Consider the following 121,896-nt stretch of genomic DNA (forward strand, 5'->3'; position numbering starts at 1 on the left):
AATTCTATCTTCTGTTTAATCCAGGATGGATTATAGGAAAAGGATGGCACTCATCTATTCAACAAATACTCATTGGGCATCTGCTGCATGCCTGGCCCTGTTCTAAGTGCTGTGGACATGTCCATCAGTCCTTGTTCTCATGGCGTTTACATGAGAGGGTGAAAGAAAACAACCACAGTTACAATTATATATTTACAACTGATAAGTTACATGAAGTATAAGGACAGGTAATACATGAGAGCAGCAGAGAGTCCTCAGCAAATCTGAAATTTTTAGTGGTGTTCGTGTGAAGACTGTATCTGATAGCATTTTGTTGATTTAGTTTAAAAGTTCCCTGAACATACAGCCATGATCTCTCTACAGCCCTTCAAGCTCTTCTAGCTCCAAAGTCCATAGAGCCCTCTGCCCACCTGAGCTGCACAAGTCCTTTCATCTTTCTCTGAATTACCTCCTGACTCTGCTCCTCACCGAACCAATTCCACAAACGCATGGCACAACCCTCTCCCTAAAAGGCACGCATAGACCGGAAGAGGGACACTCATGATCAAGGCCATTATTCATTGAAAACATTTGAAACAGGAAGCTAGGAACCCTGGAAAAGGCGAGAGAGAGAGAGAGAGAGAGAGAGAAGATAAAAGACAAAAGAAAGTAGACCAAGGATTTAAGAATTAGAAAGTGAAAATAGGTACAACACATCCAAAAGTAGTGGAAAGAAACAATTTGGAAGAAACTGACCTGTCTGAATGCCCCTTTTCCAATCAAAACAAAAGCCACCTGCCGGTGTTAAGGGATGCAAACTCTCCAGCTCTGGAGAGCTCGTTGATGCCAGACACAGTCTCCTTTGGTCACGTTGTAAAGAAGTAGCAGAGGCATCACTCCCATGCCTGCGTCCTGCCTTATGGACTCTATGGACTTTCCCATCCCCACACACATCTTGTTCCCATCTTTGGCAAGCCTATAAGCCAATGAGACATGTTTGGACAGAGCAGGTAGGTTTTTGGTTCATTTTTCATTCTGTTTTATTGTTTTCTTTTGCACGATGATTCAAATATATATATGGCTCATTTTTGAAATAATCATGGCTGTATTCTTTTTTTTTTTTTTTTTTTTTTGTGGTACACGGGCCTCTCACTGTTGTGACCTCTCCCGTTGCGGAGCACAGGTTCCGGATGCGCAAGCTCAGTGGCCATGGCTCACGGGCCCAGCCGCTCCGCAGCATGTGGGATCTTCCCGGACCGGGGCACGAACCCGTGTCCCCTGCATTGGCAGGCGGACTCTCAACCACTGTGCCACCAGGGAAGCCCTCATGGCTGTATTCTTAATTAGTTTTTCAACTATTAGGTTTCTTTCGTAGGCAGATAAAAACACAAATGTTCACCCATTATTGGAAAAAGAAAGCAAGCCATCAGAAGACATTGGATTTCTGAGTTTCCTAATATGATTCATGACCTGTTAATAAACTGCTAAAATGCCCCAAATAGGAGATCAGGAAAGCTTAGAGATATAAAAACTACACATCTACTACACATGTAACTCCTCTTCCCTTTCCTAAATAACCTGAGAAATGAGTTGTGTACAAGAACACATTTATAAGACTTTTGGGGCAACATTTCCTAAGTGTTCAAAGGCTCTGTCTACGTGCACTGAAATTCATAGAGTTAAAAAAGATCCATTTTATCTAATAACACCCTCCAGTCTTCACTTCCTATTCTGTCATCAAGTGATAATTTGATTTTTTACCTTTCAGATCTTGTTTACTACCAGGTTTTCAATGTTCTTGATAGCGGGAGGGGTCACCTTGGAAAGCAAGTCCAGGCATATGTATCCTGCGTGCAGTCACTGCCTCTGGATTATGAAACAATGTGATTTTTGCCCATGAAAGTTGTTGCACAAATACACATTAATTCATTAACTCAGCAAAGATTTTCTGAGCACCAACTATCACCATTGATGTATTCACTCAATAATAGGTAGTGAGTGCTTACCCACATGCCAGGCGCTGTTCTAGGTGGTGGATGCACAGTGATCCTGCCCTCCTTCAGCTTCTATTCTAGAGTTAGAAATTGTGTTAGGCACTGAAGATAGACAGATCCTTCCCAAAAGGAACTCTCAATCCAGTAAGAGAGAGAGGCATGCAAACAAATAATTCCAACATGCTGTGTTAAGAGGGAGGTATGCACATGCCCAGGGATGGCATAAGGGAGAGAGTGGATTAACTCAGGTAGAAAATAGAATGTTTGGTTCAGGTCGAACTCAGGTAAAGGTGCTTGCAAGGAGAGAACTTTCACTGAGTTGTACCAGAATATTTTCTAATAGGACAGAGTCCTAGAAATTAAGTATTTATCATCAGTTTTACATATTGATGAATCAACATTGTGCAATTATCGTGCTGAAGGTATTGTTCTAGACACTACAAATAAACCTGGCATAAGGCCCATTGCCTTTGTAATCAATAAAATCTCCACATCCTCAAATTACAAACAAATGAATTCACATTTATCTGAGAAACAAAGAGCAAGTGAGCATAATAAAATATTTCTTAAAGCTGTCCATGATTGTCCAGAGAATAATGCAGATAGATAGGTGTTAAAAAAAATCTATTGATAAAAATAGCAGTTAATACAGATAGTGTTAGAAGAAAAAAACCAAAGAATTTAACTGTCCCAAGATGTCCCAGTAGAGAGTAATAATAATTATTAATTTAACAACCCAGACATTCTGCCATACCATGAAATGTGCAAAGCACGAGAACTTACTGTCATTAACTGGCTCCCCAGTAGCATTACCTAAAAACCTATGCACTTCCTCATGCATGCATGTGCTTTCTTGTACACCCACAAACAAATGTAGCTCTGGCAGGAAATCTATAACTGTATAATCTAAGGGATGTCAGAACAAACCACTTAATAGACTAGAAACTGCAGTTCAAGTGGTAAGCACCTTGGTGTAGCTTTCGAAATTCAGAGAGACCTAGGCAAGTCAATAGTTTCTGCAAGCCTGAGACTACTCATCAATAAATAATTAAGAATTATTACTCTATAAGTTATGCTTAATCTCAATACATTCTCATCTCTTGTTCATCGTCTGTTTTAAGGTGGAATTCTCAGAGCTTGTTTCTGTGTAAGGAGGCATCCAGAACAGGAAGGAGCATCAGTCTGCAACCAACCCTAGTCCTACCCCGACACACTCTGCTGCCCCACCAGCAACCCCATGCTCTTCAAATTCTTGAGCACATTGGGTTGCTCTAGGTGGTATGGCTGATCACGGCCTGCTTGGAAGCAGCTTAGGCAAATAAGAGGGGAAAAATGGAACCATAAGTACTATCTACTCCTCCCTTCTTCCCAAAAGATTTTTCCACCCCCAAAGAAGATTCGGGTGCCTCCATGCTGCCCTCTAACAGCATCAGGCTTCCAATCTGCAGCAGAGTGCTGAGAGTCGTTTCAATTACTCAGCAATCTTATATTGAACACCTACTATGTGCCAGGTGCTGTCCTAGGTGCTGAGGTCCCAACAATGACCAACATACATGCCTACTCTCAAGAAGAACACAGGCTAATGTGTCATATACACATGTGACATACAATATTAACTGAGACCCAAAATTCTCCAGACTTTCCTGAACACAGTCTTCCTGGGTTCCATTTGTTCTTATGGGTACAGATAAGTTCACATTAAAATAATACGAAAAATCAAAATCTCTAGGCCCAGAAAGTGTCACTAGAGAATTTTGCCAAACATTTAAAGAATAACTGACACCAGTTTTACATAATCTTTTCCAGAAAATAGAAGAGGAGGGAATGCTTCCCAACTCATTTTATGAGGCTAGTATTGCCCTAATACCAAAACCAAATAAAGGACAAAAAAAAGAAAACTATAGACCAATATCTTTAATGAATTTAAACACAAAAATCCTCTACAAAATATTAGCAAATCAAATCCAGCAATGTGTAAAAAGAATAATATACTACAAACACACTGGATTTATTCAAGGTATGCAAGGCTGTTTCAATATTCAAAAATCAATGTAATCCACCATGTCAACAAGTTAAAGAAAAAAATCATACAATCATGTCAACTGATGCAGAAGAAAAAGCATTTGACAAAATTCGATACCTATTCATGATAAAACCTCTTGGCAAACTAGGAATAGATAGGAGCTAGGATACAAGGTTGACATAAAAAATCAATTGTAATTATATATACTAACAACAAACAAGTAGAAATCAAAATAAAATCACAATACCATTTACAACTGCTCCAAAGAAGTTAAAATATTTAGGTATAAACGTAACAAAGCATGTATGGGTTCTGTACACTGAAAATTACAAAATACTGATGAAAGACATCAAAAAAGACCTAAATAATTGGAGAGACACCATGTTCATAAATTGAAAGACTCAACATGGTGAAGATGTCAGCTCTCTTCAAACTGATCTAAGGGTTTAATGAAATTTCTATCAAAATCTCAGGAAGCTTCTTTGTAAATATGGACAACGTTATTCTAAAATTTGTATTGAAAGGGAAAGACTCTAGAATAGCCAGAATAATTATGAAAAAGAATAAAGCAAGAAAAATCATTCTTCCTAATATTAAGGCTTACTTTAGAGCTTCTCTAATCAACACAGTATGGTACTGTGGGATAGACACATAGATCGATGGAATGGAATACAGAACCCAGAAATGAACCCAGCTCATTTTTTACAAAGATGTAAAAGCAACATGATGGAGTAGGGATGGCCTTTTCAACAAATGGTGCTGGAGCAACTGAATATCCTATAGGCAAAACAAAAAAATCTAAACCTTACATGGTATACAAAAACTAACACAAACTTGATCATGAACTTAAATGTAAAACTATAAAAGTTTTTGTAAAAACAGAAGATAAATTTATTATTTCAAGACCTAGGACCTGGCAAAGAGTTCTTAAATTTGATACCAAAAGCACAATCCATAAAAGGAAAACCTGATAAATGGAACCTCTTCAAAATGTAAAACTTCTGCTATTCAAGAAAACTCCATTAAATGTATATCAAATCATCACATTGTACACTTTCAATATTGTACGATTTTGTTTGTCAATCATACCTCAACATAGGGGTGGTGGGAGACCTTGTTAGAAAATGAAAAGATAAATTACAGATTAAATACTTGCAAACCACATATTTGACAAAAAGACCTGTATCTAGAATATATAAAGAACTCTCAGAAGTCAAAAGTAAAAAAAAAATCAAACAATGCATTTAGAAAATGGATAAAGATATTAACAGACATTCAGTGGAAGAGGATATGAATGTGGCCTTGATGGTATCTACCACGGGCTTGGGAAGAGGGAGTGGTAGCCACGCCCCAGATGCTTGCCACCCAGGCCCTAAGGGGCAAAGGAGACTTGCAGTGTTTGATTCTGTGGTGGGCAACACATTGTGTTTAGAGTGCCAGTAAAGCAGGGGTTCTAAAAACAGGACAACTGGGGGAAAAGCATTGATTTTGGTTTTTGATTTTTTAAAAAAGCATCAACATAGTCACCATAGAAGAAAACCAAACCATTGTATGCTTACTTATACCTTTTAAAATAAGTTAGTGGGTTTTTTTTTTTGTTTTGGGGGAGTTTTTTGTTTGTTTCCAGAATGAAAATATGGGGGTGATGTGGGGAGGTCATAACAATATTTTTAGTGTTTTGGACTTCTAACAATCTGAACACTGAGTTACTGCTGATATAGAAAGGGGAGAGGTTCTGAGTGTAACATGGTCCCTTCATGCTTCCTGGCCTAGCTCCTTTAAATTCTTGTCCTTCAGAGGATTAGAATGTGCACACTGGCCTGTGATGAAAGACTAGAAAATAAAATTTAAACTAAAACCAACCCAAACCAGTAAAGTTACCCCCTGCTCAGCAGATCCAGACCAAAAACCTGAATCTTGAATGACTGTTTATGGTATGAGAAGGAGTTATCTAGGCAAAGGAGAAAGTGGGAGGGGACAAAGTGGACAGACAACTCAACAATAATAGAAGCTTCAAAACCCACTTTCAGCAAGGGAGTGAACAAATAGCTGGAAGATCAAAAGCAAACAGAAGACTCCAACACACTATAAGCCAACCAGACAAACAAACGTCTATAGAACTTTCCATCAAACAACCGCAGAATACACATTTTTCTCAAATTGTTCTATAAGTGACCCCTGTATATTGGTTCTCACGTTGTTTACTTTTTCACAAGAAGTTGGCACCATCAACCCAAAGCCAAACTCAAACTCTTACATATCCAATTGCTTTAAAATATATCCAAAGTAAACATATATTTAGCCTTTAGAGCCTGCCTGCTTTGTATACCCTGCAAAACTGCACCCAATATCTGCAAACCATAGAGAAGACAAACCCTGTAGGCATAAAGGACCCGGAACCACTGCTGCTCCTCAGAGCTCTCTGTTGCAGAAACCCCCCTACCTTGCTGCTGAGTGACATCACCTTGACACATAAGCCCCCTCTCCATTTCCATCTTCTCTGGGAGTTCACTTACCCTCTCCCCCTTTTGGATGGTGGCCCCTGCCTCTGGAAGATCTTCTGCTGTGAGGCTCTTCCCCTCGCATGCAGCCCTGTCCAAATACTGCCCAATAAGCTCACTGTGCACCACAGCCATCTCATGCTCCGGTCTTTACTTGATCAACTCCAAAATCCTCAAACTCAACACACAAGTGAATGCACACGGGACATTCTCCAGGATGGACCATGTGTTAAGCCATATAAGAAACCTCAATATATTTAAAAGGGCCAAAACCATGTCAAGAATGTTCTCCAATCACAAAAGAATGAAATTAGAAATAAATAACAGAAGGAAATTTGGGAAATTCACAAATATGTGAAAATTAAACACCACATTTTTAAGTGTGTTTGAAATTTAGTTGAATGAAAATGAAAACTCAATATACCAAAACATGTAAGATGCAGTTAAAGCAACACTCAGAGAGAAATAGATGTAAATGCCTATATTAAAAAAGAAGAAAGATTTCAAACCAACAACCTAATATTCCACCTTAAAAAACAAAAACAGCAAATTAAGCCCGAAGTGAGCAGAAGAAAGTAAGTTACACAGATTAGAGAAAAAATTGATAAAATTGAGAATAGAAAAACAATGGAAAAAATAAATGAAAATAAAGTTTATTGTTTAAAGAACTCTACAAAACTGACAACATTTTAGCTAGACTGACCAAAATAAAAAGAGAGAAGACCCACGTTACTAAAATCAGGAATGAAAGAGGGACATTACTGCCAACCTCACAGAAGTTATGAGGGAATACTATGAACAATTTTAACCCAATAAATTAGATAATGTTAACACACATTAAAGAAGAACTAACATCAGTCTTTCACAAATTCATCCCAAAAAATAGAAGAGGAAGGAACACTTCTCAACTCATACTATGAGGCCAATATTACCCTGATACCACAATGAAACAAAGAAATCCCAAGGAAATAGACTTCCAGCCAATATTCCTTATGAATATAGATGCAAAAAGCCTCAACAATCTAGCAACATATTGAAAGGATTATGCACCATGACCAAGTGGGGCTCATCCCAGGAATGCTAGCTTGGTTTAACATACAAAGATCAATCAATGTAATACACTATATTAATATAATGAAGGACAAAAACCACATGATCATATCAATAGATGCAGAAAAACACTTGACAAAATTCAGCACCTTTTGGATAAAAACACTTAATTAACTAGGAATAAAAGGGAACTTTTTCAACCTGATGAAGCCAGCTACATAGCCACAATTAACATCATACTTAATAGTGAAAAAAATAAATGCTTTCTCTTTAGGATCAGGGGGAAAAAAGAGTAATATCCACCCTAAGCACGCTCACTCAACATAGTACTGAAAATTCTAGCCAGCATGATAAGGAAAAAAGGAAAACAAAACAAAAAAAAGAAGGAAGGTGAACAGTGGAAGGGAGGGAAGGGAAAAGAAGAGAGTGGAAGAGCACAGAAATCCAGATCAGAAGGGAAGAAGTAAAACAGCTACCTCTATTAGCAGATAACAAGACCCTGTGTACAGAAAATCTTAAGAAATCCACTACAAAACTATCAGAACTAACAAGTGAGAGCAACAAGGCTCTAAAATACAAGATCGACATCCAAAAATCGATTGTAATTCTATACTCTAGCATTGAACAATCCAAAAATGAAATTAAGACAACAATTCCATTTACCATAGAATTAAAAAGAAGAAAATATTTAGGAATAAATTTAACAAATGAAGTGCAAGATTTCTATACTGAATACGATAAAACATCATTGAAACAAATGAAAGAACTAAATACATGAAAAGACATCCATGTTCATGAATTGGAAGACTTAATATTGCTGATATGGCAATACTCCCCCAAATTGGTCTACAGATTCAATACAATCCTTATCAATATTCCACCTACTTTTTTATAGAAATTGACAAGCTGATTCTAAAATTCTCATGAAAATGCAAGAGACCGAAAATAGCTAAGACAATCTTGGAAAAAAAGAAGAAAGTTCGAGGACTCACACTTCCCCATTTAAAAACCTAATACAAAACTACAGTAATCAAGACAGTGTGGTACCGGCATAAGGACAGAAGAATAGAACTGTAGGTCAAAAGAATAGAACTGAGAGTCCAGAAATAAACCATTATATTTATGGTCAATTTATTTTAATTTATTTTATTTTTTTTTTTAATTTTGTGTGTGTGTGTGGTATGTGGGCCTCTCACTGTTGTGGCCTCTCCCATTGCGGAGCACAGGCTCCAGATGTGCAGACCCAGCAGCCTTGGCTCACGGGCCTAGCCGCTCCATGGCATGAGGGATATTCCTAGACCGGGGCACAAATCCATGTCCCCTGCATCGGCAGGCAGACTCTCAACCACTGCGCCACCAGGGAAGCCCTGGGCAATTTAGTTTTGACAAGGGTGCCAAGACAATGATTCAATGGGGAAAGAATGGTCTCCAACAAATGGTACCCGGAACACTGCACATCTGCATGCAAAAAAAAATAAAGTTGGACCACTACCTCACACTATGCACAAAAATTAACTTTAAATGAATCAAAGGCTTAAATATAAGAACTAAAATTATGAAACTCTTAGAAGAAAACACAGGAGTCAACTTTTACAATCTGAGGTTAGGCAATGATTTCTTAGATATGATACCAAAAACACGGTACAAAAGAAAAAACAGTAAATTTCAAAACTTTTGCACTTCACAGCATCCCATCAAAATAATTAAAAGGCAACTCACAGAATGGGAGAAAATATTTGCAAATCATATATCTACTAAAGGACTGATATCCAGAATATATAAAGAACTCTTAAAAGTCAACAATAAAACAAAAAAAGCCCTGATGGCAGCCACAGCAAAGCACCAGATCCTATGATTTCCTCTCTGGAGGATGACAGCAAGTTCCTACCTCAGCGTTCCTCAAACTACCTGTTGTGACTTATTAACGGATCATGAAATCAGTTGAGGTATCAGCTGAGGTGTCGCCTCTTCCAGGAAGGCTTCCGGAAGTCCCTCTAAACGCCTCCTCTTAGTTCTCATGAGAACCCCTGACGTTTTATCTGACAGAGCACTTACTGCATCATGATTATCTTCTCGGTTCCTTACAGAACTTTAAGCTCCAAGGGGCAGCCAGTACATATTTGTTGGGGGTAAAGATTGTGCATCGAATGTGTCACATCTTACACAGTTCACACTTCCTTCCTACAAACCCATTTGGATAGTTATAAAATATCGTATCTCTATTTCTCAAAGCTTTAGTTTTCATTCGTTTACACTGAAGTGTCTCTTGTTCATTTGCTCTTCAAACACAACCTAATTAACTTCCGAATTCACTGGACTCCTCCTCTTAAAACTCAAAATAATAAAATGTGGGGAAAGCTGTTGTACCCCTGGCTGGTCACTCACCCTCTCTGAGCCTCAGATAATACAGAGGAGCAGAGCTCAATGACCTCTAAGATCTCTTCCAGGCTGCCACTCTGAACCTCTGGCTTGCACTTTCTAAGGACCAGAGAGGTTAAGTGACTTTCCCAAGGTCAAACAGCTCTCTAGTGGCAGGATATTGTCTGTCTTTCTATAGATTTTTAACAGCAAGCTGCAAACAAAAAAACCTTCTACCCAGAAATCGGTAGTGCCACTAAAAAGTGTGCCTGAAAGAGAATCATAAAATTAAAGAAGGGACTTCCCAGGTGGCGCAGCGGTTAAGACTCTGTGCTCCCAATGCCAGGGGCCCAGGTTCAGTCCCTGGCTAGGGAACTAGATCCCACAACTAAGGAGCCCTTGAGCTGCAACTAAGACCCAGCGCAACCAAATAAACAAATAAATATTTTTAAATAATAAATAAATAAAATTAAAGAAATAAGGGACTAAAAAAAACCAAAAGCCAACAGCATTCATACTGGATTCCTGCCCAGGCAGGTCCCAACATTTTAAAAACCAATCTTGCTGTTAGATGCAGAGATGTTCAGATTTCCTTTTAAAAACTGGAAGTGAAAAATTCAAGAAACTTTTGCATCCTGACCCCTTGTAGATGTCCTTCTGCAGAGGCACAAATGGACACAGCCTTCCTCAAGGTACCGATTCGAGCATCCCAGTGGCTTTTTTAGTGCTGAGGCCCTCGTGCCTTGATCTGATGCCACTCTGAGGACCAAAGCTGTAACTCACCAGGATGAGACTTGGCCTCAGTTCCTGTACACCATCCCCCATCCCTCCCGGCCAGGACCACCTCGCAGTCCCTGCTTTCAAGGACAGACTTGTGTTATTTCCTTAGTTACAGAGTTTGGGCGTTAGATAACCTGCTCTGTAAAATAGAAAGTCAACAAACCAGAAATACACCCCTTTAGGGAAAAAAAGAAACAAAAACAATAGCTATACTACCTTTCCCCCCTATGTTATGTGCTATGTTTTATTCTATAATGTAAGTCAGCGTGTACATTTGTTTTATTTGTTGCTTTTTCCCCTCTAAACAGACCAGCAGTAGCTTGCCTTCATTTGACGGAAAATTTGTCACTTTCTACTGCAACCCTGTATAAAACCACTATGTATGTGAGGACCCTATGCACACCAAGTAGATATAGCCAAGCCGTGGACTTATGGATGCTTTTTACTTTATTTTTTGAGCTTCTTGGAATTTTCTGATTTAAAAAAATGAATACTTGTTACTCTTGTAATCATAACAAAGTACAAATATCAAAATAAAGACCAGATACACTATTATTTCTACACTGCTATGATCCCTGACTAAATTAAATAGCTTTATTTTTACCATAAAAAAAAAAGTCAACAATAGAAAGACTAATGACCCAATTTAAAAATGGGCAAAGAAAGACATTTCTCCAAAGAAGATATACAAATGGCCAATGATCACATGAAAATATATTTGACATTATTAGTCATTAGGGAAATACAAATCAAAATCACAGTGAGATACCACTTCACACCCACCAGAATGGCTAGAAACAAAAAGTCAGAGGATGTAGAGAAATCATAACCCTCATGCTTTGCTGGTGGGATTGTAAAATGGTACTGCTAACTTGAAAAGCAGTTTAGCAGTTTCTTAAAATCTTAAACATAGAGTTACCATATGACAGAGCAATTGTACTACTAGATGTTATAATCAAGAGAACTGAGAACATATATCCACAAAAACACTTGTATCTGAATTTTTATAGCAGCGTCAGTCATAAGAGCCAAAAAGTGGAAACAACCCAAAAATCCATCAGTTGTTGAGTAGATAGCAAAATGTGGCATAACTGTATAATGGAATATTATTTGGCCATGAAAAGAAATGAAGTACTGTTACACGTTACAACCTGAAACATTATGCTAAATGAAAACATTATACACAAAAGGCCACATATTGTGTGATTTCATTTATATGAAACATCCAGAACAGGCAAAGCTGTATGGACAGAAGGTAGATTAGTGGTTGCTAGTGGGTGGAAGAAGGGGGAAATGGGCAGCGACATCTAATGAATATGGGGTTTCTTTTGGGGGTGAGGAAAATGTACTGAAATTATATGGTGGTGATAGTTGCACCGCTGAGTCATATACTTTAAAAGGGTGAATTGTATAGTATGTGAGTTATATCTCAAGTCTATTATTAAAAAACAATGTCAGGTATCCTAAGGCTTAAAGGGACATACTGGGTATGTTGTAAGTGACACTTGAAGCTTGCTTGATTCTGAAACTCATTGTCTTAACGAACAGCTATACTCCTGGGCTGCCTTCTTTTTTCACATTGACTTTCAGGACGATGCCATTCATCCTATAGAGTGAATTTGGCCAACACCAGATCTCTATCTCTATCTCTTATTTTTCTCCGGAGTGGACTTGTCTCTCACTGTGGACTACTCTGCCTGTGTGGCCTAGAGAGGCCTCAAAATCAATATGTGTTAAATTAACTAAAGTCTGTATGAAAGGCAGACACTCAATCCATAAGACCTTAAATAAAATGCCTAAAATATATCCTCAATTTACACATCTGTAAAATTAGAACAAGCATTTCTTAATCCATTTCACAGAATTGCTGCTATAAATATGCAGATACAAATGACTATAAATAATTAATTATCTGAAATTCCTAACTCAATGTATAACATATCGATGCAATCAGTGACTGTTGATTTTTATTATTGTTATCATTATCATTTTATTCAATGTATGTCTTATCATGATCTGCCTTCAACATCTTTTTCCAGTTATGTCAACCTATGTATTCAGATGTCAATAAAATGATACTGAACATACTTGAAAAAAAATCAACATGTGTTAAACCAAATTTAACTTCACCTTCCACAACCTTATCTTCCTTTTATGAATAGCTTTCACTGGGAGTTATTCCTAGTTCGCTGCTGTCCTTTCCATTCCTCAGGCTATTTGGAAAGCAAAGATACTTAACTTCCCCCAAGTCCAGTAAATGAACAAGTTTTTCAGGCTCATGTTACCAGCTCTGACCATTCTCTTTGCTGATTCTTCACCCAGAAGACATATTCCCAAGAGATTTTTCATCCTTATTTCACATTAATAATGCCTTAGGATATGAACACAATAGCAACTAAGGGGAAATGATAAAGACCCTGTCTCCAAAAACTTCTAGAGAGCCAGCAGTGGAAGTAGGACATGGACTCGAGTCTTGCTGTGCACTGGGATCACACATGCTTGTCTCCACATGAAACTTCCTTTGAGTTGTTCTCTTAAAGTCATCCCCAAGACTATGGTCATTCTGGTGGATATCTGCAGGAAAATCTTAAACTGGTAAAGTCGAACTATTCCCTAAGTTATACACTAACTATTGTATCTAGGATAGCTTCTAAAAGCTTCCTTCTTTTGAGACCTAGCAAAATATGTTTGCTATAAAAATTAAACATACATAAGTCATTTTATGCCAAGATATTAAAATTTAAAAATAGCCATAATTAGACAACATGCTCAGCCCCAAAGTTTTGTTTATAACCATTTAGTTACTTGGAATAATTGAAATCCTTCATCCTCCCCCGCAGAAAAGGTGCAATCAACAACAACCAACCAAAGACACTAATATTCCATTTCTCTCATACTCTAAAATAATATAAATATGTGTTTTATTTCCATCCATGCACTATTCCAACTATTATATGATGTGCTAGGATTACTGCATTTATGGAATAAATTAGAAAAGCAACTATATCATCAACACTCATGTGCCACATATTTTCAGCAGTTATGTGGCTAAACACCAAAATTTATGTTCCTTCGACACAAGGATAAAATAACAAGAAGAATGGAACAGACTCAAGCCTTAACCAGGCACGGCTTTCCTTCTCCCAATCCCGTGTCAGCATCTCTAAGTGATGGCAAAAGTATGTCCCTGCCCTGGTGAACAATGCCACATCATAAAGCAAGTAGTATACACACATTCTGAACTGGATGGATTTATGTTCAGGGCACAGTTTAGGCCTCTTATTTTAAGTCCGTGTCGATGTACAGAATTCTCGATGGTCCTGTAATGGGTAGATGGCGAAAGTCTGCGGCCACGTTGACAGCAGCTCCATCTCCTTCCTGAAGGAAGTTCTGCAGGCGATGGGCTAAGGGAACACATCCGTCCTATATATACACGACCAAATGTAAAATCGATAGCTAGTGGGAAGCAGCCACATAGCACAGGGAGATGAGCTCGGTGCTTTGTGACCACCTAGAGGGGTGGGATAGGGAGTGTGGGAGGGAGACACAAGAGGGAAGAGATATGGGAACATTTGTAGATGTATAACTGATTGTTTTAAACCAGAAACTAACACACCATTGTAAAGCAATTATACTCCAATAACGATGTTTAAAACAAAAAGAAAAAATGAAAACATCCGTCCTGGGAATGTGACCACACCACCAATTCCATTTGGCTCCAGGCCGGGCATCGTGCTAGATGCAGAGGTGGAATAAAGATGAGAATGGGTCTCTGCTCTCCAAGCCTTTGCAGTTGGTGGCTGACAGAGACATATGTGCCAGCACCTTGAACACAAAGCAGTCTGGAATAGAGAGGCAAATGCAAAAAGCTGCGGGAGCACAGGATTGAGAGAGATGTGTTCCCACCTGGGATCTGGGAAAGCCTGGTGAGAGAACAAAGTTGTCCAGGCCCTTGGCTGAGGGGTGGGACTTGGGCAGATCCAAACGAGGAAAGGAAAGGGCATTATAAGCAGAGGGGATGGCCCAGAAGCCCTTATTTGTCCTTAATTGTAAGTAATGGTAAGAATAGTACACCTACCTCCTAGGGTGGTTTTGAGGATTAAGTATATGTAAAGTACCTGGCACTGGTAGGCACTAGAAAAAGTCTTGGGTATTATGGCAGACCGGGAGCAAAGTAAGTAAGGCCAGAAAGGTACACTGGAAGGCTTTTTACTCCAGAAAATAATAACTGTGTCCTCTTGGCATTGCTTTTATAACTGATCTCGTTCCAAGCCCCCAAGTAGGACAAATATCTCAAGTCAAGAGAAAATAGGAATGTTAGTACTTCTCTTTCACGAGAATGTGACTTTTGTGGAACAAAGGTGCAACGTGATCTTGGCAATTAACCTGAGGTAGAGGAATTACGATGGCAAGTCCTTGGTCTTAACTAGAAAGGACAAATACAACTTCCACACCAGGACGGGGTTTCCTGGGGGCACCCCCATGAAGCAGGGGACCTCCCACCCCACCCAAGGATTAAGACGCTAGTGGGGCAGTGTCGCAGCTCAGCATTCTTAGATGAAACAATTACCCTCTTCTAACTTATATGGCTTCATCTGCAAAATGGAGATGCTGAAGCCTGTCACTGGGGGTCATTTTAAGGATTAAATGATATTAGACACGTAGCCTGCTTAGCCCAGAGCATGGCCTGCTGTAGGTGTTTGATAAGTATTAACTCTTTTGATAGGACAGGGGAGAGGTTGGCTTGCCTGGGACAGGATGTCTGGCTTCCAACTTAGTAAAGATGAGACTTCTTAGAGGAGGCACTGGGAAAAGAAAACAAGGAGAGGGGAGAGGGAAGAACCCCCATCAAGGATTTAAATGTGGTTTTTCCTCCTGCTGAGAGGGCTCCTGTACTCAATAAACCGAAATGACCCAGGTTGAACTTTCAGGCTTCAAAGTATAGTTGGTTTTTAAAAGGAGGTCTTCGTTTTCAAGATCAGTTATTCAGCAGAACTGGAAAGCTTGCCCTCAGAAGAGGCTTAGTCCTAAAACCTGCAGGGAAAACCATGAAGAGTGGGGATGTGCCATCTCTCTATAGGAAGCGGGAGCCCCATACATGCTGTTGTTTGATCACTGCGACTCGGCTGCCACCTCGATTTTAAATTAACCAGAAACCCGAGAACCTGAAAGCTAAGCTCCAGCTAACATTATTTAAATGAACCAGCTGTTACATGAACTTTAAACCACATGTCATTTGGTAGTGGGGCTGCTCTGGGCCAAGAGACATCAGTACAGAGAGTTCCAAGCTCACAAGTGGATTGTGTTCCAAATGTGCATTTGGAAGGCTGTGGTTTGAAAGGCAAAATACACTTTCCCAAAGCAGCGATGTTATAAATGGTGATTAGGGCCACACGCCAGCTCACAAAACTCCACGTAACCATAATATAGCTAAATACTGAACATTTTAGCCAAAAAAGTAGAAGTCAATAATGTTACAATACTAATAATTAAACAATGAGATAATAAAGTTGAACATCTTTCATTTGTCTTGAGTACTAGTGATTAAGCAAAAGCAGATTTAATTAAAGGAAAATGTAAAGGTCTACCCCGTGAGGCTGAGGGCCCTGGGAACACGGCTACTGTAGTCAGGAGCCCAGGCAGTTGGCAATCAGATGAGCTTGCGTGATTTCTGCCAGTGTCTACACCTGAAGACTAACCTATCATCCAGAGGGGGATGAGGGGATGGAGGTTGAAGTGCCGGGGTGGAAAGTCAGCCTAATTATCTCTTTGCAGCCACTCCATCTTCTAAGGTAGAACCTGGCTTTGGGGTCGCTTTCCTTTAAGGGATGATTGCCCCCATCAATGACCCAGGCTGCCCCTGACCCCGAGAATCACTGAAGTGCAGAACTTTTGGCACCTCTTTTAATACTGATTTTTGAGACCAGGCAAGCAGTTGATTACTCACATTGCCTGGATGGTTTTGAACTTGACCCCCCTGCCCCATTTAGACTGAATCTGCCATTGCCAGCCCTTCACAGAGGAGAGGCCCCGCCAGGCTCCTAGACTCCCTCCCTCCAGCTCCTACTCCACGTGACCAGCACTGCACCTGGCTGAAGACATCCTGAATCACCCATTTTAGCTGTAATGATGAAGATGAAATACAAATTTTGTCTATCACTATGAGAAGGGCATGAGAAAGAGGAAAGGGGCACAGGGAAAAAGAAAGTTGCTTGGAAAAGATCATTTATAAAGCAATATAGTGGTCTTTTGAAAGATCAAACCATTAGGGGGCACCATCAGCCATCAGCAGTTTGGTTGTTCTCAGCAGAGAACGGGGAAATTAATAGATGGTCAGAATGGGTGGGAAGGTGGAAGGAACACACTTTGCATTCGCTAATTTAACATATACAAGTCATCTCTGTGAAGCATGCACTTTAGATTAACTCTTATATACATAAATGCAGTAATTAATTATCTTTAAATTACAAAAACATCTCATAACTATTTCTTCCAATTGGTTTACATCCCTTGACCATTTTCTAATGATTTAGATTTTTTGAAAAAAATTATTTCTAACAGTTCTGTTTATTCTGAGCACTGATCCTTTGACAGCTACATAAATGCAAATATATTCCCTTGGTCCAAGGCTTGCTTCTTTTTATTTTTATTTTTTTATTTGTGTGTGTGTGTGTGTGTGTGTGTGCATACCACATCTTTTTTTTGAATTTTTGAATTTTATTTTATTTATTTTTTATAGAGCAGGTATTTATTAGTCATCAATTTTATGCACATCAGTGTATACATGTCAATCCCAATCGCCCAATTCAGCACACCACCACCCCGACCCCCCACAACTTTTCCCACTTGGTGTCCATACATTTACTCTCTACATCTGTGTCTCAATTTCTGCCCTGCACACCGGTTCATCTGTACCATTTTTCTAGGTTCCACATATATGCATTAATATACAATATTTGTTTTTCTCTTTCTGACTTACTTCACTCTGTATGACAGTCTCTAGATCCATCCAGGTCTCAACAAATGATTCATTTTGTTCCTTTTTATGGCTGAGTAATATTCCATTGTATATATGTACCACAACTTCTTTATCCATTCGTCTGTCAATGGGCATTTAGGTTTCTTCCAGGACCTGGCTATTGTAAATAGTGCTGCAAGGAACATTGGGGTGCATGTGTCTTTTTGAATTATGGCTTTCTCTGGGTATATGCCCAGTAGTGGGATTGCTGGGTCATATGGTAATTCTATTTCTAGTTTTTTTAACGAAACTCCATACTGTTCTCCATAGTGGCTGTATCAACTTACATTCCCACCAACAGTGCAAGAGGGTTCCCTTTTCTCCACACCCTCTCCAGCATTTGTTGTTTGTAGATTTTCTAATGATGCCCATTCCAACTGGTGTGAGGTGATATCTCATTGTAGTTTTGATTTGCATTTCTCTAATAATTAGTGATGTTGAGAAGCTTTTCATGTTCTTCTTGGTCATCTGTATGTCTTCTTTGGAGAAATGTCTACGTAGGTCTTCTGCCCATTTTTGGATTGGGTTGTTTGTTTCTTTAATATTGAGCTGCATGGGGCTTCCCTGGTGGCGCAGTGCTTGAGAGTCTGCCTGCCGATGCAGGGGACATGGGTTCGTGCCCCGGTCCGGGAAGATCCCACATGCCACGGAGTGGCTGGGCCCGTGAGCCATGGCTGCTGAGCCTGCGCATCCAGAGCCTGTGCTCCGCAACGGGAGAGGCCGCGACAGTGAGAGGCCCATGTTCCACAAAAAAGAAAAAAAAAAGTTGAGCTGCATGAGCTATTTATATATTTTGGAGATTAATCCTTTGTCCATTGATTTATTTGCAAATATTTTCTCCCATTCTGAGGGTTGTCTTTTGGTCTTGTTTATGGTTTCCTTTGCTGTGCAAAAACTTTGAACTTTCATTAGGTCCCATTTCTTTATTTTTGTTTTTATTTCCATTACTCTAGAAGGTGGATCAAAAAGGATCTTGCTATGGTTTATGTCAAAGAGTGTTTTTCCAATGTTTTCCTCTAAAAGTTTTACAGTGTCTGGTCTTACATTTAGGTCTTGAATCCATTCTGAGTTTATTTTTGTGTATGGTGTTAGGGAGTGTTCTAATTTCATTCTGTTACGTGTAGTTGTCCAGTTTTCCCAGCACCACTTATTGAAGAGACTGTCTTTTCTCCATTGTATATCTTTGCCTCCTTTGTCATAGATTAGTTGACAATAGGTGTGTGGGTTTATCTCTCGGCTTTCTATCTGGTTCCATTGATCTATGTTTCTGTTTTTGTGCCACTACCATATTGGCTTGATTACTGTAGCTTTGTAGTATAGTCTGAAGTCAGGGAGTCTGATTCCTCCAGCTCCGCTTTTTTCCCTCATGACTGCTTTTGCTATTTGGGGTTTCTTGTGTCTCCATACAAATTTTAAGATGTTTTGTTCTAGTTCCGTAAAAAATGCCATTGGTAACTTGATAGGGATTGCATTGATTCTGTAGATTGCATTGGGTAGTATAGTCATTTTCACAATATTGATTCTTCTAATCCAAGAACATGGTATATCTCTCCATCTGTTGGTATCATCTTTAATTTCTTTCATCAGTGTCTTATAGTTTTCTGCATACAGGTCTTTTGTCTCCCTAGGTAGGTATATTCCTAGGTATTTTATTCTTTTTGTTGCAACGGTAAATGGGAGTGTTTCCATAATTTCTCTTTCAGATTTTTCATCATTAGTGTATAGGAATGCAAGAGATTTCTGTGTATTAATTTTGTATCCTGCAACTTTACCAAATTCATTGATTAGCTCTAGTAGTTTTCTGGTAGCATCTTTAGGATTCTCTATGTATAGTATCATGTCATCTGCAAACAGTGACAGTTTTACTTCTTCTTTTCCGATTTGTATTCCTTTTATTTCTTTTTCTTCTCTGATTGCTGTGGCTAGGACTTCCAAAACTGTGTTGAATAATAGTGGTGAGAGTGGACATCCTTGTCTTGTTCCTGATCCTAGAGGAAATGCTTTCAGTTTTTCACCATTGAGAATTATGTTTGCTGTGGGTTTGTCGTATATGGCCTTGATTATGTTGAGGTAGGTTCCCTCTATGGCCACTCTCTGGAGAGTTTTTATCATAAGTGGGTGTTGAATTTTGTTAAAAGCTTTTTCTGCATCTATTGAGATGATCATATGGTTTTTATGTTAATGTTAATGTTAATCATGTTAACATTGTGTATGTGTTCATGTTAATATGTTAATATTAACAATGTTAATATGGTGTATCACATTGATTGATTTGCATATATTGAAGAATCCATGCATCCCAGGGATAAATCCCACTTGATCATGGTGTATGATCCTTTTAATGTGTTGTTGGATTCTGTTTGCTAGTATTTTGTTGAGGATTTTTGCATCTATATTTATCAGTGATATGGGTCTGTAATTTTCTTTTATTGTAGTATCTTTGTCTGATTTTGGTATCAGGGTGATGGTGGCCTCATAGAATGAGTTTGGGAGTGTTCCTTCCTCTGCAATTTTTTGGAAGAGTTTGAGAAGGATAGGTGTTAGCTCTTCTCTAAATGTTTGATAGAATTCACCTGTGAAGTCTTCTGGTCCTGGACTTTTGTTTGTTGGAAGATTTTTAATCACACTTTCAATTTCATTACTTGTGATTGGTCTGTTCATATCTTCTGTTTCTTCCTGGTTCAGTCTTGGAAGGTTATACCTTTCTAAGAATTTGTCCATTTCTTCCAGGTTGTCCATTTTATTGGCAAAGAGTTGCTTGTAGTAGTCTCTTAGGATGCTTTGCATTTCTGCAGTGTTTGTTGTAACTTCTCCTTTTTCATTTCTAATTTTATCGATTTGAGTCCTCTCCCTCTTTTTCTTGATGAGTCTGGTTAATGGTTTATCAATTTTGTTTATCTTTTCAAAGAACCAGCTTTTAGTTTTATTGATCCTTGCTATTGTTTTCTTTGTTTCTATTTCTATTTCTTTGTTTCTATTTCTATTTATTTCTGCTCTGATCTTTATGATTTATTTCCTTCTGCTAACTTTGGGTTTTGTTTGTTCTTCTTTCTCTAGTTCCTTCAGGTGTAAGGTTAGATTGTTTATTTGAGATTTTTCTTGTTTCTTGAGGTAGGCTTGTATAGCTATAAAATTCCCTCTTAGAACTTCTTTTGATGCATCCCATAGGTTTTGGACCATCGTGTTTTCATTGTCATTTGTCTCTAGGTATTTTTTGATTTCCTCTTTGATTTCTTCAGTGATCTCTTGGTTATTTAGTAATGTATGGTTTAGCCTCCCTATGTTTGTGTTTTCCACGTTTTTTTCCCTGTAATTCATTTCTAATCTCATAGTGTTGTGGTCAGAAAAGGTGCTTGATATGATTTCAATTTTCTTAAATTTACTGAGGCCTGATTTGTGACCCAAGTTGTGACTTATCCCGGAGAATGTTCCATGCGCACTTGAGAAGAAAGTGTAATCTGTTGTTTTTGGATGGAATGTCCTTTAAATATCAATTAAATCTATCTGGTCTACTGTGTCATTTAAAGCTTCTGTTTCCTTATTGATTTTCATTTTGGATGATCTGTCCATTGGGGTAAGTGAGATGTTAAAGTCCCCCACTGTTATTGTGTTACTGTCGATTTCCTCTTTTATAGTTGTTAGCAGCTGCCTTATGTTTTGAGGTTCTCTTATGTTGGGTGCATATATATTTGTAATTGTTATATCTTCTTCTTGGATTGATCCCCTGATCATTATGTAATGTCCTTCCTTGTCTCTTGAAACATTCTTTATTTTCAAGTCTATTTTATCTGATATGAGAATTGCTACTCCAGCTTTTTTTTTTTTTTTGATTTCCATTTGCATGGAATATCTTTTTCCATCTCCTCACTTTCAGTCTGAATGTGTCCCTAGGTCTGAAGTGGGTCTCTAGTAGACAGCATATATATGGCTCTTGTTTTTGTATCCATTCAGTGAGACTGTGTCTTTTGGTTGGAGCATTTAATCCATTCACGTTTAAGGTAATTATCAATATGTATGTTCCTATGACCATTTTCTTAATTGTTTTGGATTTGTTTTTGTAGGTCCTTTTCTTCTCTTGCATTTCCCACTTAGAGAAGTTCCTTTAGCATTTGTTGTAGAGCTGGTTTGGTGGTGCTGAATTCTCTTAGCTTTGGCTTGTCTGTAAAGCTTTTGATTTCTCCATCAAATCTGAATGAGATCCTTGCCGGGTAGAGTAATCTTGGTTCCTTTTCATCACTTTAAGTATATCATGCCACTCCCTTCTGGCTTGTAGAGTTTCTGCTGAGAAATCAGCTGTTAACCTTATGGGAATTCCTTTGTATATTATTTGTCATTTTTCCCTTGCTGCTTTTAATAATTTTTCTTTGTCTTCGATTTTTGCTAATTTGATTACTATGTTTCTTGGTGTGTTTCTCCTTGGATTTATCCTGTATGGGACTCTCTGCACTTCCTGGAGTTGGGTGGCTATTTGCTTTCCCATATTAGGGAAGTTTTCAACTATAATCTCTTCAAATATTTTCTCTGGTCCTTTCTCTGTCTCTTCTCCTTCTGGGACCCCTATAATGTGAATGTTGTTGCATTTAATGTTGTCCCAGATGTCTCTTAGGTGGTCTTCATTTCTTTGTGTGTGTGTGTGTGTGTGTGTGTGTGTGTGTGTGTGTGTGTGTTATGCGGGCCTCTCACTGTTGTGGCCTCTCCTGTTGCAGAGCACAGGCTCCAGACACGCAGGCTCAGCGACCATGGCTTACGGGCTCAGCCACTCTGCAGTATGTGGGATCTTCCCAGACCAGGGCACAAACCCGTGTCCCCTGCATTGGCAGGCAGACTCAACCACTCAGCCACCAGGGAAGCCCTGTCTTCATTTCTTTTCATTCGTTTTTGTTTATTCTGTTCCACAGCAGTGAATTCCACCATTCTGTCTTCCAGGTCACTTATCCATTCTTCTGCCTCAGTTATTCTACTGATTCCTTCTAGTGTAGTTTTCATTTCAGTTATTGCATTGTTCATCTCTGTTTGTTTGTTCTTTAATTCTTCTAGGTCTTTGTTAAACATTTCTTGCATCTTCTCGATCTTTGCCTCCATTCTTTTTCCAAGGTCCTGGATCATCTTCACTATAGTTATTCTGAATTCTTTTTCTGGAAGGTTGCCTATCTCCACTTCATTTAGTTGTTTTTCTGGGGTTTTATCTTGTTCCTTCATCTGGTACATAGCCCTCTGCCTTTTCACCTTGTCTATCTTTCTGTGAATGTGGTTTTTGTTCTACAGGCTGCAGAATTGTAGTTCTTCTTACTTCTGCTGTCTGTCCTCTCAGCTTGCTTCTTTTTAATGGCAACTTTCCATTGTACAGAAATTTTACTTTTTTTTTTTTTTTTTTTTTTGCGGTACGCAGGCCTCTCACTGTTGTGACCTCTCCCGTTGCAGAGCACAGGCTCCGGACACAGAGGCTCAGAGGCCATGCCTCACAGGCCCAGCTGCTCCATGGCATGTGGGATCTTCCCGGACTGGGGCACAAACCCGTGTCCCCTGCTTCAGCAGGCGGACTCGCAACCACTGCGCCACCAGGGAAGCCCATAAATTTTACATTTTAACGTAGACTAACTTATGAATCATTTCCTTTATGGTTTGGTCTTCTTGACTCTTGTTTAATATATCTTTACTATATTGAGATGACAAAGATATTCTTTTAAATTGTCTTCTTAAAGTTTTGCTTTTTAAACCATCTGTTTGTCTTGTTATGCTGTAACTTTTTTCACATGGATAAGCTAATTACAACCCAGTCCATCCTTTCGCTGCTGATTTGCCATTCTTCTCATAAAAATAGTTCCTGTCAATGCATGTGTCCATTTGGAGTCTTTCTGCTCTATCCCATGGGTCTATTTCTGTCTTCCTGTACAACATACCATATTTGTCTATCTAGTCTTGACTCCACCTTGTTTTTCAAGCACCTTTATGACATTATGTCATTTCTTCTCTTACATCATTACAATCACCTCGGGACTCTAGACCAGGAGAGGATGGGGGCAGCAGACTGGGGCTAACATGCTGAAGAAATTACAGCTAAACAACAGGACTAAAGTTCATCTTTTCCACATCGATGACGGAGTCAGCTGCCAACCATTCGATTTGGGAAACAAAGTTGAAAATTACATGGGCTGGACCCAGAAGACAAGAGTTCAGGTGATCTCCCAGGGGAAGGCCCAGGTCCTGGAGGAGCACAGCGGTGAAGGGGCTCTGCATTCTCCCACAGTGGAGTTTCCCTCCTTTGTCATCTGTGCAGGGGCCGATGGGACTCTACCAGGGAGCTGTCCCACCTGACTGAGGCTGCAGATAACTGAGGAGGAAGGGTCAGGGGGCTGGGCAGGCAGCAGAGGGTCAGTCTCTGAGCATGTGGACCATCACCTGAACTCTTGTCTTCTGATAAACCCTTCTGAGGGAGAGAACTGAGGAGAAAATGACCTCGCTCGTTCTCCCTCCTCTCTCATCTCCACTGCTCACTCTTAGACTCCCTACATCTTATCCTTCCTGTAGCCTGGTAACAGAGCTGCTGGGTCCAGCCCAGAGCACGGGAAGGGGGAGGGGGCACAGGACGTTTCACTAGCGATGGCGGCTGACGGAATGGTTACACCGCAGAGGGCCCCGAGACCCAGAGGGTCTCCTCAGTGGTGATGGTGACAATCATGTGCGTCCCTGCTCTGCAGGAGGCTCCCCGTGCTGGTACCGGGACTGCACTGCCTGGGGCTAGGCATCTGGGCAGCCTCTGCCCGCGGACTCGGAGACCCTCGGCAGCGTCTGTGTGCGCCGGAGGTATGGCCATGGGGGCGACGCTGGGGCTTGAGGCGCTCCCCCAGCATGAACAAGTACTGGGCATGGGGTGTGGGTGTGGGGGGACATTGGGCTGGGGTCCCAAGGCCTGCACAGATAGGTCTCCAGGGTCCCGCACCAGCACCCGGTGTGAACTGGCCAGGGATGGAGGGAGGGATGACCTTCTGGAAAATGCTGTCTCTTCGGCCCGCCCCACCCCACCCCAGGAGGCCGAGCTCCTCTCCATTTCCCTCTCTGCCTCTTTCCTTTTCTTCTCCCCTTCCTCCTCCCCTTCCCCTCTTTTCCTCCCTCCTCCTTCCCTCCATGTCTCCCACCCACTCTGTCTGTTCCAGCGTGAGCCTTCTGCTCAGCCCTATCCATTCTGCTCAGCCCTGTCCATTCCCTGCCCTCCGTGCTGGCTGCACCCCTCTCTCCTCCTTGCTCCCTGGCAGAACCGGGTGAAGGCCGAGGCACTAGAGGAGGACAGCTGAGGAATGATGGATGTACATCAGGCTCAACTCTATGGTTCTCACTCTGGAGGAAGCATCAGAGCCACTTGGAGGGCTGGTTAAAAAGTAGATGTAGATCAATTGCTGGGCTCTGCCCCCAGGGTCTCCAAGCCTCACCTCTGGGGTAGGGCCAGACCATTTGCAATCTAACCAGTTCCCAGGGGGTGCTACTGCTTGAGCTTTGAGAATCACTGGGCTATCACGTTCTTCCTCCTGCTGGTGGTGATTTCAAACCCAATCGTTCATTTATTTTTCATCCATAGGACAATTCTTAGGTCATGACCAGGTACTGGGAACTGGGGTGGGGGGGTGGGGAAGAATACGATTAGAGGTGGGCCTTTCCTCTCGGAGCTCACATCCTGGAAGGAAAGTAAAACTAGGACACAAATAACTCATTGAGGGGAGGAAGAAATTACTGAACCAAAACAGGTTCAAGTGACACTTTGTAGGGTTTCTAAGAAACAAGGGATTGTTCCTGGCAGCAGGGATGGGCAAGGCTGGTGGGGGGCATGGCATTTGAGCTGGTCCTTGGAGGATGGGTGAGATCTGACCTTGTGGCCATGAGGGGAATGGAAATTCTAAAAGGAGGGAACAGCAGTACCAAATTGCTTGGAGATGAAGAACAGTGTTGGGGGATGGAGACCCTGGGGAAAGGGGAGAGGGAGCAGTACTCACTGTGACCCTGGTAGAAATCCAGGGTTCATGAAGGCTTGTAGTGAAAGATAAGGGAGAGAGCTAGGCTGCTGCAGGCCTCATGTCCCGCACTATGCATTTGGGAGCTCGTCTCCAAAATGGAGAAGCTCTAAGGAAACTCCATGGCTTCCTTGCTGGTTTCAAACCCGGATCATCCAGAGAGAGTTATGGATGAAGACCTCTGCCCACCAGGAGGGGCAGAAGACTGGCAAGGGTCACTTTTGCTGCTGCCGTTTGCTCTCCCTTAAGGCTGACATCACTGTCTTGCTGTCGCCCTCAGGAGGCATGGTCCCTCTCTTAACTGGGAGGGACCCACAGCTTTCTCCTTAGCCCCAAAGACAGAGCTGTGTGGTCCAGGGACCAGAAGCCAAGGTGTCACCTGAGAGTTATTTAGAAGTGAGAGTCTGTGTCCCCATCCCAGACGTACTGAATTAAAATCTGCATTTTAACCAGACCCCTGGGTGACTGCACATCAAAGTTTGAGAAGTGCTGGTTTAAACCAGACTTTATAAGAGCTGGGGATAACTAAAGAAAAAGAGATAGGGTTACTGAGCACCCAGTAAAAATTTACTAACCCCCTTATATATTATATCACCCTCTCACTCTAAACCTCACCCTGTTTTATTTTCCTTCATCTCCATTGCCACCTGAAGTAGTCTATTTGTGTATTTGTTTCTCTAAGAGCCTCCATCCCAAGGTCCAAGAGAGCAGGCACTTCACCTGCTTTACTAGCTACTAGGTTTCCAGCACTGAAAATAGTCTGGCAAATGGCAGGACGTCAAGAAATATTCACTGAAAGAATGAATGAGTGGACGAATGAGCAAACACCCCATGACCTGGGACGCAGTCTGCGCAGCTCCCAGCCAACCTCTCTGTGGCAGAGGTCCGCCCCATTCCCCACCATCCTCCTCCCCACAGCTCAGCGGCACCCCTGGGGTCTGCTGAGCCAGCTAGCCTCACGTGCTTTTGAGATGCCTCAAAGTTGGGGTGCAAGGGAGCAGAGAGTGTGGATTCATGTGTTCCCTCTTCTGCTTGACTGAGATCTGCTTTGCAGGCTCTATCGTCCCCCGAGAAGGCCCACTTCTGCCTCACGGCCCTCCCGTCCTCTCTGTGCACAGGAATATTGTCCTCCTCCCTGTAACACGAATTCCTTATCGCTGGACACAGCGCTCCAAACCTAACACCCTTCCCTCCCACTCACGTGTGCCCTAGGGACATCAGTAGTTTGAGTTTACTGTTCTGCTTTTGCCACTCGTTTTAGCAAGATTCTTCTATCAGATGGATTGTCCTGAGGGAAGAGTTGAAAGGGAAAGGTAGCAGCTGGGGTGAGAAAGGATAAGAACAGACACCAGTGGGGGTTCAGTGATGAGGGTGGCCCAGCCCTGCCCTCCTGCAGATTCAGACATGGAAATAGTCATCAGTGACAGTGCAGTGCAGCAACAGTGTTCACGGGCCAAACCTGAAGGGCTTCCTGCAGGACGTGGGTCTAGGGCAACCCACAGGGAGGCTGGGCGTGCAGAAAAAGCATTCAGGAGATAGAAGGTTCTGCTCAGTTGGAGCAGAGGGTGTGCAGGGGCAGTGGATGGAGGTGAGGCCAGAAAGAGACACGAGGCCTCATGAGGGGCATTAACAAGGGTGGCCAGGGGGATGCTAATGTGATCAGGTGGCTTTGGATAAGATCACCTCACTGTTTGAAGAGGGGAAAGGCGAAGGCAAGGGCCCCGGGAGGAGGGGAGCGCCCTGGTGCCTGGTTCCATCTCCATCTCCTTCCCCCCCCCCCATCTAGAGTCAGGACCCCTCCCCCACCACCGGTTATGCTTTATCACACATTGTGTTTATTTTCTTCTAGGATTTACTCCATTAGGTAATTGTTTTGTTTATTTGTTTATTGTCCACGCTTTCTGTCGCACACAAGGCTCCATTCATGAGAACACAACCTCGTCTGTCTTATTCTCCATTGTATGCCAGCCCCACCCAGTGCCTGGCACACAGGAGGTGGTCAATAAATATTTGTTGAATGAATGAAAACAGGGATGGTACAGAGGCCATAGAGGTGGAAAGAAGTGGTTTGCGAGGTCTTTAGAGGTACTGTCAATGGGAGCATGACAGGCTGGAGGTGGAGGGTTAGATCAACAATGGTGCCCCAGGTTTCTGCTTTGAGCGATTGGGTAGATGGGACATGGGGCTATTGGGGGAGGTGGGGGGCGCTGAAATGGGAGCAGTTTGGGTGAAATTAGTGTATTCAGTTTGGGGCAGGTTGAGTTCGTGTGCCTGAGGGACATCCAGGTGGATTTGTGTAGGAGTCACTTCAGTAGAAGAATCCAGAACTCAAAAGTGAGATTTGGCTTAAAAGGAGAGGAGAGGTCGATTGGAATGATGATGCAGGGATGGGAAGAAAAGGGCTTAGCAACTGACAGACTAGGAGAAGGGGCAAGTAAACATGACTGCTTGATTTCTTTTAAGTGCCGTGTTCATGTAGAATATGTTCAAAAAAAAGAAGTAAATATCCCAAGATCCAGCACCACCCATGGGTCATGGTTACATTTTGGTAACTGTTCTGGATCTCTCTCTCTTCCGGATGTCTCTGTTCTTCATTCTATATAACTGCACATTTACACCGATAGGCTCATATTATACACAACTGTTTTTGGAGCATGCATTTTTTCTTAACCATACGTCATGGAAATATTTCTGTGTTGATAGATACGGCTCCGCCCCATCCTTTTAAAGAGCTACATGGATTTCTTTTGCAGAGAGATACCATAACTCATTAACTGATCCCCCCCACACTGACACATAGACTGTTGCCACTTTTGCAATATTATAAATAAAATTACATGAACACCTGTGGCATCCTTCCTTATCTCTTCATTTCCTGAGAGAATATTCCTAGAACATTCCACACTAGAATAGACAAACACTTACAATTTTGATATGGGTTACCAAATTTCTCTCCAGAGAAACTGTCTTAATGTACACCCACACGTGACATGCGTGAGAGGGCTATTTTCACCCTTTTCATTCTTTTCGATGAAAATTATACCTTGTTGTTACGGGAATTTTTTCTTTTTATTGTTAATTTTTATTAAAGTTTTGTACATCCCAAATTTAAAGACTCATACATAATTCTGTAAGACTTAAAACAAACAAAAAAAGCACCCCCACTTTCATTCACCTTTCCCCATTCCTGATTTCCACTCCCCAGAGGCAACAATTTTCAACCCTTCCACCCATTTTTTCTGGTATGTGTTCCATATTTTCAATAACACGATCATGCAGCATTTCTTGATTTTTAGTCACTGGTGTTATCTGATTGATTCCCTACTGTGGATGGTGAGAACTATACTCTCTCCCACCAGCCTGTCCACCCGACCCCCACTGCTTTCCTTTCTTCCATCCTCTCAGTTTAGTTACATCACACATCTTGTCTAAGTCTGCACTCACTGCCTATGTTAGTGACTCTAGTGAGTACTAGTCACTCCCAGGCGGGTCGCTACACATGCACTCTGTACTATTCTGCTTTCCCTTGAGTTTCATGTTCTGGTTTCCTTAGTTTTCTGTGTACCAGTCACCCATTCATCCCCAAACCCACTGCTGGAATTGTATGGATCTTCTCAACATGCCAGAACACACTGGCTGATCTCTCAGCTTCATCTTTTTCTTGGAGATGCACTTGGTGAAACCCCCCATGCCTGGTCCAGTCTAGGCTGGCCGCATCCCCAGTCTGAGGCCCAGACACCAGTCCTGGATCCCCCTCCACCGTCCTCCTGGGGCATCCCTTCACCTGGAGGGGACTCTCCTGGTTGCACCCCTCTTTCCTGGAAATCCAGTTTTTCTCTTTCTCAATTTACTCTGTTGTTTTAGTCGAGCCTCCTGAGACAGGACACATGGGAGATGAATGTTTTTGAAATGTTGCATGTCCATAAATATCTTAATTCTGCTTCCAGACTTGATTGGTAGTTTGTCTATAGAAGTAATTTTCCCTTGGAAGTTTGAACACTTTGTTCTGCTCTCTTTGTAACTTGTGGAGATGGTGTTCAGGGGTCAGTGTCATCCTGAGTTTTGATCCTTTACATTTGACCTGCATTTTCTCTCTGAATAGGCTCTTCCTTCTGAACCACAATTTTCAAATTTCCAACTGGTGTGACTTGACATGTCTCTTTTATCATTTATTGTGCTGGGCACCTGGTGAGTCCTTTCATTTGAAAACAGGTGTCTTTCAATCCTTGGGAATTTTCTTGTAGAATTTCTTTTAAATTTCTTACTCTCAGCTATCTTGTTCTCTTGTTCTGGAACTACTCTATTTTGGATTTGAGATTTCCTGGCCAGATTCTCTAATTTTCATATATTTTCTTTCTTGTTTTCCATATCCTTTGGTGGTTTTGGTTATTCTTTCTGAGGGAGTTTCATAATTTATCTTCAACTTTTCCATTAGATTTTTAATTTCTGTTCTCAAATTTTTCATTTCTAAGAGCTTTTGTTTGTTTCCATTTTTAAAGCCTGGGATCCTTGTCATCATTGCAGAACCCTTTCCTGACTCAAGGACTTGGTGATCTTTGGCCATCTGTTTATATTTAAGGGGAGACACTAAAACACTGTTCAGACGCTCCCGTAAGCAGAGCGAACTTGCTGACAGGCAGGCTGCGCTGGAAGGGGACCTACCTGGACATTTTCACGGGAAGAATAATGACGATCCATATCTGTAAGTTTTTTCTCTAGTCCTGGATGGTTTTACAAAGAGTCCTCTGGTCTTCCATGTGCTGCCTGGCAGCCAGCATCCCCAGCCAAGTGGCAGGCCCACATCTGATAGGCCCAGGGCAAGAGTACAAGTAAAGTCCCACATGCCACACGTCTAAAGATTATAAGCCAAGCTGCTCTGCCAGGCTTGCCTGCAGGGTCCACTCGGGACCTGTGCAGCCTGCTTGACCCAGAGCTTACAGGGGTCATGCCCTCCCCATCCACCCCGCTGCTTGCAAACCGGAGTGTATAAAGACCTGCTGGGGTTGGACATGCGTGTATCCATTTCCCAGAGCTGCCATAACAATAGGAATTTACTGGAGAGATAAATTGGGAGATTCGGATGACATACACACACTACTAGATATAAAATAGATAACTAATAAGGACCTACTGTATAGCACAGGGAACTCTACTCAGTACTCTGTAATGGCCTATATGGGAAAAGAATCTGAAAAAGAATAGATACATGTATATGTATGACTGAATCACCATGCTGTACACCTGAAACTAACACAACATTGTAAATCAACTGTACTCTGATAAAAATTATTTTAAAAATACAGAAAATAAAATAAATATTGACAGAAAAGGGAAAAAAAATTAGAAATTTACTCTTTCACAGTTCTGGAGGCCAGAAGTCCATAACCTGCATATAGGCAGGGCCATGATCCCTCCAAAGACCCTAGGGTGAATCCTTCTTTGCCTCTTCCAGCCTCGGGGGACTCCAAGTGTCTTTGGCTTATAACTGCTTATCTCCAGTCTCTGCCTCTGTCTTCACGTAGCCTCCTCCTGCATGTTTCTCCTCTGTGCTTATGTGTCTCTGGGTGTCAAATCTCCCTCTGACTTTCTCTTATACGGACACCAGCCGTTGGCTTTAAGGCCCACTGTAAATCCTGGATGATCCCATCCCAAGATCCGTAACTTGATCACATCTGCAAAGACTCTATTTCCAAATAAGATCACAGTCATGGATACCAGAGGTTAGGAATTGGCCATATCTTTGGGGTGGGGTGGCAGACGTGGAGGCACATAGTTCAACCAACTGCAGCATGGAAACCAGGGAGGAGGACTGGTCCCATCAGATGCCCCAAGGACCCGGGGTAGGAAGGGCCCCCCCGCACACCTTACTTCGTCACTTCTCAGACTTAGGATTTCCAGGCTGTTCCTAGCTCCTTCCAAACTAACCCCACCACAGTGGAGGGAGAGATGCAGTGCGGTTACAAGGGGGACCCCATCTGCTTAGACACCAGCTTCGGATGGCCTGGGCGGGTGGGCAAATAAAAAACTCTATGTCTGATTTCCCAGGGCTGGGGCTGTTCTTTATTTCCACCCTTCTCCCTCAACCCACCTGAGGGCCTCCACCCTACACCAGCCCTCTTCTGTCAATTTCTACTCAACCAGCAACAAAGCTTTCAAAATATTTTCTTAAGAGTTAGTTAGAAAAGCTAAAAAAAGTTTTTGTGTTTCCAGGTTTGAGATGCACAGGGCCTTGTAGAGCAAGGCAATGCCCGTGGGGCCTGATAGAGGATGGGGCTGGGATCCCTCCTCCAGACACAGGCTTTCAATGCCCCCAACCTCCCTCCGAGCTCCTGGGCCTCTGAGCCCCGTCCAATTGCCCTAGGGGTGGGGTGCAGGGGAGAAGGACACAAAGCCTCCCACCACTCTTAACTGAACCTTTTGTTTTCACCCAGCTGCACCCACACATCCAGAAGTGCTAGGACCCCTCCACCCCTCAGCCTTCCCAAGGGTCTTTAGCACAATCAGTCTTCTTTCACAAAGGCTTTTCCAAAGTTTTTACTAGTGAGTTGAAACAACTTTTCATAAATGAGCCATTTTCATTTGTATTTTATGAATTTCTTGTTCATGTGCCTTGCCCTTTGGAAATGTTTTGTCTCTTTTGGATTAAATTGTAAAAGCTCTTTTTCTCTTCAGGTTATTCACTTCTTGCCTTCACATATGTTGTATCTTCTCCAGTTTAATTTGTCTTTCAAATATAGGTGATCTAACGTATTTGATTTTTATGTCCTCAAAATTCATCAATTTTTTTACTTTACAATTTCTGGGCTCCACGTCATACTTAGAAATGCCTTCTTCACTGCGTGATTATTAAAATATTTACCCATGTTTACTTCTAGCCCTTTTAAGATTTTCCTTTTTACATTTAAATATTTGATCCTTCTGAAGCTGGGTATGGATCCAGCTTTACATTTTTCCCAAATGACTAGCTAATGGTCTCAGAACCATTTATTGAACAATCCATTTCTTTCTCACTGATTTCTCACTGCTTATCATATGTAGTTGGGTCTGTTCCTGGCCTCTGTGTTCTGTTCACTCATCTGTCTTCTTTTTCCTGGGCCAGTAATGCTTTCAATTAATTTCTATGGCTGTATTATAGATTTCAGTGGCTGATAGGCCAAGTCTTTACTCTTCTTCTGAATTTTCCTGGCTATCCTTATGTTTATCTTTCAGATAAGCATAAGTCTTAGCGTCATTTCAATTTCCAAAATAAATTCTCTTAAGATCCCAGTTGCGCTTACATACCAGAAAGAAATTGTCGAAAAGTAGATTCCACCCTAGAAAAAAATATTGTACTATAGGGAACAATTACTAGGAAAGAGATGTCTCTAAGCGTATCATTATCATTTCCATCATCATCATAGTTTGCTTTTTCCCTAGGAAATAAGAATATTGTTTCAATATCACCTGATCTAAGGAAGTCCTTAACTGTATCCAATATTTAGCAGAAATCTTTCCAGCTATAATTTCCACTCCCTAAGCTTTCCTGGTCTTCTGTAGAATAATTTATCATACTTCTTTTAAAATGACTTGAGAAACAGACTAAAAGATATAGAAAACAAACTAGTGGTTACCCAAGTGGAAAGGGAGGTGGGAGGGCAAATTAGGGGTGTGGGATTAAGAGATACAAACTACTCTGTATAAAATAGATAAGCAACAAGGTTATACTGTATAGCACAGAGAATTATAGCATTATCTTGTAATAACTTTTAATGGAGTATAATCTATAAAATACTGAATCACTATGCTGTACACCTGAAACTAATATAATATGGTAAATCAACTATACTTCAATGAAAAAAAAAGGGCTTAGAATCTGATAGATAGTTACACATTTATGCCCAGGGCTATATTGCTTGTAAAAGTCAAAGGGAATTTATCTTCTCACCAAAAAACCCAGTTCCCTGTTTTAACGTTATCTGAACAAAAAGCACTGTGAATCCAAAGATCTTGAATAGCAAAAGGAAAAGGACCCAGGGAGTCTTTGGTTACAACTTTTACTGAGATAACTGGCCCTTGGATGAAGCACCTTCTTACAAAACTCTCATCTATTGTCTTATTTATACTCACAGTACTCCAGTGAAGTAGACAAGAGCAGCTTTTATGTCAATCTCCAGTCTCTAAGACGGAAATGGAGACAAACACAGGTTGGTGATGTGCCCTGGGTCACCCAAAGCCCCAGTCAGCTCGATGTTTAGTGCTGGGTGGTGCTGGGTGGCTGCATGGCTCAGGGCTCCAAGCCCATCCAGTGTTTTCTCCCCCAAAGCAGATGTCAGACGAGTGGGCCCTATCAAGACAAAGGAGGGGACTTGGGTACTGCTCTTCCCTGAGGGCTGCCACTAAGGTTTTGCTCCTGGAAAGCAGCCTTGAGCCCAGGTGCTGTGACCTCCATTTGGATATCAGGGACCACCTGGTGGGACCACCAGTGGGCAGAGAGCCCAGGAGAAGCTGCCAGCATCCCCTGCTTCCTCACCCACTTCCTCTCCTGGCATCATCCAGCCAGCCCTCGCGTTGTGCAGATACAGCCCAAGCCTCTGCTTAGCTGTATCGCCTGGAGCTTTCATCTCTCTTATAGGGGAACCCCTCCAGCCTCTGACCAAGGCATAGGTGTTTTATGGAACCAGTTGACCTCAAGTCAGAGAAAGCCTAGCCTGAAATATGGATGGCGCTGTTTCTTTCCATCTGTCAGAATTGCTTATGCCATTTGAAGAAAACAAAGGGAAAAAAAGCTGGTAATGTCAGATTTGTGTAACAGATGCTTTATTTGCCTTCTCTTCTTTGCCACCGTTAGGGATTTTTAGCTTTTGATGCTCCTGGACTAGAGATTAAGCAGCCTGTGTTCTCCATGAAGGTTATACGATGATGTCTTTTCGAAGATTGGCCTTAAAGGCTTCAAATGACCCAATGTAGTGGATTAGCAGTGACCAACGGAAGGCAGGCAGCATGTGGGAACACTCTGTAGATCAGCCTAAAGCACTTCCTGGGGATGGTCTCTATGCTCTCCCGCTCAGTGTGCAAGGGCAAGGCCACATTGCCCCCCATCCCTGGGGTCAGGGTTTAAATTAAATTAACAGGAGGACACAAAAATGCTGCAAACAAGTAGCTGGTCAGCTCTGACTCTAAAACCTTGAACTTGGAGATGATATTTACTCATTGGCATCATTAAAGACACCAGCAAAACAGATGTTTTTTAGAGGTTCTCCAACTCACAGATCGTATATCAGAAGCCAGGGTAACATTGCCCATTAGGCGGCCACTCCCTACAACCCTGACTGAATTGCCAAACAAAACCACAGGAATGGGGCCTCATCTGGTTCTCTGACCTTAGACAGAAGAATCAAGTATTTATTAATAGTGACCTGATTACTGTTTTGTTTAGGGTGTGTATGTGTATGTGTGTTTTTGTTCCATAAGCAAATATTTTATTAGCACTTTCATCCTAAACTATTCCAGTACTAAGAAACATCACTCTTTTTCATGGTTTGGGTTTCTCATGTAATGCTGTAAAATACAAGCTAAGAAAACAAGAAAAATTTGAGAAGGGCCCTTTTTATGTTTTTCAGATCTCTCACACAAAGCTTTCTGCAGATGATGAGTGGAAGTAAGTGATTTGTATTTTTTTATAGCTGATATACTAAAAATTAGACTTCCATCTTAACAGTTTGAGAAATTAAATGAAGCCATCATTTTATTTATAAATTTCCCAGGATAGAAGGTGGGTTAGCACGGCCATGTGTGCACAGTGATCGTATAGACCAAAACCACAGGGATTTCATTTGTTTTCTGCAGTAGGCTCCATGCAGTCCCACAAATGCATATGTCCCTCAATACATGTCCTTATATGTCCTTGTCCTCTGAGGCACAGACACATCTGGTTTTCTTGATAGGCTGTTTCCCCTGTGCTATGGTACCTACTGTGGGACCATTGGACCCCTATGGGCACCAAATGAAATAAAAGTGAAATGTTCCTCCTTTTTTGCATTATGGTTATCAATTATGAATGTATTCCTAATCAAAGTAGAAATATTTATTACATTTGTACACTGCTTTATACTTCCCAAAGTACTTCCACATAGGTTAACCATCTGAGATGCATTTTACTGTACATGCACAAAATAGATTAATGTCATAAAGTATATTTTGTTTGATATCTATGCAAGCCCTATTTTACACTGATGATAAATTCACTCTTCTATCTACGTGGCCTAAGTTGAAGTCCACTCATTACAGAGAATATTAAATAGTTATTTGGGATTGGGGGCTGTAAAAACTATAACTAAGTGCTTGTACCCTTTTATTTTTTTTTTGCACTTCCCATTTCTTCAGAAGAATGAATATATTTTTTAAAGAGCTTCTAGAAATCATTCTTGGCTCCTAAGCTCAGCTTCCAACACAGAAACTAATAGCCATGTAATTTTATTCAGGTTGCTTACCTGATGCGGATTTCAGCTTCTTCGTTTGATAAATGAAGGGGTCTCAGTACATCTATGGCACCTCCCAGCACTAATATCCTCAGATTCCATCGCAGAAAAGTTGAACTCAAGCAGGAATATTTATGAGGGTCTGTGGGCTCATTTTTGTGCATTCTCCAGCAGGGGGCACCCCTGGGATTTGGATGGGACTCTTACTGAGGCAGCTCTGTAGAACTGCTGGTAAAGACAAAGTCTCAACCCAGGTACACAACAAGTGCCTTAAAAGGTCACAGAATGTTACCCTGGAGTGCTTTCTGATCAGTGCTCTAACTAAATATATATTGTGACCAGTCATAAGTGGACACTGAGAGAGTTTGTGACCAATGGTTCCCCACTTGGGGTGAAAGATAGTGCTAACCAATATTTATAAAATAATTGATTGGCAAGATTCATACTTTTCCCCCTTTCCCCTAATCTTGATCCTGGACTGCTCTCTCCTCTAGGTCAGTGAATCCCAATCTTGGCTGCACCTTAAAATCACACAGGGAACTTTAAAAATTACTGATGCCTGGATCCCATCCTGGAAATCTCTATCGGTTTGCTCAGGCTGCCATAGCAAAGCACCACAGACTGGGTGCTATAACAACAGAAATCTATTTTCTCACAGACTGGAGGCTAGAAGTCTAAGATCCAGAGGTCGGCAGGCTTTGGTTTCTTCTAAAGCCTCTCTCCTTGGCTTGCAGGGGGCCACCTTCTCCTTGTGTCTTCACATGGTCTTCCCTGTGGGAGTCTGTGCCCTCACATGTAAGGACACCAGTCATGTTGGATTAGGACCCGTCCTAACGACCTCATTTACCTTAATTGCCTCCTTAAAGACCCCCTCTCCAAACACAGTCACATTCTGAGGGGTTAGGACTTCAACATATGAATTTTGAGGGGAACCAGTTCAGCCCAGAACACCCAGCAATGCTCACTTCATTGATCTGGGGTCCAGCCTGGGCACCGTGATTTTTAAAAGCTCCCCAGTGATTTCCAACTCACAGACCAGGTCAAGAGCCCCTGCTCTAGATTCTCTTAGAGACCACTTCTGCTGTAGGAAGTTAAACCAGATGACCTAATATTTTAGTGGTTTTCTCTACCATTGTATAAAATTAAGAGTCCAACTAAACACTGAAGCATTTAGCCATCCTCTGAATGTTTGTGCCTAAGATAATACTTAGGCCTCTTCTTTCTCCTTATAATGAAAATGATTTATACAACTCAGGAGTTTTCTGTAGCCCCGCGGATAATATTCTCTTCACAGGCACCATCTGCAGGATATCCTTGTACTTGAGAATGTTAGCAATTACTTGAAATTACCAATATTTGACTGGGGTTTTTTTTTACTTTCAAAAATGGCAATTTCATATGATTCAACCTAATAGCAATTATTATTCCTCATATAGGTACAAATAAAATATATATTTGCTTTACAGTTTTAGACCAATCCTGCGAGGTACAGAGGGATCATTATTTGAGATCTGCAAATGAGGAAACTGGGGCTCAGATAGAATAAGTGACTTTCCCAAGGCGATCAACGTTGCAGATCAGGGGCTAGAACCCAGGTCTTCCCAGGGCCCATCAGTGAGCTTTTGGCCCCATCACTTTCCTTGAAAGGACAAGGCTGAGGCCAAAAGCACGTGGGAAAGCTAAGGGCGGAGAGGAATTGGTTTTGCTGACAAACTCAGGCTCCTTCTCTCCACTGTCCCTTCCCCAAGCCCAGGGCAAAGGGAGGAACCAAGAAGGACTTTGGAAAACTTTGTAACCAAAGCTTCAAAAACCCTACCTTTGAAATTCCCAGTTGCTTCTTGTAAGTCCCACCTATTTTTCTTGTTCTGCTAAATGTGCCGGAGTTGAGGGCTTTTTCAGCTGACCTCCTTTGCTGGTTCCAGCCTGCAGCAGGAGAGGGTGTACAGGATGCCCCGGGGCCATGAGTCCAGGCACACGGAGATGATCTTCATCTTCCTCTGTGCCCTGGTCATCGCCCAGATAGTGCTGGTGGAGTGGAGACAGAAGCGTGGTCATTCCTACAGTGTGAGTCACCCCGGGGGCCGCTGGGAGCCTGCTCCTCTTCCCACCGCATCCCTCCTTTGTTACCACTTTGAAGGAAATGGTTTGGTTTCAGTTGGTGGCTCTCAACCCAGTACAGTTGCTCTCGGAAGCAACATCTGGAAACATTTGTGATGGTCACGTCTTAGCGGGAGGGGAGGGGGGATAGGAGCTGCTACTGGAATGTAGTGGGTAGAGGCCAGGGATGCCGCTGAAAATACACAGGACAGCTCCTCGTGACAAAAATGTCAATAGTGCCAAGATTGAGAAACCCTGGTTTACGTAAAACCCAATTTTCCTTTGGGGCATGAGCTACTTCTGCCAGTGGCCCAGGACAGGAGGATTAGGAATGGCAGAAACAAAAGACTGAGTCTGTCTAACTTTGCTTCATTAGCAATAAACTGTCTTGGCGTTGATGGTTTCCATATCCAAGGAAGCGTGATAAGGCAGACACTGTACTGACCTTGGCCACACAGAGCGGGATCCTGTTGTCACAGACCAATCCCACCCAAGCACGCCCACTGAAGCCTTCCCATCTCATGGCCTCAGAGTCATACCCCAGGCTTGTTGGACTTGAGACCAGGCTACTGCAATGTGGAAAGCAGTGGTGCTCACATCCTAGGGTGCATCAGAATAACCTGGCGGGCTCCTTAACTCAGATTCCCAGGTCCCACCCCCAGAGTTTTTGATTCAATAGGGGCCAAATAATTTGCACATCGAACAAGTTCCCAGGTGGTACTGATGTTACTGGTCCTGGGACCGCATGCCGAGAACCAATGGTTTAGACCTGAGTATGGCCTGAGTGGAGAAACGTTGCAGAGGAGAAAGGCCCTCAATTAATGCTCTCCATGGTTCAGGTCTTGGACTGGTCATTGTATAAGAGGACTTGCCTGTGACATATGAAGGGCTGGCTTAGACCAGTATTTTATTTTATTTTTACCCATCATAAATATTACTTCCTACATAGCATGGGATCTAAAGGAATTCTTTTGAGTTCCCTATAATATTTAAATTTAGGTAATTTTGAACATTTATTTAGAAAGGGGAATCTTGGGGGGAGGAGTTTGTTTTTTAAGCAAATGCATCCATGTGTTACCATGTCACCATTGCCTTGTCAATTAAAATGAACACCCTCTATATTCCACTTGGACAAATTTTCTTCAATGAAGGAGATGAGAATAAAACCTCATTAGTTATCTTATATCAAAGAAAAGCCCCTTAAATATACGGTTTCCTTATCTTCAAAATGGAAATACCTAACATAGAATTTCTAGAGTCCTTAAGAAGAAACCTGGCTTCTTAATGAAAAGGTTCATAGCCCTGTTCCATCCTTCCTTTATAACTGTTAATTACCTCTGGATTAGATTTTTTTGCCGTTTCCATGATGACACAGGTGTGGATTTTACATAGAAAGAAATCCCCCTGGAAAGGAAACACCACATGAGCCAACTGACTTGCACTGTCCCACCACTCCTCCGCCATTTTTATTTGATGATTTTTGAGGTACTTATGCCAAAAAGAATCTGTCCTTGTCTTGTATCTGACGAAGTTGCTCATGTGTCAACTCTCTGAAGCAAATGCATCCATGTGCTGCCATGTCACCATTGCCTTGTCAATTAAAATGAACACCCTCTATATTCCACTTGGACAAACTTTCTTCACTGCGTCCGTCAATGTGGAGTTCACACACTGGCTATACCACAGATACACCTGCCCATGAGTCAGAGGCCCCTTGAAGGCTTGTTGCCATTGGAGGTTCCAACCCTTGGTGGCTCAGGCTACAACTGTTGGTTAGCTGGAGTGGTCTGCCCACGTTGTTTCCTGTTGCTCACTATACGAGTTGTACTGCCTAGAATGCCTCTCCAGGGACGTTGCTTTTGACTGTACTCCACTCCCCCCCCAAACTAGACTCCCTTAGTCACCCCACTTTTCCCTGAGGTTCCTGTTTCTGTCTCCTTCTGTCACACAGCTGTGCTATTTTATGGCTACCCAGAGGGCCTCTGTGGTCCTAAGGATACCTTGGAGGTACCCAGGTGACTGTGATCATGGCATCTCTTAAGATGACCCAGTCTGGCACTTTGACAAAGCCAGGAGTCTAAAGATGCCCTTAGGGGTCAAGGACAGATATGGGTCTCATTGGAACTGTGGAGCCATTGGAACTGTTCTGGGTTGGCTCATAGATACAGCTGAAAATACAGTGGAGTATTTTCTACTCCTTTGTCCATCTGTCCATCTATTACTGTATTGCCCCAAAGGAACAGATGGAGTAGCCCCCTTCCCCTGCATGTCTCTGATGACAATCTTTAGCTCAAGGTGAGAGTCAGTACGTGAGGCTGAGCTTTCCCCATGCTGCAGCTTTGACTTTGCCCTATGCTGTGCATCCCTACTTGGAGGTTCACTACAAGAACCAACATCAGAACTCAGCCATTTCAGGAACTCTTGGTGACATCTGCAAACACTGGGCCTGGAAATGGTTCCCAGAGCACCAGTAGCTGATTCCAGCCCTGGTTTCCAGCTTTTTTATTGTGCTCTGCATGAATGGTATCCAAAAACCTGAACCTAATACACTGCTCAGTTTAATATCTTTGGGATGGAATTTGCTGAACATGTTTCCACAAAAGCTGACCTAAATAGCCTTATCACCCAAACATAACCTAACTTTTAACTTGTTTCTCTTGTCATTTAAGATTATGTAGGACCTACCAGTGCAAGAGCTTTGAACATGTTCCTGAGGTTCCTGGCTCTTTTCTTTTTTTATTTTATTATTTTTTTTAATTTTTACATCTTTTTTTAACATCTTTATTGGCTATAAATGCTTTACAATGGTGTGTTAGTTTCTGCTGTCTAACAAAGTGAATCAACTATACGTATACATATATCCCCATATCTCCTCCCTCTTGTGTCTCCCTCCCACCCTCACTATCCCACCCCTCCAGGCGGTCACAAAGCACCGAGCTGATCTCCCTGTGCTCTGCGGCTGCTTCCCACTAGCTATCTACCTTACGTTTGGTACTGTATATATGTCCATGCCTCTCGCTCGCTTTGTCACAGCTTACTCTTCCCCCTCCCCATATCCTCAAGTCCATTCTCAAGTAGGTCTGTGTCTTTATTCCTGTTTTACCCCTAGGATCTTCATGACATTTATTTTTTCTTAAATTCCATATATATGTGTTAGCATACGGTATTTGTCTTTTTCTTTCTGACTTACTTCACTCTGTATGACAGACTCTAGGTCTATCCACCTCATTACAAATAGCTCAACTTCACTTCTTTTTATGGCTGGGTAATATTCCATTGTATATATGTGCCACATCTTCTTTATCCATTCATCCAATGATGGACACTTAGGTTGTTTCCAGCTCCGGGCTATTGTGAATAGAGCTGCAATGAACATTTTGGTACATGTCTCTTTTAGAATTATGGTTTTCTCAGGGTATATGCCCAGTAGTGGGATTGCTGTGCCGTATGGTAGTTCTATTTTCAGTTTTCTAAGGAACTTCCATATTGTTCTCCATAGTGACTGTACCAATTCACATTCCCACCAACAGTGCAAGAGTGTTCCCTTTTCTCCACACCCTCTCCAGCATTTATTGTTTGTAGATTTTTTGATGATGGCCATTCTGACCATTGTGAGGTGACACCTCATTGTAGTTTCATTTGCATTTCTCTAATGACTACTGATGTTGAGCATCGTTTCATGTGTTTGTTGGCAATCTGTATATCTTCTTTGGAGAAATGTCTATTTAGGTCTTCTGCCCATTTTTGCATTGGATTGTTTGTTTTTTTGATATTGAGCTACATGAGACGCTTGTATATTTTGGAGATTAATCCTTTGTCAGTTGCTTCATTTGCAAATATTTTCTCCCATTCTGAGGGTTGTCTTTTTGTCTTGTTTTTGGTTTCCTTTGCTATGCAAAAGCTTCTAAGTTACATTAGGTCCCATTTGTTTATTTTTGTTTTTATTTCCATTTCTCTAGGAGGCGGGTCAAAAGGATCTTGCTGTGATTTATGTCATAGAGTGTTCTGCCTGTGTTTTCCTCTACTAGTTTTAGAGTGTCTGGCCTTACATTTAGGTCTTTAATCAATTTTGAGTTTATTTTTCTGTATGGTGTTAGGGAATGTTTTAATTTCATTCTTTCATATGTAGCTGTCCAGTTTTCCCAACACCACTTATTGAAGAGGCTGTCTTTTCTCCTTTATACATTCTTGCCTCCTTTATCAAAGATAAGGTGACCATATGTGCATGGGTTTATCTCTGGGCTTTCTATCCTGTTCCATTGATCTACATTTCTGTTTTTGTGCCAGTACCATACTGTCTTGATTACTGTGGCTTTGTAGTGTAGTCTGAAGTCAGGGAGCCTGATTCCTCCAGCTCCATTTTTCTTTCTCAAGTTTGCTTTGGCTCTTCAGGGTCTTTTGTGTTTTCATACAAATTGTCATATTTTTGTTCTAGTTCTGTGAAAAATGTCATTAGTAGTTTGAAAGGGATTGCATTGAATCTGTAGATTGCTTTGGGTAGTAGAGTCATTTTCACAATGTTGATTCTTCCAATCCAAGAACATGGAATATCTCTCCATCTGGTTGTACCATATTTAATTTCTTTCATCAGTGTCTTATAGTTTTCTGCATACAGGTCTTTTGTCTCCTTAGGTAGGTTTATTCCTAGGTATTTTATTCTTTTTGTTGCAGTGGTAAATGGGAGCGTTTCCTTAAATTCTCTTTCAGATTTCTTATCATTAGTATATAGGAATGCAAGAGATTTCTGTGCATTAATTTTGTAAACTGCTACTTTACCAAATTCATTGTTTAGCACTAGGAGTTTTCTGGTGGCACTTTTAGGATTCTCTATGTATAGTATTATGTCATCTGCAAACAGTGACAGTTTTACTTCTTTTCCGATTTGGATTCCTTTTATTTCTTTTTCTTTTCTGACTGCTCTGGCTAAAACTTCCAAAACTATGTTGAATAATAGTGGTGAGAGTGGGCAACATTGTCTTTTTGCTGATCTCAGTAGAAATGGTTTCAGTTTTTCACCATTGAGAATGATGTTGGCTGTGAGTTTGTCATATATGGTCTTTATTATGTTATTATGTAGGTTCCCTCTATGCCTACTTTCTGGAGGGTTTTTTATCATAAATCGGTGTTGAATTTTCTCAAAAGCTATTTCTGCATCTATTGAGATAATCATATGGTTTTTATCCTTCAGTTTGTTAATTTCATGTATCACATTGATTGATTTGCCTATACTAAAGAATCTTTGCATTCCTGGAATAAACCCCACTTGATCATGGTGTATGATCCTTTTAATGTGCTGTTGGATTCTCTTTGTTAGTATTTTGTTGAGGATTTTTGCACCTATGTTCATCAGAGATATTGGCCTGCAGTTTTCTTTTCTTGTGACATCATTTTCTGGTTTTGGTATCAGGGTGCTGGTGGCCTCATAGAATGAGTTTGGGTGTGTTCCTCCCTCTGCTATATTTTGGAAGAGTTTGAGAAGGATAGGTGTTAGCTCTTCTCTAAATGTTTGATAGAATTCACCTGTGAAGCCATCTGGTCCTGGACTTTTGCTTGTTGGAAGATTTTTAATCACAATTTCAACTTCAGTCCTTGTGATTAGTCTGTTTATAGTTGCTATTTCCTCTTTGTTCAGTCTCGGCAGGTTGTGCATTTCTAAGAAATTGTCCATTTCTTCCAGGTTGTCCATTTTATTGGCATATAGTTGATTTTAGTAATCTCTCATGATCCTCTGTATTTCTGCAGTGTCAGTTGTTACTCCTTCTTTTTCATTTCTAAACCTACTGATTTGAGTCTTTTTCCTTTTTTCTTGATGAGTCTAGCTAATGGTTTATGCATTTTTTTATCTTCTCAAAGAACCAGCTTTTAGTTTTATTGATATTTGCTATTGTTTCATTTCTTTTTCCTTTATTTCTGATCTGATTTTTATGATTTCTTTCCTTCTGCTAATTTTGGGGGGTGTTTTTTTTTTCTTTCTCTGATTGCTTTAGGTGTAAGGTTAGGTTGTTTATTTGATACTTTTCTTGTTTCTTGAGGTAGGATTGTATTGTTATAAACTTCCCTCTTAGAACTGCTTTTGCTGCATCCCATAGGTTTTGGGTCATCAAGTTTTTATTGTCATTTGTTTCTAGGTATATTTTTATTTCCCTTTGATTTCTTCAGTGATCTCTTGGTTATTTAGTAGTGTATTGTTCAGCCTCCATGTGTATGTATTTTTTACAGTTTTTTTTCCTGTAATTGATATCTAGTCTCAGGGCTGTGGTCAGAAAAGATAACTGATATGATTTCAATTTTCTTAAATTTACCAACGCTTGATTTGTGACCCAAGATATGATCTATCATGGAGAATGTTCCATGAGCACTTGAGAAGAAAGTATATTCTGTTGTTTTTGGATGGAATGTCCTAGAAATATCAATTAAGTCCATCTTGATTAATGTATCATTTAAAGCTTGTGTTTCCTTATTTATTTTCATTGTGGATGATCTGTCCATTGGTGAAAGTGGGGCGTTAAAGTCCCCTACTATGATTGTGATACTATCGATTTCCCCTTTTATGGCTGTTAGTATTTGCCTTATGTATTGAGGTGCTCCTATGTTGGGTGCATAAATATTTACCATTGTTATATCTTCTTCTTGGATTGATCCCTTGATCATTATGTAGTGTCCTTCTTTGTCTCTTGTAATAGTCTTTATTATTAAGTCTATTTTTTCTGATATGAGAATTGCTACTCCAGCTTTCTTTTGCTTTCCATTTGCATGGAATAACGTTTTTCCATCCCCTCACTTTCAGTCTGTATGTGTCCTTAGGTCTGAAGTGGGTCTCTTGTAAACAGCATATATATGGGTCCTGTTTTTGTATCCATTCAGCCAATCTGTGTCCTTTGGTTGGAGCATTTAGTCCATTTACATTTAAGGTAATTATGATATTTATGTTCCTATTACCATTTTCTTAATTGTTTTGGGTTTTTTACTGTAGGTCTTTTCCCTCTCTTGTGTTTACTGCCTAGAGAAGTTCCTTTAGCATTTGTTGTAAGGCTGTTTTGGTGATGATGAATTCTCTTAGCTTTTGCTTGTCTGTAAAGGTTTTAACTTCTCTGTTGAATCTGAATAAGATCCTTTCTGGGGGCTTCCCTGGTGGCGTAGTGGTTGAGAGTCTGCCTGCCGATGCAGGGGACACGGGTTCGTGCCCCGGTCCGGGAAGATCCCACATGCCGCGGAGCGGCTGGGCCCATGAGCCGTGGCCGCTGAGCCTGCGTGTCCCGAGCCTGTGCTCTGCAACGGGAGAGGCCACAACAGTGAGAGACCCACGTACTGCAAAAAAAAAAAAAAAAGATCCTTTCTGGGTAATCTTGGTTGTAGATTCTTCCCTGTCATCACTTTAAATATGTCTTGCCATTCCCTTCTGGCTTGCAGTTTCTACTGAAAAATCAGCTCTTAACCTTATGAGGATTCCCTTGTATGTTATTTGTTGCTTTTCCCTTGCTGCTTTTAATATTTTTTCTCTGTATTTAATTTTTGATAGTTTGATTAATATGTGTCTTGGTGTGTTTCTCCTTGGATTTACCCTGTGTGGGACTCTCTGTGCTTCCTGGACTTGACTATTTCCTTTCCCATGGCAGGGAAGTTTTCAATGGTAATCTCTTCAAATATTTACTCAGTTCCTTTCTTTTTCTCTTCTTCTTTTAAGACCCCAATAATTCAAATGTTGGCGCATTTAATGTTTTCCCAGCGGCATCTGAGACGGTCCTCAATTCTTTTCATTCTTTTTTCTTTATTCTGCTCTGCAGTAGTTATTTCCACTATTTTACCTTCCAGGTCACTTATCCATTCTTCTGCCTCAGTTATTCTGTTATTGATTCATTCTAGAGAACTTTTAATTTCATTTATTGTGCTGTTCATCATTGTTTGTTTGCTCTTTAGTTCTTCTAAGTCCTTGTTAAACGTTTCTTGTATTTTCTCCATTCTATTTCCAAGATTTTGGATATCTTTACTATCATTACTCTGAATTCTTTTTCAGGTAGACTGCCTATTTCCTCTTCATTTGGTCTGGTGGGTGTTTACTTTGCTCCTTCGTTTGCTGCATATTTCTCTGTCTTCTCATTTTGCTTAACTTACTGTGTTTGCGGTCTCCTTTTCACAGGCTGCATGTTCATAGTTCCCATTGTTTTTGGTGTCTGCCCCCAGTGGCTACGGTTGATTCAGGGGGTTGTGTAGGCTTCTTGGTGGAGGGGACTAGTGCCTGTGTTCTGGTGGATGAGGCTGGATCTTGTCTTTCTGGTGGGCAGGACCACGTCCGGTGGTGTGTTTTGTGGTGTCTGTGAACTTATGATTTTAGTCAGCCTCTTTGTTAATGGGTGTGGTTGTGTTCCTGTCTTGCTAGTTTTGCAGCATAGGGTGTCCAGCATTGTAGCTTGCTGGTTGTTGAGTGGAGCTGGGTCTTAGCATTGAGATGGTGATCTCTGGGAGAGCTTTCACTGTCTGATATTATGTGGAGCCAGGAGGTCTCTGGTGGTCCAATGTCCTGAACTCAGCTCTCTTACCTCAGAGGCAGAGGCATGACACCCAGCCAGAACATCAAGACCCTGTCAGCCACACGGCTCAGATTGAAAGGGAGAAAATACGAAAGAAAGAAATAAAAAATTAAAATAAAAACAAATAAAGTTATTTTAAAAATTATTAAAAATAGAGAAATTAAAAAGTAATAAAAAAAAGAAAAATGGAAGAAAGAAGAGAGCAACCAGGTCAAAAAACAAATCCACCAATGATAACAAGCACTAAAAACTATCCTTAAAAAAAAAAGGACAGGCAGAGCCCTAGGATAAATGGTAAAAGCAAAGCTATACAGACAAAATCACACAAAGAAGCATATATATACACACTGACAAAAAGAGAAAAAGGAAAAAAATATGTATATCTATATATTTTTAAAAAGGAAGAGAGCAACCAAATCAATAAACAAATCTACCAAAGATAATAAACTCTAAATACTAAACTAAGATAAACCTAAAACCAGAAAACAGTCAATCACATACAGCAAACCCCAAGTCTACAGTTGCTCCCAAAGTCCACCACCTCAATTTTGGTATAATTCATTGTCTATTCAGGTATTCCACAGATGCAGGGTACATCAAGTTGATTGTGGAGATTTAATCTGCTGCTCCTGAGGCTGTTGGAGGAAATTTCCCATTCTCTCCTTTGTTTGCACAGCTCCTGGGATTCAGCTTTGGACTGGACCTGCTTCTGTATGTAGGTCGCCTGAGAGAGTCTTGTTCCCCCCCAGACAGGATGGGGTTAAAGTAGAAGCTGATTAGGAGGCTCTGGCTCACTCAGGCCTGGGGAAGGGAGGGGTATTGAATGTGGGGTGAGTGGCAGAGACCGGCATGACGTTGCAACAGCATGCGGGACGCCATGTGTTCTCTCGGAGAAGTTGTCCCTGGATCATGGGACCCTGGCAGTGGCAGGCTGCACAGGCTCTCGGGTGGGAAAGTGTAGATAGTGACCTGTGCTTGCACACAGGCTTCTTGGTGGCTGCAGCAGCAGCCTTAGCATCTCATGCCCATGTCTGTTGTCTGCACTGATACCCGCAGATCGTGCCAATCTCTGAAGCTCATTTAGGTGGTGCTCTGAATCCCCTCTCCTCGCGCACACCAAAACAATTGTCTCTTGCCTCTTAGGCAGTTCCAGACTTTTTCCCAGCTTCCTCTTGGCTAGCTGTGGCGCACTAGCCCCCTTTGGGCTGTGTTCACGCAGCCAACCCCAGTCCTCTCCCTGGGATCTGACCTCCGAAGCCCGAGCCTCAGCTCCCAGCCCCCACCCGTCCTGGCGGGTGAGCAGACAAGCCTCTCAGGCTGGTGAGTGCTGGTCGGCACCGATCATCTGTGCGGGAATCTCTCCGCTTTGCCCTCTGCACCCCTGTTGTTGTGCTCTCCTCCGTGGCTCTGAAGCTTCCCCACCACCACCCACCATCTCCACCAGTGAAGGGGCTTCCTAGTGTATGGAAACTTTTCCTCCTTCACAGCTCCCTCCCCAAGGTTCAGGTCCCGTCCCTATTCTTTTGTCTCTGTTTTTTCTTTTTTCTTTTGCCTTACCCAGGTACGTGGGGAGTTTCTTGCCTTTTGGGAAGTCTGAGGTCTTCTGCCAGCACTCAGTATGTGTTCTGTAGGAGTTGCTCCACATGTAGATGTATTTCTGAGGTATTTGTTGGGGGTAAGGTGATCTCCACGTCTTACTCCTCTGCCGTCTCGAAGGTCTCCCCTCTGCCCTCAATTCTTTTCATTCTTTTTTCTTTATTCTGCTCTGCAGTAGTTATTTTCACTATTTTATCTTCCAGGTCACTTATCTGTTCTTCTGCCTCAGTTATTCTACTATTGATTCCTGCTAGAGAATTTTTAATTTCATTTATTGTGTTGTTCATCATTGTTTGTTTGTTCTTTAGTTCTTCTAGGTCCTTGTTAAACGTTTCTTGTATTTTCTCCATTCTATTTCCAAGATTTTGGATCATCTTTACTATCATTACTCTGAATTTTTTTTCAGGTAGACTGCCTATTTCCCCTTCATTTGTTTGGTCTGGTGGGTTTTTACTTTGCTCCTTCGTCTGCTGTGCGTTTCTCTGACTTCTCATTTTGCTTAACTTACTGTGTTTGTGGTCTCTTTTTTGCAGGCTGCAGGTTTGTAGTTCCCGTTGTTGTTGGTGTCTGCCTCCAGTGGCTGAGCTTGGTTCAGTGGGTTGTGTAGGCTTCCTGGTGGAGGGGACTAGTGCCTGTGTTCTGGTGGATGAGGCTGGATCTTGTCTTTCTGGTGGGCAGGACCGCATCTGGTGATGTGTTTTGGGGTGTCTGTGAACTTATTATTATTTTAGGCAGCCACTCTGCTAATGGGTGTGGTTGTGTTCCTGTCTTGCTAGTTGTTTGACATGAGGTGTCCAGCACTGGAACTTGGGTGTTGAGTGGAGCTGGGTCTTATCTTTGAGATGGAGATCTCTGGGGAGGGCTGTCACCTACTGGTATTACATGGGACCAGGAAGTCTCTGGTGGTCCAATGTCCTGGACTTGGCCATCCCACCTCAAAGGCACAGGCCTGACACCTGGCTGGAGGACCAAGACCCTGTCAGCCACATGGCCAGGTACGTGGGCAGTTTCTTGCTTTTTGGGAGGTCTGAGGTCTTCTGCCAGCGTTCAGTAGGTGTTCTGAAGGAGTTGTTCCACGTGTAGCTGTATTTCTGATGTATTTGTGGGGAGGAAGGTGGTCTCCGCGTCTTACTCGTCCGCCATCTTGAAGGTCCTCTCCCTGACTCTTTTCTATAAGGGGCCATATAGTGAAGTTTATTTCCATGATTTGATGTTGTAACTTCCACCAGTATGTTAGTAGTATATTATTATATATAAACTAATTATAATTACTATAATAATAGTTACTCCATAGTAATAATAATTATCATATCACCATAATAATATACTTATATACAAAATACTATATATAAATTTATATATAACTATTACATCTTATTATAGCTGTAATAAGTGCTTTTTGTACACTATCTAAGTTACCCTGGGAGATAATAATTTTTTTTCTTCCCTTTGTGAAATATAGTTCAGAGAGATTAAATAACTTGGTCAAGGTCATATCACTAATTAGTTGCAGAGAGGAGACAAGAATCCAACCTCACTAGTTATTTTCTCTCATATCAAGGATCAGCTCCTTCAATATCTCTGAATCACGGTTTCCTAATCTGCAAAACGCAAACACTGCAGATAAGAGCTCATCTCCCAGACTTGTGATTCAGAATATTTCCCTGTGAGAATATCTAGATACATAATGAGTGTTCAGTACCATTAGTTGACTCTGAATACATTCAAGGGATATGACTTGTATATAACATTTGTGCAAATTTAATCATACACTGTAAAAGCAGTTTACTAATAAAAGAGTCCTTTTCTGAATGCTTTTGTAAAGCTAAAATGAAGACACCCCCCATTAAATTACATTCTCTGTTAGGAGATTTTGATGTATTGTTTTTTCAAACATCACACCTGTTTACCCTGCCTTAGCCCACCCTCCTACTCTACCATCTGCTTTGTCTAGGAGTATTCCCCGGGCTGGTTCTGTGAGATGTATTACCGGGAACCAGGGGCAGGCTGTGAAGAGAGGAGCACTGGCTTAGTAGTTAGACGACTGTAGCTACTCATCTTACCACAGTGATCCTGTTTCCTGATCTTAAAATTGATGGAATTTTTAAAAATAGGAAGGCCTTCTAGTTTCAGCTCTAATATGTAAGAAGCTTGAAAGTCATCACTCCCATATAACAAGAAAAAAAAAAAAGCTGAACAAACTGAATGTCAGTGACTTTTCCTGGACCTATCAGAGAATTGAGGTCACAGGGAAAGCCATCACCCACAAAACTGGAAAGACAGATGAATACAGCAACTCAAAACTAAGATCTGCTTATTGGGAGCAGAAGCTGCAAGAGCCATAAACTGGAGGAAACACTTAATGGGTAACTTGGAAGAATTGCTGGAAGTAGAGTTTAGGCCAGTGTAAGAGTGAGAAACTCCTGGGGCCACAGTCTTAAGGACAGCCCATATTTTTGTAGGTTTTACCTCCAAGGATCCCACCAATTCTTCTCATGGTAAAAAGCAAAGAAAAACTTTTGTGCTTCTGACAGGGTTGGGGAAAAGTTAATTATTTTGAATTAGACCCAGAGTGTTCACCATGACAAAGACCTGCACCGCAAGGGAAAAGATTTTATCAGAGACTTAGCCAATGTGGAGAAAGGGAAATTACCCAACTCCAGGCCCCTCTAGCCTTCCTGTCTCACCTCAGGGGAAAACAAAAAGTTCAGAAACACTGTGAAGGTCGTAGTATGGGGACTACTAAAAGACCAAGGCTTAATCACAGAATAATAGAACACTTCCACTGCCCACCACCTGACCCCCATATCATCAGGCATCCAGTATAACAGTGGATTACAGCTGAAAGAGCTGCAAGCTACACAAGAATGCATTTCTAGGGACACCAGTGACAAAAAGGGAGACACAAACACGTATACTAATGGAAATTGAAGCCTCTAACACATAGCAAACATCAAACACAGCCCAACTCCTAGCCAAATTAACACAAAATCTCACACTAAATGTTCTTACTACCCAAATAAGAACCTCAATAAGAACTTCTCAACCAAAAATTACGAGTCATGCTAAGAGGAGAAGAGTTCAAAACTAGTTCAAAAGCTAGTTCTTTGAGAAGATCAATAAATTTAATAAACCTCTAGCCAGCTAACAAAGAAAAATAAGAGAGAGAACACAAATTACTAACATAAGAAAAGAATAAAGGGTCATTATTACTGATCTCATGGACATAAAAAGCAAATAAATGAATATTATGAACAACTGTATGCCTACAAGTTTAGATGAAATAGACTAATTCCTTGAAAGACTCAATCTATACCAGAACTCTCATAAGGAGAAATAGTCTGAATAAGCCTTATATCTATCTTTAAAAATTGAATCAATAATTAATAACCTTCCAAAACATAAAGCACCAGGTCCAGATGGTTTCACTGGTGAATTCTACCAAACTTTTAAGGAAGAAATGATACCAATTCTCTACAATCTCTAGAAAGTCGAAGCAGAAGAAATATATCAGAATGCATTCCTTGAGGCCAGCATTATCCTAATACCTCAACCAGATGAAGACATTACAAGAAAGAGAAACTCTAGACCAGTATCTCTCATGAAAATAATTGTAAAAATCCTAAACAAAATAGAAGCAAATTGAATTAAACCATACATTAAAAGAATTATACACCATGACCAAGTGGAATTTGTTCCAGGTAGGTAAGATTGGTTCAACAACTAAAAATCAGTTTATGCAATCAATCACATCAAGAGGGTAAAGAAGAAAACTTACATGATTATATTAATGGATGTAAAAAAAGCATCTGACAAGGTCCAACACCCATTCATATAAAAACTCTCAGCAAACTAGAAATAGAGGGGAACTCTTCAACTTGATAAGAATATCTACAAAAAACCTACCCTGACATTATACTTAATGGTGAGAAACTGGTTGCTTTCCCCTTAAGATAAGGAAGAAGACAAAAATGTCTCCTCTTATCACCACAATTCATCATTGTACTGGAAGTCCTAGCTAGTACAATAAGACAAAAAAAGGAAATAAAAAGTACACAGATTGGGAAGGAAGAAATAAAACCATCTTTGTTTGCAGATGACATGTTTGTCTCTATGGAAAACTCCAAAAAAATCAACGAAAAACTCCTGGAAATAATAAGTGATTATAGCAAGGTTGCAGGAAACAAGGTGAATATACAAAAGTCAATTACTTTCTTATATACTAGCAATGAATAATTGGAATTTAAAATTAAAACACAATACCATTTGCAATACCTAGGAAGGAAATACTTAGGTACAAATCTAGCAAAATATGTACAAGATCTATATGCAAAAACTGAGAAGATCTAAAATATATGGAAAAATAATCAATGTTCATGGATTGGAAAGTTCAATATTGTCAAGATGTTGATTCTTTCCAATTTGATCTATAGGTTCTACAATCCCAATCAAAATCCCAGAGACCTATTTTGTGAACATTGACAAACTGATTCTACAATTTATAAGAAAAGGCAAATGACCTAGAATAGACAGCACAACAATGAAGAACAATGTTGGAGGAGTGATGCTCCCCAACTTCAAGATTTACTATAAAGCTGTAGTAATGACTACAGTGTGGTATTGGTGAAAGAATAGACACATAGATCAATGCAACTGAATAGAGAGCCCATAAATAGACCCCCACAAATATAGTCAATGGATCCATGACAAAGGAGCAAAAAGGCAATTCAATGGAGCAAGGATATCTTTCAACAAATGGTACTGAAACAATTGGCCATCCATATGCAAAAAAAGTAATAATCTAGACAATCTAGACATAGAACTTATGTATTTCACAAAAATGAACTCAAAATGGATCATGGACCTAAATGTAAAATGCAAAACTATAAAACTTCTAGAAGATAACATAGGAAAAATATCTAGATGAATTTGTATTTGGTGATGAGTTTTTAGATACAACACCTAAAGCATGATCCAGGAAAGAAAATATTGGTAAGTTGGATTTTATTTGAAGTAAAAAGTGCTCTGTGAAAGACACTGTTAAGGGAATGAAAAGACAAGCTACAAACTGGGAGAAACTAACTATAAAATACATACTTAATAAAGGACTGCTATCCAAAATATACTTAAAGCTCAATCATAAGAAATCAACTCACTTAAATGTCAAAATATCTAAAAAGACAGCTTATCAAGGAAGATATACAGATGGCAAATAAGCATATGAAAAGAAGCTCATCATCATTTGTCATTAGGGAATTGCAAGTTAAAACAATAATGAGTTACAAATACATGCTTATTAAAATGGTTAAAATAAAAAATCTAACAATACCAAATGTTGATGAGGATGTGGAGCAGCAGGAACTCTTGCTGTGTGGGAATGCAAAATGGTAAAGCCATTTTGGAAGGCAGCTGGGCAGTCTCCCACAAGGCTAAATGTAGCCTTATGATTCAACGATCACTACTAGGTATTTACCCAATTGAATTGAAACCTACATTCACACAAAAACCTGCATGAAAATATTTATAGCACCTTTATTCAAAATCACCCCAAACTGGAAGCAACCAAGATGTCCTTTAAAATATGAATGAATAAGCAAACTGTGGTGCCTCCATACAATAAAGCATTAGTCAGCAGTAAAAAGATATGGGCTATCAAGCCACAAAAATACATGGAGGAACAAGCCAATATGAAAAGGCTATATACTGTATGATTCCAATTATATGACATTCTGGAAAATGCAAAAACAAAGACAATAAAATGATGCGTGGTTGCCAGTGGCTCAGGGAAGGAAAAGGATAAGGATAAGGAAGTGAAATGGGAATTTAAGGCAGTAAAACTGATCTGTATGATACTGTAATTCTGCTTACAAGGTATCATGCATTTGTCAAATCCCATTGAACTATACAGCACAAAAAGCAGACCTTAAGGTATGCAAATTTTAAAAAATCATTTAAGAAGTTTAGGGAATCCCAGGGAGAAATGCAGACCGTGAAGAGAAAATCTAAGTGCATTACAAGTGTGTGAAACAACCACATTGAAGGGAATCAGGGGGAAAGGTGCTACTCTGAGTACCTTTGGAAATGAGAGGAGTCTGTAAGATGAAGGCAATAAGAGCTGCATGTGATCACTAGTGGGTAAGGTTGTTTCCCGTGGGGTACAGATTAACAATTCTGATACTCCTATATTTGTGTACTGAGATGGAACAATTCAGTCAATCAATGATAAATGGTGGGAGTGGGAGTTTACAGATAAAAAAGGGAGGAATTTAGAAAAAAAAGTAGGAAGTACACACACAATAATATGTGTGAACAACTTTGTACATTGAAGGTATTATAATTATTTATACATAATATTTATGCTCTGAAGGTATTATTTATTATGCATAAAGTATTATTACTTTCACATTATTTCATGCATAATTTGGACCAGGTACTTCAGAGGCGAGAGACCAATCCAAAAGCTCAGAATTTTTTTAGATACAGCTTTTAACAAATTTGTCTGTCTTCTGAAGTGCTCATTTAATTTGTCTAGACTAATTCTGTTGTATGGTCTATAGGAGCTGTGTACATCAGAGCAGCTTATCATAAATACCTAAAGCAAAGGAAATAGGTTATTAAGAAAATAAAGTTGAAAAATATAACACTAACTGCTCCTAGGTGATGCCAAAAAGTTTCTACTTTCTAGTAGAAAATTTTTCATATTTTGTTTGAGATACTACTAAATTCCTGAATGTTTGTAAATACACGATCACATTTTTAGCACAACATAGACTGAACATCTGGATATTTGAATTTTTCTCTTTCCAGCTGCTAGTGTTGATACAGTATAGACATAGGCAAAGCCTCAGACTTAAATCATTCCCAAATGCTTTTAACAGCATTTAATTAAAACTAAAATTTCATTCAACTACACCCTCGCCACCTTCTTTTATGTATCCTGTTTTTCGTATCTCCAGGAAATGGAGGAGGGTGCACCAAAAAAGAATCTTTCTACTGCTCTTCAAATCAATAGAAGGCTTGATGAGTAAGTACACAGAATTTCAGCTTCAGATACACTGTTAACTTGCCTCAATACACAGGCAAATAATTTGCCACAGATTGAAAATTTGCTCTATTTAAATCAAACTTCCTGCCTATTAATAGCTGTGAAACACTAGAACATATTATTGTACCAATAAAGTGTTATCTATTCGAATCTTTTTAATACACAAATACATACATAGTTGTATACATACTTACATGCATACATATATGCCACTGCAGAATCTCCTTTAAGAATTTAAGTAGCAAAATCAACAGTCAATTGATTTGAAGATAGAAATATGGAGCAAGTGAATTTCTAAGAGCCCTTCATATGCCAGGATTCCGTATTTTTACTTGTTCGATTTGTCCACACTCTCCTTCATTGACTTTGAACTGATAGCAGCAGTATTTCCTGGAGCCAGGACATTATAATTTTCTGCTTACCTCTGAGCATCCCTCTGCTCTCCCTCCAGCCCCACCCATACAAATACACACAGACACACTACAAATAGTTGCAGATAGTTTGGGATTTGTAGCGCAAAGGGAATGGGCATAACACAACTTTCTTTCTCTTTTTCTTTCTTTCTCTTTTTCTTTCTTTCTTTCTTTCATACTGTGTGACTCATTCATCATTCTGTACAATTAGACAAATGAAAAGATTCCTTTGTTTTGACTTGATTAGCAGTTCTTTTCAGATTCATTATGTGCATGGCTGCAAGAACAAACATGGTACCTTTCAGCAGCATCTTATTCATCAGGAAATTCCTCCTGCCATCATGTGTGGGTGGGGAGGACGGGGTGATGTGATCCAGATGCACAGGCTGCCCTTTGCCAGGAATGCAGATGTGTTTTATCCACACATGCCCAGATGGTGACCCCTCTGGCATTATTAATGTGTCCCAGCTGGCAGGTTTCCTCCTTTGCATGCATGTGCCTCAATTTCACATATTTCATGCATTTATTTATGAGGCACAACATTCCTACTTTTCATATGTGGCAGTTATTATTAAAAATGAGAAGTTCTAACTGCTCTGGAAATTGATAAAGAATCTTTTAAATTGCTCTGAAATGTGGCCCTCATTTCAAAATGAGTTCTCATACAATTATTGAATTCATCATGCAAACTTCTGACCTTTCCCCTTGCATGTTGAGAAAACACGGCACTGGGTATCCACTTTAAAGATAGTTAAGAAATTAAATATTTGCATACACAATACATTATAATGATATTTTGCTTTCCTTTTATTTCTGATCTCCAAGGGCTGTTTTTTTAAAGTAGCTTGTGTATACATTTGAACATTGTTATTTACTGTTAATTAAATCCAGGCACCAAGTAAGAAATTTGGCATCTTCTAGAAATAGGTTGTACTTATAGACCTACAGGGAAAGAACTAGTTTTATAAGAATATAGTCCAGTCGTCACTTCAAACTGTAAAAGAGTGTAGCTCCACTGATTAGAGGAAATGGATTAGTCTTGTAAATTTTGGCTTATAATCTAAAGTATAAAACATAGGAGAATGGTAGTTTCACTAAATTAACCTGAACTGAATCTTAACTTTTTATTTTAAAAAAATCAGCATTTTATGGGGTAGATATAAAAGTGAATCAAATTCTTAAAACAAAAAGATGAAAAATGCAAATGAGAGATGATCAGATTTTGAAAGGTGGAGTTTATGTCCATGTCCTCTTCTAATATCAGAAGTAATAAACTAAGAAAAAAGCCAAAATCTATCATTTATCATAGCTAAAAATCTTTATGATCAGCTATGGGAAATGAATGATCTAGATACAGAGGAGATTTTTCAAGGGGCTGCACACTTTCATTATCACCAGTAGAGTCAAAGTTGCTGACGCTGAGTGCTAAGGGAAACATATCTTGAGTCCTGGTTACCTAGCATGTGGTTTGTGGCCCTCATGAAAACTACTTTACTTCCTTAAGTAAAGCCTGTTTTTCCTGTTTAGATATATATATCTTTATCTCAATTTCAGAAAGAAAGGTGCAAACTCATTCATAAGCTTTGGCGGTACCCACAAAGTAGAATGGAAAATTAAAGCAATGATCTGACTAATTTGGACAGAAGTAAAGAGTATTTACTCTTCCCTGAAAGTACTGCCTGTAATTTAAAGACAAAAAAAAGTAAGTTATTATAAGACTTTTTTCCTTGACTCTCCAAATAGTTACTTCAGATTTGATCAGTGTGTATTTTTGTTCAAATACATATATATAATAACAACTGTAGTGTTCTCTGAAAGAAGATTTAGAGCCACTCTAAGAAGACTTCAGATCCAGGCCATTTATGAGATGAAGAAATAAAAAGAATAAAAAGCCTGGAAGATGTCTTCTTATTTGACATGGAAAGAAGAATGGCTGTAGCCTTGGGCCTTTTTGGTTTAAATCTTGAAGTTCTATCAAATAATTTTGGTTATTGACCTTGAGACTATTATAACCAAGTTCTTATTAAAGGACCCAAAAATATACTCACAAACTTTTTTTCTAAGCCACCTCTTTTTATCACGAAGATGAAGAAAGTAAACAAACAAATGACATCAGTCTTTTTTATACTCAGATGACAAACATGTGACATGCGTGCTCTGGCAACTTTTTCCACATCACTGGCAGACATAATTAACTGATCACGATACTCTTTACTGCTAAACTAAGACCCGAGCTCAAAATCTTACTCAATAGAGTATTGCCAGGTGCCACTACCTATTAAAGTCTACACCTGAGACAAAACCTCTTTGGCAGCCTCCTCGTATATTGGTGCTGAGCATATATAGGTGGTTAGTCTGAATGTGATAAAACATAAAAGATCAAAGGTTATTACTATTGTGCTTTTTATAAGGAGATGTGTAGTTGACATTAGGCCTGATCTATAGAGTAAGAGTGTCACTATGGTAACCATAACACGTCATTGACCCCACAGCCCATCAGCACAGTCTATCCTGCTTCCTGCCAAGTGGGATTGAGGCCAGCCAACTTAAATGACCCTCTGAAGGCTACCTGGACTCAGGTCAGTGGTATAGGCCACAAAGGGGTTACACACAGAGGGACACAAAAGAGTCTGATCCACATCTGGGGCTGCCTGGACAGGGCACCAATAACTGAAGAGAAGAGACAAGAAAAAATATGGTGGGTTGCAGATCCAGTCATCAGGGACAAGGTAACCCCACAGTAGGGATGTGAGAGTAGCCCTGCAGAGTGCAGTGGGACAGCAGGCAGGAGAGTCCCAGATGCTGCTGCATCGACACCACTCCCTCCTTTGCCATCACAGTGCATATGTGCTGTAACAACAGCCGCTCGGCTCCCTGTGGCCCAGTACTGCTTCCAGAGCACTTTCCCAGCTGTAATCTCATTTGTTCCCCACCTCAGTCAACATAGAGGAAGCAAACATTGTGGCCCCCGATTTTACAACTAAAGTGCAGCTCATTTGTCCAAAATCACATAGCTGTTGTACCCTAAAGTTCCTTTCATCTGAAATATCTGGAGAAGGAGGTGACAGAAGATGGATATTTTGGATTATTTCCCATCCTAATGTTCAAATAACTGTGCCCTCCATAGCTGTGCATGTACAGAGCAGCTTGCAAGTGGGTGCTGAGCCAGGTGCATGTTCCAGACAGGATGGTGAAGGTGGCTTCCCCCTGCCCCAGAGTAGCTTCTGAATCATGTAATAGTAGATATGCCATCTGGCCCTCAGTCACTGAAGGAGCCTTTCTGTTTATCTCTCTGACAGCTGGTGACCCTGTTGCAGATGTGGGTTGTCCCTTAGTATTTCACAATAAAACTTCACTGGTGGTGGAGACAGGAGAAGATGGCAGAAGAGTAGGACGTGGAGATAAACTTCCTCCCCACAGATATATCAGGAATACATCTACACGTGGAACTGCTCCTATAGAACACCCACTGAATGCTGGCAGAAGACCTCAGACCTCCCAAAAGCCATGTGGAGGACAGTCTCTTGGTGCTCCAGCCAGGCATCAGGGCTGTGCCACTGAGGTGGGAGAGCCAAAGTCAGGACACTGTTCCACAAGAGACCTCCCAGCTTCACATAATATCAAAGGGCGAAAATCTCCCAGAGATCTCCATCTCAACATCCAGCTTCACTCAACAACCAGCAAGCTACAGTGCTGGACACCATATGCCACACAACTAACAAGACAGGAACACAGCCCCATCCATTAGAAGAGAGGCTGCCTAAAATCATAAAAAGGCCACAGACACCCCAAAATACACGACCAGATGTGGAACTGCAACCAGAAACACAAGATCCAGCCTCATCCACCAGAACACAGGCACTAATCCCCTCCATCAGGAAATCTACACAACCCACTGAACCAACCTTAGTCACTGAGGAGAGACATCAAAAAAAGCAGTAACTACGAACCTGCAGCCTGCAATAAGGAGACCCCAAACACAGTAAGATAAGCAAAATGAAAAGATAGAAAAACACACAGCAGATGAAGGAGCAAGGCAAAACCCCATCAGACCTAACAAATGAAGAGGAAATAGGCAGTCTACGTGAAAATGAATTCAGAATAATGATAGTAAAGATGATCCAAAATCTTGGAAATAGAATACAGAAAATGAAAGAAACACTTAACAAGGACCTAGAAGAACTAAAGAGGAAACAAGCAATGATGAACAACAAAATAAATGAAATTAAAAATACTCTAGAAGGGATCAATAACAGAATAACTGAGGCAGAACAGATAAGTGACCTGGAAGATAAAATAGTGGAAATAACTGCTGCAGAACAGAATAAAGAAAAAAGAATGAAAAGAACTGAGGACAGTCTCAGACACCTCTGGGACATTAAATGCATGAACATTGAATTATAGGGGTCCCAGAAGAAGAAGAGAAAAAGAAAGGGACTGAGAAAATATTTGAAGAGATTATAGTTGAAAACTTCCCTAATATGGGAAAGGAAATAGTTAATCAACTCTAGGAAGCACAGAGAGTCCCATACAAGATAAATCCAAGGAGAAATAGGCCAAGATGCATATTAATCAAGCTATCAAAAATTAAATACAAAGAAAATATATTAAAATCAGCAAGGGAAAAACAACAAAAAACACACAAGGGAATCCCCATAAGGTTAACAGCTGATCTTTCAGCAGAAACTCTGCAAGCCAGAAGGGACTGGCAGGACATATTTAAAGTGATGAAGGAGAAAAACCTAAAACCAAGATTACTCTACCCAGAAAGTATCTCATTCAGATTTGATGGAGAAATTAAAACCTTACAGACAAGCAAAACCTGAGAGAGTTCAGCACCACTAAACCAGCTTTACAACAAATGCTAAAGGATCTTCTCTAGGCAAGAAACACAAGAGAAGGAAAAGACCCACAATAACAAACACAAAACAATTAACAAAATGGGAATAGGAACATACATATCGATAATTACCTTAAATGTAAATGGATTAAATGCTCCCACCAAAAGACATAGACAGGCTGAATGGATACAAAAACAAGACCCGTATATAGGCTGTCTACAAGAGACCCACTTCTGACCTAGGGACACATACAGACTGAAAGAGAGGGGATGGAAAAAGATATTCCATGAAAATGGAAATCAGAAGAAAGCTGGAGTAGCAATTCTCATATCAGACAAATAGACTTTAAAACAAAGACTATTACAAGAGACAAAGAAGGACACTACATAATGATCAAGGGATCAATCCAAGAAGATATAACAATTGTAAATATTTATGCACCAACATAGGAGCACCTCAATACATAAGGCAAATACTAACAGCCATAAAAGGGGAAATTGACAGTAACACAATCATAGTAGGGGACATTAACACCCAACTTTCGCCAATGGACAGATCATCCAAAATGGAAATAAATAAGGAAACACAAGCTTTAAATGATACATTAAACAAGATGGACTTAATTGATATTTATAGGACATTCCATCCAAAAACAACAGAATACACATTATTCTCAAGTGCTCATGGAACATTCACCAGGATAGATCGTATCTTGGATCACAAATCTAGCCTTGGTAAATTTAATAAAATTGAAATCATATCAAGTATCTTATTTGACCACAATGCTATGAGACTACATATCAATTACAGGAAAAAATCTGTAAAAAATACAAACACATGGAGGCTAAACAATACACTACATAATAACGAACAAATCACTGAAGAAATCAAAGAGAAAATCAAAAAATACCTAGAAACAAATGACAATGGAGACATGACTACCCAAAACCTATGAGATGCAGCAAAGGCAGTTCTAAGAGGGAAGTTTATAGCAATACAATCCTACCTTAAGAAACAGGAAACATCTCAAATAAACAACTTAACATTGCACCTAAAGCAATTAGAGAAAGAAAAATTTAAAAAGCCCCAAAGTTAGCAGAAGGAAAGAAATCATATAGATCAGATCAGAAATAAATGAAAAAAAATGAAGGAAACCACAGCAAAGATCAGTAAAACTAAAAGCTGGTTCTTTGAGAAGATAAACAAAATTGAAAAAACCATTAGCCAGACTCATCAAGAGAAAAAGGGAGAAGACTCAAATCAATAGAATTAGAAATGAAAAAGGAGAAGTAACAACTGACACTGCAGAAATACAAAAGATCATGAGAGATTACTACAAGCAACTCTATGCCAATAAAATGGACAACGTGGAAGAAATGGACAAATTCTTAGAAATGCACAACCTGCCCACACTGAACCAGGAATAAATAGAAACTATGAACAGACAAGCACTGAAATTGAAACTGTGATTAAAATTCTTCCAACAAACAAAAGCCCAGGACCAGATGGCTTCACAGGCAAATTCTATCAAACACTTAGAGAAGAGGTAACACCTATCCTTCTCAAACTCTTCCAAAATATAGCAGAGGGAGGAACACTCCCAAACTCATTCTACCAGGCCACCATCACCCTGATACCAAAACCAGAAAAAGATGTCACAAAAAAGAAAACTACAGGCCAATATCAGTGATGAATATAGATGCAAAAATCCTCAACAAAATACTAGCAAACAGAATCCAACAGTACATTAGAAGGATCGTACACCATGATCAAGTGGGGTTTTTTCCAGGAATGCAAGGATTCTTCAATATATGCAAATCAATCAATGTGATATGCCATATTAACAAATTGAAGGAGAAAAACTATATGATATTCTCAATAGATGCAGAGAAAGCTTTTTTTTTTTTTTGTGGTACACGGGCCTCTCACTGTTGTGGCCTCTCACGTTGCGGAGCACAGGCTCCAGGCACGCAGGCTCAGTGGCCATGGCTCACGGGCCCAGACACTCTGCGGCATGTGGGATCTTCCCAGACCAGGGCATGAACCCGTGTCCCCTTCATGGGCAGGCAGACTCTCAACAACTGCGCCACCAGGGAAGCCCCAGAGAAAGCTTTTGACAAAATTCAACACCCATTTATGATAATAAACCTGCAGAACGTAGGCATAGAGGGAACTTTCCTCAACATAAAAAAGGCCATATATGACAAACCCACAGCCAACATCATCCTCAATGGTGAAGAATTGAAAACATTCCCACTAAGATCAGGAACAAGCCAAGGTTGCCCACACTCACCACTCTTATTCAACATAGTTTTGGAAGTTTTAGCCACAGCAATCAGAGAAGAAAAAGAAACAAAATGAATCCAAACCAGAAAAGAAGAAGTAAAGCTGTCACTGTTTGCAGATGACATGATACTATACATAGAGAATCCTAAAGATGCTACCAGAAAACTATTAGAGCTAATCAATGAATTTGGTAAAGTAGCAGGATACAAAATTAATGCACAGAAATCTCTGGCATTCTTATACACTAGTGATGAAAAATCTGAAAGTGAAATTAAGAAAACACTCCCGTTTACCACTGCAACAAAAAGAATAAAATATCTAGGAATAAACCTACCTAAGGAGACAAAAGACCTGTATGCAGAAAATTATAAGACGCTGATGAAAGAAATTAAAGATGATACAAATAGATAGAGAGATATACCATGTTCTTGGTTTGGAAGAATCAACATTGTGAAAATGACTCTACTACCCAAAGCAATCTGCAGATTCAATACAATCCCTATCAAACTACCACTGGCATTTTTCACAGATCTAGAACAAAAAATTTCACAATTTGTATGGAAACACAAAAGACCCCGAATAGCCAAAGCAATTTTGAGAAAGAAAAATGGAGCTGGAGGAATCAGGCTCCTGCACATCAGACTATACTACAAAGTTACAGTAATCAAGACAGTAGGGTACTGGAACAAAAACAGAAATATAGATCAATGGAACAGGATAGAAAGCCCAGAGATAAACCCACACACATATAGTCACCTTATCTTTGATAAAGGAGGCAAGAATATACAGTGAAGAAAATACAGCCTCTTCAATAAGTGGTGCTGGGAAAACTGGACAGGTACATATAAAACTATGAAATTAGAACACTCCCTAACACCATACACAAAAATAAACTCAAAATGGATTAAAGACCTAAACGTAAGGCTAGAGCCTATCAAACTCTTAGAGGAAAACATAGGCAGAACACTCTATGACATAAATAACAGCAAATCCTTTTTGACCCACTTCCTAGAGACATGGAAATAAAAGCAAAAATAAACAAATGGCACCTAATGACACTCCAAAGCTTTTGCACAGCAAAGGAAACCATAAACAAGACCAAAAGACAACCCTCAGAATGGGAGAAAATATTTGCAAATGAAACAACTGACAAAGGATTAATCTCCAAAATTTATAAGCAGCTCATGCAGCTCAATAACAAAAAAACAAACAACCCAATCCAAAAATGGGCAGAAGACCTAAATAGACATTTCTCCAAAGATGATATACAGATTACCAACAAACACATGAAAGAATGCTCAACATCATTAATCATTAGAGAAATGCAAATCAAAGCTACAATGAGGTATCACCTTACACCGGTCAGAATGGCCATCATCAAAAAATCTAGAAACAATAAATGCTGGAGAGGGTGTGGAGAAAAGGGAACACTCTTGCACTGCTGGTGGGAATGTGAATTGGTACAGCCACTATGGAGAACAGTATGGAGGTTCCTTAAAAAACTACAAATAGAACTACCATATGACCCAGCAATCCCACTACTGGGCATATCCCCTGAGAAAACCATAATTCAAAAAGAGTCATGTCCCAAAATGTTCATTGCAGCTCTATTTACAATAGCCAAGACATGGAAGCAACCTATGTGTCCATCAACAGATGAATGGATAAAGATGTGGCACATATATACAATGGAATATTATTCAGCCATAAAAAGAAACGAAATTGAGTTATTTGTAGTGAGGTGGATGGACCTAGAGTCTGTCATACAGAGTGAAGTAAGTCAGAAAGAGAAAAACAAATACCGTATGTTAACACATATATATGGAATCTAAGGGGAAAAAAAGGTCATTAAGAACCTAGGGGTAAGGCGGGAATAAAGACACAGACCTATTAGAGCATGGCCTTGAGGACACGGGGAGGGGGAAAGGTAAGCTGTGACAAAGTGAGAGAGTGGCATGGACATATATACACTACCAAACGTAAAATAGATAGCTAGTGGGAAGTAGCCGCATAGCACAGGGTGATCAGCTAGGTGGTTTGTGACCACCTCTCTAGGGTGGGATAGGGAGGGTGGGAGGGAGTGAGATGCAAGAGGGAAGAGATATGGGGACATATGTATATATATAACTGATTCACTTTGTTATAAAGTAGAAACTAACACACCATTGTAAAGCAATTATACTCCAATAAAATGTTAAAAAAAAACTTTACTGGTGGTGATTTCTGTCTATGTGGGGAATATTCTCAGTTGTTGCCAGCTACGTCCTCTTCAGTGCTACCCGAAAACCCCTCTCAGGGAGAACACCACAGTTTGTATTCCACTCATTCTTTCCCCACCACACCCTTAACTTAACCATTAGAAAGTGTATTTAATTTCCATTTTCCTGATGGGGGGGAGGGTATTACACCTCTTTGACCCTTTGTAGCAAAACTGGAGATTTGCTCTACTGCTGTGCATTCACATTCCTATTTAATGGTGATTCCAACATGTCTGTGAAATTTATTATTTTAGACATCAGCTAGTGAAGGCCTGGAGAAAGAGAAGTGAAACTATTGTTTAAATTTTTTAGAGAACTATTTGCATGTTGACTTTTTCCTCAGCATTTTATTGGATCCCATGCTAAGTCACATCACATACATTTTATCATAAAGCAAGAGTTAGAAGTTTGTACTTCTAACAACTATGTATGTATTTTATGTCTGATAAATCATGAGTAATGGACAAGCTATTATTCTCATAACAAATGAGGCTTTAATATTCCAGTGCTCATTTTAATTACCATTGCCAACCTCTTGAAATGCATCTAATTCCATCAGATCATTCACAAATCTTTCCAAAGGGCTTATAATCTCATAATGTGTCCACAAGTTTCTTCTTGCTCTCTGTGTTCTTGTTCTGAACAAGATCTGAATCCAATCCAGATAAAACTGTTGAGATGAAGAGAAAATGTGTAGTGTTCAATGATAATAAGGCAATGTCAAATTTTGATCTGTGTAGGAGAATAAATCATAAGCTTCAATGAAATATTTTTATGATTTTTTAGCCATTCAGGTATTCTTTTTTAATCCTCTAGAAAAGTGGGAAAGATAAATATCAATTTTTTCTTCTACTTTGGAGAAGGAATATATATTCTGTGAGAGAAACCAGATAAATAAATGTAAAGATAAAGATTGAAATTCAAATAAATGAATTCTGGTTTATGAGTCTTAATTTAATCCCATTTGGGGAAGAGCTTTAGGGTGGTATTAAGAGACCTTCTAAATTGGCCAGTTTGGAGTTTTACACAGCCTTTGTAGGGCCTGGTTTATCCATCAGTAAATGGACATATGGTACCTTTTCTCCTTCTTACAAAATATAAGTTGTTTAAAACTTGTGAAAGGGATCTAAGTTTTGGATGAATTGAAATTTACTTGTTTTCATCCCCTGAACATAATCCATATTCTATTTCAATGAGAATGGCTCAATTCTCTACTGTATAATGAATTACCTGAGCTAAGTGCTGTATTTCTGTGCACATGAAGAGGAACTCCAATACCAAAAATACCCAAATGCGGCCTCATGGCACTTCACAGCTCCTGTATCTCAGATGGCCAGGGCCCATGCTGTCTGCTGCTCATGCTCACCATGCTCCCACTCCAGCTTCTTCGGGCTGCTCAGCTCCGAGCACTGACACAGTCTGAGAGCAAAGATGCTCCACTGACATCTTAAGAGACAATGGGAGAGGCTCATTAGGGTCCCATTTCTTCCTGGATAAAGAAGCTCCAGTTCATGAGAGGTAGTACACCCTAAGGATCTTTATGGATCGTTGCTTATTCATCATATTATAGGTAAGTCTCATATTAGCTATGTTCCATTTGGAAGTGGAGGATTTCATGACAAACGAGGAAAGCTGGTCAGAGCAAATTGTCATGGGGCAGAAGGCAAACCCAAGAAGAGTCTCCAGTACCAACGCCATTTAAAAACTGGCTGTTCCACTCCCAGAGTATACCAGGGCTCCTTTGTGGAAAAGAGAACAGAGAAAGGGAAGTGGGTTTCCTCTCTACTATAGTTGGGTTGTCTGTCAAGCTATATTCAGGCTCAAAAACAGGCCACAAGCCAGCCACAAAGAGCTGGGCTCGATCACATCAACTCCAACTTAAGGCCAAGCTTCCCTTTTTGGAGGCTGCTCTGACACCAACACAATATCTAATCTAGCATATCTGCATCCAATGTAATCTGAGTAGCAAGGAAGTTCTGGGCTTTACAAACTCATACCGCCAGTAAGCAGGAAGATTTGGGTGGGGGGAGGGGGGGGTACATTTGGAAAACATAACACAACCATAACAACAATATGACATATTGAGTTACTACATTTTCTCACATAATCTTCGGGACTGCTTTAGGATCTGGTGCTACCCTCCTCACTTCATAAATGAGGCAATCACAGTTCAGAAATGCTAAATAGGGTGGCCAAGTTCCCACAGGTAGTAAGCCAGGGAGCCCAGAATCAAGCCACAGACTACTGGAATGCAAAGCTTCTGCCCCAAGAACATGCTGTGGCTTAATTACATCAACCAGCTGCTTTGCACAGAGAAACCCTGCAGTTTAAACAGTTATTAATCAGACACACCTCTAATGCTGATACAACCTTGAGATGGGCAAAAAGTACATGTGGAGTTCAGGGAAGCCCACTCTGGTGCTGCCAATGTTGTGAGGGTTGGAGGGGATATCCTCTCAGAGCTGCCACTTTTCCCAATTTTCCCATCATCACCCTTTTTGGCAACATTAACTTCTGCCTTTATCTTGATGCACTGAACGATGCTCCACAGTGCTCAGCACTGGCAAGTCATGAGGACAGATGGCCCAAGGAGTCACTGTGGCAAAAAGACCCCAAAAGCCCTTTCTGGCTCCCTTTGGAGATGACACAGCCTCATAGTGATTTAAGACACCTTGTGCAGCCCATGTGAGTTTCCTGCTCCAAGTAACTCTCCATTGTTGAGCCCTCTAATGAGGCAGGATTACAACTATAGGAGAAGATGCTGTCTAGATAATTCTTGTATGTCACTTGCTTGAAGTGAAGAAAGCATTTCATCATAGAAATCATGTAAATGACAAGTCATTCCTCAGGCAAGCCCACAAACCCCCATTTAAATCATGTTTCATAAGGTCCCTTCTAACCAGAACTCAGTGAAGCACAGCATCTTTTTTTTTCTTTATTGGAGTATAATTGTTTCACAATGGTGTGTTAGTTTCTGCTTTATAACAAAGTGAATCAGTTATACATATACATCTGTTCCCATATCCCTTCCCTCTTGCATCTCCCTCCCTCCCACCCTCCCTATCCCACCCCTCCAGGCGGTCACAAAGCACAGATCTGATCTCCCTGTGCTATGCGGCTGCTTCCCACTATCTATCTACCTTACGTTTGGTACTGTATATATGTCCATGCCTCTCTCTCGCCTTGTCACAGCTTACCCTTCCCCCTCCCCATATCCTCAAGTCCATTCTCAAGTAGGTCTGTGTCTTTATTCCTGTTTTACCCCTAGGTTCTTCATGACATTTATTTTTTCTTATATTAGATATATATGTGTTAGCATGAGGTATTTGTCTTTTTCTTTCTGACTTACTTCACTCTGTATGACAGACTCTAGGTCTATGCACCTCATTACAAATAGCTCAATTTCCTTTCTTTTTATGGCTGAGTAATATTCCATTGTATATATGTGCCACATATTCTTTATCCATTCATCTGATGATGGACACTTAGGTTGTTTCCATCTCCGGGCTATTGTGAATAGAGCTGCAATAAACATTTTGGTACATGTCTCTTTTTGAATTATGGTTTTCTTAGGGTATATGCCCAGTAGTGAGATTGCTGGGTCATATGGTAGTTCTATTTTTAGTTTTTTAAGGAACCTCCATACTGTTCTCCATAGTGGCTGTACCAATTCACATTCCCACCAGCAGTGCAAGAGTGTTCCCTTTTCTCCACACCCTCTCCAGCATTTATTGTTTCTAGATTTTTTGATGATGGCCATTCTGACGGGTGTGAGATGATATCTCATTGAAGTTTCGATTTGCATATCTCTAACGATTAATGATGTTGAGCATTCTTTCATGTGTCTGTTGGCAGTCTGTATATCTTCTTTGGAGAAATGTCTATTTAGGTCTTCTGCCCATTTTTGGATTGGGTTGTTTGTTTTTTTGTTATTGAGCTGCATGAGCTGCTTATAAATTTTGGAGATTAATCCTTTGTCAGTTGTTTCATTTGCAAATATTTTCTCCCATTCTAAGGGTTGTCTTATGATCTTGTTTATGGTTTCCTTTGCTGTGCAAAAGCTTTGAAGTTTCATTAGGTCCCATTTGTTTATTTTTGTTTTTATTTCCATTTCTCTAGGAGATGGGTCAAAAAGGATCTTGCTGTTATTTATGTCATAGAGTGTTCTGCCTATGTTTTCCTCTAAGAGTTTGATAGGGTCTGGCCTTACATTTAGGTCTTTAATCCATTTTGAGCTTATTTTTGTGTATGGTGTTAGGGAGTGATCTAATCTCATACTTTTACATGTCCCTGACCAGTTTTCCCAGCACCACGTATTGAAGAGGCTGTCCTTTCTCCACTGTACATTCCTGCCTCCTTTATCAAAGATAAGGTGACCATATGTGCATGGGTTTATCTCTGGGCTTTCTATCCTGTTCCATTGGTCTATCTTTCTGTTTTTGTGCCAGTACCATACTGTCTTGATTACTGTAACTTTGTAGTATAGTCTGAAGTCAGGGAGCCTGATTTCTCCAGCTCATTTTTTCATTCTCATGATTGCTTTGGCTATTTGGGGTCTTTTGTGTTTCCATATAAATTGTGAAATTTTTTGTCCTAGATCTGTGAAAAATGCCAGTGGTAGTTTGATAGGGATTGTATTGAATCTGCAGATTGCTTTGGGTAGTAGAGTCATTTTCACAATGTTGATTCTTCCAACCCAAGAACATGGTATATCTCTCCATCTATTTGTATCATCTTTAATTTCTTTCATCAGTGTCTTATAATTTTCTGCATACAGGTCTTTTATCTCTTTAGGTAGATTTATTCCTAGATATTTTATTCTTTTTGTTGAATGGTAAATGGGAGTGTTTTCTTGATTTCACTTTCAGATTTTTCATCAATAGTGTATAGGAATGCCAGAGATTTCTGTGCATAAATTTTGTATCCTGCTACGTTACCAAATTCATTGATTAGCTCTAGTAGTTTTCTGGTAGCATCTTTAGGATTCTCTATGTACAGTATCATGTCATCTGCAAACAGTGACAGCTTCTTCTTTTCCAATTTGGATTCCTTTTATTTCCTTTTCTTCTCTGATTGCTGTGGCTAAAACTTCTAAAACTAGGTTGAATAAGAGTGGTGAGAGTGGGCAACCTTGTCTTGTTCCTGATCTTAGTGGAAATGGTTTCAGTTTTTCACCATTGAGGACGATGTTGGCTGTGGGTTTGTCATATATGGCCTTTATTATGTTGAGGAAAGTTCTCTCTATGCCTACGTTCTGCAGGTTTTTTTTATCATAAATGGGTGTTGAATTTTGTCATAAGATTTCTCTGCATATATTGAGATGATCATATGGTTTTTCTCCTTCAATTTGTTAATATGGTGTATCACGTTGATTGATTTGCATATATTGAAGAATCCTTGCATTCCTGGAATAAACCCCACTTGATTATGGTGTATGATCCTTTAATGTGCTGTTGGATTCTGTTTGCTAGTATTTTGTTGAGGATTTTTGCATCTATGTTCATCACTGATATTGCCCTGTAGTTTTCTTTTTTGGAAGCACAGTATCTTTTAAAATAGCACTGGCCCCAGCCCATACCCACTCCAACCATCCTGCCTAGGCAGCCCAGCCCCAGCATGCCCTAGGAAATCCCCAACCCATGTCACTCCAGCCCTAGCCAACCTGCCAAAGCTGCCCAGCACACACAGTCCACACAGGGGTGCTGCTGCACAAGGCCACCTCCTTCAAGACTGGGAGGTAGTTATTACACCTAATTCATAGAAACAAATACAAAAGGCCAAGCAAAATGAGGAGACAAAGGAATTTGAAAGAACAGAACAAGATAAAATTCCAGAAAAAATAAAGTAATGAAACAGAGATAAGTAATTTACCTGATAAAGAGTTAATGGTCATAGAGATGCTCACAGATCTTGGGAAAAGAATGGACGAACACAGTGAGAACTTCATCATATAGTTAGGAAGAGAACCAATCAGAGCTGAAGAATACAAAAACTGAAATGAAAAATACACTAGAGGGAATCAACAGCAGATTAGATGATACAGAAAAACGGATCAGTGACCTGGAAGACTGAATAGTGGAAATCACCCAATCAGAACAACAAAAAGAAAAAGGAATTTTTTAAAAAGAGGATATATTAAGGGACCTCTGGGACAACATCCTGTATACTAACATTCACATTACAGGGGTCTGAGAAGGAGAAGAGAGGGAGAAAGGGACATAAAATTTCTTTGAAGAAATAATGACTGAAAAATTCCCTAACCTGGAAATCAAAACAGATATGCAGATCCAGGAAGCACAGAGAATTCTAAACATGACGAACCCAAAGTGATCCACATCAACACATGTCATAATTAAAATGGCAAAAGTTAAAGATAAAGAGAATATTTTAAAGGCAGCAAGAAAAAATAAGTGACATACAAGGAAACCCCCAATTTTTCAGCAGAAACTTTACAAGCCAAAAGAGAGGGGCAGGATATATTTAAAGTGCTAAAAGGAAAAAAACTTACAACCAAGAATACTCTTCCCAGAAAGGTTATCATTCAGAATTGAAGGAGAAATAAAGAGGTTCCCAGGTAAGCAAAAACTAAGAGTTCATCACCACTAAACCAGCCTTACAAGAAATGTTGATGGCTTTCCTTTAAGTGGAAAACAAATAGCCATAACTAGACCTAAGAAAATATGTGAAAGAAAAAAAAATCACTGGTAAAGGCAAATAGATAGTGAAGGCAGTGTATCAACCACCAGTAGTATGGAGGTTAAAGGACAAAATTTGTAAAATAAACTATAACTACAATAAGTAGTTAAGGGATACACAAAGTGAAAAGATATAAAATTTGATACCAAAACCATAAAACATGGTCTGGAGGGGAGTAAAAATGTAGTACTTCTAAAATGTATTCAAGTAAGTGACCATCAGCTTAAAACAAACACACACACACACACACACACACACACACACACATATATATGGTTACATGTATATGAAACTCATGAGCCACAAACCAAAAACCCACAATAGAAATACCAAAAAATAAAGTGAAAATAACTCTAACCTAACACTAAAAATCATCAAACCACAGGGGAAGAGACTAAAAGAAGGAGAAAGGAACAGAGAACTACAAAAAAACAAAAAACAGTTAACAAAATGGCAATAAGTACATACTTATCATAAGAACTTTAAATGTAAATGGACTAAATGTTTCAATCAAAGGACATAGGGTGGCTGAATGGATAAAAAAAACCCAAACCCATTTATATGCTGGCTTCACATCAGATCTAAAAACACACAGTGACTTAAAGTGAAAGGATGGAAGAAGATATTCCATGCAAATGGAAACTAAAAGAAAGCTAGGGTAGCAATACTCATATCAGACAAAATAGACTTTAAAACAAAGACTAAAACAAAAGACAAAGAAAGGCATTACAAAATTATAAAGGTGTCAGTCCAAGAAAAGGATATAACATCTGTGAATATTTATGCACCCAACATTAGGAGGACCTAAATACAATATAACAAATATTAACAGACATAAAGGGAGAAATTGACAGCAGTACAGTAAGAGCAAGGGACTTTACTGTTCCAATTATATCAATGGATAGATCAGCCAGATAGAAAATCAGTAAGGAAACACTGGCCTTAAATAATTAGATCAGATGAACTTAATAGATATATATAGAACACTGCATCCAAAAACTGCAGAATACACATTCTTTTCAAGTGCACATGGAACATTCTCCAGGGTAGATAACATGCTAGGCCATGTGTCAAACAAGTGTCAATAAATTTAAGAAGATCAATATCATATCAAGTGTTTTTCCTGATCACAACAGTATAAAAGTAGAAATCAATTACAGGAAGAAAACTGGAAAAAATATAAACACATGGATACTAAACAACATGCTACTAAACGACCAATGGGTGAACAAAGAAATAAAAAGAAAATCAAAAAACACCTCAAGACAAATGTAAATGGAAACACATAGATCCAAAATCTATGGAATGCAGCAAATCAGTTTTAAGAGGGAAGTTCGTAGCAATACAGGCCAACCTCAAAAAACAAGAAAAATCTCAAATAAACAACCTAAATTTACAACTAAAAGGAACTAGAAAAAGAAGACTAGACAGAGCCCAAAGTTAGTAGAAGAACGGAAATAATAAAGATCAAAGTGGAAATAAATGAAATAGAGACTTTAAAAAATTAAAAAGATCAATGAAACGAAGAGCTGTTTCTTTGAAAAGATTAAAAAAACTGATGAACCTTTAGCCAGTCTCATTGAGAAAAAAGGAGAGGGCCCAAATAAATAAAATCAGAAGTGAAATAGGAGAAATTACAACCAAAACCACAAACATACAAACAATCATAAGAGACTACTATGAACAATTATATGCCAACAAATTACACAACCTAGAAGAAATGGATAAATTGCTAGAAAAATACAATCTTCCAAGACTGAATCAGGATGAAATAGAAAATCTGAAAAGACCAATTACTAGTAATGAAATTGAATCAGTAATCAAAAAACTTCCAACAAACAAAAGTCCAGGACCAGATGCTTCACAGGGAGTTCTACCAAACATTTAAAGAAGAGTTAATACTAATCCTTCTCAAACAATTCCAAAAAATTAAAGAGGAAGGAAGACTCTCAAACTCAATCTACAAGGCTAGTAATACCCTGATACCAAAACCAGACTAAAACACTACCAGAAAAGAAAATTACAGCCTGATATCCTTGATGATCATAGATGCAAATATCTTCAATTAATATTAGGAAACCTAATTCAACAATACATTAAAAGGAACATACACCATGATCAAGTGGGATTTATTCCAGGGATGCAAGGATAGTTCAGCATCCACAAATCAATCAACATGATACACCACATTAACAAAACAAAGGATAAAAATCACATGATCATCTCAATGGGTTCAGAAAGGGCATTTGACAAAATTCAACATCCATTTATGATAAAAACTCTCAACAAAGGGTATAGAGGGAACATACCTCACCATAATAAAGTCCATTTATGACAAACCCACAGCTAACATCATACTCAACAGTGAGAAGCTGGACACTTCTCCTCTAAGATCAGGAACAAGACAAGGATGCCCACTCTCATCACTTTTATTTTTTATTATTATTATTTTTTTTTGTGGTACGTGGGCCTCTCACTGTTGTGGCCTCTCCCGTTGCGGAGCACAGGCTCCGGACGCGCAGGCTCAGTGGCCATGGCTCACGGGCCCAGCCACTCCGCGGCATGTGGGATCCTCCCGGACCGCGGCATGAACCTGGGTCCCCTGCATTAGCAGGCGGACCCCCAACCACTGCGCCACCAGGGAAGCCCTCATCACTTTTATTCAACATATTGATAGTTTTGGAAGTCCTAGCCACAGCAATCAGAGGAGTAAAAGGAATCTAAATTTGAAAGGAAGAGGTAAAACTGTCACTGTTGGCAGATGACATGATACTATACATAGAAAATCCTAAAGATGTCACCAGAAAACTACTAGAGCCCAATAATGAATTTGGTAAAGTTGCAGGATATAAAATTAATACAAAGAAATCTGTTGCATTTCTGTACACTAACAACGAACTGTCAGATGTAGAAATTAAGGAAACAATCCCACTTATCATAGCATCAAAAAGAATAAAATACTTAGGAATAACCTACCTAAAGAGGTAAAAGACCTGTAGTCAGAAAATTGTAAGACACTGATAAGAGAAATTGAAGATGACACAAATAGAGAGATATACTGGGGTTATGGATTGGAAGAATTAATATTATTAAGATATCCATACTACCCAAGGCAATCTACAGATTCAATGCAATCCCTATTAAAATACCAATGGCATTTTTCACAAATAGTCCTAGAATTTGTGTGGAATCACAAAAGACCCCAAATGGCCAAAACAATCTTGAGAAAGAAGAACTGAGCTGGAGGTATCACACTCCCTGATTTCAAACCATCCTACAAAGCTATAGTAATCAAAACAGTATGGTACTGGCACAGAAACAGACAATTAGATCAGTGGAAGAGAATAGAGAGTCTAGAAATAAACCCATGCTGATATGGTCAATTAATCTACAGTAAAAGAAGCAAGAATATACAATGGCGAAAAGACAGTCTCTTCAGTAAATGGCATTGGGAAAACTGAACAGCTACATGTAAAAGAATGAAACTGGACCATTTTCTTACATGATATACAAAAATGAACTCAAAATGGATTGAAGGTTTAAATGTAAGACCTGAAACCATAAAAATCTTAGAAGAAAACATAGGCAGTACACTCTTTGACATCAGTTTTTGCAATATTTGTTTGATCTGTCTCCTCAGGCAAGGACAACAAAAGCAAAAATAAACAAATGGGACCACATCAAACTAAAAAGCTTTTGCATGGCAATAGAAACTATCAACAAAAGTGAAAAGGTAACCTACTGAATGGGAGAAGATATTTGCAAATGATATGTTTGATAAGGGGTTAATCTCCAAATATATAAAGAACTCATACAACTCCATCAAAAACCAACAATCCATTTTAAAAGTGGGCTAAGGACATGAATAGACATTTTTCCAAAGAAGACATACAGATGGCCAACAGGCACATGAAAAGATGCTCAACATCAATCATTGGGGAAATGCAAATCAAAACCATAATGAGATATTATCTCACACCTGTCAAATGGCTATTATCAAAAAGACAAGAAGTAATAAGTGTTGGCAAGAATGTGAAGAAAAGGGAACCCTTGTGCACTGTGGGTGGGACTGTAAACTGGTGGAGCCACTATGGAAAACAGCATGGAGGTTCTTTTAAAAAATGTTTAAGTACAGTTACCTTACCATCCAGCAATTCCTCTTTTGGGTATTTAGCCAAAGAAAACAAAAACACTAATTTAAAAACATGTGTGCTCCCCCATGTTCATGGCAGCATTATTTACAATAGCCAAGATATGGAAGCAGCCTAGGTGTCCATCGATAGCTGAATGGATAAAGAAGATGGGGTATATGCCCACGATGGAATATTACTCAGCCATTAAAAGTATCGAATTTTGCATTTTGATTGGACAACATAGATGGACCTAGAAAGTGTTATACTAAGTTTAAAAGTCAGACAAAGACAAATACCATATATTACTTATATGTGGGATGTAAAAACAAACAAATGAACAAACATAACCAAACAGAGTCATAGATACAGAGAACAAACTAGTGGTTGCCACAGGGGAAGGGAGTGGAGGAATGGGTGAAATAGGTGAAAGGAATTAAGAAGTACAAACTTTGGGACTTCCCTGGTGGTCCAGTGGTAAAGAATCCATCTTACAATGCAGGGGACGCAGGTTTGATCCCTGGTCGGGGAACTAAGATCCCACATGCCTCGAGGCAACTAAGCCTGCACGTCAAAACTACAGATCCCATGCACCCTGGAGCCTGCGCGCCACAACTAGAGAAGAGGAAAACCTGCTCGCCACTAGAGAGAAGCCCACGCACCACAATGAAGAGGTCTCGCACTGCAACAAAAGATCCCGCATGCCTCAGTGAAGATCCCACGTGCTGCAGCTACGTCCCGAGGCAGCCAAAAATAAATTAAATAATTTAAATAATTTTTAAAAATAGAAGTATGAACTCCAAGTTATAAAGTAAGTAAGTTACAGGAATGCAATGTACAAGCATACCTTTTGTGTCGGGTTCCAGACCACTGCAATAAAGTGAATTTCATAATAGAGTGAGTCACACAAGTTTTCTGGTTCCCCAGTGCACATAAAAGTTTACACTACATATGCTTACACTATACTGTAGCCTATTAATAGGCTGGACTTTTGTTTGTTGGGAGTTTTTTGATTACTGATTCAATTTCATTACTAGTAATTGATTTAGTGCGGTAGAAATATATTCAAAATAACGTTGTACATACCTTAATTTAAAAATATGTATTGCTAAAATGTGCTAACTATCATCTGAGCCTTCAGCAAGTTGTAATCTTGTTTCTGGCGGAGGGTCTTGCCTCCATGTTGGTGGCTGCTGACTGATCAGGGTGGTGGTTACTGAAGGCTGGGGCTGCTGTGACTATTTCTTAAAATAAGACAGTGAAGTCTGCCGCATCGATTGACTCTTTCATGGACGATTTCTCTGTAGCATGTGGTGCTGTTTGATAGCATTTTACCCACATAGAACTTCTCTTAAAATTGGAGTCAGGGCTTCCCTGGTGGCGCAGTGCTTGAGATTCCGCCTGCCGATGCAGGAGACATGGGTTCATGCCCGGGTCCGGGAAGATCCCACATGCCACGGAGCGGCTGGGTCCGTGAACCATGGCCACTGAGCCTGCACGTCCGGAGCCTGTGATCTGCAACAGGAGAGGCCACAACAGTGAGAGGCCCGTGTACCACAAAAAAAAAACACATAAAATTGGAGTCAGTCCTCTCACACCCTTGCTGCTGCTTTATCAACTGAGTTTATGTAATATTCCAAATCCTTTGTTGTCATTTGAACAGTCTTCACAGCATCTTCACCAGGAGAAGTTTCCATCTCAAGAAACCACTTTCTTTGCTCATCCATATGAAGCAATTCCTCATTTGTTCAAATTTTATCAGGAGATTGCAGCAATTTGGTCGCATTTTCAGGTTCCACATCAAACTCTAGTTCTCTTGCTATTTCCACCACCTCTGCAGTTCCTTCTTCCACTGAAGTCTTGAACTCCTCAAAGTCATCATGAGGGTTGGAATCAGCTTCTTCCAAACTCCTGTCAATGCTGATATTTTTACCTGTTCCCATGAATCACAAGTATTCTTAATGGCATTTAGAATGGTGAATCCTTTCCATAAAGTTTTTTATTTACTTTGCCCAGATCCATCAGAGGAATCACTATTTATGACAGCTATAGCCTTATGGAATGTATTTCTTAAATAATAAGGATTGAAAATTGAAATTGGTCCTTGATTCATGGGCTTCAGAATCGATACTGTATTAGTAGGCATAAAAGCATTAATCTCATTGTCCATCTCCATCAGAGCTCTTGAGTGACCAGGTGAATTGTCAATGAGCAGTAATATTTTGAATCTTTTTTTCTGAGGAGTACTAAGTATTCAGTAAACTGTGTTACAATCAGATGTGCTGCCATGTAGGCTTTGTTGTTCCATTTATAGAGCAGAGGCAGAATAGACTGAGCATAATTCTTCAGGGCCATAGGATTTTCAGAATGGTAGATGAGCACTGGCTTCGACTTAAAGTCACCAGCTACATTAAACCCTAACAAGAGCGTCAGCCTGTCCTTTGAAGCTTTGAAGCCAGGCACTGACTTCTCTTCTCTAGCTGTGAAAGTCCTAGAAGGCATCTTCCAATAGAAAGCTGTTTTGTCTACATTGAAAATCTGTCGTTTAGTGCAGCCACCATCATTAATTATCTTAGCTAGATCTTCTGGATAACTTGCTGCAGCTTCTTGGTGCAGCAGCACTTGCTGCTTCACCTTGCACTTTTGTGTTACAGAGAGAGCGTCTTTCTTTAAATCTTATGAACCAACCTCTGCTAGCTTCAAACTTTTCTTCTGCAGCTTCGTCACCTCTCTCAGCCTTCAGGGAATTGAAGGGAGTTAGGGCCTTGCTCTGGATTAGGCTTTGGCTTAAGAGAATGTAGTGGCTGGTTTGATCCTCTATCCAGACCACTAAAACTTTCTCCACATCAGCAACAAGGCTGTTTCATTTTCATTTCTGTGTTCACTGGAGCAGCACTTTTAAACTCCTTCAAGTACTTTTCCTTTGCATCCACAACTTGGCTCACTGTTTGGTGCAAGAGGCCTAGCTTTCAGCCTACTTCTGCTTTTGACATGCCTTCCTTACTATGCTTAATCATTTCTAGCTTCTGATTTAAAGTGAGAGACACTCAACTCTTCCTTTCACTTGAACACTGGGACCACTGTAGGGTTATTAATTGGCCTGATTTCAATATTGTTGTGTCTCAGGGAATAGAGAGGGCTGAGGAAAGGGAGAGAGATGGGGGAATGGCCAGTGGATGGAGCAGTCAGAACACACACACTATTTATCAATTAAATTTGCCATCTTACATGGGTGTGGTTTGTGGTACCCCAAAATAATGACAATAGTAACATCAAAGATCACTGATCACAGGTCATCATAACAAATATAATAATAATGAAGTTTGAAATCTTGCAAGAATTACCAAAATGGGACATAGAGACAAAAAGTGAGCAAATGCTGTTGGAAAAAATGGCGCATATAGACTTGCTCGACAAAGGGTTGACACAAGCCTTCAATTTGTAAAAAACAAACAAACAAAACAAACCCCGCAGTATCTACAAAGTGCAATAAAGCGAGGTCTGCCTGTATAGTTGATAATATAGTAATAACTTTATATTGTGATAGATGGTAGCCAGACTCATAGGGGTGATCATTTCATAATGCATAAAAATGTCAACTCACTATGTTGTACACCTGAAACTAATATAATATCATAAGTCAACTATACTTCAATAAAAATTTTTAAAAAATAAATTAAATAATGCTGAAACATTGCATCAGTAATACCATAGAACATAAGCATTTGGTGCAATGTCTCCAACAGGGAGGAAGTTGGGGAAGGTGTGAGTTGGGGACAGGGCTCCAAGGGTTAGAGGTAAAGGAGGGGGCCAGGTCTTTCGAGGGAGACTCTGAATGAAGTTTGGGGTGAAATGCAGGAGAGGGGCTTCAGGAGGATGAGGAGGGAAAGGGCTGAGGGTGAACAGGGCCCCCTGCCATTGTTCACCCTTGTGTGCAATGTACCAGCACCCCCTATCTTCTCTGGGCACCAAGCCTGGGCCCCCCAGGTCTCCTCCTTCCACCCTCTTTTCTTGTTCCAGTGGGTAGGGTCCTTGTACCACGGTGTCCCAGGAATGGAGCTGTGCCCCCATCCTCTTCCCACATTCTCTCAGGCACGAAGCAGCCGTGTGGCCTTTCTGTAGTTTTTCTAAGTGCTTTTACTGCCTGGAATGAGGGAAATGAACAGGGTACACGGCTCCTTCTAGATCATCTCCACTCTTGCCCTCCATCTCCATACTCTTCCTTCTCCACTTGGACCCTGTGGGAAGAGGGAAAGGCCTTAGAAGTCATCATGGTGAGTGTGGGACACACAAAAGACCCATCCACATAGCAGAAAAACAAGTCTGAAGCACTCTTGCTCCAGGACTGGGGGGTGGGGTGCTGTTTGAGTGGAGAGGTGATGGGGTGAGGGCTGGTGATGCCTGCCCTTGGGCTGGGGCAGCAGGAGGGAAGAGAAACTCCTGGAGGTCTCCCCTCTAGACTTCTCTTCTCATCTTTTGCTTGCCCCCAAGGTACTCCTGCCAAAACCACTCTAAGCTAACCTAGGGCCAAATGAGAAAAGGAGGAGAGGAAGGTAGGCAAGGTCCCATATAGAATAACCAGTCCTGAAGGCCATTTTTACATGAGGAACATAAATAAGTCACAGTGAACTTACATATGCATGTACACAGAAACACATGTGCATGATAGTACTCTTTGTATACTGCTTGTTGATAGTGGATTAAAAGAGATTATTACGGGGTTTAGCTGATATAATATACTCATGTTCTGTATATTGCATAATGAATAGAATTTTAGACACTGAAAATTGACTCACAACAATGTTCTAAAAAGGTACACTATTTTATAGTGCATCGTGTTTTGTGCTTCTCCCTATTGTTTACTCCACGGGTTGCTCCACAAATGGTTTCTTCTGATCCAAAAAGCCAGCTGTGCATTCGGTGCTGTGGGTTATTTGGCTATCACGTTTACAATGTGTGGATTCAATTGATTTTTCAAGTAAGCGTCTCCAATTAAGACATTCATATCTCCAAGCACTTGCTTATAACATTCACGTGGTCAAGTTCTCTGTCTCTGGAAGCCACGTGTGGCCCTATACCTTTCCATGCACACGTTGTTTATAGGCCTATCATTGGTATCGTAGATATCACTGGGGAAAACCAGGAGAAAAGGAAGAGAAAACCCACAGATTTAAAAGTTTTCCCAAAATTATAAGCTTTAAGGAGAATCTATACGTGGTCTATAAGTTTAAAAGATCACCATTAAAAGCAGACTGACAGGGCTTCCCTGGTGGCACAGTGGTTAAGAATCCGCCTGACAATGCAGGGGACATGGGTTCAAGCCCTGGTCCGGGAAGATCTCATATGCCGCTGAGCAACTAAGCCTGTGCGCCACACCTACAGAGACTGTGCTCTAAAGCCCATGAGCCACAACTACTGAAGCCCACACGCCTAGAGCCCCTGCTCTGCGGCAAGAGAAGCCACCCAATGAGAAGCCCACGCACTGCAACGAAGAGTAGCCCCTGATCGCCACAACTAGAGAAAAGCCCGCGTGCAGCAACAAAGACCCAATGCAGCCAATAAATAAATAAATAAATAAATAAATTTAAACAAACAAACAAACAAAAAGTCGGCTGACATTTATGGTAGAGTAGTTCTTACTGAACTACAAATTTCCCTTCCACAAATTTCTGAAGTGTCATTTCCTTCTATAGATCTTCTTCCTTAAAACCTCTAGAAGTATGCTATCCAATACAGTAGCCACTAGCCTATGTAACTAAAGGGCACTTAAATTATGACATAAGAGGTTCTGTAAGTCTAAAATACACATTGGATTTCATAAGAGGTGCTGTAAGTCTAAAATACACATTGGATTTCAAAGACAGCATAAGAAAATAAATTTTCTATCGATTACATGCTGAGATGATAGTGCTCTGTTTGTATTGGTGAAATTATTTCATGTGTTTCTTTATACCTTTTTAGTGTGGCTACAAGAAAACTTTTAATTTTGTCCAATCTATATTTCCACTGGACAGCACTGCTCTAGAATTTTGTTTCTGGTATCCATGAAATCCCTTTTGCTGGGAGCAGTTAGGAAAAGAGGAAACTGAGTACTGAAACTTTCACTGAAAGAGAGGTGAAGAGATAAAAAAAACAAGAAAGTCTAAGGAGAAATAAAGGAAATTGGAATAATATCTATGACTCAGAACCGTGCTCCCATTGCGAAGATGGTTGCTGAGATGTGCTATGGGTGAGGGTCTCACGGGCAGAGCTGAGGCTGTGTAATCAACCTATGTCCTAGAAAGGGAATGTAAGACATACCGCACAGCCATGGAAAACATCTCAAATGAAAAATTCCCTGGAAGATCTGTCACATCAAAGTTACTCTAAATCTCTAGGACCTTAACAGAAATTCAGAGGCAGAGGTCAGCAACCCTTAACTCATAAAATAAGGAAGACAGGGCTTCCCTGGTTGTGCAGTGGTTAAGAATCCGCCTGCCAATGCAGGTGACACGGGTTCGAGCCCTGGTCCAGGAAGATCCCACATGCCGTGGAGCAACTAAGCCCATGTGCCACAACTACTGAGCCTGTGCTCTAGAGCCCATGAACCACAACTACTGAGCCCACATGTCCCAACTACTGAAGCCTGCACACCTAAAGCCTATGTTCTGCAACAAGAGAAGCCACCACAATGAGAAGTCCGTGCACCGCAACGAAGAGTAGCCCCAGCTCGCTGCAACTAGAGAAAGCCCGCGTGCAACAATGAAGACCCAACGCAGCCAAAAATAAAATAAATTTTAAAAACTACTTTAAAAAATAATAATAATAAATAAATAAAATAAGGAAGACAATCAGATGGAGAGCCAGCCCTGGGAGGAAAGCCTCTTCCTATGGCAACATAGCAATCTGATTTTATAAGTATTTCATGAAACTTTCAGAGTGGGAACTCCTACCATTCTCTAGCAGGAAAGGGATAGAAAATAACTGTACAGATCTATTATTATTAGTTTAAGCTGTAGAAAGACACTGATTTATTTCTTTCAGCACACTGTCTGTATTACTTTAATGAACATAAAAGTATTCATAAGGACTTTTATGAAGTTACTTGGGAATAGAGTTTCCCCAAGATTATTATCCATACAATTTTAAGATCCTTAACCAGGAATTCTCCTATAGTGAGGCATTCAAAGAATCTAACCCTTCAGATGGGAAGGAACTATTTTTTTCACTATTAATTTTTGTTGAGCATTATGGTATTAAGATTCTTTTCTGTGGAAAAATGAGTTCATTGCTACACTTTTTATCAATTAGATTATAAATACTTGCTCCTCTGGGTATGGAGGGAAGGTCATCTTCATTCTTCCTCACTGCCCCAATTCTCAAATATTGAAAGGCTGAAACCACCCACTGTGTTGGAATTCCCGGTTCACATTACCAAAAGATGGCTGCCCTCTAGGTCTACACAGCCCTCTGCCTTTACCATTTCCTCCTCAAATTAAGAGTACAAAAACTATCAGAAGAAGGTTCCAGAGACAGACTACCCAACGCCTCTCCTCTCTCCACTTCCTTCCCAACTCAGTCAGACCCACCTACATCCATTGCTAGTATTTGAGACTGCTTACAGAGATAGCACATCAAAGGTGCAATGATTAAGGTCCAGACATTACTTTAGAAGATAATCATTTACTTTCTTTTTGAATTTTTATTTTTTTTTGATAGAGCAGGTTCTTATTAGTTATCTATTTTATATGTATTAGTGTATATAGGTCAATCCCAATCTCCCAATTCATCCCACCACCACCAATCGCCCCCCCGCCCCCGCTTTCCCCCCTTGGTGTCCATACGTTTGTTCTCTACATCTGTGTCTCTATTTCTGCCTTGCAAAACTGTTCATCTGCACCATTTTTCTAGATTCCACATAGATGCATTAATGTACAATATTTGTTTTTCTCTTTCTGACTTACTTCACTCTGTATGACAGTCTCTAGGTCCATCCACGTCTCTACAAATGACCCAATTTCATTCCTTTTTATGGCTGAGTAATATTCCATTGTATATATGTACCATATCTTCTTTATCCATTCATCTGTCAATGGGCATTTAGGTTGCTTCCATGGCCTGGCTATTGTAAATAGTGTTGCAATGAACATTGGGATGCATGTGTCTTTTTGAATTATGGTTTTCTCTGGGTATATGCCCAATAGTGGGATTGCTGGGTCAAATGGTAATTTTATTTTTAGTTTTTTAAGGAACCTCCATACTGTTCTCCATAGTGGCTGTATCAATTTACATTCTCACCAACAATGCGTGAGGGTTCCCTTTTCTCCACACCTTCTCCAGCATTTGTTGTTTGTAGATTTTCTGGTGATGCCCACTCTAACTGGTGTGAGGTGATACTAATCATTTACTTTTTCAAGAAACCTTTACCTTTAAAAAAGAAATAGGGGTTGTCATAGAGAATCCTAGTGCATTTGAAATATGATCCAACTTGCAAAAGGTTTTTTTTATTAACACACGGCAACCACGGCATAGCAGCAAAGGGCCTCAAAATTTGCACTTAATTCCTGGTTTCATTTTGTACCAATTGTCATGTTAAGCAAATCACTTTTTCTAAGTCTCCGTTTTTTCAAAGGTAAATTGGGGATAATAATATCTATCTCAAATATTTTTAGGAAAGATAAAGTATTTGAAAGCATTCTGTAAAATCTAAGTTTGATAGCAGGGATTCTCAACCCTAGCTGCTGTCCCGACCTCACCTCAGGCCACTTAAATTACAGCCCCTGAAAGTGGGCTCGTGTATCAGTATATGTTTAAATCTCCCTCAGGTGATTGCAATCTACAGTTAGGGCTGAGAACCACTGGACTATTAAAGAGGTTCCTAATGTTAGTGGACCACTGCAATCACCTGGTGTCTGGAGAGCCTCCAAAAATATTGCTGCACAGGCCCCAACCCCAGAAAGCCTGATGTAATTGGCCCAGGGTGCAGCCTGGGGATGGAGGTTTTTACAAGCTGCCCAGGTTTTTCTACACGCAGCCAAGCTTGAGAACTGCTGGTTAGAGTTGGCTTGTCTCAGCACTGCAGTCCTAAGAAGCCTTTAAACACTCTCAATAATGACTTTGTCCACTTAGCCCTGAGTAGTAAGATTTGAATGGGATTGAGAGAATTTTAAATTCTTTCATTAAAAAAAAATTAAACAAATAAGTGGGGGGAAATATCACCAAGGCTCTGTTAGATACCATGGCAGGAAATACTGCATTGGCCAAAAAGTTCGTTCGGCGTTTCTGACCAAACCAAATGAACTTTTTGGCCAACCGAATACTTTCCAAGCTGCAGCCCTCACCCATCCCCACAAATGCCACATCCCTACTTCCCTTCACTGTTGTTTTCAATAGAATCAAGGCTAGAGATTCCATGGATTTGGGCATCGTGCCCTTGTTCTATGGCCTCTACTATGGAGTAATGGGGAGAGACTTTGCAGAGATCTGCTCAGATTACATGGCTTCTACTATAGGGGAAGCGTTGCTTTCATTCTTTGAAATCATCTATGGTACATGGAGAAATGGTCTCATCTTACACATTTGCATCCATTTTCAAAAATAGATAAGTCTTTTTTGGTTCTGTCAGCCCAACTGCTCCCTGGATTCTCGTGGCATCAGATTATCTGGAAGTAACCATGTCTAGCATACTCCAATTGCCAACATATAAAGGATTAGTAAAAATTCAGCGATAACAAAAACACTTGATCTCTGTTAATGCAAATAAAAGTCATATTTGATGCACATAAAACACTTTAGAATCAACCAATGCCTCAGAGTAATACTCATCATAAAGATATGATGTTATCATTATTATTATGCAGCAGTTATCATTATACAGCATTTGAAGAAGTAGAAGACAAAAAAGTGTGCTAAATATATTCTAACTGTAATATTCTTCCCTGGAATTTAAAAAAATCCCTAATAGTTTTTTTTAACTCTCTTAAAAATAAAACTCAGAATGGACATACTTTCTGGTTAGATGGATTCCAGATTCAGATATTAGGAGTATCCATCTGTGTCTAACACATGCACATCTCTTAAAAACTTGCATACTAAGGGCTCCAGGGAAGACCCAGTGGTTTCAGAAATTCCACATCTCTGCCCTCTACCAGTCTTTTGGTACACAGCCAGATGTAAAATGGAAAAACCAGTGTGAGTGGCAAGAGAAGAGTGAACTTCTGGACTGTTGTTCTCCCTCTCTTTATGGGACAGGACTGAGTAAACAAGACCTTGACTTCATCCCCCATCTCTGTAGGCTCCATCTTACTCTTTTCCTAGAGCCTGGAATCCAACTTCTATAGTGAAATTCTGGAATCGCCCTGCCATGTGTAATCTCTGAGACAACAGCTTTTCTTATAAGGTTTAAGGTGAACACAGGAGGGAGCATTTTCACTCCTACTTCCTCAAACAAAAACCAGAGCCATCCCCCCTTTAAAAAATTCCCAAACTCTCTTGTGCTTGTTTAGGGACAGGAGAGGAAGAGAAGGGTTGTATGTCCTCTGTTCTCCAGTGGACCAGGAAGAAGAGACTTAACCTGGCAAGACAACCAAGTCTTTAAGCACCAACATCCTGGAGATTTCTCACCTGACCCCATCCCACCAGTCTTCAACATCTTGTCATCTCCTGTCATCCTCTTTCCAACCACAAGATACATAAAAACCCTTGCCTCAAGCCATTGGCACAGCCATCTGTGACTTAAACTGATGGTGTGTGTGTGTGTGTGTGTGTGTGCATGCACACTTGTGACAGAGGTAAAGAGGAAGCAAAGGATGAGCACTCTCCATTCTCACCCCAGCGCCCAAGCCCCACACTAATTGTCAGACTCTGGGAGTGGAGCCAATGCATCTGCTTTGTTTTAAAAGCTCCCTAGGAAAAGGAATGAGCTATTAAGCCATGCCAAACTTGGATGAATTGTAAATATATATTGCTAAGTGAAAGAAGCCAGCCTGAAAAGGCTACATACTACACGATTCCACTTCTATGACAATTTGAAAAAGGTACAGCTATGGAGATGCTAAAGAGATCTGTGGTTGACAGGGGTTTAGGGAGGGAGCAGGGTTGAATGTGTGAAGCACAGGTAATTTGTTAGGGTGGTGAAGTTATTCTGTATGATACTCTAATGGTGAATACATGACACTATGCATTTGTCAAAATCAACAGTATTTTATAGTGGAAAGGGTAAACCTTAATGTATGCAAATCTTAAAAAATCATTTAAGATGTCAGGGAATGCCAGGATAGAATGTAGACTGTGACAAAAGAGTTTAACTGTATTACAAATGTATGAAATAACCTCACTGAAGGGGGTGGGGAGAAAGTGCTGACCTAAGTCACTTTGAAATGAGTGGAGATCTAAGATTAAAAGCAAAAGGAACTATACATAAGCACTGTATGCTAGTTCATAAAGTAGTTTCCCTCAGGGCTATGGGTTAACAATTTTGATACCACTATACATGTATTCTGGAATTGGATTACCAAGTAAATGGAAGACCGATTGTGGAAGCTACATTTCTTCCTCTCAGAAGCTTACATACAAGCAAGGAGAAAAGGCTAGAATTATCTATGTAGTAATGGATGAGTCAAAGTCATCAGTCTGAACTCATGTTTAGCTTAATGTATCTTAATGTAGATGATACATATAGAAATATTTATAGATATGTGTATACACATGGGTTAGTATATACAGACATATTTCCTTGCTCTGTCAGCTACGAAGCCGTAGAAGCAATGACACCTCAGTAGCAGTGAGCACACCGAGTACCCAGATCTTGGTTTCTAATACCATTCTATAATAAGAGGAAGCAGTGTTTCTTGGAAAAATGGCTGACTCTGATCTTGGCAGGGAATATACAATATGAGCCTGGAGTATATTGTAGTGTCAGAAAGTAAGGAAGTGCTCAAAAAAAAAAAAAACCCACACAAGAAAAAACCCACAATGATGGGGATATGTCAAAAAGACACAGAAGCCAACTGAAAGAGATCTCAATGGCCAAAGCTGAAACAACTTGAGCAACACAATAGTAGATAGTAGTAGTAATAGTATTGGGTCATAACCCAAAGTATAGAATAAATATCCATGAGTCCATCGTGACATAAATAAATGATTGGATGGATAAATCAAATAAATAAATAGATAGATAGATAAATAGAGGAGAATAGACAAATCTCCTATGTAGAAGAATTCCACAGAATTTATGTAGATGTTCCACCCTTAAGAAGGTTGTGTGGTTAAATGTTATATGTCAACTTGACTAGGCTCTGGTGTCCAGTTGTTTGATCAAACACCAGTCTACGTGTTGCTTTGAATGCATTTTGTAGATATGATTAACTTTAAGGGAAAGAAAATACCCTTGAAAATATGGATGGGTCTTAGCTAATCAGTCGAAGGCCTTAAGGGCAAAAACTGAAGTTTCCCAGAGAAGAAGGAACACTGCCTTAAGTCTGAAATAACTCTTTGCAGAGTTTACAGCCTGCTAGCCTGCCCTCCAGGTTTCAGACTTCCCAGCCCCGAGTCTTTAAAATGAGTCTCTCTCTCCCTCTCCCTCCCTCCCTGCCTTCCCTCCCTCTGTCTCTCCCTCCCTCTCTCTCTCTCTCTCTCCACACACACACACTCATGTATATCCTATCAGTTCCATTTCTCTGGAGAACGCTGACTAATACAGAGGTGGAGCATAACTTATAACTTCCCACTCCTTAAGTGTGGGCTGCTCATGGTGATGATGATTTCCTTCCAAAGAGTACAGTATAAAAAGAAGTAAAAGAACAAGTAGCTTTATAGTGGAGAAATTTGACAACCACTACCTCAGCCTAGGTGATCAAGGTCAACATCAACAGTGACGTCATGTTGACTGCATGTACCCTTGCTACAGTGTGGTAAGAATGGCACTTCACCTCTGTTATCTTCCTCCCTAAAACCATAACCCCAGCGTAATCAAGAGAATAAACATCAGCTAAATTCCAATTGAAGGACATTCTACAAAATACCTGCCTCCAAAACTGTCAAAGTCAGAAAAAAAACAAAGTCTGAGAAACTGCCAAAGCCAAGAGGAGCCTAAGGAGACACAATAATTAATGGTATCCTAGGTGGGGTTTTGAAATAAAATAAGGACATTAAGGGAAAATCAAGTAATCTGAATAAAGTATAAACTTTATTTCATAATAATGTATCAATGTTGGCTCATTAATTGTGACAAATGTACCATACTGATGTAAGATGTTACTGATAGGGGAAACTTGGTATGGGAAATCTGTACTATCTTCGTATCTTTAAGTGTAAAGCTATTATAAAATAAATATTTTATTTTTAAAAAAGCTTCTGAGACATTCTCATGTGCTGCTAATGTTGAGAATCACTCCTCATCCGCAGCCCTGGGGAGACGCAGTGTCTTAAATTAGGGTTCTGGATGCATTGCCTTCTAATGGGATTAGTCTGTGCGCTCCGTATAATCACTTGGGATTATATTAAAATTTTAATTATATTAAAATTAATTAAAAGATACATAGATGCCTGGGTTTACTCCAGATCTATGAATCAGAGTCTCCAGGAAAATAAAGAGAAGGGTCAGGATCTGGGTGAGCTTAAAAAGCTTCCCGTGTGAGTCTGAACTTACAGCTCTGGATAAAAACTGTTCCTCTCAAAGGATTCCTTGGTGGGGAGGTTAGGTAGTTATAATTAGCGATGTGCTTTGGGTCCATTTGGGGTTCAGCGGGGTTTTGCCTAGAAACCTTTACCCCACAGTAGCATTGTCCCTATGGGAAAAAGTGTTTCAAGTTCTAAACCAAGAGAGAAACAGTAAAGACTATGTTCCCAAGCCTGGCAGTGGCTTCCCTGTGCTACAAGAATGGTGGTGCTCCGTGCTTTTCCTCCAACAGTTCTACAGAGTCAGTGGGATGCCCACCAGGAGCTTGTCAGACAACATCTGTGCCACCTGTGGGCAGATCATCGTGGTGCTCAATGAAGAAGGACTCACTGAAAACACTTACCAGCTTTCGTGCAAGCATGTGTATCCTTTCCACGGGAGACCCTTTGGTCTTCATCAAGCCAGTGCCAGGAGGCAATTTTCAGATAATCTGTGTCAGACGTGGGAGATAGCCAGTCAGGGAAGACTGTCTCATCACTTCCCTCCTTCCTTTCCTCCCCTTACCCCCACCCTCTGCCTTGCTTAACGTTCATCCCCAAACCCCAAGCCTTTATCCTCCCACCCATCTTTTTTTGAGACTTTCTGGGAATCCCTGCTGAATAATGAACTGCTCTTAATTAGCAGGAGGTGAACCTCCTCCCCATCCAGTAACTTCTTTTTTAAAAAGGAATCTTTATGCCACACAGACAGGAGGGCTGCAGCATCTGTGCAGAGGCTGGCTGGGAAAGCTGGCGAAGCTATAAGCGAACAGGTAGCCAAGAAGGACAAGAGAAAGAAAGGGTTGGCGAGTGAAAAACAGAGTGAAGTTTCAGGTGCAGGAAGGAACTCAGGACTCTCCAGGTGGAGCCTGTGTCTGAGCCTCAGAGGAACAAGAACGACAAAGTGGTGTTCTTTGCCTGGAAATAATCCTTAGGAACCTGCTTGTGTCAACAGTGGTGATGGGGGAAGCCAAGTATCAGCTTTGGTCTCGAAAAGAGGATAACGTCATAGGCAGCAGGACACCTTAAGATACACAAGGAGGGACCAAAACGTGAGCATCCAATTCTTGGACTATTTGGTTCCTCTGCCTGTGGGCTGTACCCCAAATCGCTATCTACTGGCTGAGGGATCTTTAGGTATTAGGGACCAGACCAGCCTGGGCCTGGAAACCAGCATCCTCTGGGACTCCAGTAACCATGAGGAAGATCTCCACTGTGCTGAAAGATGCTGAGGTCAAGAGCCCAGCATCCTGCCCTGCCTGAGCAAGTAACTCTGGATAGCAGAGTTGTGTTTGCATTGGCCAACAATCAGTATTTTAATTGTTTTCTTAAGAGAGGGAAAAGAAGGCATCATTTATCTTTATTTTATAGTACAATATCAATTTTATAATATTGCTATGCACTCAGTTCAAAGCTCTGGCATTATGAGGTGGTTAGACCATCTGTCTTTTTCCTCTGAAGCCCACCTAACTCAATCAGTAATACCCTAGATATGCAGCACTCATGATTTGATTCTGTTTAATCTGGACAGATTCCATTTATTCAATCCTGAGAGTCAAAAACTGGACCAAATGCATCTGAAATGTATTATTCCAACATTTAAGTCTTAACATTTTAAGGTGAGAAACACAAAGATACTCCATGTGGAAGTCTATGTGGTTTCTCAGTGTGATACTTTTCCCCAAAAAACTATCATTCTTAGTAGAAATTTTCCAAGTCTGGTCCTAGTTTTAAATACGATTTACTTTTCAAATGTTGGAACAGAGCCCTTTCTGCCATTTGCAAGTGGAAGTATTTTCTCTCTCTTCACCTTTAAAAGCCCTTAGGAATTGTTGTACACGTGTGCATATGTAATCGAAAATGCAGTCACCTTTAAATTTGCTTTGCAGGGAGTATTATTAATGCTCCATTTTAGCATGAGTCATATTAACAAGGAGTGGGCAAACCGGAATCATATTAACAAGGGGGCGGGAATCTGAATCTCATTCTGCGGCAATTCTGCCAGTGTGGAAGCTTTGCAGATGAGATTTTGAAGACAAAAGAGAATATTAAAGAGGAGATGGACATTTCGATGCTGGCTCTATGACCCCTGAACTCCATACCTATCTGGAAGATGGGGCTGTACTCCAGCCCTTTTGAATGAAGAGCTGTATGGGTTTTGATTCAGAATCTTTGTTATAACACACTGTATGTTAACCCAAGCATGTTGCAAAAGTGACCCCAACGCCAAGAACATAAAAGAGTGGGAACCCTTAGTTGCACACAGATCTAATATTGAGGAATCATCTACATGGCCTTGACTTGCCTCCACCTTCATACCCTCCATCTGTTAGAGAGGGAACATCATTGTTGTTCACACAGGTGCATAGCAGGCCAGAGAGAACATCGTGTGATCTTGATCCAGAAAGCCACACTGGGGTCAACGACTGTAGAAATAAATCAACATGATGGATCTCATTATAGTTAATCATTTTACCCAAATCTATAAGCTGTGGAACCTGGGGGAAATACATTTGCAAAGGTAATCGGTTTTGAATGATTCATTCAAATATATGTTCAATAAATAGGCACTTAGGCACTGCTTAAGGTGCTGAGCACAGAGATGAATGAGTCATGGTCCCACAGGTAACATATTGCCCAGGAGAGACATGTAAAGACACAGAAAGTCATGGCACAGAGTGACTTGTGCTCTGTAAGACTCCGTCCCTGGTGCTGCAGAAAAACATACAGTTCACTGGCAACTTTGGGGCCAAAGGGTCAAACTTTCTAGACAAGGGGTTGTATACAACTGAGTCTGTAAATGCCTAGAGTTTTAGATGTTCATTATAGGTTTATATTCTATTAAAAATAACTGGCCCCTTATCAGTAATAAAAAGTTGAGAAAAAACTTATGAAGCTAACAGAAATATTTGTACAAATTCTTGACCACAAATAATTTAAACTTGTCTAGCGCCTAAGACAAGTCTGGTTACATACATAGTAGGTAGTGAGGAGGTGCACAAAAAGCCGAATGGAGAGATGTTACGGTAAACACAGAAAAATGCATGATAAGCGAGACAGAGAAATACAATATGTTTACGTAAGACATTCCTGTAAAAAAGCATGTCCACATTCTTTATCTAATTTAATCACAAGAATCGAGTGAGGTAAGAACACGTAAGGCCAAGAAGATCAGTAAATTCCTCAGGGTCATAAGCTATTGCAGCTCTGACTCCAGGCTCCTCTGGGACTTGGTGGTTCCCTTGTCCTGCAGAATCTCCCTAACAGAGTGATGGACACAACTGAGTCATAACCGAGAGCCATTCCCACCTCCACCACTCCGCCCTACAGGTGGGATCACTTCCATTACATCATGATGAAGCAGACCTTGCCCTTTAATATCCAGAAGCTTCCCTAACAAGATCCCTAAGGTTTCATGAATTCTGTATCTGAGGTTGGTGTATTGTTGGTAAAAAGCAGACGTGCCCTCATTGCAAAGAGACGGTCGATTTGAAGAGGATGATCAATAACCCGTATCCTTTTTTATAAAGTTATGAAATATTATCTTAAATGTTTTTCTGGTGGTGTATTCTTTAAACTTTCCTTATCTTCATTATAGGTACAGCAGAAAACATTCTGTTCTCCCTAACCACCTATTTCAAAACAACTTTCTGGTTTCTTTTCTCCCCTGTGCCTACATTACCATTCTAGTTAGGAAGTTAAATGCCAAAAAGATACATTCTACTCTTTATATTCCACATATTCCACTATTAGGGCTTTAGTGGAAATGTGATGGGACATTACAAAAGATAGGTGAATATATGGAAGGAAAAGATAGGTAGGTAGGTAGACAGAGAGATAGACATAGATATAGATAGATAATAGATAGATAGGCAAACAGAGAGATGATGGGTAACACGTGGATGGGACGAGTGGGTGGGGAGACAAATAGATTAGAATTGAAATTGTAAAGACCCCAAATGTGAGCTAGAATAGAAAAGTATTTTGAAGGTGTACCAAATTGTTTTATTTCCAGACATGAGTAGGGGTTTTTTCCCCTGACTATTGGCTTTTTTAATTCCTTGCTACAGCTCATCTTTTCTTAGGCTAACCTAAGTAATAATAATATTGAAAGGAGTGAAGACCTACTACAGATTTGCTCGACAAATGGCAGCAAAAGGATTTTTAAAGACAGCAGGGATCCCCAACTGAATAAACCCAAATCTCCTTAAAATCACAGGAAGGGAATGTCCCCATCCAGAGCTGACTACAAAGACTTAGCCCTCAACCCCCCACTGGCCCAAGACCATCGTGTATATCTTCCAGGGGCGTAAATGGGACTAAAACATATCCCCCCTTAAGCAGAAGGGCACTGAGAGGATGGTTTCCGCCTGCCAAGTACTCGCTCTTCTCCTAAGTGACAGCCTTACTGTTCCTCCTGAGTTCCAGTCACCTGCGTTCACAGTGCTAACGGAGACCCCCACCCTGCTCCCTGCCCCGCCGACTCTTCAAACCCTAAGTGTTTAGTTTGAACCGGAAGCGTTGGCAGCAACGCCCCCATCTCTGGGGACTGCGGACCAAAGAAGGACTTGCAAGCAGGGCAGTGGAGGAGGCAGCGTGCGTGGGCCCCTGGATCTCAGAGCCACACGCCGACAACAGAGAGCACCCTCCGCGGCCGCCAGCTCCCGTCCCAGGCCTGGCCTTCCTCGCAGAGCCCGTGCGAGGCGGGCACAGGCGAGGCTGACGGCCTGTCATGCGCCTTCCTCCCCTCCACTCATCGTAACACGAGTCCAGAACAGCTTTTGGTTAATAACTTACTCATGAAACTGCAGTACATAAATCTTTGTTATAAAATTGGTGGTATGATCATAAACGTCACCTTAACAATCATTTAAATAACAAAGGACAATTGGTTTCTCTGAGAGGAAGAAATGGTCTTGAGAGAAGAAATGTTTGAATACTACATGTACTCTTTTTTTTCTCCCTATGAGATACAGAACTTTATTTCTGAATGTAACATCCTAACAATCGTCATTCTTCCAAGGCAGCTAAAGAAATACATGTACTCTTTACTGAGACTCAGTGTAAGAGAAAAGCTACATGTGAAAAATCTGCCTTTCTGTGTGGAACATTGCTAACAGAGATACCGGGTATTAAGTTCCCTTAGTACAATTTATCAAAGATACCAGGATAACGGACGTATTATCTATGAACTAATGTTTTCCTTTGTAATATACAATGAGTTCCCTCCGATGAGCTGAAGGCAGGAGAGCCCAGAGCTGTTTTTGCTCACGACGGTAGTTCCCATTATTCTTGGTTTTCCACTGTAAGCATTCCCCCCTTTCCTCTTTCTTTTAGTATGTGACCCTTGCCTTTTATTCTTGTTTGGGATTATGATATTTGCGGATTTTAACGTGGATGGATTCGATTTATTTTTGGAAATTCGGTGTAGTGTAAATGACAATGACTCTGCTACGTGGCTGTAGGTAGAGCAACCTACTTAACTGAGATTCAGCTCGGAGCGCACATGCTTTTTTTTTTTTTAACATCTTTATTGGAGTATAACTGCTTTACAATGGTGTGTTACTTTCTGCTTTATAACAAAGTGAATCAGTTATACATATACATATATCCCTATATCTCTTCCCTCTTGCATCTCCCTCCCTCCCACCCTCCCTATCCCACCCCTCCAGGTGGTCACAAAGCACCGAGCTGACCTCCCTGTGCTATGCGGCTGCTTCCAACTAGCTATCTATTTTACATTTGGTAGTGTATATATGTCCATGCCACTCTCTCACTTTGTCCCAGTTTACCCTTCCCTCTTTCCGTATCCTCAAGTCCATTCTCTAGTAGGTCTACATCTTTATTCCCATCTTGCTCCTAAGTTCTTCATGACCATTTTTTGGTTTGTTTTTTAGACTCCATATATATGTGTTAGCATTCAGTACTTGTTTTCTTCTTTCTAACTTCCTTCACTCTGTATGACAAACTCTAGTCCATCCACCTGACTACAGATAACTCAATTTCATTTCTTTTTATGGCTGAGTAACATTCCATTGTATATATGTGCCACATCTTCTTTATCCATTCACCTCTTGATGGACACTTAGGTTGCTTCCATGTCTTGGTTATTGTAAATAGAGCTGCAATGAACATTGTGCTACATGACTCTTTTTTGAATTATGGTTTTCTCAGGGTATATGCCCAGTAGTGGGATTGCTGGGTCATACGGTAGTTCTATTTGTAGTTTTTTAAGGAACCTCCATACTGTTCTCCATAGTGGCTGTATCAATTTACATTCCCAACAGTGCAAGAGTGTTCCCTTTTCTCCACACCCTCTCCAGCATTTATTGTTTGTAGATTTTTTGATGATGGCCATTCTGACTGGTGTGAGGTGATACCTCACTGAAGTTTTGATTTGCATTTCTCAAAAAATTAGTGATCTTGAGCATTCTTTCATGTGTTTGCTGGCTATCTGTATATCTTCTTTGGAGAAATGTCTATTTAGGTCTCTGCCCATTTTTGGATTGGGTTGTCTTTTTGATATTGAGCTGCATGAGCTGCTTGTAAATTTTGGAGATTAATACTTCATCAGTCGCTTCATTTGCAAATATTTTCTCCCATTCTGAGGGTTGTTTTTTTGTCTTGTTTATGGTTTCCTTTGCTGTGCAAAAGTTTTTAAGTTACAATAGGTTCCATTTGTTTATTTTTGTTTTTATTCCCAATTCTCTAGGAGGTGGGTCAAAAAGGATCTTGCTGTGATTTATGTCATAGAGTGTTCTGCCTATGTTTTCCGCTAAGAGTCTCATAGTGTCTGGCCTAACATTTAGGTCTTTAATCCATTTGGAGTTTATTTCTGTATATGGTGTTAGGGAGTCTTCTAATTTCATTCTTTTATATGTAGCTGTCCAGTTTTCCCAACACCGTTTATTGAAGTCGCTGTCTTTTCTCCATTGTATATTCTTGCTTCATTTATGAAGATAAGGTGACCATATGTGCGTGGGTTTATCTCTGGGCTTTCTATCCTGTTCTATTGATCTATCTTTCTGTTTTTGTGCCAGTACCATACTGTCTGATTATGGTAGCTTTGTAGTATAGTCTGAAGTCGGGGAGCCTGATGCCTCCAGCTCCATTTTTCTTTCTCAAGATTGCTTTGGCTATTCGGGGTCTTTTGTGTTTCCATACAAATGGTGAAATTTTTTGTTCTAGTTCTGTGAAAAATGCCAGTGGTAGTTTGATAGGGATTGTATTGAATCTGCAGATTGCTTTGGGTAGTAGAGTCATTTTCACAATGTTGATTCTTCCAATCCAAGAACATGGTATATCTCTCCATCTATTTGTATCAACTTTCATTTCTTTCATCAGTGTCTTATAATTTTCTGCATACAGGTCTTTTGTCTCCTTAAGTAGGTTTATTCTTAGATATTTTATTCTTTTTATTGCAGTGGTAAATGGGAGTGTTTTCCTAATTTCACTTTCAGATTTTTCATCATTAGTGTATAGGAATGCCAGAGATTTCTGTGCATTAATTTTGTATCCTGCTACTTTACCAAATTCATTGATTAGCTCTAGTAGTTTTCTGGTAGCATCTTTAGGATTCTCTATGTATAGTATCATGTCACCTGCAAACAGTGACAACTTTACTTCTTCTTTTCCAATTTGGATTCCTTTTATTTCTTTTTCTTCTCTGATTGATGTGGCTAAAACTTCCAAAACTATGTTGAATAATAGTGGTGAGAGTGGGCAACCTTGTCTTGTTCCTGATCTTAGTGGAAATGGTTTCACTTTTTCACCATTGAGGATGATATTGGCTGTGGGTTTGTCATATGTGACCTTTATTATGTTCAGATACGATCCCTCTATGCCTACTTTCCGGAGGGTTTGTATCATAAACCGGTATTGAATTTTGTCAAAACCTTTCTCTGCATCTATTGAGATGATCAGATGGTTTTTATCCTTCAATTTGTTAATATTGTGTATCACATTGATTTGCGTATATTGAAGAATGCTTGCATTCTTGGGATAAACCCCACTTGATCATAATGTATGATCCTTTTAATGTGCTGTTGGATTCTGTTTGCTAGTATTTTGTTGAGGATTTTTGCATCTATGTTCATCAGTGATATTGGCCTGTAGTTTTCTTTCTTTGTGACATCCTTGCCTGGTTTTGGTATCAAGGTGATGGTGGCCTCGTAGAATGAGTTTGAGAGTGTTCCTCCCTCTGCTATATTTTGGAAGAGTTTGAGAAGGATAAGTGTTAGCTCTTCTCTAAATGTTTGATAGAATTCTCCTATGAAGCCATCTGGTCCTGGGCCTTTGTTTGTTGGAAGATTTTTAATCACAGTTTCAATTTCAGTGCTTGTCATTGGTCTGTTCATAGTTTCTATTTCTTCCTGGTTCAGTCTCGGAAGGTTGTGCATTTCTTAGAATTTGTCCATTTCTTCCAGGTTGTCCATTTTATTGGCATAGAGTTGCTTGTAGAAATCTCTCGTGATCCTTTGTATTTCTGCAATGTCAGTTGTTACTTCTCCTTTTTCATTTCTAATTCTATTGATTTGACTCATCTCCCTTTTTTTCTTGATAAGTGTGCCTAGTGGTTTGTCAATTTTGTTTATCTTCTCAAAGAACCAGCTTTTAGTTTTATTGATCTTTGCTATCATTTCCTTCCTTTCTTTTTCATTTATTTCTAGTCTGATCTTTATGATTTCTTTCCTTCTGCTAACTTTGGGGGTATTTTGTTCTTCTTTCTCTAATTGCTTTAGGTGTAAGGGTAGATTGTTTATTTGAGATGTTTCGTGTTTCTTAGGTAGGCTTGTATAGCTATAAACTTCCCTCTTAGAACTGCTTCTGCTGCATCCCATAGGTTTTGGGTCATTGTGTTTTCATTGTCATTTGATTCTAGGTATTTTTTCATTTCCTCTTTGATTTCTTCAGTGGCCTCTTGATTATTAAGTAGTGTGTTGTTTAGCTTCCATGTGTTTGTATTTCTTACAGATTTTTTCCTGTAATTGATATCTAGTCTCATAGTGCTGTGGTTGGAAAAGATACTTGATATGATTTCAATTTTCTTAAATTTACCAAGGCTTGATTTGTGACCCACGATATGACCTATCCTGGAGAATGTTCCATGAGCACTTGAGAAGAATGTGTATTCTGTTGTTTTTGGATGGAATGTCCTATAAATATCAATTAAGTCCATCTTGTTTAATGTATCATTTAAAAGCTTGTGTTTCCTTATTTATTTTCATTGTGGATGACCTGTCCATTGCTGAAAGTGGGGTGTTAAAGTCCCCTACTAAGATTGTGTTACTGTCGATTTCCTTTTTTTTTTTTTTTTTTTTTTTTTTTTGTGGTACACGGGCCTCTCACTGTTGTGGCCTCTCCCGTTGCAGGGCACAGGCTCCGGACGCGCAGGCTCAGCGGCCATGGCTCACGGGCCCAGCCACTCTGCGGCATGTGGGATCTTCCCAGACCAGGGCACGAACCCGTGTCCCCTGCATCAGCAGGCGGACTCTCAACCACTGTGCCACCAGGGAAGCCCCAATTTCCCCTTTTATGGCTGTTTGTATTTGCCTTATGTATTGAGGTGCTCCTATGTTGGTGCATAAATATTTACAATTGTTATATCTTCTTCTTGGATTGATCCCTTTATCATTTTGTAGTGTCCTTCTTTGTCTCTTGTAATAGTCTTTATTTTAAATTCTATTTTGTCTGATATGAGAATTGCTACTCCAGCTTTCTTTTGCTTTCCACTTGCATGGAATATCTTTTTCCATCCCCACACTTTCAGTCTGTATGTGTCCCTAGGTCTGAAGTGTGTCTGTTGTAGATAGCATATATGTGGGTCCTGTTTTTGGATCCATTCAGCCAGTCTAAGTCTTTTGGTTGGAGCATTTAATCCATTTACATTTAAGGTAATTATTGATATGTATGTTCCTATTACCATTTTCTTAATTGTTTCCGGTTTATTATTGTAGCTCTTTTCCTTCTCTTGTGTTTCCTGCCTAGAGAAGTTCCTTTAGCATTTGTTGTAAAGCTGGTTTGCTGGTGCTGAATTCTGTTAGCTTTTGCTTGCCTGTAAAGCTTTTAATTTCTCCATCAAATCTGAATGAGATCCTTGCTGGTTAGAGTAATCTTGGTTTTAGGTTTTTCTCCTTCATCACTTTAAATATGTCCTGCCACTCCCTTCTGGCTTGCAGAGTTTCTGCTGAAAGATCAGCTGTTAACCTTATGTGGATTCCCTTATGTGTTACTTGTTGTTTTTCCCTTTCTGCTTTTAATATTTCTTCTTTGAATTTTTTTTTTTTTTTTTTTTTTTTTTTTTTGTGGTACGCGGGCCTCTCACTGTTGTGGCCTCTCCCGTTGCAGAGCACAGGCTCCGGATGCACAGGCTCAGCAGCCATGGCTCATGGGCCCAGCCGCTCCATGGCATGTGGGTTCCTCCTGGACCGGGGCATGAACCCGTGTCCCCTGCATCAGCAGGCGGACTCTTAACCACTGCGCCATCAGGGAAGCCCTGTATTTAATTTTTGATAGTTTGAGTAATATGTGTCTTGGTGTGTTTCTCCTTGGATTTATCCTGTATGGGATTCTCTGTGCTTCCTGGATGTGATTAACTATTTCCTTTCCCATGTTAGGGAAGTTTTCAACTATAATCTCTTCAAATATTTTCTCAGTCCCTTTCATTTTCTCTTCTCCTCTGGGACCCCTATAAATCGAATGTTCCCATGTTTAATGTTGTCCCAGAGGTCTCTGAGCCTGTCCTCAATTCTTTTCATTCTTTTTTCTTTATTCTGCTCTGCAGTAGTTATTTCCACTATTTTATCTTTCAGGTCACTTATCCGTTCTTCTGCCTCAGTTATTTTGCTATTGATCACTTCTAGAGAATTTTTAATTTCATTTATTGTGTTGTTCATCTCTGTTTGTTTGCTCTTCAGTTCTTCTAGGTCCTTTTTAAACGTTTCTTGTATTTCCAAGATTTTGGATCATCTTTACTATTCTATTTCCAAGATTTTGGATCATCTTTACTATCATTATTCTGAATTCCTTTTTCAGGTAGACTGCCTATTTCCTCTTCATTTGTTAGGTCTGGTTGGGTTTTGCCTTACTCCTTCATCTGCTGTGTGGTTTTCTGTCTTCTAATTTTGCTTAACTTACTGTTTGGGGTCTCGTTTTCGCAGGCTGCAGGTTCATAGTTTCCGTTGTATTTGGTGTCTGTCCCCAGTGGCTAAGGTTGTTTCAGTGGGTTGTGTAGGCTTCCTGGTGGAGGGGACTAGTGCCTGTGTTCTGGTGGATGAGGCTGGATCTTGTCTTTCTGGTGGGCAGGTCCACATCTTGTGGTGCGTTTTGGGTTGTCTGTGGCCTTATTATGATTTTAGGCAGCCTCTGTGCTAATGGATGGGTTTGTGTTCCTATCTTCTAGTTGTTTGGCCAAGGGTGTCAGCACTGGAGCTTGCTGGTCATTGAGTGGAGTAGGGTCTTGGCGTTGAGATGGAGATCTCTGGGAGATTTTCGCCATTTGATATTACGTGGAGCTGGGAGGTCTCTTGTGGACGAATGCCCTGAACTTGGCTCTCCCACCTGAGAGGCACAGTCCTGATGCCTGGCTGGAGCACCAAGAGCCTGTCATCCACATGGCTCAGAATAAAAGGGAGAAAAAGAAAGAAAGAAAGAAGATAAAATTTAATTTAATTTAATTTAATTTGTTATTAAAATAAAAATTATTTTTTAAAAAAATTTAAGTATTAAAAAAAGAAGTGAGCAACCAAACCAAAAAACAAATCCACCAATGATAACAAGGGCTAAAAACTATACAAAAAACAAAACAAAACAAAAAAAGACAAACAGACTGAACCCTAGGACAAATGGTAAAAGCAAAGCTATACAGACAAAATCACACACAGAAGCATACACATACACACTCACAAAAAGAGGAAAAGGGAAAATATATATATATCGTTGCTCCCAAAGTCCACCTCCTCTATTTGGGATGATTCGTTGTCTATTCAGGCATTCCACAGATGCAGGGTACCTCAAGTTGATTATGGAGATTTAATCCGCTGCTCCTGAGGCTGCTAGGAGAGATTTCCCTTTCTCTTCTTTGTTCGCACAGCTCCTGGGGTTCAGCTTTGGATGTGGACCCGCCTCTGCGTGTAGGTCGCTGGAGGGCGTCTGTTCTTTGCTCAGACAGGACGGGGTTAAAGGAGCAGCTGATTCGGGGGCTCTGGCTCACTCAGGCCGGGGGGAGGGAGGGGTATGGATGCGGGGCGAGCCTGCGGCAGCAGAGCCCAGCATGATGCTGCAACAGCCTGAGGCACGCTGCACATCCTCCTGGGGAAGTTGTCCCTGGATCACAGGACCCTGGCAGTGGCGGGCTGCAGAGGCTCCAGGTAGGGGAGGTGTGGATAGTGACCTGTGCTTGCACACAGGCTTCTTGGTGGTGGCAACAGCAGCCCCAGCGTCCCACGCCCGTCTCTGGGGTCCGCGCTTTTAGCCGCGGCTCGCGCCCGTCTCTGGAGCTCCTTTAAGCAGCGCTCTTAATCCGCTCTCCTTGCGCACCAGGAAACAAAGAGGGAAGAAAAAGTCTCTTGCCTCTTCGGCAGCTGCAGACTTTTTCCCGGACTCCCTCCCGGCCAGCCGTGGTGCACTAACCCCTTCAGGCTGTGTTCACGCCGCCAGCCCCAGTCCTCTCCCTGGGATCTGACCTCACCAGCTCTCGGGCTGGTGAGTGCCGGTCGGCACCGATCCTCTGTGCGGGAATCTCTCCGCTTTGCCCTCCGCACCCCTGTGGCTGCGGTCTCCTCCGCTACTCCGAAGCTTTCCGCCCCCTCCCCCCGCAGTCTCCGCCAGTGAAGGGGCTCCTAGTGTGTGGAAACCTTTCCTCCTTCACAGCTCCCTCCCACTGGTGCGGGTCCCGTCCCTATCCTTTTGACTCTGTTTATTCTTTTTTCTTTTGCTCTACCCAGGTACATGGGAATTTTCTTGCCTTTTGGGAGGTCTGAGGTCTTCTGCCAGCGTTCAGTAGGTGTTCTGTAGGAGTTGTTCCACATGTAGATGTATTTCTGATGTATTTGTGGGGAGGAAGGTGATCTCTGCCTCTTACTCTTCTGCCGTCTTGAAGCTCCTCCACACACACTTTTCATATGGACAAATCCTGGACTGGCTTCATTGTCTGGTGGTCTGGCAACCCGTGGTGATAGGAATCGTCCAAGGCATTAATTATTCACTAGGGCTGGAATAGCATGGCACACCTAACCCGGAAGCAATGTATTGCATGTTGAAATATTTTCTAATCCTTAATCCTACATTTAATATTGATATTCTTTTCTAATTTTAGAGATGACCCCAAGAATTTAGAGAACTGAATAACAACTGGCACTTTGTGTGGAAAGAATTTAAAGAGAAGCTGAGCAATGGAATAAACAAATAAAGCGTGCTTTGCATCCCTCCAATTACCATCATTTTCTAATCATAGCATCTGACATATTTGGTACAACCCACTGAGGACATCCCACCTCTACTTTGGCTTACAGTGATCTCATCTGAGGCGTGTTTCAGAGGTTTGCAAAGTACTCCTCACGTACAACGTTGAGTTACAACAAATACCTTATCAGTTCAACATCTTCAAAGAAGTAGGCAGAGTTGTTAAATCTATGGTTTAAGGACAGAGTCTTTTCTGTTCTTTGTGCTTGTTACCACGTGGCAGCTTTGGCACCACAGAGCCCTTCTGTGTAGAGATCACTCCTGAAGCCTCTAGCACCAGTGTGTTGCAGCCCACTCAATGGGCCAGAGCTACACCGGGTTTCCTTGGGCTGCCCCATGCACTCAGCCCACCCAAGGGCTGCACTAAAGGGTAGAGAAGCACTCTCTTCTTCTGTGCCACTCTGTACACACACACACACACACACACACAGTCAATCCATGGCCATACTCTACTTTTATTTTCTTCACAGCACTTCCTGAAATCATATCATAGACTCATTTGTTTACTGTTTGTCTTCACCTCCATGAAGACTGGAATTTTATCTGTTTTGTTCCCTACTATCTCTCCAGCACTTGGAGCAGCACCTGGCACATAACAGGCACTCAATAAATATTTGCTGAACAAATGAATTAATCCAGCAAGAAAGAAAAAATTAACAGAATTGGGAAGACCAGTCAGAACAAATTAACCCAATATGTTGAACTCCCCCAAATTAACTCATTTTTAATTACTGGTCATTTGTTAAACAGCCAACACTGTCTAAATCACACCAGATATCTACTCTGCAATACCTGAAGACATTACACTTGTATGAAGTAGAAAAGAAACAAATCTATTGTCAGAAACATTGGCGACGCATTGCAGAAACTTGGATGGACCTAGAAATTATCATACTGAGTGAAGTCAGTCAGAAACAGAATGACAAATACCACATGATATCACTTATATGTGGTATCTAAAATATGACACAAATGAACTTATCTATGAAACAGAAACAGACTCACAGACATAGAGAACTGACTTGTGGTTACCAGTGGGGAGGGGAAGTGGGGACAGGTTGGATTGGAAGTTTGGGTGAGCAGATGCAAACTATTATATATAGAATGGATAAACAACAAGGTCCTATGGTATAGCACAGGGAACTATACTCAATATCCTGTGATAAACCATAATGGAAAGGAATATGAAAAAGAGTTTATATATGTATAACTGAATCACTTTGCTGTACAGCAGAAATTAACTCAACATTGTAATCAACTATACTTCAATAAACTTTTTAAAAATATCAGCAATGTACTTAATGCTATACAAAATTCCATTGTAGTTGTAATGACAATAACTCACATTAAGATTTTTCTGGTTGGTAATTTTCTTTCTTGAAACTGCTCAGTGCTTCAGTATTACAACTGGCTCATCATCCAGATTATTAGAAGATTTAACTCTGCTTTATTTCTCTACTCAGCAAACATTTCAACAATTCAATATTTATTACGTACCAGGCATGTGCAAGGATTAAAGACATAAATCGAGATTCTTGAACTTACAGGCTACAGACAAATAAAAGACCTCACAGCTGGATAAAGCACCAACTAAAAATTAGTTTTTCTTTTGTAGCAGAGCCCTTAAATTCACCTCTGATGTATTTGCCATCTGCCTTTTATGGAGAGCTGAGTGAAGACCCTTTAGGACTCTGGGCAAGTAAACCAGCATGTGTCTTCATGGAATTCTGAATGACCCTCAGAAATGTTAGATAATTACTAAACAATATCAGAAAAAAATAAAGATGCTATTTCTTTTACACAGTTTAGGCATTTAAACTCTAATCTCAGGGGCTTCCCTGGTGGCACAGTGGTTAAGAACCCACTTGACAATGCGGGGACACAGGTTCGAGCCCTGGTCTGGGAAGATCCCACATGCCGCGGAGCAACTAAGCCCGTGCACCACAACTACTGAGCCTGCACTCTAGAGCCCGCGAACCACAACTACTGAGCTCACGTAACATGACTACTGAAGCCCACGTGCCTAGAGCCCGTGCTCCACAAAAAGAAGCCACTGCAACGAGAAGCCCACGCACCACAGTGAAGAGTAGCCCCTGCTTGCCGCAACTAGAGAAAGCCCGCGCATAGCAATGAGGACCCAACGCAGCCAAAAAATAAATTAAATAAATTAATTTTAAATAAATTAATTAATTAAATCTAGTTTCAGTTTTGTGAAGTAATATGTATATACTACCCAGTTACCAGTGGTTATCTCAAGGTAAAGGGATAAGAGCTGATTCTTAATTTCTTTTATATGCTTTTGTTTCTTGTCCAAATTTTCTACAGTTTAACATTTGCAATGAGAAAAATAGATTATTTTAAAAATATTATTTTAAATCTATCAATTAACTATGAAGCTTTTTTATTGCTGTTTAAATTATTGAAATTAAATCTACAGGTCAAGTCCACGTTAAATTTGTCTGGTTCTCATGACAATTAACGTTGTGCTTAATGTAGGAAGGAAATAGAGGACTAAAGCAAAAAGTCCATTTTGTGTTTGGTTTCTGTGGCATCTCAAGTCTCCTTCTCCTGAACTTGTCTATTTTTTTCTTAGGCTGGGTACTCCATTACACTCTCCCAGAAGTTTGTGTGAGATAGAAGAACCCACTGTTTGGGTTTCCCAAGGACTAAAGCCTGTCCTGCACTTAATGAACTTATTTCTTTGGGATACTTTCTGCAAACGACAGAAAATATACCCTAGATCCCTGCTAGTACCCGTAACACAAAAACATTCATTTACAAACCATAATATATAAGAGGAATTCCTTCTTGGAAAGTAATAATAATAGCTAACACCTACCACAGGCACTGTCACCCTGTGCGAGTACCCCATGGTACCCATTCTTATAGGGTTGGTCCTCATCCAGGGGCACATGCCAGCGCTTTACTGATATTACTGCACATTGACATCTACATCAGACCCTACGATGTATTTATTATTATCCTTATTTTAAGGACAGGACAATATTTGGGATCAGATTGAGTTGCCCAAAGATACATGCGTACTAACCCAGGTCCTTCTGATTCCAGACCCCAACTAACCACACAGACCCAGTTCTGGCTGAAGACTGAGCGAGGTCCCTTCCTTTCACATGTGGTTCCCAGCTTAAGGAGTGAGTTGCATGAAGTCCATAAATAGCTCCTCACTTTTAAATTTAATGTCTTATTATCTAGATTCTAAAAATTAACACATGGAAGTAGTATCTATCTTTTAAATTATTGTGTATTAAATATTTCTGAGTCATTGTGAGGAACCTCTAGGTCTATACTTGCTTAAAATCTATTTAGCTCATACGTACTTTCATAGTGTTTCAGAAAGAGAAAAAATCAGAAACAAGACTTTTCAAAGAAGGAAAAAGCCACATGATGCAAGGGAAGCCGACTAGAAGATGGGGCTGAAAGCAGAGTAACCAGACACTAATTAGAACTTCACACATAGTTAAAGGCTGAAGATCTGAGTCAGGGATATAGGGGGCTTCTTTCAAATTCTTCAAAACAGAGTATTTATTTCAATAGTTTCATTTTCATAGAAATACATAATTTACTGCATCTTGGGTTATATACCCTCTCTCAAGCAACTATGGCTGGAGAAACTTATCAAATACTGAGAAAGACAGATCCAGTTCATATGAAAATACACCTTCTAGGTTTTTCTGTATCCTCTGAAGCTTAATGGGGACACACAGCACTTTTTTTCTAAGAACAGCAATAACATTTTGCCTCACTACTCTTGAGAGCCGTCAGGCACAGAAAGGATAGCTGGGGAGATGGAGAACGACCTCTACAGACATGGATGAGTTTCCTGGCAGAAAGCTGACGGACACAGTCATTTGAAATCTTCTGCTCATTTCTGCTGTTTCCTAATGAACTAAGTCAGTTGGTACAGATAATTCAGATATCAATAATGCAGTGAGATCATGATTCTCTCATAGGATAAAGAAAAGCCCAGAACCATGTTTTTCCAATCTGGGAGCAGTTTTTGAACAGTTTTAGTTGTTTCAGTAAGCAAGTCCTCATTCATATAGTTTACATATAATGGGGTCAGAATGGACTTAGTTATAACTAGTGATAGGTCATCACCAGACCAAGCCTGACCCTTAATGAAGGATCCTAGGACTTTAGTGCAGCTCTCAAATTTAACCAAAACCCTTCCTGCTGCGTCTCATCAGCGGGCCACTCCAAGTAGGTCTTGGTGTTCATGATCTTCCGCAGCTTACAGAAACGCTTGGGGATGGCCTTTTTCTCAATGGGCTCCAGCAGAACGAGTATGGCAGCATCGTCGTTCTCATCAAAGAGACGAAAATGGGAGAAGTCCAGCTCGTACTTGCACCACTCACTCTTCACAAAGTTCTCAGAAAGCACAAAGATGGTTTTGTGGCTCTTTTCAATGGAGTCAATGATATTGTCGATAATCCACTTGCCAGGAATGAAGTCCCGCTTGTGAAGACACAACTTAAAGGGAGGTCTGAAGTGCTCGAGCTCCTGGACCATGAGGGTCTCCACCCAGTAGGAATCCCGTTCACTGTAGGACACAAAGGCGTCATAGCAGATGTCCCTGCGGGGAGCCTTCCTGGGCTTCCTCTTGGCCTGGAGCCAGGCCCACATCATCTTCATGTACCACAGTCCGTGGAAACGGTGGCACAGAACCCCCATGAGCAGGAACAACAGGAAAAGGGCGCAGCACACGGAAGACACCACGGCTGCCCTGTGGCATTCAGAAAGCGAGAGCCGGGTGTCCTGAACCCGCTGGCCCCGCACGGGAGATGGAGAGTCACACAGGTACTCTTCTGGCCAGTCGATCAGGACCTGGGCCAGGGCTTGCTGCCCCTGTGTGAAAGACAGGAAGTCACAGGAGCAAATGAAGCTGTTGCCACCAGCTTCCAAAGTCTTCAGTTTTTGAAAAGAATCAAGTTGCTCCTTAGAGAAAGTATTTATTATATTTCTGCTGATTCTCATAACTAATAACATGGGTAAGAAGGAGGCATCTGGTAGAGTCTTCAACTTATTTCTGGAAATATAAAGTTCTTTGAGTTCTGGCAAAATCAAAGAAAATGAATCGAGATTGTTATTGCTAATATCTAAAATTTCCAGTGTCTGGGGAATGCAATGGGTTAAACTTTGTATTCTTGTGCTGGATAAGTTCAAATATTTCATTTTTCCTGGCCACTGACAAGTTTCAGGCATTGAATGAAAATTATTCTTACTGATATCAAGGTTAGTCAGGTTTTTCAGAGTAAGCAAAATTTCTCCAGTTTTTTCTAATGATTTCAAACGATTCTGCCTTAAAACTAAGGTTTTTAGGAAGGGCCAGGCATGCTCGCAGGCTGAGTTTTTCAAGGTTTCTTCAGACATTAAGTTTTCACTGAGATCCAAATATTCTAATGATTTTAAATGTTGTGAAAGTAAACAAGGAACCAGAAAAACTTTACTGTTTTCTATTGTGATTCTTTTAACTTTTCCTGTGAGTGAATATATATTACTCAGATCACGATATAAGAAAAACTGTGGAATATGCAACTTCCGTATTGTTAACGTCTCCACGTCACCTAGGCATTTAATTGTGTCCAGAGTCAATGTCTTAAAATCACCAACTCCATCATGGGTACAGTCATCAAACTCTACTTCTAAGACTCCAGAAACATAATTAAACAGTTTCACAACTTCAATAAAACTTTCATCATTGATTTGCACATTTCTAAATGTAAACTTTCTAATGGATGTATTCGTTTCATTGATGAATACCTCTGAAAAATGAAAAGTGTTCAAATTAGTATCTCTCAGTTCTAAATATTCTAAGGAACTTAAAATATCTACAAAAATCTCCAACAGTAAAACAGGCTGCTTCAGATGAAGAATCAGATGGCTGATGTTCTGGATTGACTTTAAACTCTTTGGCGCATACGTCTGCAGATTTGGAGCATTAATCTCAAGTTTCTCAAGAAGAGTTAGCCCAGTGAAATCCTTTTCCTGAATCTCAGTGAAGCTGTTACTATTTCCTACTTTCAGGATTCGCAGATTTGGGAGATGAGGAAAAAGAGGTCTTTCCCCGAGTGTTTTGTATAAATTTCCCAGTAAGTTTAAGAATTTCAAGGCAGAAAGGGATCTGAACCAGGAGGATGAGAAGTAAGATAAACGATTATAGGATAAGTCCAAATATTCAAGACTCCTCAGGGAAAAAAAAGAATCTTCCTCCACTGTGTGAATTTCATTGGCCCCCAGCCTCAGAGTCCTGAGGTTCACACACCTCCGCAGGTCGCTGTTGCTGACATAGGTGATCTCATTGCTGGACAGGTCAAGGCTTTTCACAGCTGCCGTGAGCCCTGAGGGGATGGAGTTTAAAGATCTGGAGCGGCCATCGCAGACACCAGTGGGGTCACAGGACAGAGAAGAAGCCTGATCAGAGGCTCCTTCCTTGGGGAGGCTGATTACAGACCCCAAGACCCACACTGTCCAGAAAGCAGGTGGCATTGTCCAGTGATCTCACCTACAAAGAAAAGAGGCTCAAATGAGTGATTGTGTTTGACAACATAGCTTAATTCCAGTTCTTGAGAAATGTTTTGTAAGATGTAGCACGAGCATACACACACACACACACACACACACACACACACACACCAAGAAATAACTGACAGGGAAATGGAATGTATGAATAAGGATAAAAAATGAATTCCCTGACTCATCCAGCAACAGACCGCCACTGAACAATGACTTAAAGGCACAGTACCATCTAGGAGTATGCAGCAGGACCAAACGTGGGTTGAAAGATGAAAGTAAATGAATGAGGGAGGATGAAAAAGCAAGCAGTTTAAGCAAAGGGCTAGGCTTAACCATATGGATTTACAACCTCGTATTTGTATACTTCAGATCTTATATTGGAGCATGCCCCTTGCCTGTCCTGATGCCCCCGTTAGAGATCTCACAGTGCCAAACCACAGCTCTCCTTGAACAACTTTCACTGAATACAGCTCCAGGAGGAGCATGCTCTTTAACCAAAAGAAAAAGGTCCCATGCTTGTCAACCTGTCTTGCACTTGGCACTAGCAGGTGGAAGGGGTGCTGAGAACCCCAGGCAGAGCAAGGTGGTTTGTTGGGCGGAGGGACAATCAGACCATCAGAACCTTCTCATCTGCCGTGAACTAAGTGTAGGAAGCAGTGTTTGACTCAGCACATTTTTCAAAAGATCATTTTGGGGAAACAATCAACAGTATTACCTTTGCCAATACTCACGTGTCCATCTAAGGGTCAGTCTGTTTCAGGGATCTCTAATCTGATCCAATGTCTATTTGTCTATCCTTGTACCGGTAACACACTATATTAAATATATGACATATCTTCATATCCAGGAGAGCAAGGCCTTCCTCCCTGTTCTTCTTTTAAGTGAGTCTTAGTTAGTCTTGGTGCTTTGCATATTCTTATAAATTACAGAATCAGCTTATCAGTTTCAAAAACAAAACCCACTGATTTTTAAAAAATACATTTACTTATTTTTGGCTGCGTTGGGACTTCGTTGCTGCACGTGGGCTTTCTCTAGTTGTGGTGAGCAGGGGCTACTTTTCACTGCAGTGTGCAGGCTTCTCATTGCAGTGGCTTCTCTTGTTGCAGAGCACGGGCTCTACGTGCACGGGCTTCAGTAGTTGTGGCACGCGGGCTCAGTAATTGTGGCTCACGGGCTTGGTTGCTCCGTGGCATGTGGGATCTTCCCGGACCAGGGCTTGAACCCATGTTCCCTGTATTGGCAGGTGGATTCTTAACCACTGAGCCACCAGGGAAGCTCAAACCCATTGATTTTAACTGGCAATGCCATGAATCTATAGATATTTTGGAATTATTGACATCACTACAATATTGAATCTTTCAATCCATGAGCATGATATATCTTTCCATTTATTTGGGTCTTCATTATCACAATAATGTCTTATGATTTTCTACACAGAGGACTTGAGTATATTTTGTGAGGTTTATTTCTAGGCATCTGATACTTTTGAAGTTTTGAAAATAGTATTATTACTTATATGTGGCATATACCTATACATACAGAGAGAGAAATTCAATTAAGCTTTACATATCTATCATGCATTGAGCAACCTTGCAAAACTAATTCAGCAATTTCACAGTTTGTAGATTCCTTTTAATTTTCTACATACACAATCATATCATCCAGGTATAATGATGGCTTTATTTACTTTTTCCAATCCTTATACCTTTACTTCATTGTCTTGATTAGTGAATGTTGAATTTTATCAAAATTTTTTTTTCTTCCTGTAACTACTGAGATAAGAACATTTCCTCCTTCACTTTGTTAATAAATATTGGTGACTACAATGGATAAATGTCTGTGTTAAAGCAACGTTGCATTTTTAGAATAAACCCACATTCGTCTGGATGTATTATCCTTTTTATATATTGCTGGATTTTATCTATAATATTTTGTTTAGAATTTTTGAATCTATATTCAGAAGTAAAATTGCCCTACAAATTTCTTTCTCCTAATGTCCTCATACAGTTTTTGGTGTTGTTTGTTTTTGTTAAATACATTAATTTAACAGCTACGGAATGATTCAGATTTTCTTTTTATTCTTTTGTCAGTTGTGTTTTTCAAAGAATTTATCATTTTCTTCCAAATTTTCAAATTTACTGACATAGTTGCTTACATCCTCTTATTGTTTTAATGTCTGCAGCACCTCTATTCTATTCCTTAGATGATATTTGTGCCTGCTTTCTTTCTCAATTGTCTTGCCAGAGGTTTATCATTTTCATTAGCATTTTTAAAAATTTATTTATTTTATCCATTTATTTTTGGCTGTATTGGGTCCTCGTTGCTACGCGCAGGCTTTCTCTAGTTGCAGCAAGCAGGGGCTACTCTTCGTTGCGGTGCACGGGCTTCTCATTGCAGTGGCTTCTCTTGTTGTGGAGCACGGGCTCTAGGCACACAGGCTTCAGTAGTTGTGGCGAACGGGCTTCAGCAGTTGCGGTGCACGGCTTCAGTAGTTGCAGCGCACAGGCTTAGTTGCTCCATGGCATGTGGGAGGGATCTTCCCGGACCAGGGATCAAACCTGTGTCCCCTGCATTGGCAGCCAGATTCTCAACCACTGCACCACCAGGAAAGTCCTATCACCATTTTTGAATAAACAACTTCTCACTCTATAGAGCCTCTATTTATTTTCTATTTCATTAATTTCTACTCATATTACTATTTACTTCCTTCTGCTTTCTCCAGATTTATTTTACGGTTCTCATTCTAATTTCCTGAGATAGATGCTTCCTCATTAATTTTCAGCCATTCTTCATGTCTAATATATCCATTTCAGGTCATGAATTTTCACCTAAACACTAGTTTAGCTGTATTGTCCATGTCTCTTTCTCTTCTGTTCTTTCCATACTTTTGTCTCGTCAAGTTTCAATCGAGGTATTTTCTTCTGATCTATTTTCTAGTTTATTTTTCTTTCTTCAGCTATGTTTAATGTACTGTTAAATCCATCCACTGCTTTTACATTTTTTGATTATTACAGTTTTCATCTCTATAATTTCTATTTGGTTCCTTTCCACTTCTGCTATGACATTTTTATAGTTTCACATTCTCTGCCAGAATTTTCAGTTTTGTCTTTTCTTGCGTTGAACACAGTAAGCACAGTGTGACAGGCAGCAGAGCACGTTTGACAGCCTTAGGAAGCAGGGAGTCAAATGTTCAGGTCTGGGGCAGTCATGGACAGGATAGACAAGGCTGAACTAGAGGAAAATAAGTCCTCACAGGTTGCAGCACAGCTTTGATTTATCTGGATGGCTCGGGCAGCCTCCATCTCTGAATATGGACTAAGATTATTTCTGGAACGCTAGGGCTCATGGGTACCTACAGAAGCAAAGGAAAATGTTCTCCAGAAGAATAAAACATCATCCTAGCCCTTAGATTTCTTTCTAGAAACAGTTTTTCAAATAGAATGTCCAGTAAAAAATGAAAAACAACTGGGCGCTAACGAAAGCAAGGTGATAAGCATGAGAAAAGCAGAAACAGCAGACAACAGAAACTAACCCACAGAGGCCACAGATCTAGCATTGTCCCACCTCTAAAACTGACAGGGTTAAGATGAAATGGCTATTACTATTTGGCACTATGTCTATCCCACTGTCTTTCTGCTTAATCAGTTGTTGAAAAAAAAATCCTCTTAGTATAATTGCATTGGAGAACCAAAATTTACTTGATTTTTTCCACTTTGTAACATATTGCACAAATCTTAAGAAATCTATACCAATTTTTGGCTAAGATTTAAGGTCAAATACGTTCATTTTTTATTTTTCCTGGCTTTTTCTCTTTAAAACGTAAAATTTATAAGAGCAGAGATCTTGGGCTATTTCATATACATATTATATGATACCTATTACATGGTCGGTTTTCAACAAATAATAATTATGGATGATGCTAAAACTACAGTTAACAACTTGACACTTCAGGTCAGAATTACTTGTCTCTCCTCCCATTTCCCCAATACACTACAGGGGGGGCAGAGAACTCCTCAATGTAAGACACTGAGAAAGGGAAGGCGATGGCTCAAGTTAGATGGAGTGGAGTCAGATCTAACAAAGGCTGTGGATCTGCACAAAGTATAAAAATCATCCGCTTAAAGAATTCAGAAAGTTGCCAGAGTGCTGAGGAATTACTAGTCCAAGACTCGGGATAGGATGGAAGTCTGAGGAGTAAACCTGGTGTTAGAGCCGACTGAGCTGAGAGGAAGTTGAAGCCCTGTGGCCCAGAGTGAAACCAGGGACAGACGCCCACTTTAGGGCAAGGTCTGAGATGCCTGGGTGAAGCCAGACTGGAGAAGGACTCGTGGCGCAGCACATGGTAGAGAAGTGACAGTGGGCTCTCCATAAAGCCAAGCGCAGAGAAAAGGCTACGCCATATGTGAACAGGGGCCTCAAAAATCTCTGCCCTCTGACCCAGGGTCTCCACCTGGCTAGAAGCTAGCCTCCTAGAAATCTCCCATAAGAAATCAAAACCCAGGCCTGTCACATATGCTGGTGTGGATCCAAATATTAAAAGATATAATAACTAAGAATTCTTCAGAACTGAAGAAAAACATAAATTTACAAATTATAAATGCATATTGAATCCCAAAGAATAGAAATTCCTCATCTAGCCCCAAAACGATGGAATAATAGCCTCAAAGGGCTGAGTAAACATACCTGTTAGTCTAGACATCTATACCCATTTAAATAATCATCCAAGAGTAAAGATAAGACATTTTCAGACATTTGTAGACCTTCATTGAAAGAAGTACCCAAAAACAAATGTTCTTCAACACATGGAAAATAAACCAGGTAAGAGTAGGCAACAAGAAGCAACAAGTGGATTTTTTTAGTGTAACGACAGATAAGAAAGACAGCACTCAGAAACTCAGACATGGGTTTCCTGAATGAGGAAAAAGTAATGTAAATTTTAAATGACATTGTGGAGATAAAAAAAAAAATTTTTTTTTGACAAGCAAACCTATTTGGGAGGAGTAAATACAACTTAGATTTACCGAAATATCTTTATAAGGTCACACCCAAGGTGCCACATACAATAAATTATGCTCAATCACTGAAATCAAAACAAGATATTTAACTAACCAAGACAAATTCTTAAGTAAAGCAATGGAAAAAAATAACTGATGGCTTAGAAACTTCCAAAACATGTTGTCAACTTCAGGTAATTTTCATAAAATTGATACATTATAAAAAGTTTAAAGAAGACACAAAGGTTCTCTGCTTAGAACAGGAAGAAGAAACTTAAATATTGGTGAATAAGTCATTTTCAAATAATCAGGTCAGGATAATTGCCTTTTTTTTTTTTTTTTTTTTTTTTGGTGTCTACTTTCAAGTCAGCCATCCTATCTCCCAGTTGCTTTTTGGTAAAGATCTGAGTTAGTAACAGTGCAGACAAGACCTTCCGCAAGATTACAAGCATCTCACCCTGCTGAATTGTTTACACCCGGAACAATTTCTCTCTCTCTCTCTCCCAGCCCCCCCCCTTTTTTTTCCAAACAGGAAAAACACTATCCTGGCCGACATCCAAGTTCCAAGCACAAGTTGCCATTTATAGACGTTGACGAAGTCTTAATGGCATGAAGCCCACCCCAGAGCAGAGACCAGGCTCGGGGTTGGGGAGCGAGAGTCCTAGGCAGATGCGAGTCCTGACCCCGTCCCATTGCTGAGCCCTGGTGTCCGAAATCCCATCTTTGGAAGTCGGGTCCCAGCGGTAAGCAGTGAGCGCAGACGCACCGCCAGCAGGACGCACCTATGCAACCTTGAAAGCCTCTACCTGAACCTCGTCACCGCCGCTCCGAGTGAAGGGGCGGGGGCGAACGGGGCGCCCTGAGCCTCCGGCGAGAGGGCCGCCCTTCGGGAACCGGAGCCACCGGCCACCGCGCCTCCCGGAACGTGGCCGCCCGCAGCGCGGAGCCCGCGGAAGCTCCCCGCGGCGCCCCCTCGGAGGCTGGACGGCCCCGCCACGGCCCGCGGGCACCGGGACGCCAAGGGCTGGGCGAACCTCGACCACACCCCCGTCCCTTTCCGTGAGGCCCCCGCTTCTCTCACCTCGGCGGGGCGGGTGTCCACATTCCCGTGCGGGGCCTAGCAGACGGGGCTGCAGGAGCGTCGACGGCCTCGGGGCCGGGGACTCCCCCCTTCCCCGGGCCCGCGCCGCACGACTGGGGTCCCGGGTGCCGCCGACTGGGAAGCGGGGATGCCCGGTGTCCGCGTCCGCGCCTCGGCCACCCTGGGACCCTGCCCGCCCGGTCCGGGAAGGGCTGCGGAGTGAGGAAGCCCACCGAGCGTATTTTCGGCCCGATGTATCCGGAGACTGCGCAGCCGCCGCCAGGCCGCGCCTTCTGCCGCCTCCGGTCGGGACCTGCCCGCGCCCCGGAAGAGTGCGCGGGGACGCTGCCTGTGGCCGGCGCCCCCTTCTCCAGGGTGCGGGGACTACCCGTTCCGCGGAGCGCGCCTGGCACCTGTGGCCTGGGGCCCGCCGCCTCCCTTTCCGCGGGCTCCGTCGGGTGACCGTGACCCAGGTGCTACCCCACCGCCGCCTGGTGCCCGGCCCGGGTCGGAGGCGGGCGCTGGGGCCAGGGTGTGGGGAGATGCTTAAGGCCTCCGTGTGGGATTCCCCCAGCACAGAGTTAGATTTCGAAACCAACGAGAAGGCTTATTACCCAACCAGTATTTCCTTGAAGCCTCGGGCAGCCAGAGCCTCTTACTGCCCTGAAACACGCCGTCTCCGTTCTTCTGCGTCCTTGGACGCCCAAATTCAGGCTCACGAATCATGCCTCTCATTCACCTCCCACCCCCACCACGACCTTTTAAACACAATTTCCCGGTCAGTATATCTCCAGGGTCCACTTCCACCCGCAAGTCTATTCTCTCCTGCATTAAAATAACTCACCAGTCACTATGCAAACCAACGCAGCAAGATTTTGCCTGAAGAGCAGATAAGGACAGCCCAGATTTTTTAAAAAAATCAATCTTGTGGCGGTCCCCTGGTGGTGCGCTGACTTTCCCTATCACCCACCTCCCATCCCTGCTCTTACCCTGAAAAGATGTGGGCTCCCCCTTATGTCTAAGGTTTTGAACCTAAGTCCTTCCCTTGCGCATTTCCATCCCTGTTTCTCAAAGTGGGTAATTCCCAAAACGAACAGTCTTAGATTGGCTTTCTTCATTGCCACAGAAACTAGTGAGACATGTTTTTAAGGGAAACTAGCTCCCTTTTCAAAATTAAGCTGCCTTACTACTCATAAACTATATTTTATTTTCATAATTACATTTGACCTTCCCAAATTGAGATTGGAGGCTGAAGAAGCATTCTATTTCCTCTTTGACACAGGAGGAAATGCCATGCAAATTCTAAGTGGCAGAATTGAGATTTGAAACCAGAATTTTACCCTAAACCCAGGGTTCTTTGTGTTACCCTATTCCACATGCCTAGTCTTCATCAAAGGCTCCAGCCTTAGGCAAACTTAACCTATAGGCATGAATGTGAACTTGAGGGGATAAAGTCTGTTTTTCTATACAGTTTACTGATTACCGTGGGGACATTTCTCTGCATCCCTGACCATCCAGGCTCTCCAGCTGTCTGAAACACTTTCTTCTTATTACTTCAAAATCTCCCCCTCTCTTCCTCATGATTTCTCAAGTGTGTCCTTCAGAAAACTTCTTTCCAATGTTTTGCCCTGAAACTGAAAACCTCTGTTCTTTCTCTATATATCTTTTCTAGATAAGCTGCCTAGATTGACTGATGCTATTGCTTTGTAATCCCAAAGTTGATTAGAATATTCTGACAAAGTTAAGTAGAAATTATGTGTTTACCCACAACTTACTACCAGTGTCATCTACATGCAGTGAATTTTTCCCTACACTCTCAGCAAAGCTATTATCACCTTCTACTCAGGCATATCCTTGTACGTGTTCAGTTCTTCACGTTTTCGAAGCACTTTCACATAAACCTTTTCACCTGAGTCTCATAATAACACGTGAAATAAATAGTTCTGATATTATTACGCCTTCAGTTCAAGTGACTAAAGAATTTGCCTCAATTCATATGGCTCAGAGCCAAGTGGCAAATCCGAAGTGAGACTCCAAACGCCTTTAGCTTCTTTGCAGTATAAGACCTCCTCTAACTGCCTACACGACGTGTTTGTTTTTTTTTTTTAAGTTAGAAAATGAACACAGTATGAAAAGATAATTCGGTAAAAAGTAACTCTCATGGTATCTATTTTTTGAGAATCTGACTGAAATTCTAAAATGAAGTTATCAAAAAACACTGTCTTGTTCACATAAAATATTTTGTAATAGAGAAAATAATAAATATAACCGTCAAAAATCACTTAATGAAAATCTGCTGTAATCCTTGCACTAATACACAGATCGTTGTACGCAAATGCTCATTCTTCAAAAATTTTCTACTTTGAAGAGATTTCAATAACATCTGTAACTTTTGAAGAATACTATTTATTAGTGCCTATGCAAAATGATAATAGTGAAACTCCGAATCACCATAGAGCTGAGTTTTGAAACCTGAGAATATTTCATTTTATAGATATTTTTCTTTTAAAAACTAGAATTGTTCTTCAACTGAAACCCTTCCTGCTGGGGATGGCCTTTTTCTCAATGGGCTGAGAGGAATGAGTATGGCAGCATCGTCGTTCTCATCAAAGAGACGAAAATGGGAGAAGTCCAGCTCGTACTTGCACCACTCACTCTTCACAAAGTTCTCAGAAAGCACAAAGACTCCACTCAATGGAGTCAATGATATTGTCGATAATCCACTTGCCAGGAATGAAGTCCCGCTTGTGAAGACACAACTTAAAGGGAGGTCTGAAGTGCTCGAGCTCCTGGACCATGAGGGTCTCCACCCAGTAGGAATCCCGTTCACTGTAGGACACAAAGGCGTCATAGCAGATGTCCCTGCGGGGAGCCTTCCTGGGCTTCCTCTTGGCCTGGAGCCAGGCCCACATCATCTTCATGTACCACAGTCCGTGGAAACGGTGGTACAGAACCCCCACGAGCAGGAGCAACAGGAAAAGGGCGCAGCACACGGAAGACACCACGGCTGCCCTGTGGCATTCAGAAAGCGAGAGCCGGGTGTCCTGAACCCGCTGACCCCGCACGGGGGATGGAGAGTCACACAGGTACTCTTCTGGCCAGTCGATCAGGACCTGGGCCAGGGCTTGCTGCCCCTGTGTGAAAGACAGGAAGTCACAGGAGCAAATGAAGCTGTTGCCACCAGCTTCCAAAGTCTTCAGTTTTTGAAAAGAATCAAGTTGCTGCTTAGAGAAAGTTTTATTTTCTTGCTTACTTGCCAAGAAGAAGGAAGTACCTGGGAGCATCTTTGACATGTACCTGAAAATGTAAAGTTCTTTAAGATGTGACAAAATAAAAGACTACATTGCTAACATCTAATATGCCTAGTGTCTGGGAAACATTGAGTGTTAGATTGTATAGTTTGACACTGGATAAATTCAAGTATGTTACCTTTTCTGGCCACTGATAAGAGTTAAGTAAAGAACCAAGTGTACACTGACAAAGATCAATGTTAGTCAGGTTTTTCTAGAGAAAGCAACATTGTCCCGAGTTTATAGATTATTTTGTCTTAAAGTCAAAGTATGTAGGGAGAACCTTTGAACTGACTGTTTCAGTTATTCTCCAACCATCAAATGTTCACTGAGATCCGAGTATCCTGTGGATTTTAAATATTGAGAAGGGAGATATGGTATTAAGCAAGCTTTGGCAGTTTCAACTGTGAATATCTTTAGTTAATATAAAAGCATGTTTTTAAAGTTCTGTCATTGTGGAAAATTCTCATAGCTAAGCTCTGTTGTTATTACAGTTACTATTGGGCCTGGTCTGATTGTGGAATCGCAGCCATCCCATTTTCCATTTTCCTGAAGTACAGTCTTCCAGTTCTACATTCAATAACTGATTTTCAAATCTTATTGTTTAATTACTTCAACTTGTTTTACTATTAGTTTTTTCACTGTGGGCCTGAGTATAAGAGTGTCTTTTGCTACTTGTGATCTCATATGAAGAGCAGTATTTCTAAGTTCTAAATATTTTGGAAACTTGAAAGATTGACAAAACCTTTCAGAGTGAAATTGACCTCTTTATATGTGGTCAAAAGGTACAAATTTCCAGTTATAAGATATATACTTCTGGGAATGTAACGTACAGCATGGTGACTATAGTTAGTAATACTGTTTTAGTAATACTGTTATTATACCTTCAAAAGTTGCTAAGAGTAGATCTTAAAAGTTCTCATCACCAGAAAAAAATAATAACTATGTGAAATGATGGATTTTAACTAAACATATTGTGATGATTATTTCACACTATATATACATATATCAAATCATTATGTTATACATCTTAAACTAATACAATACTACATGTCAATCATATCTCAATAAAACTCGGGCAGGGGGTACACATTGAGATACCACTACATGCCCACTAGAAAGGCTAAAATGAAAGATAGACAATACCGACAATACCGAGGATGTAGAACAACTGAAACTCTCATACATTGCTGCTGGCAATGCAAAACGCTACACCCACTTTGGGAAAGTTTGACAGTTTCTTATCAAATTAAATATGCACTTAAAGATGCAACAATCTCAATCTTAGGTAATTACCCACGAGAAATGGAAAAATAAGTCCACACAAAAGCATGTACTTTATTCAAAGCTAGAAATGACCCAAATATCTATCATCTCATGAACAGCTAAAGAAATCGTTGTATGTGTGTACAATAGAATACCACTCAACAATAAAAAGGCAGAGCTGCTGAAATATGCAAGAATATGGATGATCTGAAAAGAGTTATACTAAGTGAAAGAAGTCAGACACAAACAAATACATACTATAGAATTCATTTAAATGAATTCTACACAATTCATTTAGATTTAAATTCTACATAAAGCAAAACTATGACAGAAAGCAGGGGTATCAGGGAGCTGGGTTGAGGAGGGGATTGATTGTATAGGGGCATATGGGGACTTTTGGGGGTGACAGAAATGTTCTGTATCATGATTGCAATGGTGGTTACATGACTGTATCTCTTTGTCGAGCTCATCAAACTGTACCTTATATATTGATAAATGTTATTATATATAAATTATCTCAATAAAACCGACTTTAAAACATCCTCTTCTCTCCAAGAGCAAAGGATGGATATATCAGGCCTCCAAAATAGAGGAGCAAACTTTTTGCTTGCCTCATAGAGAAGGAGGGAGAAAACACCTAATTTCTCTAGCAGGTCATCCTGCCTTGCTTATAAAATATCTCCTTTTACTTTAATAAGTTTACATTAATTTCTCTCACTTGCAACAAAAAGAGACCTGACTAAGATATTTCCTGATGGAAAGAAAATTGTTTCTTAAGTGACTCAGGAAGTCCAAACTACCTAGAAATATAATATCATAAAATCTTCTAATATTATATTCAGATGGCTTTATTCCTTCTGGAATGCTTATTTTCAGCTTTCTGCCTTGCAATACCACTCCATGTGTAATCAGAGCGATTCATCACCCAAATTTTACAAAGTCCATTCCAGGACTAAACTCATCAGACTATAGTGATTCCAGAAATTAAGATATTCCTAGTAAGAATGGTCTAAATGTTCATTTTTTTAAAAAAGAAAGAAAGAAAGAAGAAACAAAGACCAATAAAATCTCTTAGAGTAAAATTGACTGCTTCATCTGTCAGCCCAAGTGACTGATCTTCTACATTGATTTCAGACTTCTTGGTACCTAACTCCAAGGATTGGAAGCATCAAACTTAAGTTAATTCAGAACAGAAAGTCCATAAAAGTCTTGTTTTTTTTTTTAATTTAGAGAATCTGTGAATATTTCAGGAATCTAAAACTTGGGAAAATGAAAAAAGAGAGGGAAAGAGACTTTTCTTCAAGTTCTCTGATGCACTATCCCAGATGCAAAGGGCCAAACCATGAAGATGATATATGAGGTAAGTTTGTATAGGTTAGGTCCAAATATACAAAACTCTCAAGGACAATGCAAGTAATTTTCATCTGTTGCAAGGCTGGTAGTAGATGATAGAAAAGGAGATTTCAAATTCACACACAGCTGCTGAATATGGCTGGATGTAAATTTCATGAGGGCATGGACTTTGTTCTCCCTTTTGCAGTGAAGAATTCCCAGCCCTGAGAACACAGTAGGCACTAATCAA

General features: G+C 40.5%; 2 protein-coding genes and 1 pseudogene across 6 annotated transcripts; 1 reads left to right on the plus strand and 2 right to left on the minus strand.

Annotated features, from left to right (window-relative positions):
* Positions 1-24,509: 24,509 nt before the first annotated feature.
* On the plus strand, positions 24,510-102,918 carry RNF175 (ring finger protein 175; the record flags this gene model as incomplete). The annotated part of the gene is given in 12 exon segments (XM_082633904.1): positions 24,510-24,560; positions 35,306-35,343; positions 38,086-38,227; positions 59,142-59,174; positions 59,178-59,230; positions 65,189-65,278; positions 85,426-85,546; positions 89,943-90,073; positions 93,099-93,117; positions 93,121-93,200; positions 102,788-102,789; positions 102,792-102,918. Coding segments are annotated over 12 exon segments (876 nt in total). The 3' UTR covers positions 102,908-102,918.
* Positions 102,919-103,596: 678 nt separating this feature from the next.
* Positions 103,597-116,661, minus strand: TLR2 (toll like receptor 2). 4 transcript variants are annotated; one of them, XM_082644879.1, is made up of 2 exons: positions 116,603-116,661; positions 103,597-109,672 (listed from the first exon to the last, which is right to left on the minus strand). In XM_082644879.1, the coding sequence occupies exon 2, from the start codon at positions 109,654-109,656 to the stop codon at positions 107,299-107,301; it is 2,358 nt and encodes a 785-aa protein (XP_082501005.1). In that variant the 5' UTR covers positions 109,657-109,672; positions 116,603-116,661; the 3' UTR covers positions 103,597-107,298. The 4 variants fall into 4 exon arrangements, with proteins under 4 accessions (XP_082501005.1, XP_082501002.1, XP_082501003.1 ...); XM_082644876.1 differs by lacking the exon at positions 116,603-116,661 and adding an exon at positions 115,759-115,877; XM_082644877.1 differs by lacking the exon at positions 116,603-116,661 and adding an exon at positions 115,484-115,736.
* Positions 116,662-118,024: 1,363 nt separating this feature from the next.
* Positions 118,025-119,078, minus strand: LOC309817009 (toll-like receptor 2; annotated as a pseudogene). Its single transcript has one exon. The product of its transcript is annotated as a toll-like receptor 2 (transcript).
* Positions 119,079-121,896: the final 2,818 nt, after the last annotated feature.

This window comes from Mesoplodon mirus (assembly GCF_964341445.2).
Source record: "Mesoplodon mirus genome assembly, chromosome: 2".
Lineage (NCBI taxonomy): Eukaryota > Metazoa > Chordata > Mammalia > Artiodactyla > Ziphiidae > Mesoplodon > Mesoplodon mirus.

Excerpts from the sequence above, each read along its gene's own strand:
- TLR2 (XM_082644879.1), bottom strand. The coding sequence starts at position 109,656 with ATGCCACCTGCTTTCTGGACAGTGTGGGTCTTGGGGTCTGTAATCAGC.